The sequence below is a fragment of the Rhinoraja longicauda genome, chromosome 1 (genome assembly GCF_053455715.1).
Source record: "Rhinoraja longicauda isolate Sanriku21f chromosome 1, sRhiLon1.1, whole genome shotgun sequence".
NCBI classification, from domain to species: domain Eukaryota; kingdom Metazoa; phylum Chordata; class Chondrichthyes; order Rajiformes; family Arhynchobatidae; genus Rhinoraja; species Rhinoraja longicauda.
The window spans coordinates 106,561,426-106,705,604 of NC_135953.1; the positions used below are offsets into that span (position 1 = coordinate 106,561,426).

A 144,179-nucleotide genomic window follows, 5' to 3' on the forward strand; every position below is an offset into this window, starting at 1 on the left:
TTTAGCTAACAACTTGCTCAGCCACATTCTGAATCTCCACTCGTTCATTGTCCATTAACATTCCAGAAGTCAACATCCATGTTGACAAAGCAGAAAAAAAGAAAAACCTCTTGATATCTAAATTTTGTTTAACCTTGTGAAACCTTGACTTTTCCATGTCTTTGTCGTTCAAATCTTCTTGTCCACATAGGCACATTCACACTATTTTTGTTTTTTTTCTCAATATTATGGTCCCTTATTAGAGATTCAAATTAGCTTTATTCTGGCTTAGACCAGGATACCTGGCTTGTATAAAAATAACATTCTTTATTTAGCAACAGATGTATCTAACGATTTCCTATCTAATCCATTCATAATATTCAATTTAAAGAAATAGTAAAACAAACCGAACAAATGTGCAAACTCCACACAGACAGCACCCAGGGTCAGGATTGAATCCAGGACTCTGGTGCTGTGAGGCTGCAGCTCTGTGCCCCCCCCCCCACATACATATGTAACCAGTTATATTATAAATAGAAAAATAAAAATTAAGTAACATAAAGGAATTTATTTTGTGAGTTATTATTGATAATTTTAATGGGAGAACTGACTGCTGATGTTGCAAAATCTATTTCTTAAGATGTCTGTTACCAGATTTACTAAAATTTGATTTTGATTCCCTTTTGTGTGAGTTTTCCAGCTTGTTCATGTTTTGGGCAGTTTACTATCAGAGCAAATAATTTATTGTGGTAATGGATGCTGAGGGAGCAAGTCCAAGTAGCTTTCAATGTGGACATAGGCTCACCAACCCAGGAATTTCTGAGCTGTGCATTTCTTATTACACACAGCCAAAGGCTGCAGCTTCTCAGAAGGAAATTCCTGAATTGTTTTGTGTCATAAATGTGTGGAAACTTTAGCTTCACTGTTAGAAAATTATTGCTGCACTTGCAGCTTGGTGTGAAATCTGCTTGCAATCCAATCCTTGAATTGTTTAAAACAACTTGATCTGGAATTTGCCAGCTTACTTTCACAAAGAGATAGGGTATGAGCGAGCTACTACACTTCTCTTTGCAAGATCTGCCTTTTTCAACTGCATCATGACTGGCTTGTTCAATGTCAAATGAACAAGAGTTTTTTAACCAAAGTATCGGAGAATATTGTGGCTTGTCCGTGTCCTCTCAAGCCATGAAAGTCATTGTGGACTTTCAAAAGAAGAGAATGTTTTAATTTCTGACTTTCTGGCATTTTTCCTGCCGAATTTTTATTTTGTGATCTGAATTCCTGTTTTTATACCGTTTCCCACTGGATTATCCATAAAGGGTTGTGGATAATTAGTTGAGTTACAAGACAACAATGCGACTGCACATCATAATGTGGTTGATGCATATTACCTGGACTCGAGGTAGGGAACTGTGCATCTGTAGCAGAATGGAGAATGTAAATCTTACTGTAATGAGACCTAGGAGCATCATAATCATAATCATACTTTATTAGCCAAGTATGTTTTGCAACATATGAAGAATTTGATTTGCCATACAGTCAAACCAATAAAAAGCAAAACACACAAAATACATTTTAACATAAACATCCACCACAGTGACCCCACCACATTCCTCACTGCGATGGAAATGAAAAAAAAGTTCAATCTATTCCCTTCTTTGTCCTCCCATGGTCGGGGACCTCAAGCCTTCCGTTGACGGGATGATCTTGGCTTCCGCAGCCGGTGGTTGGGCCCTCCGCGTCGGGGCGATCAAGCCCCCACATCGGGGGGATCTCAGCTCCCTTGTGCCGGACGATTGGACCCCGAGTTGGGGCTAGTCAAAACTCTTGCGACTTTGAAGCTTCCCGAGTCTCTACCCGAGACTACGAGCTCCTCGATGTTGAACTCTGCAGGCTGCGGATGGAGTGTCGATCCCAGGCAAGGGATCGCAGGCCCCGATGGTAAGTCCACGGTGGGGCTCAAAGTCAGTCTCGAGCAAGGCCGCCAGCTCCATGATGTTAGGCCGTAGAGCGACTGGAGATACGGTCTGGAAAACACTCGCATCTCCGGCATGGTAAGAGACTGAAAAAAAGTTTCCCCCAACAAACCCCCCCCCTCCCAATAAAACAAACCAGAGAACATTAACACATACTTTTTAAAACACACTAAAAATGCCAAAAAAAAAGACGAAAAGACAGACAGATGGTTGGCAAGGCTGCCATCACTGATGGCGCCAACTTAACATTCAATTTTCCTGGTTTCTGCAAATGAAATGTTCAGCCCTACCACGAGCCTGAGAGTAACCAAGGAAATTTAAGTCAAGGATTAGAGTGAGGGGCAATTTTTTTTTACACAGAGTGGTGGATGCCTGGAACACCCGTCCAGAGGTGGCGGTGCAGGCAAATATGATAGGGGCATATGAGGCTTTTGGACAGACACATGGATATGATCATGTGCAGGTGGTGGGTATGTGGAACAAGCAACCAGAGACAATAGTTGAGGAAGGTGCTATAATAACATATAAAAGGCATTTGAGAAGGTACATGGATAGGACATTTAGAGGGATATGGGCCAAATGTGGGAAGGTGGCTCTGGTGTCGATGGAGTGTCTTGGTCGGCCTGGGTGAAAGGGCCTGTTTCCATGCTGTGTAACTCTACGACATTGTGGACTGACGGGCTTGTTCCTGTGCTGTGTGCTCTATGTTCCTGCGTATTACTATATTCTTGCAAATACTGCTGAAGTCAATATTTCAGTGTATTATGATAGTACATTTCACACTGTGGTGAGTCGTGCAAATACCATGTGTATATCTGTATGTGCTGTGCGTGTGTGCCATGATATATATTCCTGTACATTGTGGGTATGTCACTGGATATGTGCAAGTATATATGAAATCTATACAGTTACTTGTATTTCTAACTTACCATTGCCAACTATATTGAGCATGAATATCACCAAACGTACTTTTGTTTGTTGAAAATGAGACTGAACAATCAGACAGTCAAAAAGCAGGTTATTGTGAAGCTGTGAACTCATTTTATTCACATTATTTTTTACTCTTTCTACAGATCATTGCTTGGTCATTAGTACTGCGATAACATTGTGGTCAAGCAGAGATACAGAAAACAAAATACCTCAGAGTTCCCAGAGTACGGCAGGCATTATAAAATGTACAGAGAGCACAATAATTTCCATGTTACTGTTATTCTAAATGGATGTCTGGAGAACCTCCTAACTAAAGTATTCACCAGGTTGTTAAGCACCATATACTAAGCTTGTTTTTTGGGGTAATGCTGCACTGAGTAATGATACTATATTCCCTTCTGGTATAGTATCATTAGAATACATTTAGACTGCATGCCAAACATCACCAAGGCTCAGAGTTCTCCAAATATGGTCAAACAATTATGGGTTCCCGAGTATAGAACAAAAGAGACTAGCGTTGCCAGGTTTTTGTTTCGATCTATCCAGGGATTTGTTATGGCTTTTCTGGAAAGTAAGCCTCTAATTCCATTTGGATGGAATTACACCATAATTATTGAGACCGTTCCAACCGTAACTCCCTGGTCCACTCGTCCCTTCCCACCCAAACCACTCCCTCCCCGTTCTTTCCCCTGCAACCGTAGGAGATGCAACACCTGTCCCTTTACCTCCCCCCTCGACGCCATCCAAGGACCCAAACAGTCTTTCCAGGTGAGGCAGAGGTTCACCTGCACCTCCTCCAACCTCATCTATTGTATCTTCTGTACCAGATGTCAACTTCTCTACATCGGCGAGACCAAGCGCAGGCTCGGCGATCGTTTCGCTCAACACCTTCGCTCAGTCCGTCTTAACCAACCTGATCTCCCGGTGGCTCAGCACTTCAACTCCCCCTCCCATTCCCAATCTGACCTTTCTGTCCTGGGCCTCCTCCATTGTCAGAGTGAGGCCCAGCGCAAATTGGAGGAACAGCACCTCATATTTTGCTTGGGTAGTTTACACCCAAGCGGTATGAACATTGACTTCTCTAACTTCAGATAGTCCCTCTGTCCCTCTCTTCCCCTCCCCTTCCCAGTTCTCCCACTAGTCTCCGACTACATCCTATGTTTGTCCTGCCCCCTCCCCTGACATCAGTCTGAAGAAGGGTCTCGACCTGAAACGTCACCCATTCCTTCTCTCCAGAGATGCTGCCTGACCCGCTGAGTTACACCAGCATTTTGTGTCGGCCATAATTATTGAAAGGGGACAAAAGGAACAGCAGATCAAGGTGAGGAAGGAAAATGTCAGGTTTCCACCTGGGTTTAAAACACTGGTTCTTTGCTCCAAAACTAATCCCACTGCCACATTCTCTTCCTATAACCTTGCATCTACATGAAATATTTAACCTCTCTCCACTGAAAAGGTACAGTGGACTCGCATCCAATTCTGGTTTTAAAACATTTTAACCTGCACGTCTTTGCGATGTAGGATGAAACCGGAGCATCCGGAGGAAACCCTGAAATCACAGGAAAGCATGCAGAAAACATGCAAACTCCACACAAAAAGCATCCGAGGTCGAAAGTTCTGTATAAATTTATTCCCCCTTTTCATTGATGTTGGAAAAAAAACTTAATTATCCCTTGTTATTCATTTATTGGGTAGAGGAATTAACATATTATTTTTCCGTTTAAAAATTCTTCATGGTTTTAAAACTTTGGATAATTTCAAAATCTTGATTAATTCGCTATTAATTTCCCATCATTTGCAGGAGGTTTCCAGTCTTGGTTCTCTCACTCTCTCTCTTTGTCTGGCACTAGAGCTAACCATCCCTGTACCAGTATAGGGATCACAAGGACTTCTGGGAAGAAACTAGTTGCCCATTTAGTGTACTGACTGTGATAAACAAATGGGCTTCTTCTTTGTAAGTAGTTTGGAGGCAGCACAGTGGTACAACAGGTAGAACTGCTGCCTCATAGCACCAGAGACCCAGGTTCAATCCTGAACTCAGATGCTATCTGTGTGGATTTTGCATATTCTTCCTGTGACCACAGGGTTTCCTCCGGATGCTCCGGTTTTTCTCCCACATCCCAAGACGTGCGGGTTTGCATGTTAATTGGCCTCTGCAAATTGTCCCTAGTGTGTCGGGAGTGGATGAAAAAGTGGGATAACATAGAACTCGTGTGAATGGGTGATCGATACACGGCACGGACCCGGTGGGCCGAAGCGCCTGTTTCCATGCTGTATCCCTAAACTCAACTAAAGTTTGTTTTCCAAAAACGGGTCAGGGAGCACTTGACGGGAATAGGGATAGGCAAAGTTTTGGGTAGGGACCTTTCTCGGACTGACTGTAGATGGGGGTGGAAAGAAAGCCGGAGGAAAGAGCACAACAAAGTCTGGCAAGTAATAGGCCGACAGAGGTGAGGAGGGTTATTTGATAAACAAATGGTTGGACGAAAGCCAGAGATGAAAAGACGTGCGTGAGATGAAATGCGTGAAGAGTTTGTGAATTGGGAAGCTGGAGAAAGGAACGTAGGTGGATAGGGAGGGATTGAGGAGAAATAGGTACAAATCCAAGTGGGGCACAGGAAGGGGGATAGAAACAAGGAACTGTAGGTGCTGGTTTACAGAAGAAGACACCGGGTACTGGAGTAGTTCAGCGGGTCAGGCAACATCTTAGTAATGTGCACGGATTCTAAAGTGTCATTTAAAATTAAATAATGAAATAATTGGTCTGATTTCTCTGATGTTGACAGAAAAGAGGATAGAGATTTTGAAAATAACAAAAGTAGCACAGGTAAGGCTCCATAGAAATAGAGTTTTTAGAATATCAAACTGGCCATTTAATCACTGGCCCATGAACCAGACATTATGAAACTTTAAATCAAGGCGTGGACTTACCACCATTGATGGAGAGGATATGTTTGTTTAGATTTTGGATCAAACATACAGATTAGTTGGAATTCAAAACAATGCAGAGAATAGCTTCCTCTACATTGTTATAACAACCTATAGACAATAGACAATAGGTGCAGGAGTAGGCCATTCGGCCCTTCGAGCCAGCACCGCCATTCAATGTGATCATGGCTGATCATTCTCAATCAGTACCCGTCCCTGCCTTCTCCCCATACCCCCTGACTCCGTTATCTTTAAGACCTCTATCTAGCTCTCTCTTGAAAGCATCCAGAGAATTGACCCCCACTACCTTCTGAGGCAGAGAATTCCACAGATTTACAACTCTCTGACTGAAAAAGGTTTTCCTGATCTCCGTTCTAAATGGCCTACCCCTTATGCTACTCTTGCTCCTACTTCATTCGAGTGCCCCACTGGATTCCATTGTCATTTAGAAGAACCTGATCTGACTAAGTAAGTGGCTTTCATCTGTGTCTCGTATTCGCTAAGTCTACTTGATCTAAGTTCTTGCAAGGCAGTTCTTGCAAGGCCCTCATTAATGCCAGAGCTCTGAAACCATTGTCACATCAGTGTGGCCTGGAATCAACCCAAGCCCCACAGGGGATTGACAGTACCCTAATTCACGTTTCCTTCGTTTTACGAAACAATGTTGATTGGGCCACATTTACTGAACCTGCATTGCCGGTGAGATATGGGACAGACCAACGTTGTATTTGATGGATGGCTTACAGTACATCTCCAACGGTCATTTTCTCCTCCGCAAATGTGTAGAGCCATTTTGGGTCCACATAAGGTTCTGAAGCTTTTGTTCCCAATCTTCTTGCAATATTGTCCATTTGTTTCACAACCTGGGAATCTTTCTGTTGTCTGAAGGTTCAAGTGCAAGGTTGTATTGTCTGCAGATCACAACAGATTGTCAACATTATGAAATTATCAACTGGAATCTTCAAACTACCGCAACAGTCAACAGGAAAATGACAATAACATTTAATTATTCCAATCTAACAAGAGGATTTTGTGTCAGTTCTGCTATAGTTGTGTCTACATCAGAAGTTTTCAATTAATAGTAAAGCAAGTTATTAAAATTCATGAAATGTGAACAACTTTCTCATGTGAATAATGACACTTGACACTTACATTACTGATAATCCTACTTCTAGGAACCAACATAGAGATGGGTTCAGGTAGCTGTGTAGCAATTATACATTTAGTTATTCAGTTATAATATTTAAAATCAGAAATTAGATTTTTCTGGGGATTTTCTTCGTCAATTGCCAATAAAGATTATCAAGTGTGAGATAGACACAAAAAGCTGGAGTAAATCAGCGGGACAAGCAACATCTCTGGGGAGAAGGAATGGGTGACGTTTTGGGTTCGACTGCCCCGATCACGGGAGAATAAAGAGGAAGAAGTTTGGACTTTATTGCCTTCCTTCACAGCAAGGAATGTGGGGAATCCGCCGTGGTGGATGTTTTATGTAGTTGTGTATCTTGTTGCTTTTTTTTTAGTCTGGCCGTATGGTAATTCGAGTTTCACGGTACCTTAATTGGTACATGTGACAATAAACTGACCTTTGCACCTTTGAAATATCCCAGTTTTGAAGCTTTGCAATTCCGGTTGAATATGATCCAGCATATTGCTATCAGATTTAAAGTTTAAAGAAAGCACCAAGTAAAAAGTAGCACTAATAACAGATGGAAACATATGTAGTTATAATTTGTGTATGTGTACAATCATGATGCTGCCCAAATGCCTTTGCAATGGAAGCAGTACTTTTGCCAAAGCAGGATGCCAGTAGAAAGGGGCAGAATGCAAGGCTAATGTTCAGAAACATGCATGGATTAAATCAGCACAACAATACCCTTTGATCTTCTTACAAAGAAGATGGTGTAGGAAAATAACTGCAGATACTGATACAAATCAAAGGTATCACAAAATGCTGGAATAACTCAGCGGATCAGGCAGCATCTCAGGAGAGAAGGAATGGGTGACATTTCGGGTGGAGACCCTTCTTCAGACTTTGTGATACAAAGAAGATGGGGCGCACAGTGGCGCAGTCATAGAGTTGCTGCCTTGAATATGGATAGCCGAAGTTTCGGGTCGGGACCTTTTTCAGACTGACTGTAGATGGGAGTGGAAAAGACGCGTAGGTTTGTAGGGTAATTGGCCTCTGTAAATTGCCCCAAGTGTGTAGGATGCAAAACTGGGATAACATAGAACTCGGGTACGGGTGATCGGCGCAGACCTGGTGGGTGGAAGGGTCTGTTTGCACACTGTGCCTCTGAACTAATATAAAGATCTTTCATGCAGCATAGAAATGGGCTGAACGACCCATGGCCAATTTTTGTGTTGAAGGAGAAAGACCATTTGGGCTTCTCAGTCTCTGCAAGAATAATTTCTGATCTCCATTCCCGCAGTCTACCAGCATATCCTTTTGTCCTCAACAACAAACAGAGCAATGGAAGAACTCAGCGGGTCAAGCAGCATCAATGAAGGTAAAAGGTGTAAGTCGATGTTTCGGATTAGGACCCTGCATCACGGAATGGAAATGGAGCAGGGAAGATTGCCAGTGTATAGCAGTGGAAAGGGCTACTACCTACTATAAACCTTTCCTATTCCTCAGTCCTGATGCAGGCTCGTGACCCAAAACATACACCTTCTGCCTCTGTGGATGGTGGTTGACCCGCTGAGTTCTTCCAGCATTACGTGTGTTGCTGCAGATTCCAGAATCGGCCAACTTTTTTGTCTTGATAACTTTCTTTCCTCGTGTATTTCAGGGTTTTTCTAGCATGGATCTCTGCTGTTCATCTCATCCACCCGGTGTGAGAACACTGGTCATATTCCAGGTGAGAGAGGAGTTAGTCAGGGATCTCTGTACTATGAAGTGCTATAGTAGTAAAACCATTAGATTAACATCCAGAGGCATTGACTAATGGTCTGTAGAGTTCAAGTCCCACCAAGGCAAGGAGGATATTTAATTTTGAGTGATTTAATAACTTTGCATTTATCATTGATTATAAAGCTATCGTTTTGTTGTAGAAACCAATTTAGTTCACTGATATTGTGCAGAGACACTGCGGCACTGCAGGGCAACACAGTTGCACAGAGGTAGAGTTGCTGCCTTACAGCGCCAGAGACCTGGGTTCAATCCTGACTCTGGGTGCTGTCTGTATGGAGTTTGTACATTCTCCCTATAACCGCATGGGTTTTCTCTGGGTGCTCCAGATTCCTCGCACACTCCAAAGACGTGCAGGTTTGTAGGTTAATTGACTTCTGTAAATTGTAAAACTGTCCCTAGTGTGTACGATGGAACTAGTGTACGGGGTGATTGCTGGTTGGCACGGACTCGGTGGGCCAAAGGGCCTGTTTTAACGCTGTATCTCCAAACGAAACTGTGACTGAGAGACTACAATCCCTAACAATGCAAGACTGAACTACCCTCAATAGTAATTGGGAAACAGATAACACGTCCAGGCTGATTGTGCATCCACTTCCCTCAGAAAAATAGAAGAAAGAAAAGAACTCCTTGAATAACAATTACACAAGCAATTTCTGCTGAATTTCTAATTAGCTTTATTAGAGACTATATATTGTAAATAGCTCACTTCATCAGGCAGGATTCTCTCCATCTACACAAGTCTCAGCGTGAGACTGTTTTACTGAATGCGAGGCAATATTTAGATTCAAGTCATGTCTATCAATTCAGTTAGAGCACTCTTCCTGGTACCAACTACTTCACTGTGGTCACCAGCATTGTTTGATGCCAATGATCTACAATGTTGCCTTTTAGAAGAATTCAACTAGGAAGTTCTGCAACAGTGCATTGTCAGGAAAATACCATGTGACAGCATCAAAGTACTATACTTTGAATATGCTTTTATTCACAAAATGCCGGAGTAACTCAGCAGGTCAGGCAGCATCTCAGGAGAGAAGGAATGGGTGACGTTTCGGGTCGAGACCCTTCTTCAGACTGAAGGTCTCGACCCAAAACGTCACCCATTCCTTCTCTCCTGAGATGCTGCCTGACCTGCTGAGTTACTCCAGCATTTTGTGAATAAATACCTTCGATTTGTACCAGCATCTGCAGTTATTTTCTTATACTATGAATATGCCATCAGATTCAGATTCGGTGCCAATATTGACTGTCTCATTCCACTTTATAACATCAGCAAAACTTTGCTTAATTTTCATAAATATGACAGCAGATGGAAATATTTAAACAACATGTATTGTATTAGTCCACATTGAATGCATTCAGCTTCTCTGAGTGAGATCATCAAGTTAAAATAACAACAGCAGTCATACAAAACCCACACTGGTGGTTAAGTTTCAGATAGTTTGAAGATTCTGGAGATGGGCCAAAATGGGATGAACTGAAAACATATTCATGTAGGCAAAATGCCAAATCCCACATCCTAAATTACACTTATAGAACCATAGATCCTCTTATATTCAATGTGCATTCATTGAACAAAACGTGAAAGAACCCTTTGTTACTTGGGGTGGGTGTAGGATGTATTCTCCCCCGCAGAGAATTACAATCAGGAGTTACATCAGAAGTCCAAGTGTCAATAAAGTTTGGGCTGAAATATTATTTTAACGTTAACTGGATGTATTCTTGGAATAAGAACAGGAGATTAAGAATATAGAACAGTACAGGAACAGCACAGGAACACGTAATGTCCTTGCGGAACTTGATGCAGGGTTAAACTAACCTCAACCTGCACATAATCTATATCCGTCCATTCCCTGCATATCCACGTAAACTTTTTAACTTTTTAAATGCTCCCATCATATCTGCCTGGCTCCTGGGTTTTCATTTGTCTGAAGATCTGTCCTGGGCCCAGAACATCAAAGCAACTCAGAAACCCCATCAACGCCTCTACTTCCTTAGAACATTGAGGAGATCCGGTATGTGGAGAACAATCTCTTGAACGTCAACGTGTGGTAGAGAACATATTGACTGGTTTGGTAACTTGAATGCCCTGGAATGAAGGAGATTACCAAAAATGATGGACACGGTCCATCACGGGTACTGATCTCTCCACCATTGTTGGGATCTATAGGAAGAACAGCCTCAAAAAGCCAGCCAGCTTCATCAAAGACCCACACTGCCCTGGCCATGCTCTCATTTTACTCCTACCAACTTGGTGGAAGCTAGGAGAACAGGTAGGAAGGATGGGAGGCAAGTATATTTGAGGGTGGGAATGTAAGGGAGTCCAGGTCAGAGACAAAGACTCTCCTTATGGGACTCGGAGGAGCAGAACTGCTCTTGTCTCTTACTGCTTGTTAGCCATTCAACACATTACCTTTGTGGCTGCTTCAATCTTCAGAGCAGCTTTAACTGAGAGGGGTGGTCATTGCAGTGACCTCAAACAGTTTTTCGTTAAGAGGTTTTTAAATGCAAAAGGAGATTATATTTGAATTCAAAACATAGTTGATTTTTCTGCATGACTTAGAGAGAGTTTACATCCATCCCCAAAAGATGCTAGGACATGCAAATGCAGTTGAAAAACCGAGTCCCAAAACTAGCGTCCTCTTCTGAGTTCTGACATGGGAAGAAATTATCAGAACAGAGCAAAAGATCCAAAAGTTCTCAAAACCTACTTTGAAAATCCCCCTCTATTTTTTCCATTAAAAATTGCAACTTTGAGCTGACTGAGCAATTCTTACCCAAGACTACTTAGTAGAGAAGGAACATGACTTGACCTACCAGCGATCTAATTGAAGACCTTTGAACCGTCTTTAATTGGACTTCACTGAACTTTATTTTGCACTAAACATTATTCCCTTTATCCTGTATCTGTATGTGGACGACTTGATTGGAATCTTGTAAACTTTTTTCGCTGACTGGATTGCACACAACAAAAAAGCTTTTCACTGTACCTCGGTACACATGACAATAAACAAAACTAAGCTAAACTAAGTTTGGCAGAGAGATATTGAAAACCACAATTCCATGCATCGGAAATACACCGAAGTTCTGCCTAAATGCTATCCTCACAGACCATCCGATCGTCTGCTCTGGCCACCTCCGGCCCCATTTGCGCAAGAAACTGCAGAATGATCAGCCATGATCTCATTGAATGGCGGTGCTGGCTCGAAGGGCCGAATGGCCTTCTCCTGCACCTATTGTCTATTGTCTATTGAAACCGTGGAACAGCCCAAGGAAAAGGGGAGTGGATCTTTAAATAGTTCTATTAATTTCTTTTCCCCCTCTGAACTATTATCGTGTGGTTTTCGAAACATGATAGGAATGATCTGGCCCATAAACAATTGCTACCACAATAAATTCTGCCAGCTATCAACTCTAGGTCTAAACTGTTTGCATACCTCTTGAATCTTGGCTTGAACGTTCTCATTTAAAGCCAACGGTTTTGCATCCATATTTTGCGGTGATTCCCATTCCAACTTTTCCATTAACTCCTTGTTTTCTTTTTTCAGGAGGTTTAATTTCAGTTGCTGGGTTTTAATCTTTTTAATAGTGTTCTGTCAAATAAAAAAAAATAAACTGGTGATGTTGTGTATCTCATATCCACACTTCTTCAGATAGTTCTAGGACTGAAAGTCCCATTGTATTAATACAGCAGGCATGCACCTTGGAAGGGAGAGATAATCCGTGTGAGAGCTGAATTTAAGATTAATGTAGTGCCAGAATTAACTAAAAAAAAAAGTAATAATGTTGAGGTGCCTTTATTGCATCTGTACTGCCATGCCATTTTCCTAGAAGTCCTTCTTTGTTTGCCATGGTTATTGAAGCAGAATCCGCAACCATTTCTGGCCAGAAAGTTTAAATCATGGTCAGGACTTGAGGCGTGGAACTCGGCAGTTTGTCTCATGTCTCAAAATGGTCATATGGAGGCCCCTCAAAGAAGTGCCACAAACTTCTAGCTTTTTTCTTCTGTAGAGTTGCAAGGATCAATAATTGTCCTCTTCACCCCAGAAACAGAAGTGGTCAGCTCTCAGCTCTCATAGTGTTTCCACGCATTGCCTTGGGTCTTGGCACAGGCTGGAATTCATACAGTTCTGACAAGTAAGCCAAGATACAAGAGCAGATTGGTGGCTGCAGATTTCCCAGTTGATTCAGGGAAATATATTTGGTCCTCAGCCTTTTTGTTCTGTTGTACAATCACAAGGATCTCACCCAGCTTGGGGAACTAAGGAATTTTGGCCCCTCTGTCTCCTATTGTTCACATGGCCTCTTTGTTGTCGTTTTTTTAATAAACATGTCTTTACACTCTGCACTATGGTCTGCCAGTTATCCTTGCAAAAAATGCAGGAATCCCTGGATTAGAAATGAAGGGATTTCACTTTTGACTTTAGATTTTAGAGATAGAGTGTGGAAACATGTCCTTTGGTCCACCGAGTCCGTGCCGACCAGCAATCACCCTGTACGCTAACACTATTCTACACACACTAGGGACAAGTTTACAGAAGCCAATCAACCTACAAACACGCATGTCTTTGGTCTGTGGGAGGAAACCGGAGAAAACCCAAGCGCTCACTGGGAGAACGTACAAACTCCATACAGACAGCACCCGTGGTCAGGTTCGAACCAAGTCTCTGGTGCTGTAAGGCAGCATCTCTACCTCTGTACAACTGTGCTGTCCTGCACTGCCGCAGTGTCCCCTCTCTGAACAATATCGGGGAACTAAATGTGTTTTTACATCATGTCTTCGGAATGTGGGAGGAAACCAGAGCACTCGTAGAAAACCCACGCAGTCACAGGGAGAATGCACAAACTCCATACAGTCAACACCCGCAGTCAGGATCGAACCCGGGTTTCTGGCACTGTAAGACAGCAACTCTACAGCTGTGCCACTGTGCCGCCCCCAACTGGAGGGAAAGACTCCTTTGCCACGATACAAAGCAGAATCCATCGTCTGTGGGACAAATTCTCACCCTCTCTTTAACTTTGGCGATGAGAGATAATCCATAAATTCAGATCTCCCATTGGTAACGATGAGCACAAAACTAATGGACAGTTCTCAAACCTACCTCATCCAGTAATGTCTTCCATAGAAGGAAATCTGCTCCCCTTATGTACTCAGGCCTAATTGTGATTCTAAATCTACAGCTAAGTGGTGATTCTTAATTATCCTCTGCAATCAACTAATAAGTCAAGCAGTTGTACAAACCTTACCACAATAAATTGCATAAAGAATGCAGCAGGTATAGAAGATAATTCACCTCCTCTGGTGCAATTAGGAATGGACATTAAATACAGATATTTACAGTAATGCCTGCAACCCATTAGAGGATAAACAACCAGATTTTAAAAAACAGTTGGTTACTTTGCACACTTCATGATAACTGGTGTTCTTTTTATCACCACCATAGCAGGAAGTGTAGGCGGCACAGTGGCTCAGCGGTAGAGTTGCTGCCTTAGTGCACCAGAGATCTGGGTTCGATCCTAACTAAGGGTGTTGTCTGTATGGAGTTTGTACATTCTCCCTGTGACCACGTGGGTTTTCTCCGGGTGCTCTGGTTTCCTCCCACACTCCAAAGGTGAGCATGTTTGTAGTTTAATTGACTTTTGGAAAAAAATGCAAGATTGTCCCTAGTGTGTAGGATAGTGTTGGATATGAGGTGATTGCTGGTCGGTGAGGACTCTAAAGTTTCTGTCAGCTCTTAACTGTTTGAATTACTGGGTCATCTCCATGGAGGCATCAACATAGTTAACACTGTAAGTTAGTGGTTAAAAGAAAATAATTCAAAGGTGCTCATTGTTTGCACACTAATGTCACACCGTCATTTCAAAATACAAATCATTCAGAATGAATGAATGAATAAGTTTATTGGCCAAGTATGTACACATACTTCATGTTATTGATGGTGAAGTTGAATCTGACATTTTTATTTAATGCAGTTTACTGACCTTAATTAAACGTAGCCGGTTGATCCAATCAGCTGATAAGATATCTTGAGGACAATCTGTGCTTTGGGAGATTGTTTGGTAAGCTCTCCTCAAGTGGTGAAGTTCAATGATCAGAGCTGTGAGCTGTTGAGTAGTAGAAAGTATCAGACTGAGCTTGCTTGTCTCTCTCATGGGCACAACCTACTGACACCAAACTACAACCACTTTTGACAAAAATGTCTAGAAGCCACGTCCATGTTCCATGCTGGTAACCCTTATTCTTGTTGATTGAAGTCTTGTGCCGAAATGCCACAAAAGCCTTGATTCTAAATAGCAGCAAGCTATGGATGAGAAGACTGCCAATGGTGGCAATTTAAACTCCAAAACACCAGGTGGATGTCCTTGGTCAACTGTGCATTTTGAACGGGCATGAAATAACATCTGTTTGGTGGGCAGGTATATAAGCCTGGAGAGCAGGGGGTCATTGGTGGTCAGTAGAGGGCAGTTTCTGGGGAGAGGATAAGTCACAGCCACCAAAGAAAGTGCGTGGGGTGGAGTTGGTAGGGGGAATTTAGACTTTAGAGATACAGCATGGAAATAGGCCCTTCGGTCCACCAAGTCCGCTCCGATCAGCAATCACCCGTACACTAGTTCTATCATACACACTATGGGTAATTTACAGAAGTCAATTAACCTTCAAACCTGTACGTCTTTGGAGGGTGGGAGGAAAGCGGACCACCCGTGGAAAACCCACGCGGTAACAAGGAGCATGTATAAAGTCTGCACAGACAGCAATCAGGATAGACCCCCATCTCCTGTGCTGTAAGGCAGCAACTATACCACTGCACCACTGTGCCGCACGAGTAGGAAGAAACCTAGGGAATCCTAAATTTTCCTAGCAAATGGCAAAGGGCCAATTCATTTTTAGTTTAGAGGTACAGTATGGACCTTGGCCCACCAGGTTTACACCGACCATCAATCACATGTTCAAACCAGCTCTATGTTTTCCCACTGTCTCATCCGCTCCTTACACTTTAGGGGAAATTTAAAGAGGCCAACTAACCTACAAGTCCTTGGGATGTGGGGGGAAAACCAGAGCACACAGAGGAAACCCATGCGGTCACAGGGAGAACGTGAAAACTCCACACAGAAAGCACCCGAAGACGAGGTCAAACTCAGGTCTCTCGTGCTGTGAGGCAGCAACTCTGCCAGCTGCATCATTGTGCTGCTTTTTCTAATCTCCAATATATATTACTTCTTCAGATCTGCCTCGCACGTGGATCCAACAGGAATATTGTCACGCAAGAATGACCGCTGGAGCATAAGCAAGATACCATAAGAGACAAAGGGCGTCACGGTGGCGCAGCGGTAGAGTTGCTGCCTTACAGCGCCAGAGACCCGGGTTTGATCCTGGCTACCGGTGCTGTCTGTATGTAGTTTATACATTCTCCCTGTGATCGTGTGGGTTTCCTCCAGATGCTCTGGTTTCCTCCCACATTCCAAAGACGTACACGTTTGTAGGTTAATTGGCTTCGGTAAAAATTGTAAATTGTCCCCAGTGCGTAGGATAGTGCTAGTGTATGGGCATCGCTGGTTGGCACAGAAGGGCCTTTTCCCATGCTGTATCTCTCAACTAAACTAAGAATGAAGCAAAATAATAGACATGGGTCCTCAGTGCTGGGACAGTTACAGAACCAGCACTGGTCTGGGAAGAGATTGATTGCAGCTGGGAGATGGAAGATGTTGGGCATGTCTGGGTAATTAAAGTTACCGGAGTCTCCTCTGGACACACTGCTGCCACACACCAGGCCTCAGCGGCAACTTCAGACTGCTGAAGAAGCCGCACAATTAGGCAGTTTCTCCACCATTTCAACATCAGGTTCAATTCCTTTGTGAAGGATCTATGCCACTGCCTGACAGCTTTCCAGCTTTGCCTTAAAATTCAATTGCATAATCTGCCTTTGCACATCATGCAACTAAAAATCAATTTTGATATTTATGAATCACAAAAATGACCATTTCCAATTTGACTTGCAAAGAAAGTCAGCCTTGCAATCAAAAACCTGCATGTGACCATTTGGTTCCACCTTCAACACTCCTCTTGGGGGTTGTCAGTAAACCTGGACCATATTGTCTGCCTTTTGGCACTGATGGGACAACAACAGTCTGACGAAGGGTCTCGACCCGAAACATCGGCCATTCCTTCGATCCAGAGATGCTGCCTGTCCCGCTGAGTTACTCCAGCATTTTGTGTCTAGCTAAGGTTTTACCAGCACAGCTTTGGACTAGGATGCCACCCATCCTTCATTATATGACACACACCTCCCACTGCTAAACACCAAGTTAACTAATATCGTTCTATTACCCACTGTCCATAATTTACAACCCAATACCAAATCCCTGATCCTGCAGTGCCATTATTTAATATTTCATCTTGCATTCCAGTCCCACTTCCAGTCCCTTGTAACCCACCCCTGTGGTACCGCCTGTCTCTTAATTTTCCCTTCCTCTCCCCAACTTGATAAACTGCCAGTCCCTGATCTCTTGCCAAATTGAGTATATGCAATGGGACCAAAGATAGACACAAAATGCTGGAGTAACTCAGCGAGTTAGGCAACACCTCTGGAGGACATGGATAGGTGACTAAAGAATGGTCCCGATCTAGAGATGCTGCCTGACCCCTGAGTTACTCCAGCACTTTGTGTTCTATGCATGTTCTCTTTGTACGAAAGGCGAAGAGAGATCTTCCAAAATAAGTTCATAAGTTGATAAGTCTTAGGAGTAGAATTAACCCATCAAGTCTGCTCTGCCATTCAATCATGACTGATCTATCTTTCCCTCTCAACCCCATTCCCCTGCCTTCTCTCTATATCCCTTGCCATCCTTGCTAATCAACAATTTGTCAATCTCCACCTTAAAAATACCCAATGACTTGGCCTCCACAGCCATCTGTGGCAATGAATTCTACAGATTCACCACCCTCTGACTGAAGAAATCCCTCCTCATCTCCTTTCTAAAGGTACATCCTTTTATTAAAGTGCTTGATTTGTGACTCTGAAACCGAGAAGAACATCTCACACTAAACCCCGCTAAACCCAATTATTTGCTTTACATGTCGGTGATGCCATACCAACCCAACACTTGGCAGCAATTGACACTCGTACCTGGTTGACCTTTATGTGGTTCTCATGCCTGAGATCAATGTTCTTTCTCAGAAGATGTAGAAGTTGTTTTCTGTTCTGTTCACTGGATAGTTCAAGGCCCTACACATAAATTTTTTAAAAATCTACCATGTGACATTCAAACATATTATATCTGGAAGTATATTTTTTTACTCTTATTTTCAACTCTAATTTTTGGGGGCATACATTTTGCACTTAGTTTGACCAGGATATTTCGGTTACATGGAACATATACAGCACAGGGACAGGCCCTTTAGTGCCAAACATGATGCCAAGATAAAACTGATCTCATCTGCCTGTACATGATCCATAGCCCTCTATTCCCTGCACCCCCATGTGCCTATCTAAAAGCATCTTAAACACCACAATCGTCTTTGCCTCCACCACCATCCCTGGCAGTGCGTTCTAGGCCCTCACCACTCTCTGTGATAAAAACTTGTCCCCCACATCTCCATTAAACTTTCTCCCTCTCACCCTATAGCTATGCTCTCACATGTGGACATTTCTACCCTGGGAAAAAAATTCTGACCGTCTCTTCTATGTATGCCTCTCATGATATTAAATACTTCTGTCAAGTCTCCCCTCAATCTGACGTTTCAGAGAAAAAAGTATAGAAGGATTTTTTGTATCTTCACAGAATGTGGCTAAACTGGTTTAATGATTAGGCCAGGCATGCTGAGCCACATTAAAGCATAAGAGTAAACTAGGTACGTAGGTGTGGGCCTGTGGTTACATATAAACTAGGCTGGGTAACGATGGCAGATTTCCTTTCCAAAAAATTCTAATGAACTAGATGTTTTTTATGGTAATCTGATAATTCCACATCCACCTCTACTGAAAATAGCTTTTCAGTCCAGTCTTTTAAAATTATTTGAATCTAAATCACTCATGGTGAGATGCCATGGTGAGATATGAAGTCCCATCCCCAGGTTAATTGGTCAAAGCCAATGGATACCAATTCAGAAACTTAACCACTCCCACATTTAACTGTACTTGATAGAATTACTTGAGACTTCATTAAGTAAGGATATTAAAAGAATAAACTGGCCTACCAATTTTGGGGCTGCTGTATTATCTTGATGAACAAGCTTCTCTGTAGCTCAGATTAATCCATGGTGACACATCCCCATCTTTGACTTGTACCATGGAGATTTATTTTAGACTTTAGAAATACAGCACGGACACAAGCCATACGGCCCACCAAGTCCGCGCCGACCAGCGAAACCCCATATACTAACACTATCCTACACACGTGGGACAATTTACAATTTTACCAAAGCCAATTAACCTACAAACCTGTACGTCTTTGGAGTGTGGGAGGAAACCAGAGCATAGAAACATAGAAAATAGGTGCAGGAGAAGGCCATTCGGCCCTTTGACCCAGCACCGCAATTCATTGTGATCATGGCTGATCATCCACAACCCGTGCCTGCCTTCTCCCCATATCCCTTGATTCCACTAACCCCTAGAGCTCAATCTAACTCTCTCTTAAATCCATCCAGTGATTTGGCCTCCACTGTGGCAGAGAATTCCACAAATTCACAACTCACTGGGTGAAAAAGTTCCTTCTCACCTCAGTTTTAAATGGCCTCCCCTTTATTCTAAGACTGTGGCCCCTGGTTCTGGACTCGCCCAACATTGGGAACATTTTTCCTGCATCTAGCTTGTCCAGTCCTTTTATAATTGTATATGTCTCTATAAGATCCCCTCTCATCCTTCTAAACTCCAGTGAATACAAGCCTAGTCTTTTCAACCTTTCCTCATATGACAGTCCTGCCATTCCAGGGATCAATCTCATGAACCTACGCTGCACTACCTCAATTACAAGGATGTCCTTCCTCAAATTAGGAGACTAAAACTGTACACAATATTCCAGATGTGGTCTTTCCAGGGCCCTATACAACTGCAGAAGAACCTCTTTACTCCTATACTGAAATCCTCTCGTTATGAAGGTTAACATGCCATTAGTTTTCTTCAATGCCTGCTGTACCTGCATGCCAACTTTCAGTGACTGGTGTACAAGCACTCTGAGAAAAAACACATGTTCACAAGGAGAACATAAAAACTCTGTACACCACCCATAGTCAGGATCGACCCTGGGTTTCTGGTGCTGTAAGACAGCAACTCTACCGCTGTGCCATTTTGCCGACCCAAGATGTTCCAACATGCCTTAACTAACTCCAAGATAGCCAGCATGCCTTAACTAACTCCAAGATAGCCAGCATGCCTTAACTAACTCCCTACTGCCAAGTCGTACTTTATGTCCAATGTATTATCTCACCTTTGCTTCAGCTGTCTGCATTCCAAGCTTGCATAATAACTGGTCTCTCTCATTCTCCAGTTTCAAATTTAGTTTCACCAAATCTAGAAACATAAAACCAACTCAATATTTATTTGGAATAGACCACAGTTCCAGTGGTATTAATGAAATATCTCATTACTGCAATATTGATGTGGCAAACCCATTCCATCAATTAGAAACCAAGAGAAATTAGATATTATGATTGTAAGGAGCAACATTTTTAATGCAGTCTTTTAAATATAAGAAACATCATAGCATTGTTAAAACGTCCTTTTTTACACAAAGGGTGGTGGGTATATGAAACGAGTTGCCAGAGGAGGTAGTTGAGGCGGGTACTATCATTACATTTAAGAGATATTTGGACAGGTTAGGAAGGGTTTAGTGGGTTATGGGTCAAGTGCGGGCAGGTGGGACTACTGTATATGGGGCATGTTGGCCGGCATGGGGTAGTTGGGCCGAAGGGCTTCTTTCCACGCTGTTGGATTCTATGACTTGGCGATAGCTGAACAAATGAAAGCTTGAGATACAAGAAACTGCAGTTTCTGTATTCTTGGGCAAAAAACAATGTGCTGGAGGAGCTCAGTGGGTCAGGTAGCATCTGGCAAGGGATAGACGATATTTCGGGTTGGGATCTTTCTGCAGACTTGCCCGTCCGCAGATGCTGCCTGACCCACTGTGTTCCTCCAGCACTTTGTGTTTTACTCAAGACTCCAGCATCTTTAGTCTCTTGAGTAACCATAGTTTAACCTCATTGCTTTATGATTTATTTTCTTGGACAATCAGATGGGATAGACAAAGCAGGCTCCAAATTACTTGTGTACGTTTCATTCATTAAATCTACTACATAAAGAGAAAGAAAACTGAACAAATATTTAGAACAAAGATAGACACAAAGTTCTGGAGTAAGTCACCGGGTCAGGCAGCATCTCTGGAGAAAATGGACAGCTGACATTTCGGGTCGGGACCCTTCTTCAGACTGGAAGAAGGGTCCCAAACCGAAACGTCACCTATCATTTTCTCCAAAGATGTTGCTGCCTCACACACTGAGGTACCCCACTGCCTTATGTCTATCTTTGGTATAAATCAGCATTTGCAGTTCCTTCTTATTAAATATTTGTAACAGTTGGTGAATTATACCTTCTATTTTCTCCAACAGCTTTTCAAATTGCAGGTTTACGTTGCACTGAGTTTTGATGAGATCTGCACTTGGCAGCTGTAACCTATTTTTAAAAAAGTGCAGTTCATTAATAGAACAAAAAAATGTTTTAGTAAGCAAATGATAGTGTTTCAAGTAATGAAGGAGGTGAGTTAGATCCCAAGAAGCACTGTATCAACCACTGTTGTACAGAGAAGCAAACACAACCCTTTCACCAGGAAAATGTATCTCTGTCTTAGTCTTGTTCACATGTTGGCACCCAGGGAATCTTTGACCATCCATCCATTCAATAACAGTGAAAGTAACTAAAATGAGAGAGTGGAAATTCATCTATTGCCTTCAAAAGAACTGAATCAATTTCAACATAACTGTATACTACATCACTTCCAAGCTATTTCCAACAGGACACATTCAGTATGTTACCGAATATTCTAAATCAAACGTCCGCAGGTGCATGGTTGACAGCTTACAGGTGTCAAGAGTGTTTTATTGTCATATGTCCCGAAGCAGAACAATAAAATTCTTACTGGCAGCAGCACGACAGGTAAGTAAACATAGTACTCAATGGCTACCATAATAAACAAAAACATGTTAAAAAACAATATAGTTAAAAAACAAAACAAAGCCCCAAGTCCCCAGTGCATCAAGGCACTTCGTAGTTTAGTTGGAGTTTGTAATGTTCAATAGCCTGAAGGTGGTAGGAAAGAAGCTTTTCCTGATCCTGAACAATTTTCAGTCTCCTATACCTTTTTCCTGCTGGCAGAAGTGAAATGAAAGCATGGCCAGGGTGGTGTGGATCCTTGATAATGCTGGCTGCCTTTTGGAGACAGCGCCTCCTGTAGATCCCTTCGATGGTGGGGAGGTCAGTACATGTGATGGACTGGGGTAGTGTTCATCACTTCTGTAATCTTCTTCATTCCTGGGTGTTCGAGTTGCCAAACCAGTTGCAACTAGTCAATATGCTCTCTACCGTACACCTGTAGAAGCTCAAGAGAGTATTTGTCAACATACCAAATATCCTCAATCTTCTGAGGAAATAGAGGCATTGATGGGCTTTCTTTATGACTGCATCAATGTGGTGGGTCGAGGACAGATCTTCAGTGATATGTTCGCCCAGGAACTTGAAGTTGTTGACTCTCCGTCACTGACCTGTCAATGAAGACAGGTTTGTGGATCCTTGGCCTTCCTCTTCTAAAGTCAACAATCAGTTCATTGGTTTTACTGACGTTGAGAGCAGGGTTGTTGGTCTGGCACCATTCAATCAGACAATCAATATCCCTCCTCTACTCTGACTCATCGTTACCTCGGATTATTGATTATTAATTTATCGTATCATTGATTATTGTACATTTATTTGAGTGTTTTGTATTAATGGGCTTGTAAAGCTGTAGCAAGTAAGGAATTCGTTGTTTTGTTGCTGCCACTACATCTGACAATTAAACACTCTTGACTCTCTTGTCATTTCTGCATTCCAACATAAATTAAAGTGAATTTTATTCTGAATGTGAGTCCACATGCACCAGTGGTTTTTTAAAAATAATCTGACTTCAGTTAAAAAGCAAACTGAAAAATAAAAAAGATCAGTTCCACATCATGCAACTGTTGGCCATCATAAGAAAAGATTCCCAACTGGTTCTCCAATATTGTTTAGTGACAGAAACACCCATCGTTATCTGATTTGACATAGAAACATAGAAAATAGGTGCAGGAGTAGGCCATTCGGCCCTTCGAGCCTGCACCGCCATTCAATATGATCATAGCTGATCATCCAACTCAGTAACCTGTACCTGCCTTCTCTCCATACCCCCTGATCTCTTTAGCCACAAGGGCCACATCTAACGCCCTCTTAAATATAGCCAATGAACTGGCCTCAACTACCTTCAGTGGCAGAGAATTCCACAGATTCACCACTCTGTGTGAAAAAACACTTTCTCATCTCGGTCCTAAAAGACTTCCCCCTTATCCTTAAACTGTGACCCCTTGTTCTGGACTTCCCCAACATCGGGAACAATCTTCCTGCATCTAGCCTGTCCAACCCCTTAACAATTTTGTACGTTTCTATAAGATCCCCCCTCAGTCTTCTAAATTCCAGCGAGTACAAGCCGAGTCTATCCAGTCTTTCTTCATATGAAAGTCCTGCCATTCCAGGAATCAATCTGGTGAACCTTCTCTGTACTCCATCTATGGCAAGAATGTCTTTCCTCAGATTAGGAGACCAAAACTGTACGCAATACTCCAGGTGTGGTCTCACCAATGCCCTGTACAACTGCAGCAGAACCTCCCTGCTCCTATACTCAAATCCCCTCGCTTTGAATGCCAACATACCATTCGCTTTCTTCACTGCCTGCTGCACCTGCATGCCTACTTTCAATGACTGGTGTACCACGACACCCAGGTCTCGTTGCATCTCCCCTTTTCCTAATCGGCCACCATTCAGATAATAGTCTGCTTTCCTGGTCTTGCCACCAAAGTGGATAACCTCACATTTATCCACATTATACTGCATCTGCCATGCATTTGCCCACTCACCTAACCTATCCAAGTCACGTTGCAGCCTCCTAGCATCCTCCTCACAGCTAACACATGTTGCAGCTTTCAGCCTCACTCGCAGATGAATTTTACCTCCAACTATGGTGGCCAGGAAGCCATTTCAATACCACCCACTTCTCAAGAAAGGAAGGGATGGGTAATAGGTGCTGACCTTGTCATCCCAGAAATTAACAAAACGTAATTTGAGATTTTTGACCTGAATTATCCATCATTATCCCGAGTTGCAATCAGTCAGTTCTTCATGAGCTGGTATTTAACTTAGTTTTATTTTACTCTTGAACAATGTTGAAAGGAAATAAAAACGTATTCAGTTTACCCTTCCTCTGAATATCTTGATTCTTTCCGTGCTTTTCCATTTTCTTGTGGATCTAGGCTGAGCACCGTGACTGTCTTCAGAAAGAAGTAAAATGTGACAAGTGAGAATAATTGACTGGGGTAATAAGTGACCATGTGTGCAAAGACTGTGTATAATGTCGGCACAGTGAACCCACACATACTCACCTCCAGCCAGCAGTTCCACAGAGAGCTGCCAGTGACATACTCCTCGCGAAATAGCTCTGCATTCATTTCTGCACCTTCTCATTGGAACGCAGTGGTCAGATACCAACACTGGTGATCTCCCGCTCCACCACTCTGCTCACCACCAAGTCCAGCGTCAAAACAGAAATGCACCAAACTGAGGGACAGGTTGCACTTCGCATCTGGCCCTTCAACTTTACATGAGCTTGGCTGATGGAAGTTATGTAATCCCATTCACAAGTTATAGGAGTGGAATTAGGCCCATCGAGTCTACTCCGCCATTAAATCATGGCTGATCTCTGCCTCATAATCCAATTTTCCTGCCTTCACCCCATAACCCTTGACACCCGTTCTAATCAAGAATTTGCCTATCTCTGCCTTAATTCATTCATTTGAATGGAGTCACCGATATTGAAAGAAAAGATATGTGTCGGGAAATGGCTTGTTTGTTTTTCTTCATTATAATGATTTTGATTCATTTCTGGTAAATTTAAGTTATTAACAATTAGATTTACTTTTTATTTTTTCAAGTAATTGATAATTATTCAAGCCCATTTGAATTAGTTATCAGCGATATGTAAAAATAGTTGAATAGGCTTCTGACTTAAGCGAACTGTCAATGGACAGTCAGGGAGGTTTTGGAATAGAGTCTCAAACTTCTGCCACTAAAGCCCATCACAGGTCCTAGGCAGCACTGCCTCTTGGGAGGAACGGCAGGGGGGGTGGGGTGGGGTGGGGGGGGCTGGTTCACTGCTCTCCATCCCAGGATTAAGTCACTATGAGCACAGGCACTGAGGATTTCAGGGGCTCCGCCAAAGGTCAGGTCCACTATCATCTTCCCCAGAGCATGGGACCTCCAGTCAATAGACCCAACTATTGCCGGCTTGACAAAGAGGAATGGATTGTTTTGGGTCTTAATCAGACTGCAACAGCATTTTAAATAATAGTAATCCAGATGTTTGGGATGAAGCCAAGAGAATTTATATCTTTGGTCAATTTTGTGTTTTGCCCTCCCTTTACGAGTTTGAAATGCCCCCGTTCATCAGACAGGTGCTGTTGTTTTCCATGGGACCTTCTGCACCTGAAAATGCCCTGGATTTGGAATACGGTCAGTGGTTGGATACAGTAGTGGGCAGGTGCAACATCTCACCATGTCAATACCTCTCCAACAGGTCTTTGTAACGTTTAGATTTCAGTTCTCTGCCATGACAACTCCTACTAACAAGCATCTTATTTCCGTAGAAAAGTAAAATAAGTAGATTAGATAATGGGTGGTTGACTCATAAAATTGGTGAAAGCCTCCTGTTCCCACTAAGTCTGAAAATGACTTCCCAGTGTCTAAATGATGCTTTAAAGAGTATAAATATATTGGGAATGATGAACTCTAGCATTGATTCTGTAAAAGGGTTACATTGATAATATATAACCTTGCATGAAAATCTATCGGTGGTACACAATTACTGACTAAATGTATAGTTACTGTGCTGACCAAGTGATTCTGCTTTCTGTATTGCTAACATACAGTTTTTGGACTTATCATGTATGGTGGTACTTTACCTTATGAATATAATTGTATATAATAACAATACATTTTGGGTCTATGATAACACAAGTGCCATGATCTTTCAATCACATGCATTTGCTAAAGATTTTTTCCCTACAACAGCGTTTGCTGAAATGTGACAGGCTTGCTGGTGTCTGCAAATATGAAGGTTTAATATTTTTGTTTCAACCCCTGCTGCAGTTTTGAAAACCAGAAAGAACGTGTCTTCTTTTGCATTCAATTTAGTTTGGAGCTCTGATAAGGGTCCGAATTTGCTTTAGTTTTCACGAAGCTTCTCCTCCTCTTACCCCGTGATGCTGCTCTGTTTCTATGTCAGTCTTCTGCAGCTCTGTTCCAGTGACCTTGTCGGTGTCGGCAATGTCTTCCTTTCCATCTTCCTCTTGCTTCCAACAAACAAACAGCTCCTCCTTCGTCAATTCGGGTTTACTTGGATGAAACTTACACTGCAGACATGATTTGGAGGGGATCTCCTCATGGTCTTTTGATTGCACCCTATGGATTGAAATGTCAAATGTCATCACTGAGACATAATTAAGGGCTGGACAAGGGCTATGGATGGAACATTTCTCCTGCTGGTCATATACATTGCAATATCCTTGCATGCTTAGAACAGTACCCGATGAGTTACTCCAGCAATTTGAGTCTTTCTGCGATGTAAGCCAGCATATGCAGTTTCTTACTACACAGGAACTGGCCCTTCAGCCCACAATGCTTGTGCCGAACATGATGTCATGTTAAACTGATCTCATCAACCTGTCCACGATCCGTATCCTTTATTCCCTGCACTTCCATGTGCCTATCTAAAAGCTTCTTAAATTAAATCAAGTCATTGGTAACTTTCTAATCTGCTTCATCTTCGAGAAAACTTCCACTGGCCAAAATTACTCAGAGGATCAAGTCTTTGGCAAACTATAGCAATAGCAAACAAAACATAAATAGTATCTTCCACTCACACAGAATCCGATTATTATTCACTGGTAATTCAGTAATTCATGCCAATGTTACTTTAGGTATGTTTTTCATTTGGCAATAGGGCTGAAAGTCTCTTCAAAACTTACATGATAAGAAATAAATCAAATAAGACAAACAATAAGACATCATTGTGTTTGGAAATTGATTCTAAATTGGCGGCATGAAATACACTGTTCATTTGTGCCTCCATGTTTTATGCTATTTCCCAAATCCGGTGTCACTAACCCACTGTGCAACTGGTGTCTGTCCAAGGATGGAGTGTGAGAGCTCAGTCATCTCCTGACCTGGTAGATTCCCAATAGAACGTAACGGAGCTAATGAAATCTGCATTTTATACTATTCTAAGCAACAAGAAACTAAGCAAAAGTCTCCTGTTTGTAAAATAGCTGACATCAGCTATTCTTATTTCACTCTAGAGCTAGTATAGTGATTATATGAAAAATCATCAGTATTGTTGATGTTCTGCAATCCATACACTGCAGGAAACATCTTGTTGCATTTCAGCTTGCTCATGGCAATCTTGTTTATCCTCTCTTCAAAGTCATTAGGTTGTAGAAGTGAGGCATAATACACAGTGAACTGTATGGCAATGAAAGGCTTAATATTAATATCTTGTAAGATATGAATATTGAATCTTTATTGTTCTTAAATGGTATGTTTAAACCAATCATTAAGAGCAGGAAAGCAGATATTTCAAATTAAGCTTTTCAGGTAATTTCCTAATACCTTTTAAGTAACGTAATACTCTCTGATTTAGAAGCCACTTGTTAAATTATTGCTTTATTTCAAGTACGTCTATGGAAGATGACAGTCTTGAACTACTATCTACCTTGTTGGTGACCCTCAGACTATCCTTGATCAGAGTTTGCTGGCTTTACCTTGCACTAAATGTTATTCCCTTATCATGTATCTATACACTATAAATGGACCGATTGTAATCGTGTATTCTCTTTCTGCTACCTGGTTAGCACACAACAAAAGCTTTTCATTGTACCTCGGTACACGTGATAATAAACTAAACTGTAAACTGTAAATAATTCCCATCACTCCAGCTCCTTCAATGATAATTCTGACTCTCGGCACTGTACCATTAGTGAATCAACAAAACAAAAACATAATTACCTGCCATCAGCTTCATTCGGTGATAAGGAATCACTGCACTTGTGACATTTCATGCTTTCCATTGTTTCCAGCATCAGCTCTTTTTCATTGAATATCTGCCGGTGTTCAGATTCCAGAGTCTTCATTTGAGAGGATGAAATTGTCTTTTCGCTCTGCAAGTTCAGAATTTGTTTTTCCAAAGCCTGCAAACTTTGTTTCAGTCCTGCTGTCTCCAACAAAAGGCTTTCATTTATCTGTTGTGTGAAAAGAAAGTACATGTCTCCACATGTTTTTGAAACATCAACAAAAGTGACACCATCTCACCATGGTTACTGTGAAGAGATGTCCAGTAAAATACCCATTGGCTTTCCATCAGAAAGGGGATTTGTAGTTTGGCTGATTTTAATCGTCGCTCTGGGTTTTGTTAGAAGTATTGCCAATTTAACTAAGGAATAAGACTGGAGACATTTGTATAATCTACCATTGCATAAGTCTTCTACAAAAATGGGATTCAGACCTGGGCAGGTGTTGACAAGATCATCTAAATGTGATGGCAGATCAATAACTCATTTCACATCTGTCCCAATTTTAAGATTAATAGAAGACTTGATCTTGACTTCTCTCAAGAAGGGTGGAAGCTCAATTTTCTGAGTGTCACTGCAATTCAAAGGAATAAGTTTAGCATCTTCCTAACTCACCAGATTGCAAACAAAGCCACACTAGCATTAGGGATCAGGCCGCATGGTAACATAAACTACTTTTGGATTACTCAGGTCTTTGCGATACACCACAAGCCACAAGGTTTTACAGCAAGGGAGACTGAAGCTGGGAATGCAGATATGATCAAAAGGCATCACTGATGTACTGAACACAATGTCAAGTTGATAACTGGGTTTCAAAACCATCAATATCACACTAAATATAATGGGGCAGAACAGACTCTTTATGTAAGTGTGCCAGTACACTTTTCAAAAACATCACTCAAGCTTCATAGAAGGACGGGGCACTGATTGAAAACTCATCATTCTGTGCACACTTGAAGTTCAATGAGCCCACTGTAATAGACAATGTACATGGTGAAACATATAAAGAAGGCAGGCCGCTTGGTCCCGTGATCATGTACATCCCCCTATTCAATTAGATATGCATCTTCACTCTATTTGCTCACCATTTGCTGAACATCCACCAACAACAACCCATTGGCTTCAGTTATGACTCAGTGCCCACTATGTTACGGAGGAAACATTCTCTGATTTCTAGCTGCAATGTTCCACATCAGCCACACCATTTCTATACGCCTGGTGTATTCTCTAAACACCTCATAGGGTTGTCACTAGCAAGCTTTCTTCCTCCTTGTGGGAGAGAGTCAATGGAGTAAACTGGACCACTGTCCATACTGGGATGAGACAGGGCGACCAAGGTGGGCACAGGAGAGCCAAGGCTATGGTGAGTAGTGAGTAGTGAGAGGGAGGAGGAATTGCCCTGTTTCACACACCTCTATCCTTTCTATCCTCTCTTACTTCTCCCACAACACTTGATAACTTTTGTCTGCCTGCCATCTTTCTTTCCTACTCTCCTTTCGCATCAACTCATACACCGATCAGCCAAAACATTATGACCACCTGCATAATATGCTGTTGGTCCTCCATGTGCGGCCCTATATGCAGCAGGGTTCGATGCACTGTGTATTGTGACACATTCCTCCCGTGACCACCTCACCTCACATCCGGAATCTTGGAATCATCCTTGATCAAACCCTCTCCTTCGACAAACACATCAAACACATCACAAAGACAGCCTTCTTCCACCTCAAAAACATTGCCCGTCTCCGTCCATCCCTCTCCTCCACAGCTGCAGAAACCCTCATCCACGCCTTCATCACCTCCCGTCTGGACTACTGCAACAGCCTCCTCTATGGCGCACCCTCAAAAATCATCAATAAACTTCAATACATTCAAAACTCCGCTGCCCGTCTACTCACACACACCTCGATCCGTGACCATATCACCCCCGTCCTTTATAAACTCCACTGGCTCCCCATCCCCCAGAGAATCCAGTACAAAATCCTCCTCATAACCTACAAAGCCCTCCATAACCTGGCCCCATCCTACCTGACCGACCTCCTCCACAGGCACACTCCCACCTGCACCCTCCGCTCTGCCGCTGCCAATCTCCTATCCCCCCACATCCGGACTAAACTCAGATCCTGGGGGGACAGGGCTTTCTCCATCGCTGCTCCCACCCTATGGAACTCACTACCCCAAACCGTTAGAGACTCCCCCACACTCACCACATTCAAAACATCGCTGAAGTCTCACCTGTTCAGCACTGCCTTCAACCACTGAAGGTCACCTCACCTACTGTCTCCTTTCTCTGTTCATTTATTTATTTACTTATTTATCTATTTATTAATTTCCCTATGTTCTCAAAATCTCTGTAAAGCGTCTTTGAGTATATGAAAAGCACTATATAAATAAAATGTATTATTATTATTATTATTATTAAAATTTTCTGTGACTTGTGCCACAGTAGACCTTCTGTCGGTTCGGACCAGACGGAATAGCCTTCGTTGCCCTCGCGCATCGATGAGCCTTGGGCGCCCGACACCCTGTCGCCGGTTTGTGGTTTGTCGCTCCTCGGACCACTGTCGGTAGGTACTCACCACTGCTGACCGGGAGCACCCCACAAGCCTTGCCATTTCAGAGATGCTCTGACCCAGTCGTCTGGCCATAACAATTTGGCCCTTGTCAAAGTTGCTCAGGTCTTTACTCCTGCCCATTTCTCCTGCATCCAACACATCAACTTCAAGAACTGACTGTTCACTTGCTGTCTAATATATCCCACCCCTTGACAGGTGCCATTGTAACAAGATAATCAATGTTATTCACTTCGCCTGTCAGTGGTCATAATTTTATGGCTGATCGTGTATATTCCTCTTGGTGCTGGGATGACAATCCAAACCACTTTGGCAACTTTCATACTCTTTTCTATCTCCTCTTTCACATGCAAAAGGGTTGGCTCAATGAATTCCCACTGAGGCATCCAATGGAACCATCAGTAATCACCCAGGGTCTCAGTATCAGAAACCAACCAATAAAAATGCATCGAACCAGCCTAGAATCACTGCAAAACCGTCACCTTACATCCCTGTCCCCATTAATCTGTGACCTTGGCATATCATCCCCACAAACCTTGGGTCTTCCTGGCTTTCCACTAGGAGCTTTTCCAGTTATCAACCCGTTCCCTTGGTCCTTGCAAGAAAATCCTGCAAGAAAGTCAGGAGGCCTCGAATGCAGGAACTGAACAGACTTGTGTTGCACAATAACATTTGACTGGGTTACAGATTACCCGATTACTGCGGGCATTGGTGCAGGCACACCACTGTAAACACAAAATGTTATAAAACCTCTTGCCAAGCCACTAATACTGCTGCCCTCTTGGCAGGAGGTCAACAGTGCCAAACAAATACTCTAAATTATTTCTATGCACTTTAGTTGAGTCATAGAATCATAGAGTCATACGGTAAGCAAACAGGCCCCTTGGCCCAAATACTCATTCTGGCCAAGATGCCCGTTTGCACTAGTCCCACCTACCCACGTTTGGTCCATATCCCTCTAAAACTTTCTTATCCATTCATTTGTCCCTATGTCTTTTAAATGCACTCTCTAGTACATGTTCTCACTATTCATTCATTATTGAGCTAGGCTAGTTCCAACTGCTTCTGTAGTATTTGATGACCTCCATATATCCTTACACTTCTATTGGCGGTTAATTGTGATGTAGATACGAGGCATTGCTTTTTCAGTCCATAGCTCTCACACTTAGTTTGGAATAGCTGAGTGTGCAGATCTGATACTTGGTGTTCCAGTGATGCTCTCCCAGTTTCAGCACCTACGAGGCGAGATGCAAGCTCTTGGAGGTCATCTTCCTGGAAAAATCAGAAAGAAAATACATGGGAAAAAGGATTATTTTAGGTTCCATGTGGTAAAGCTCTTTGATTCTTTTTGGTGAACAACTTTTCCCCAACATAAACACTGCCAAGGATTCATTGCCCTCTGGTTGACATAATTCCTTCTTCTCTCAGTCCTGAAAGCATACTGTCGGTTGCATCACAGCTTGATCTGGGAACAGCTCTGCCCAAGACCGCAAGAAATTACTGAGAGTCATGAGCATTGTCCAGTCCATCACACAAACCGAACTTCCTGCCATTGGCTCTATCTACACATCACGCTGCCTCGGTAAAGCAATCAAGATAATCAAAGACTTGTCCAAGCCGAGTTACTCCTTCTTCTCCCCGCTCCCGTAAGGCAGAAGGTACAGAAGCTTGAATGCATGCACCATCAGACTCAGGAAAAAGCTTCTTCCCCTCTGTTATCAGGCTTCTAAATAGTCCTTGTATAAGCTGGGGTACTGACTGATACACCTCTACCCCATTGCGGGCTGTGTCTATGGAACTAGTGCACTACAATGCCAAGAAGTATATTCTGCACTCTGTATCTTCCCCTTTGCTCTACCTATTGAACTTGAGTTTAGCTTGATTGTATTTATGTCTGGTATTAACTGATTTGAACGGATAGCCGCAAAACTTTTTTTGTCACTGCACCTCAGTACACATGACAATAATAAACCTAAACCTAAATCTAAACCTGAATGGCTGGCCACTTATTAAGGGATGGTGACACTGACTTCCAAACACCCCCTCCAAGGAGAAATAATCTGTACAACCTCCCCATCAAAACTCAGTAATGATGCAGTACGTTTCCTTTATAGAAGAACAGAAGGTTCCCAGATAGCTGCTTTGGATTTGAATGTTTAATTGTGCTGGCTCTGCTGTCTGATTCACAGTGTAAAATTGGTAAACAAAGAGCACTTTTTCCACTATTATAAATCTTGACCAATATCAAGATATCTGAGATAACACATATATTACAGAATAGTAAGAGACAGGTGGAAGACCTCAACTCCAGTTGAATTCCCAATCATCAATTCCATTCTGATGCCACTGACCATATGAAATGAAGTAGATATTACATTGAATTCTAAAGTATAAGAAAATAACTGCAGTTGCTGGTACAAATCGAAGGTATTTATTCACAAAATGCTGGAGTAACTCAGCAGGTTAGGCAGCATCTCAGGAGAGAAGGAATGGGTGACGTTTCGGGTCGAGACCCTTCTTCAGAAGACTGAAGAAACGTCACCCATTCCTTCTCTCCTGAGATGCTGCCTGACCTGCTGAGTTACTCCAGCGTTTTGTGAATAAATACATTGAATTCTAAAATAGATTACTCATCTCTTACATTCTACATATGGTCTGACCACCTCCCAGAACTTTGTCATTTTGTGACTTTGGGACAGCTTAACATCATCTCTTTGTAACAGTAGACATCTGAAGATGGATATAAAGTGCTGGAGTAACTTAGTAGGTCTGGCAGCATCTCTGGTGAAAAAGGATGGGTGATTACCCATTGTTTTTCTCCAAGAGATGGTGCCTGACCCGCTGAGTTACTCCAGCACTTTGTGTCTATCTTGTGTATAAATCAGCATCTGCAGTTCTTTGTTTCTACAGTAGACATCTGAACTTCAGCTCTAATCCGCTTGAACATGAAGTAGAATTTGGAGAGGAATCCTGTATGAAGGGCTTTGTATCTTCCCTTGGAATGAAAATACTTAAAATAAAATAAAAAAATGTCTAATGTTTGACAGCTTCCACAATAAATTACCAGGGACTCTGATTGTAATCATGTATAGTCTTTTCTTTGACAGGATAGCACACAACATGAAAGCTTTTCACTGTGGATGCTGATTTATACCAAAGCTAGACACAAAGTGCTTGAGTAACTCAGTGGGTCACAGGCAGCATCTCTGAAGAACATGGATAGGCAACATTTTGGGTTGGGCCCCTTCCGGGTCAGGAAACGTCACCTATCCTTTTTCTCCAGAGATGCTGCCTGACCCACTGAATTACTCCATCATATTGTGCCTAGCTTTTCACTGTACCTCAGTACATGTGACAATAATAAACTAAACTAGAATTGGACCTTGCTCTAGTAACAGACAGGTTTAGTGAAAATACTTCTTTTTTCCATGTTTGAATACTTGCATGTGTGACACTGGCCAGATCACCACCCTCACTCACTTCCTCGACATTCCAGTACTCTTCATGATGCTCCAAGGAATCACTTAAAGTTTCCAAATGGTTCCGTGGCTGACTTTCAGGCTAAGATAATCAGGAAGAATAAGCTTATTGAACATCATGAGTGATAAAACATATCTTTTCACTGACCAACAATTATTTCTATTGATTTCTTAAAATGTAATTTGATGAGTGCCTATTCCCAATGGCAAACTTATCCACCTGTAGCACATGATGGAAGTTCAGTCGCATTTTCCCTAGACTTTCCACAGAAACACACAAGTTGTAATAAACATAACAATGTTTCTGGGGGTGGCAATGTGGTTGTGGGTTAGAGTTATGGGAGTAATGGGGTAGGGACTGCAGGCAAACACTGATGGGCGACTGCTTTGCAGAACGTTTACGTTCAGTATCTAAGAGTGACCCTGAGTTTCCAACAGCCTCTAACTTCAATTCTCCATCCCACTTCCACTCTATTCTCCTCACTGTTCCAACAAGCTAAACATAAGCCCAGGGAACATCATTTCGATCTTCTGACTGGGCACACTGCAGCCCTTGGGAGTGAATATTAAATTAAAATATTTCTGATCACAAATCATTCCTGTTTGTATCAGCACTGGCAAGTTCTGGTCATAAAACTACAATATTAACTTCACTCTCTCCACAGTTAATGCCTGATCTGCTGAGTATTTTCAGCCTTCCCTTTTGTTTCAGATTTGCAGCAACCTCTCTGTCTGTATAGTAGAATTCCAACATGATCACAGACTTACAGAGTTGTACATCACAGAAATGGATCCTCTCGGCCCATCACATCCATGCTAAGCATGATGCCTATTGTTGCTAATCCAATTTGAGTGCATTAGGTCATTGTATACTCTATGCCTTTCCTATCCAGGTACGTCCAATTGCCCTTTAAATACTGTAAGTGTATCTGTCTCTTCACCACTTCTGGAATCTCATTCCAGCCAACCACCACCTTCTGTACAAAAAACTTATTCTTCAATTTTCCTTTAAATTTCTCCCCTCTCACTTAAAATTATGCCAACATGTTCTAAACATCCCTGCCCTGAGAAAAAAGACAGGACTGTCATGGATAGTTATAACTCATACTTGTATAAACCTCTATAATCAGCCCCCCTACATATGAGTCAGAGTAAACCCAGACTATCCAATCTCTCCTTTGACCTACAGTCCTCCATTCCAGGCAATATCTTAATGAATCTCTTCTGTACTCTCTCTATTGCTACCACATCCTTCCTGTAGTGCAGCTCATGGAGGTGAGTAAGGACATAAGATTTGTCCCAATATAACATTGCCAAAGATTCATTGCCCACTGGCTGAGAGAGTTTCTTCTCCTATCAGTCCCAAATGCCTGACCACTTATTTGGGAAGATGACACTGTTTCTAAACACCACTTCCTCGGAGAAATAATCAATATATCTGCCATGTCAAGCTACATAAAAATGCTGCACGTTTCCTCCAATAAAGATAATTACTCCACTGATAATTACTTTGGATGCTTATGTTTAAGTATGCTGGCTCTTTTGGTTGATTCACTATGTAAAATTAGGAAACAACAACACTTTTTCCATTATTATAAATCTTGAACAATATCTAAGAGTCTGAGATAACACAATATATCCTAGATGGGAGATAACCAGAGTTCGCAAATCAGCAGCTTCATTGCAATGCCACTGACCGTATGAAATGAAGTAGATATTACCTTGAATTATAAAATAGATTACTAGATTACTCATCTCTTAGTTTCGACAGGGATTGTTCTGACCTCCTCCTTCAGCGTTGTCCTTTTGTAACTTAGGGACAGCTTAACACTGTCCCTTTGTAACAGTAGACATCAAATCTTCAGCTCTAATACCATTGAAAATGAAGTAGCATTTGGAGAGGAACCCCATGTGCATTCAGGGGTTTTGACTCTTCCCTTGGAATGGAAACAAATATGTCTAATATTTGACAGCTTCCACAATACATTGCCTAGGAGTCTGCTCTGGAATTGGCCCTTGTTGTAGTAATAGACAGGTTTAGCGAGCGAGACCATGTTTTAATACTTGCTTGTGCGTTACTGGCCAGATTACCACCTTCACTCGCTTCCTTGACATTCCAATGTTCTTCATGATGCTCGAAAGAATCACTTGAAGTTTGCCATGGGTTCTGCGACTGTTTTTTAGCCTAAGATATCAGGAAGATTAAGCTCATAAGTGTTAAAAACATTGTTTTCTTTGAACTCTGATAATTTTTTCTATTGATTTCTTAAAATGTAATTTTAATTAATTCCTGTTCCAGTTGTGAAACCTTATCCATTTGCAGCACATGATAGATGTTCAGTTGCATGTACCCTGGACTTTCCACAAAAAAACACAGAAAGTTGTAATAAACATAACTTTAATTACCATGGTGTTCAGTAACAGTAAGTTATCAGTAACGGTAACCTGTGATATTAACATTTTAATCTCAAAACAGGTTCATATTTTGAATGGTACAACTCAGAATGGTAATGGGGGGTGGTAATTTAGATTTTAGATTTTTAGATTTAGAGATACAGCAGAAATAGGCCCTTTGGCCCACCGGGTCCGCGCCGCCCAGCGATCCCCGCACATTAACACTATCCTACACCCTAGGGACAATTTTTACATTTGTCCAGCCAATTAACCTACATACCTGTACGTCTTTGGAGTGTGGGAGGAAACCGAAGATCTTGGAGAAACCCTCACTGAAGGGCTGACTGATTGGCAAAACACTTACATTCAGTATTTAAAAGTGACCCTGAGTTTCCAGCTGTCTGTCACTTCACTCCATTCTCTTGTTCCTTATCATCGTCTGCTTTGATTTGTCGTTTTCACACCTTACCCCTCCATATCTCCAGACTCCCTTTCCCCTGACTCTCAGTCTGAAGAAGGGTATCGACCCGAAATGTCACCCATTCCTCTCTTCAGAGATGCTGCCTGTCCTGCTGAGTTACTCCAGCATTTTGTCTCTCACTTCAATTCTCCATCCCACTTGCTCCCTATTCTCCTCACTGTTCCAACAATTCAATGTAAGCTCAGGGAACAACATTTCCATCTTTTGACTGGGCACATTGCATCCCTTGGGAGTGAGTGTTGAATTGAAACATTTCTGATCACCAATTTTTCCTGCTTGTACAGGTCCACATCGATATTCCAACATTTGTAGAATAGAGATACAGAGCTGAAACAGGCATTTCGGCCCACCAAATCCACGCCGACCAGCAATCACCCCGTAAACTACAACTAGGGACAAATTACAGTTTTTACCGAAGCCAATTAACCTACAAACTTGTACGTCTTTGGAGTGCGGGAGGAAACCAGAGCACCTGGAGAAAACGTATGTGATCACAGGGAGAACGTACAAACACCATACAGACAACACCTGTAATCAGGAACAAACCAGGGTCTCTGTTGCTGTAAGATAGCAACTCTACCGCTGCACCATTGTGCCATCCTACCAAGCACCCTTGGTTCCAGATCCTTGCCGGGTTATACATTTTGCCGAACCAACGAAGGTCATGTAATAATGATACTAAAGTACACCTCTGACCGACTAATTATATGCATCCCGTCTCTCTAAATCACCATGGCCTGTTAGAAACTTAAATGAATATTAAATGTAAATTAAATGTGCTTATGCTTGACACCAAGACTGTAACTTAGACATTGTTTAGCTAAGGTTAAATACAAGCATTTAATAAGAATTGCACAAAACTGACGCTCACCACCAGCAACCTCAGATGTAAACAAATAACATGACCAGTAAGAGCACGCGCCACATCTGTGGCTGCACAGTGAATTTCAAGTACGCTCTCATAATTTTGTCCAGATTAAAGGAGGTGCCGGATCATCAGTTGCCGGAAAATTGGTGGTGAACCTGTATCAACACTGGCAAGTTCTGGTGTAAGGTCATAAAACTACAACCTTAACTTTACTCTCTCCACAGTTGCTGCCTGATCTGTTGGATATTTTCAGCATTCGCTTCTGTATCAGATTTCTAGCAATTGTGTTGTTCATTATGGACAGTTCCAGGATGATCACAGAATTGTATATCACAGACATGATTCCTTTTAGCTCATCTAATCCATGCTAAGCATGATGCCAATCCCCATTTGACTGTATTAGCCTTGCATCCCTCTATGCCTTTCTTACTTACTTATCCAATTGCCTTTCAAACACTGTAAATGTATCTGCCTTCCCACCTCTTCTGATGTCATATTCCACATAATCACCGCTGTCTGGGTGAAAAACTTATTCCTCAGATTTCCTTTAAATATCTCTACTCTCACCAAAAACTATGACAACAAATTCTAGACACCCTGCACTGGGAAAAGACACTGTCGATCTATCCTAGCTATGCTTCTCGTAATTTTGTAAACCTCTATTAGGTCACCCATCTGCCTCCTACGTTCCAATGAGAATAAACCTAGACTATCCAATCTCGCCATTGCAAGCAATATCATGATGAATCCATTCTGCACACTCTCTCTCGTTACCACATCCTTCCTGCAGTGTGGTGACCACAACTGTACACGCCACCCTGAATTGCCATGTGACCAATATTTTGTGCAAATGAAATGTGACATCCCAACAAATCATTGAATATACAATAAAAAAAAGAAATCTAAAAAGTCCATGAAACTGTACACCCTGGCCAAAAAAATTTGGACAGGTACATGGATAGGAAAGGTTTAGAGGGATATGGATCAAACGCAGGCAGGTGGGGCTAGTGTAGATGGGATATGTTGGTCGGTGTGGGCAAGCTGGGCTGTTTCTACACTGTATCACTCTATTACTCTCTGACTTGCATCATCTGCCAGTTGCTTTTACACTGGTTGAAGTTTTCTGCTTTGCTTTGCACTAAAACCATCAATATTCTATTCCCTTCACTAAACATAACTCTTGGCCCAGATTTTAGATCTTAAGAGCAAAAGGAATTTGCCAAATGAAGTACAGGAACTGATTGTGTGACAAGATGAGATCATATTGGGGAAATTTAGACACATCACTGCTACCTCACAGGATATTTTACTTTTTCTTTTCTCTGTGCCCTAATTCATCAATTAACTGGACAGCACGGAACATATTGTGTCACCAGGACAACACCAGACATTCCCTCTGTTTTCTCCACCCATTCCCCAGCTGCAATTTAAAACATAATCGTTTGCTCATTTTTCAGTTCTGATGAAAAGTCATTAATTTACAGACCAGTGAGCCTTACATCAGTGGTGGGAAAATTAATGGGGAAAATCCGAAGGAATCGGATTTATGTATAGTTGGAAAGACAGGGGCTGATCGGGAATAATAAGTATGGCTTTGTGTGAGACAAATTCAGTCTAAAGAAGGGTCTCGACGTGAAACATCACCTATTCCTTTTCTCCGGAGATGCTGCCTGTTAAGAGTGTTTTATTGTCATGTGTCCCAGATAGAACAATGAAATTCTTACTTGCTGCACCACAACAGAATATGTAAACATAGTACACTGTAAACAGTATGCTAAACAAATATGAGAAAAAGAATGTTCAGTGTGCATATATACACATAATCACAAGTACACACACACACGCACACACATATATATACATACAGTATATATATATATATATATACACATACAATATATATATATATATATTTCCATACACATATACACATACTCAAAAAACAAACAATACTAGTGTAATAATAATAATAATAATAATAATAATAATAATAATTTATTGGAGTTCAGAGCTTATTTGAGGTTGTAGTGTTTAATAGCCTGGTGGCTGTAGGGAAGCTGTTCCTGAATCTGGACGTTACAGTTTTCAGGCTCCTGTACCTTCTTTCCGATGGCAGTGGTGAAATGAGTGCGTGGCCAGGAAGGTGTGGGTCTCTGATGATGCAGGCTGCCTTTTAGAGGCAGCGACTCCGATAAATCCCTTCGATGGTGGAGAGTTCAGAGCCGGTGATGGACTGGGCAGTGTTCACAACTTTTTGCAGTCTTTTCCGCTCCTGGACGTTCAAGTTGCCGAACCAGGCCGTGATGCAACCAGTCAATATGCTCGCTACTGTACACCTGTAGAAGTTCAAGAGAATCCTCTTTGACATACCGAAGCTCTGTAATCTTCTCAGGAAGTAGAGGCGTTGATGAGCTTTGTTTATAATTGCATCAGTATGCTGTGTCCAGGAAAGATCTTCGGAAATATGCACGCCCAGGAATTTGAAGTTTTTGACTCTCTCCACCATGATATAAACAGGATTGTGGGTCCTCATCCTTCCTCTTCCAAAGTCCACAATCAGTTCATTGGTTTTACTGACATTGAGAGCCAGGTTGTTGTGCTGGCATTTGGTCAATCGGTCGATCTCACTTCTATACTCTGACTCATCACCATCTGTAATTTGTCCACCAACGGTGGTGTCATCGGCGAAGTTGAAGATTCGCTGAGGAAATTGAAGGTTCCCGCTGAGTTATTCCAGCTTTTCGTGTCGATCTCCTGTCTCACTAATGTGATTGAGCTTTTTCAGAAGATTGATAAAGTCAGGACAGTAGATGCTGTCTGGATGGACTTGCAGAAGATATTAGACTAGGTCTTACATGATGGGCTGGTCCAGAAGGTTATGGAACAAGAGAGCCAAGGCAGACTGTCCAATTGGATATAAAACTGGCTTGGTGGCAGAGGGCAGTGGTAGAAAGATGTTTTTCTAATTGGAACTCTGGACAGTGGTGTTTTGCAGGGATCTGTGCTGGGTTCTTTGCTTATAGTGGTATGTATGGTTTAGTTGAGTTTTTAAATACAGCATAGAAACAGGCCCTTCGGCCCACCAAGTCCTTGACGACCATTCTTCACACTAGTTCTATGTTATCACATTTTCGCATGCACTCCCTATAATTACTACATTTAAGAGACAGTTAGACAGGCACTTCACTTGGCAAGGCCTGGAAGGATATGGATATAATGTGTATGTTATTATACACGTAATATATTAGAGCATTTGGGCAAAGAGATCAGTATGACTGTATTGGCCCATAGAGCCTGTTTCTATAGTTTACAGCACTAGAACTCAATGAGTCTCAAAGACTCAATAACTTCCTCCTTAGATGCTGCAACACTCTGCTTTTATTAAACAAATAGTAAAATATTTAAATTTTAAAATGCCTCTCGTGTAACTTTGCACTTTAAAGTTGTTTGTATAATGGAACTGGTTTGAAAAATCTGTTGACATTAAGTTAAAATTTGTATTGCATGATGGTTAATAAATGATGCTATCTGTAAAGAATGTGCTGGAATAGAATTACTGTATGTTTAAAAGCTTCAGACTGTGAAGGGCAGGACACCAATTTATTCTACAGTGTTACATTGGAAGCAAATAGAAAAACAGTGTTAGAACAAGGGCGCAGCGGTAGAATTGTTGCCTTACAGAGCTTGCAGCGCTAGAGACCCGGGTTCGATCCTGACTACGAGTGCTGTTTGTACGGAGTTTGTACGTTCTCCCCGTGCCCTGGGTGGGTTTACTCCGAGATCTTTGGTTTCCTCATACATTCCAACGACGTACAGGTTTGTAGGTTAATTGGCTTGGTATAAGTGTAAATTGTCCCTAGTGTGTGTAGGATAGTGTTAATATGCGGGAATCGTTGGTTGGTGCGGACATGGTGGGCCGAAGAGCCTGTTTCTGCGCTGTATCTCTAAACTAAACTAAAGTAAATTAAATCCACCAAGGAGCTAACACACAATGGTCTTTGGAACAAGGAAGATAGACATAGGACACTAATTGGGACGGAGAGAATAAAAGGTGGGTTGAGGCAATCAGAGGATCATGTTAATGGTGTAAACATCATTTGTGACAGAATGCTATTCAATGAGTGTGAGTGTTCCACTCAAGCAATAGCTCAATCTGTGAGTGAACATGTCAGAATGATAATCACTTTCCATATGGGAACGTTGCCGGCTGGCATATTACAGACTGCTGGAGGCCGTGCTGAGGGACGCACTGAAGCTTGGTGCAGCCAACGTAAAGGCTCTATGGGGGAGGGGAGGATCACAGCCTATGGTCCTTCTGCTGCTGGGCATTGAGGGGCTGATTTCAGTGGGGACACCCTTCAAGCAAGGGAAGAGATATCACCCCAGGGTGGCAATTGCGCGATGTGTAATGAAAAGGGAGGTGCCAGTGCTATTGCATATAGCACGAGCAATATTCAACATGGAGACACACGAAGGATCTTTGCAGTTTTCTCTCACTAAGAGGTTTTGCATGATTTTTGTTTAGCATATATATTCTTATTACAAAATATGTTTATTTTTGAAATAAAAATAGCTCAACCTGCAAAGAAATGTGGTAAATAAGGAATAAAACATAAAATGTGTTTTTTAAATGCTGAGGGGTAAGGTGGCTCAGGGAATTGCTAGTTAGCGTGGAATGTTGAGGGGGGAAAGCATATAATGAAAAGGGACTGAGTGCGTGAGTGAGTGGGTGGGTGAGTGAGTGGGTGAGTGAGTGAGTGGGTGGGTGGGTGAGTGAGTGAGTGAGTGAGTGGGTGGGTGAGTGAGTGAGTGAGTGAGTGAGTGAGTGAGTGAGTGAGTGAGTGAGTGAGTGGGTGAGTGAGTGAGTGAGTGGGTGGGTGGGTGGGTGAGTGAGTGAGTGGGTGGGTGAGTGGGTGGGTGGGTGGGTGAGTGAGTGCGTGAGTGGGTGGGTGAGTGAGTGAGTGGGTGGGTGAGTGGGTGGGTGGGTGAGTGAGTGAGTGGGTGGGTGAGTGGGTGGGTGGGTGGGTGGGTGAGTGTGTGAGTGAGTGGGTGGGTGGGTGAGTGGGTGGGTGAGTGAGTGAGTGAGTGAGTGAGTGAGTGAGTGAGTGAGTGAGTGAGTGGGTGGGTGGGTGGATGAGTGGGTGGGTGGGTGGGTGAGTGAGTGAGTGAGTGAGTGGGTGGGTGAGTGAGTGGGTGGGTGAGTGGGTGGGTGGGTGGGTGGGTGAGTGAGTGAGTGAGTGAGTGGGTGGGTGGGTGGGTGGGTGAGTGAGTGAGTGAGTGAGTGAGTGAGTGAGTGAGTGAGTGGGTGAGTGGGTGGGTGGGTGGGTGAGTGAGTGGGTGGGTGAGTGGGTGGGTGGGTGAGTGAGTGGGTGGGTGAGTGGGTGGGTGGGTGAGTGGGTGGGTGGGTGGTTGAGTGAGTGCGTGAGTGAGTGGGTGGGTGGGTGAGTGGGTGGGTGAGTGGGTGGGTGGGTGGGTGGTTGGGTGGGTGAGTGAGTGGGTGGGTGAGTGAGTGGGTGAGTGGGTGAGTGAGTGGGTGAGTGAGTGAGTGGGTGAGTGAGTGAGTGAGTGAGTGAGTGAGTGAGTGAGTGAGTGAGTGAGTGAGTGAGTGAGTGAGTGAGTGAGTGAGTGAGTGAGTGAGTGAGAGAGTGAGTGAGTGAGTGTGTGGTGTGTGTGTGTGGGTGGGTGAGTGAGTGGGTGGGTGAGTGGGTGAGTGTGTGGGTGGGTGGGTGGGTGAGTGAGTGTGTGTGTGGGTGGGTGAGTGAGTGAGTGGGTGAGTGGGTGGGTGGGTGAGTGAGTGAGTGAGTGAGTGAATGGGTGAGTGAGCGAGTGGGTGAGTGAGTGAGTGAGTGGGTGGGTGAGTGAGTGAGTGGGTGGGTGAGTGGGTGGGTGGGTGAGTGAGTGGGTGGGTGGGTGAGTGAGTGGGTGAGTGAGTGAGTGAGTGAGTGGGTGGGTGGGTGGGTGAGTGAGTGGGTGGGTGGGTGAGTGAGTGGGTGGGTGGGTGAGTGAGTGAGTGGGTGGGTGGGTGGGTGAGTGTGTGGGTGGGTGGGTGAGTGGGTGAGTGAGTGGGTGGGTGAATGAGTGAGTGAGTGGGTGGGTGAGTGAGTGGGTGGGTGAATGAGTGAGTGAGTGGGTGAGTGAGTGAGTGAGTGAGTGAGTGAGTGAGTGAGTGAGTGAGTGAGTGAGTGAGTGAGTGAGTGAGTGAGTGAGTGAGTGAGTGAGTGAGTGAGTGAGTGAGTGAGCGATAATCTCTTAAAGGTACGTCAGGAAATTTTATGGAGCTGAGCATGGATATAATAATAATAATAATAATACATTTTATTTATATAGCGCTTTTCATATACTCAAAGACGCTTTACAGAGATTTTGAGAACATAGGGAAATTAATAAATAGATAAATAAGTAAATAAATAAATGAACAGAGAAAGGAGACAGTAGGTGAGGTGACCTTCAGTGGTTGAAGGCAGTACTGAACAGGTGAGACTTCAGCGATGTTTTGAATGTGGTGAGTGTGGGGGAGTCTCTAACGGTTTGGGGTAGTGAGTTCCATAGGGTGGGAGCAGCGATGGAGAAAGCCCTGTCCCCCAGGATCTGAGTTTAGTCCGGATGTGGGGGGATAGGAGATTGGCAGCGGCAGAGCGGAGGGTGCAGGTGGGAGTGTGCCTGTGGAGGAGGTCGGTCAGGTAGGATGGGGCCAGGTTATGGAGGGCTTTGTAGGTTATGAGGAGGATTTTGTACTGGATTCTCTGGGGGATGGGGAGCCAGTGGAGTTTATAAAGGACGGGGGTGATATGGTCACGGATCGAGGTGTGTGTGAGTAGACGGGCAGCGGAGTTTTGAATGTATTGAAGTTTATTGATGATTTTTGAGGGTGCGCCATAGAGGAGGCTGTTGCAGTAGTCCAGACGGGAGGTGATGAAGGCGTGGATGAGGGTTTCTGCAGCTGTGGAGGAGAGGGATGGACGGAGACGGGCAATGTTTTTGAGGTGGAAGAAGGCTGTCTTTGTGATGTGTTTGATGTGTTTGTTGTGTTTGTTGTGTTTGATATGCTGGATCTACAAGTACAGACAGAGTTAGCAGAGTCTGAACAAACTCTCGGGGGTATCTTTTCAGCACGTGGTGGTGTTCCTTGGGGAACGGGTTAATCATGAGAATTGGAAGTCAGTAAGGACTATGAGTCTATTGACAAACATTGCCATGTGCCGTGCAGAGGGGGATTGTGAGATTATCGTTGCTCAGAATGAAGATATCAGTGTTGTGGTATCAGATTGAGCTTCAGAAGTGTCAAGTGGCCCAGGCAAGAGGTACAGAACTTTGAAAACACACATCTCCAGACTCAGGGACAGTTTCTGCCCAGCTGTTATCAAGCAACTAAACCATCCTGTCACCAACTAGAGCAGTCCTGACCTACCATCTACCTAATTTGAGACCCTCAAACTAACTTTAATCAGACTTTACTGGACATTATCTTGCACTAAACATTATTCCCTTTATCTTGTATCTGTAGGTTGAGGATGGCTTGAGTATAGAAGCTGGGAGGACATATTGCAGTTGTATGGGATGTTGGTGATGCTGAGGCTGCACATTGTCTTCAGTTCTGGGCAGCATGTTAGAGGAAGGATGTTGTCAAGCTAGAAGCGGTTACAGAGAAGATTTATGAGGATGTTGCCAGGGCTAGAGGGTCTGAGCTATAGGGAGTGGATGAGTAGGCTGGGACTATTCCATGGAGCACAGGAAGACGAGGGGTGATCTTATAGAGGTGTATAAAATCATGAAAGGAATAGATCGGTGGATGCACAGAGTATCTTGTCCGAGTAGGCAAATCAAGAACCTGAGGACAGAGGTTCAAGGTGCTGTATCTCTGAATCTAAAAAAAAAAGAAAAAGGGGAAGGGGAAAAGATTTAATAGGAATCGAGGGGTAACTTTTTCACACAAAGAGTAGTGGATGTATGGAACAAGCTGCCTGAGGAGTAGTTGAGGCAGGGACTATCCTAACATTTAAGAAACAGTTAGACAGGTACATGGATAGGACAGGTTTGGAGGGATATGGACCAAATATGGGCAGGTGGGACTAGTGCAGCTGGGACAAGTTGGCTGGTGTGGGCAAATTGGCCCAAAGGGCCTGTTTCCACACTGTGTCATTCTATGAATTTATGATTGTAATCATGTATAATCTTTCCGTTGACTGGATAGCAAGCATTAAAAAAGCTTTTCACTGTACCTCGGTACACTCGACTATAAACTAAACTAAAACTAATTAAGGTCTCTGCTTAATGCTCGTATTAATCCACATGTGGAGAAAACTTCACAAGGTAAGAGAAGAGAAAAGTCAGTCCAATGTACGTCCCTAGTACTCTGGCTGTGACAGCGGGGGAAGGAAGCTGCAGGTCACTGATCAAATGCAGCTGCTCCGGAAGACAGGTGCCATAGAGACAGGTGCACTTTTTGGATCACAGTCCCAGTTTATTCTAAGTTACAGGCCGGCGTGTAACAGTTACCGATTCAATTCCCCACAAAGCTTACCCCATAGAATTGAAAGAGCACCTGCAAGAGTTTCGTTATTTGGATGATGATGACATAAAAGCACACTATGTTCACTGCATTTTCCTCAGAATTACGAATTACGAATTATAAAGCAACTGTAGCGAGTCTGATAGCGGATGGATGTTGCAGACGAAGTTTATTGCATGGTTCTAAAAACTCCGTGACAATCGCAACACTCAAACTGCAGACAACTACCTAACGTCTTACCTAACAGAGTTCAACGTAAGACTGACTATCTCTCCCGCGCTGGCACACCTTGTGACATCGCTAGCCAATCCGAGGGTTCGAGCTCTGCCAGCCAATCCCTATGTCCCTACATGAACCCCCCTCAGAACCCTCGGTACTGTACCTCACGGGCGCCCGGACTGCCCGGCCTGAACGCGTACGGAGAGGGGAGGCCGGTACCACCAGCGACGAAGGAGGCGGGGAGGGCCCCGCCGGTGGAGACGATGGGGGCGCCGCTGGAGGGGGAGGGAGGGGGGACCCTGCAGGTGTGGGCGATGGGGGCACGGCTGGAGGGGGCAGAGTAAACACGGCCGTGGGCAGCGGAGGCCCGAGCGGTGGGAGAAGAGACGCAGCTGGGGAACCAGGTGGACCGGCCAGAGGGCGGCCCCGGCGAGGAGGTTGGGCCACCAGCACGGGACGGTCCTGGTCCAAGTGGGCCGGTTTGAGCCGGGAGACAGAGACGAGCTCCTGACGGGTGCCTACTTGTAAAGTGAAGGTGACCGTCCCCCTTTTCAGCACCTGGAATGGGCCCTGGTAGACCGGCTGCAGAGGGGGGCGGTGGGAATCCCGCCGGAGGAAAACGAACTCGCAATCCTGCAAGTCCGCCGGTACGTGCACTGCTGTACTCCTGTGACTGGAGGACGGGACTGGGGCCAGGGAACCTACCCGAGCCCGGAGAGAAGCCAAAATTGACGGGACGGACGACGGCAAGGGGGAGGATGAGGGAAGAATGTCACCTGGCACCCGCAGGGGCGAGCCGTAGACGAGTTCCGCCGAGGAAGTACCCAGATCAGCCTTAGGGGCCGTGCGAATGCCGAGGAGGACCCAAGGCAGCTGGTTGCCCAGTCAGGGCCGGTCAGGCGGGCACAGAGAGACGCTTTCAGCTGTCGGTGGAAGCGCTCTACCATCCCGTTAGCTTGGGGATGATAGGCGGTGGTCTGCTGCAAGCGGGACCCATACAGCTGCGCAAGCGCGGCCCAGAGGGACGAGGTGAACTGGGCGCCCCGGTCGGTAGTGATGATAGCCGGGACGCCGAAACGGGCAACCCAATGTAACGCCAGGGCCCGTGCACAGGAGGCCGCCGAGGTGTCCGGCAATAGAAAAGCCTCCGGCCAACCAGTAAAACGGTCGACCACCGTTAGGAGATGAGTGTAGCCCCTAGAGTAGGGCAACGGACCAACCAAATCCACGTGAATGTGGTAAAAACGGACGGGCGGAACCACGAAATTCTGGTACGGGGGCTGGACGTGGCAGTGGACATTGGAGGTCTGGCACGGGACGCAGGCGCGGGCCCAGGCGGCCACCTGCTTCCGCAGGCCGTGCCAGACAAATCGGGCGGCCACCATGGCCGAGGTCGCCCGAATGGACGGGTGTGCCAGGCCATGAATGGCCTCAAAAACCGTACGCCGCAGGGCGGTCGGCACAACCGGGCGAGGGCGGGGAAAGGAAACGTCGCACCAAAGTGTGGTGCCTGTGGGGCCGCACGCTACCTGGGCCAACCGCAACCCTGAGGCGGTGGAGGCGTACGCTGAGGTAATTCCTTCCAGGCGCTGAGCCTCCGCTAGCTCCTGGAAATCCACCTCGCCCCCCCACCGCAGCAACGGAGGAATTGGCCGGCCGGGACAGGGCGTCAGCAACGGCGTTGAGCCTACCCGCGATGTGGCGAACATCTGTGGTGAACTCCGAAATGGGGGTGAGGTGCCGTTGCTGGCGGGCCGACCACGGATCAGAAACCTTAGAAAAAGCAAATGTGAGGGGTTTGTGATCCGTGTAGGCAACAAAAGAGCGGCCCTCCAAAAAATAGCGAAAATGGCGAACAGCTAAATAGAGGGCCAGGAGCTCCCTGTCGAAGGCACTGTATTTCAGCTCAGGTCGAGTGAGCTGCTGGCTGAAAAATGCCAGAGGCTGCCAGTGACCGTTGACCTGTTGCTCTAAGACCCCACCCACCGCCACGTCTGAGACATCCACCGTCAGGGCCGTGGGGGCAGAGGAGCGGGGGTGCACGAGCATGGTGGCGTTGGCGAGGGCCAGCTTAACCACGTCGAAAGCCGCCTCTGCAGCTGTGGACCAGACCAACACAGCGGGGTTACCCGCGAGGCATTGAAAAAGGGGGCGCATGATCCGAGCTGCCGCAGGCACGAACCGGTGATAAAAATTCACCATGCCCACGAATTCCTGCAAGCCCTTGATGGTGGTAGGGCGGGGAAAAGAGCGGACGGCGTCCACCTTAGCGGGCAAGGGAGTGGCACCGGCCGGTGTGACCCGGTGACCCAGGAAATCCACCGCGCACAGGCCGAACTGGCATTTGGACGGGTGGAGGATCAGGCCGTGGTCTTGCAGCCTCTGGAACACAGTGCGAAGGTGGACCAGGTGCTCTGGGACCGAACGACTAGCAACCAGAATGTCATCCAGATAAATAAACACAAAAGACAATCCGCGACCCACGTGGTCCATGAGACGCTGGAATGCCTGAGCCGCGTTTTTGAGACCGAACGGCATACGTAACCACTCAAATAACCCGAACGGAGTAATCGTAGCCGTCTTGGGAATGTCCGGTGGGTGGACAGGGATCTGATGATATCCCCGCACCAAATCGATCTTCGAGAAAACCGTAGCACCCTCGAGGCTGGCTGAGAAGTCCTATATGTGAGGATCGGATAGCGGTCAGGCCGGGTGGCAGCGTTAAGACGCCGGTAATCCCCACATGGTCTCCACCCCCCAGATGCTTTAGAAACCATATGCAAGGGGGAGGCCCACGGACTGTTTGAAGGCCGAACAATCCCCAGTCGTTCCAAATTCAGGAACTCTTCCCGAGCCATGGCCAGCTTGTCGGGAGGTAGGCGCCGCGCCCGGGCGAATACCGGCGGCCCCTCGGTATGGATGAAGTGGACGACACCGTGCTTAGCGGAAGGGGCATCGAACCGCTGTACGAGGAGCTGCGGGAAGTCGGCGAGGACCGCAGCGAACTGACCGGGAGCCGTGGCGATGGCGTGGATCGACGGGCAGGGTGGGGTGGCAGGTGGAGAAGTAGCAGGCTCCATACTGCTAGCCAAGGGTTGTAGGCCCTTCCCGCGGACGTCTGCGACCAACGAAAAAGCCCAGAGGAAATCCGCGCCCAGAATGGCCTGGCCCACGTCGGCAACGATGAAATCCCAATGGTAGGTCTCGGACCCGAAGGACAGGGACATGGCCCTCTTGCCATAGGTGCGGATGGGACTGCCGTTGACCGCAATGAGGGACGGACCCTTCCTACCTGCTCGAACTTCGCAGTCGTAGGGAGGCACGATGCTAACGACCGCTCCCGTATCGACTAGAAAAACGGTGCCGGTACCTCGATCTGTGGCGTAGAGGCGGCGGTTGCGGCCGATCGAGACTGCCTCTATATTCGATCGGCCGAGGCATTTCCCGCAAAGGAACACGGGGCCCTGCAATTTCGGGCTTCACTGCCCCACCGCTTGTGGACAAACCACCAGCCGCGCGTGTGCGGCTCTGTTGCTTGGGCCCGCTGCAAAATGGCGGGTGCTGCAGCCCCGTCTTGGCGGGCTGACTGTAAAATGGCGGCCGATGCGCCGCCATCTTGGCTGCGCGGCCGGTTGCTGCTAGGCCTCGAAACCCGATTTACCGAGTCATCTCGTGTGGAGCCCTGCGTAACGAGCGCGTCGGCTTTCTCTGCGAACGCTACCAGGTCTTCGAAAGAGACGTCCGCCAACACTAACCTGACGTCCCAGGGCAATTTCTCCCGGAATGCCGCTTCAAACATCATGCACGGCTGGTGGTCGCCGATCAAGGTTAGCATTTCTGTCATCAGGACAGACGGTAGCCGATCCCCCAGCTCCGGTAAATGTAGGAGCTTCAGGGCCCGCTGGTTTTGGCTAAAGCCAAAAGTCCTCAGCAGGAGCTTCTTGAGCCCCTCGTATTTCTCGGTTTGGGGAGGGTTGGTCAGGTACCGTCCAACCCGCGCGGCCACCTCGGGCTGTAGGCAGCTTACCAGATGGTGGAACTTCTCTTGGTCCTCCGCCACTTTCTTGAGGTGGAACTGGGACTCTGCCTGCACGAACCACAGGTGCGGTTGATGGGCCCAGAACGGGGGTAGGTGAACGCCACTCGCGTTTGGCTGCCCACTGTTCGCTCCTACCTGCGACATGCTCTTGTGATCGTTGATCACATCGGGGTCACCAATGTAGCGAGTCTGATAGCGGATGGATGTTGCAGATGAAGTTTATTGCATGGTTCTAAAAACTCCGTGACAATCGCAACACTCAAACTGCAGACAACTACCTAACGTCTTACCTAACAGAGTTCAACGCTAGACTGACTATCTCTCCCGCGCTGGCACACCTTGTGACATCGCTAGCCAATCCGAGGGTTCGAGCTCTTCCAGCCAATCCCTATGTCCCTACACAACCTTCTTTTTATTGTCTTTATTGTCTATGCACAAGCCTACCTAATGTGAATGCTATTATACAAACTGCTGTAGGGATAGATGGTGTACTCTTGTGGGCTCCCCATAAAAGTCTTGCAGCATTCCGGAATTGGTTGTAAGATGGTACAAGGGTACTCCAGCGAAACACACTTATAAGGAAAATAATTAAGCTTTTTTTGTAAAGCATCCAAAGAATACACAGCCTTCATTGCAAAGGTCTTTAGTCATCCCATTACCACACAACACAACTTGAGCTTATTTCCCACAGGACATGACATAACCAATGTGTTGACTAAAATTCAAAGTCAGTGTAGAATGAGAAACTATAAACATAAATGTTGCACTCGTCCATCTGTGCCATCCTGTTAAGGGGTCAGCAATATACAGGAAGCACTGGACATGTCAAGCAGACCAGGCAACATAAAGGACCCCAATAGGTTGGATCTTTTTTCCCCTGGAAAATAGGAGTGACTTTATGAGGTTTATAAAATCACGAGGCAAATAGCCACAGGGGGGCTACATTTTCATACAGAGGTCTCATGGACGTCTATGGATCGAGCTGCCAGTGGAAGTGGTAAAAGTGGTGGAGGTGCAGGACAAAGCATGGCAAGTGGACAAGGGTTGTGAACATGGGGGGGGGGGGGGGGTTGGTAGGCAGATGAATGGACAAAGGCCAGAGATCCAAAAAGAGACAAAAGGATTGAAGAGTTGTGAATTGTGAGGCCAGAGGAAGGAATGACGGTAGGGGGTAGGTGGAGAGGAGAAATAGGTGCATCCAGGTGGGGCACAGGGGAGAAGATACTGCCTGCGACACAGAGAAATATCCAGGTCTCCAGACTGTGTGCATTCTGTTGAAGTTGATCTGGCAGCCAAAGCCTGGCTCACATTGAATGACGTGTGCGGCATGATACTCGGGCACTGTGTTAGCATGCACGTGTGAATAGTTGCAAGTGAGGCAACATGCTGTGGAATTGTCAGGTGGACAATTCTCACACATGCACAGTGACTTGACAACAGCACGCCATAAAATGGTTGGGGCCTGACAAAGAGAATATTGTTTAAACTATCATTGCCCTGGCACAAACCTGATAGGGAAAATTGACCGCTAGTCACAACATTCAGACAAGTTCCCGGGAAAAAGTAAGGTTGTCAGTCTGAAGAAGGGTCTCGACCCGAAACGTCACCCATTCCTTCTCTCCAGAGATGCTGCCTGACCCGCTGAGTTACTCCAGCATTTTGTGATACCTTCAATTTGTACCAGCATCTGCAGTTATTTTCCGACAGAAGTATGAAATCGCACGTCTCCAGAATCAGGGACAGTTTCTTCCCAGTTTTGAACTTTTGAAAAAAAAGTCGGTTTTCAACCCCTCCCCCCTCAGCTGTTCATCCTCTGTGGGGTCTGTCCTATGGCGATGATTACCCCAAGATTCACCCCTATGCTGCATCAAAATTTCAAATGCAATAAAAGCATTGATGAATGATTAATAACATGGCAAAGCAATCTACCAGAGACACGAGGAACTGCAGATGCTGGAATCTTGAGCAAAACACAAAGCACTGGAGTAGCACAGCGAATCGGGCAGCATCTGTGGAGGGAATGGATAGGTGACGTTTTGGGTCAGGACCCTTCTTCAGACCAATAGACCTTTCAGTCTGAAGATAGGGCCTGACCTGAGAATTTGCCAAACAGTCTGCCAAATGCAGGATGAAATTTACCTTGGAAAACTACCACTGACCAGGAACAAAGGGACACAAAGTGCTGGAGTATCTCAGCGGGTCAGGCAGCATCTCAGGAGAGCATGGATAGGTGATGTTTCGGGTCCAGTAATACCCAGACGGTGGAACTGCTCTGCTTCAAATCTCGTCACAGTCTTCAGGAGACATTTGGGACACCCGATATGATTTTTTTCAACTCCGGGTGCAGTGAACATGGCTCATGGAGTCATTCACAAAGTCTATTTAATTTAGTTACTGTACAAATAATTACCAACCAATAAAACTGCTAATGCAAGAAATGTTCAACAAATCACTGGAGCGTCTGAGGCATGATTGGCATGCCCAGGCTCGACATGTTTACACAAAACCTGTTTGATGAAGATCATAAGACTGAGGCCTTGTTCTCCAAACAAGATGGAGAGATCAACATTGATTAAACCACAGGCTTTTGCCCAGCAGGCAATGCCCCCTCCAGAGATAGCCACTTGTTTCCAGATCGTCCCAAAGCAGGGCCTTAAAATCCAACGAGGGAACAAAGGTGTCCACCCAACTAATCACTGCTGGCCGAATATAATTAATTGCAGCTACAGTTGAAATTCAAAGTAGTTTGTGGTGTGTGGTATATTAATCTCACTGCAACTGGATCTGAATCTGTGCCCGTTCAATAAATTTGGTGCGCAAAACTATTTAGATTAATTATTCATGTCAATTAGCTAGACTAAAGGAATGCAGTACATTATTCTGATCTTGATTAAGAATAATTCTCATTATTGCAGGAAGAAAGCTTTGCATTTGCATACAGCAAGAACCCAGATTCCATTCCTGAGAACTGTTCATAGCTCAAAAACCCCCCACTCCTGAGTTTAGTTCAGAGATACAGCATATGACCCACGGGGTCCATGCTGACCATTGATCACCTGTTCACATTAATGCTATGTTAATCAACTTTCACATCCACTCCCTACACCCCAGGGGCAATTTATAGAGGCCAATTAACCTACAAATCAGCACGTCGTTGGGATGTGGAAGGAATCCGGAATACCCGAAGGAGCCCAGGGGGGTCACAGGGACAACGTGTAAACTCTGGACATACAGAACCCGAGGTCAGGATCAAACGGATCTCTGGCATCGTGAGGCAGTGGCTGTACCAGCTGAGCCCTGGCAGTTAGTTCTGAGCAGAAATGTCCAGGCTAATAATCCGGTGCAGTATTGAGAATGAACTTCAGTCAAAAGACAAGCGAGGTCTTGATTTAACATTTCAACCTGAAAATACAATATACATTCCCTGAAGAGAATAGGCTTCCAGTGTCCTGATCAATCTCACAGGCTTGAACAAACAACCTGGTCATTATCATATTGTGTTGACTGGCTATCATTTCCTGGCACTAAGACAGTGAAGACAATTAAAGAGGAGTTTGTGCACTGTAAAATGATTTAAGTTCTGGACATTATCTTGGAAATCTTACACTGAAGTGGAGTAAATCAACTGTTTATTTAGAGAAGACGCAAGGAAGGCAGATTATTATCTGAATGGTGTCAGATTAGGAAAAGGGGAGGTGAAACGAGACCTGTGTGTGCTTGTACATCAGTCACGGAAAGTAAGCATGCAGGTACTGCAGGCAATGAAGAAAGCTAATGGCTTCATTGCGAGAGGATTTGAGTTTAGGAGCAAGGAGGTCCTACTACCGTTGTACAGGGCCCTAGTGAGACTGCACCTGGAGTATTGTGTGCATTTTTGGTCTCCTAATTTGAGGAAGGACATTATTGCCATTGAGGGAGTGCAGCGTAGGTTCACCAGGTTAATTCCCGGGATGGCGGGACTGTCATATGAGGAAAGATTGGAAAGACTGGGCTTGTATTCCCTGGAGTTTAGAAGGGTGAGAGGGGATCTTATAGAGATGTATAACATTATAAAAGGACTGGACAAGCTAGATGCAGGAAAAATGTTCCCAATGTTGGGGGAGTCCAGAACCAGGGGCCACAGTCTAAGAATAAAGGGGCGGCCATTTAAAACTGAGATGAGAAAAACTTTTTCACCCAGAGGGTTGTGAATTTGTGGAATTCTCTGCCATAGAAGGCAGTGGAGGCCAATTCACTGGATGAATTTAAAAGAGATTTAGATAGAGCTCCAGGGGCTAGTGGAATTAAGGGACATGGGGAGAAGGCAAGCACAGGTTACTGATTGTGGATGATCAGCCATGATCACAATGAATGGCGGTGCTGGCTCGAAGAGCCAAATGGTCTCCTCCTGCACCTATTTTCTGTGTTTCTATGTTTCTATAATAAGGGGTAGGCCATTTGGGACTGAGATGAGGAAAACTTCTTCACCCAGTGAGTTGTGAATTTGTGAAATTCTCTGCCACAGAAGGCATTGGTGGCCAATTCACTGGATGTTTTCAAGAGAGAGTTAGATTTAGCTCGAAGGGCTAAAGAAATCAAGGGATATGTGGAAAAAGCAGGAACGAGGTACTGATTTTAGAAATTTATTCACAAAATGCTGGAGTAACTCAGCAGGTCACGCAGCATCTCAGGAGAGAAGGACTGGGTGACGTTTCGGGTCGAGACCCTTCTTCAGACTGATTTTAGATGATCAGCCATGATCATATTGAATGGTGGTGCTGGCTCGAAGGTCCGAATGGCCTACTCCTGCACCTATTTTTCTATGTTTCTGTTTCTATGAACTGCAGATGCTGGAATCTTGAGTAAAAAACAAAGTGCTGGAGGAAATCAGCAGGTCAGGAAGTATCTGTGGAGGTAGTGGATAGGTGATATTTCAGGTCGGGACCCTTCTTCCTCCCCAGTGGCATGACGCATGGGACAATGGTTGATAAAGAAGGACATAAAGTGCTGGAATAACACAGCAGGTCGGGCAGCATCCCTGGGAAACATGGATAGATGGATGTTTCGGGTCGGGACCAGTGTTCAGACAGATCCTATTGCTCCTCCCTTCCAAAAGAGAACCTCAATAATGGCACCATTGTGTCCTGCTGCCCTCCCCCCTATTCCAACCTGGCTACTTCTCCTACCCATCCCCCCCCTATCACCCCCCCCCCCCCCCCACCCATTCTTACACTACCCCTCACACCCCCATCTCTTCTCTGTCCCCAACATTCCTCCACAGTACCCTGCACAAGGCCCCCTCCACCCCTCTAGCCCCAGCCCTCATCCCTATTGCGTTTTCACCATCACCCCCTGACCTCCCTCATTCAGATGCAGAATGGTCAGCCCTCAACAGAGGCCTCAACATTGTACACATCCGTCCCCACCTCAATAATTTCTGGGCCCGCCATGATGTAGAACTCTTTAAAAAAAATTACAGCCTGAAGAAGCGTCACCTATCCATGTTTGGCAGGGATGCTGCCTGACCCGCTAACTTACTCCAACACTTTACGTTCTTCTTTGTAAAGCAGCATCTGCAGTTTCTTATTCACAAAATGCTGGAGTAACTCAGCAGGTCAGGCAGCATCTCGGGAGAGAAGGAACGGGTGACGTTTCGGGTCGAGACCCTTCTTCATCTGCAGTTTCTTGTTTCTGTAATGGTTAAGAAATGTTTCGTGGCCAGAGGTTGCAACCAGTGGATTCCAGCCTATCCAGCCCTTTGCTTTTTGAAAAATACTTTAATGATATAAATGTAATTGTAGAGGAAAGATTAATTTATTTAACATGTACAAACACATAGTCACCTCATCGTTCTCCTGCCTCAGGTACCAGGAGACTGTGGACATGGACTGTGGACCTCTTCTGTTCAGGGCTAGTTGTACCAATTTATGATTAAAACGTTCAACTTCCTCTTCTAAGATGCAGATCCTGTCAATAATTAATAATGATTAAATCAATAACACTAGATAACTTCACAATGTCTCTCAGTTTCTGCCGCCAAATTAAGAATAGTCATCAAGAAGTTTAGTTTTTTTAGTTTAGTTTAGAGGTACAGCCCTTTCGACCCACCTGATCCGCGCCGACTGGCGATCCCCGCATATTAATACACATCCTATACCCACTGGGGACATTTTTTACATTTACCAAGCCAATTAACCTACATACCTGGAAGTCTTTGGAATGTGGGAGGAAACTGAAGATCTCAGAGAAAACCCACGCAGGTCATGGGGAGAATGTACAAACTCCTGACAGGCAGCCCCCGTAGTCGGGATTGAACCCGGGTCTCCGACGCTGCGTTCGCTGTAAGGCAGCAATTCTACTGCTGCACCACCGTGCTGAAGTTAAACGACTTCATGCTGTGCACTCAATGACGAACCATGCCTTCGGAAGGGTCTACCAGAAATTTGTAATTGATTATCTGACCAGGGTAAATCTTGCTCCAGATGTATATTTTCTCTGATTGGACTTGCAGAAGAAAAGATTCTGGGGAACCGGAGCAGAGTGCAAAGATGAATTATACCATTTTGGGGCATATCCTGATATATTCCAGGACCTAATTATTTTTTTTAACTGGTTGGAAACCAAAGCCCCAAAAAGCTGCGTGATGCAACTAGGGCAGAATTACTCACATGGTTATTAGTTAATTTGATGTGATCAGTGTGATTTTTAGCAAGGTTTGTTGACAAGGTCTCACATGGTAGACTATTCAAAGTAATAAAAGTAAAGGATCTCGGAGAGAACGGCAAATAGGATCCAAAATTGCCCCAGTGGCAGGAAGCAAAGGTTTTATGACATTTAAGCTGGAAAGAATGCAAAGATTTACGAGGATGCTGCCAGGGCTTACGGCCTGAGCTGCAGGGAGAGACTGGGCAGGCTACAACTTTATTCCTTGGGGCACTGGAGGCTGAGGTGTGATATGAAATCATGAAGGGAATTGATGTCACATAAGGGAAGAAGATGAGTGAACTGTAAACCCAGAGGAAGGGAGAAAAGTGGAAGGGGACAGGACGGAGGGGAAAGAGGGGGAATGAAAGGGAAAAGGATCTCAGGGTTGGGAGGAAGGAAGCGGGGAAAGGAGCAAGATGACTAAGTCGATGGGAGAAATGGCAGGATAAATGTGTGGACACCAGGACGGTGGGAAGGGGAAGAGGAAAGAGAATGGGGCAGGGTGTTGGTGGGGGGATTATTACTTAAAATTAGAGAATTATATGTCCATACTGAAGCAATGATAAAGAAAGCAGACCAACACCTCTACTTCCCAGGAAGGTTTAGGAAGTTTGGCATGTCTCCAACAACTCTCACCAACTTCTACAGATGCGCCACAGAAAGCTTTTTATCGGATTGGGAACAGCTCCAACCAAGACTACAAGAAATTGCAGATACACATTAAAAGGGAATAACATTTAGTGCAAGATAAAGTCCAGTACAGTCCGATTAAAGATAGTTCGAAGATCTCCAATGAGGTAGATGTGAGGTCAGGAATGTATTCCGGCTGATGAAGGACCTCAGTTGCCAGGTAACAGCTGGGAAGAAACTGCTCCAGAATCTGGAGGTATGTTTTTGTACAAACGTCTGCACCTCTTGCCTGATGGGACAGAGGAGAATAGAGTGAAACTGGTCCTTGATTATAACTGGTGGCCTAGCCAAGGCAACGTGAAGTGTAGATGGAGTCAATGGAAGGAGGTTGGTTTGCGTGATGGCCTGGGCTACGTCCACAACTCTCTGGGCTATGTCCACAGAAGGGAGGGATGAGGTGTTCATAATCAAACCTTGATTGCATTATACTTATATCCACTTTGAGGTGGTTTACCTATTCTGGAGTTCACTGTCTCTTCGAGCTTCATCCAGTCTAACTTCATGCACAGTCTCTTCCTCTTTGTGGAGCAATCCCACTTTAGCTTCCAATAGCTGGGGATACAGGAGAAGAACATTCAACCCTCTCACCAAAACTATTCCTTAGTATTTATTAATTGGATAGACTTTTTGCTTGATACTTCTAGTAATTTATCTAACAAAGCTAAGCCAAAGTGTGGTGATTCCACTTTTGACTATACTTTAACATGTTGTTATCTCAGCAAGGCTGGGAATTACTCACCTGTGGTATTGAATCTGAAGAATTTTGGGGGGTGTGTGTCAAGGAAGCTATTAGTTAATCAATGGAGATAATATGGACCATTTTGGAATTTTCCCAGACTGTCCTTCCAACAGGAAACTTTGTGCAAAAATGAAATAAAGGCAGATTCCTGCTCTCGAGACTGTCCAAAGCCGATTAACTACCTGCTGCAGTGTAGTTCCAAGATGGCGGCAGTGGCAGACAGAGGAGAGGATCAGTGTCAGTGAGCAGGCAGTGAGCTCACCTCCTGCACCCTCAGTGGCGCTCTAGGGTTCCAAGGACAACTGCCCCAGTGCACTGAGCCGGAGTGGTGGCTGCGGTAGGTGAGGGACTGTGCACTTACGGTTTCAATGCGAGCGTGCGGAATGGACGCAACCTTCAGTGGCACAGAGTGGTGGAGCAGCAGTGGAGAACATCGATATCATCGCCAGGCCGGGCCAATCCCTACATCACCGACCCGGTGCCTCCACCAAGACATCGGCCGTTTAAGGTAATGATAAGACTGTAGCGACCATAGAGAGTGGTCCTAGTCGTCGAACCCTCAGATTGGCCAGCAAGGTCACGTGTGGGCGCAACCGTAGGGATTGGTCCAGAGAGCGACATCGCTGATTGGACAGCGTTGTCATGTGCGCATTTGACCGAGAGCTTCTGGCTCTCTATTTAGCTGTTCGTCATTTCAGGTATTTCCTTGAAGGCCGCCCATTTGTGGCCTTTACGGACCATAAACCATTAACTTTTGCATTTTCCAAATTGTCCGACCCATGTTCGGCCCGCCAGCAGCGGCACCTGACTGCCATCTCCGAATTTACCACCGATGTCCGTCATATCGCGGGTAAGCTTAATGCCGTTGCTGACGCCCTGTCTCGGCCTGCTTTTTCCCCCGTTTCGGCGGTGGACTGCGAGGTGGATCCCCAGGAGCTTGCGGAAGCACAACTTCTGGCGGATACCGCCTCGGCATACCAGTCCACCACTTCGGGGTTGAAGTTGGCTCAGGTAGCCTGCGGGTCGGAAGGCATAAAAGTCTGGTGTGATGTTTCCCTTCCCCGTCCCAGGCCGGTAGTGCCGCCCACCCTTCAGCGCCGGGTTTTCGATGCCATTCACGGGCTGGCGCACCCGTCCATCCGCTCCACCTCTGCTTTAGTAGCCGCTCGGTTTGTCTGGCATGGCCTGCGTAAACAGGTAGCTGTTTGGGCCCGTTCCTGCGTTCCCTGCCAGACCGCTAAAGTCCAGCGCCATGTCCAGCCCCCCGTACAGGAGTTCGAGGTCCCAGCGGTCCGTTTTTTCCACATTCACGTGGATTTAGTCGGGCCCTTGCCTTCCTCCCGGGGCTACACCCATCTCCTCACGGTGGTGGATAGGTTCACCCGGTGGCCAGAGGCTTTCCCATTGTCCGATACCTCTGCTGCCTCTTGTGCCAGGACTTTGGCCCTCCATTGGGTAGCACGTTTCGGGGTTCCGGCGGTTATTACCACCGACAGGGGGCCGCAGTTCACTTCGTCCCTCTGGGCCACGCTAGCAGAGCTGTACGGTTCCCGGTTACAACACACTACAGCATACCACCCCCAGGCAAATGGGCTTGTGGAGAGGTTCCACCGTCAACTCAAGGCGGCCCTCAGTGCGAGGCTTGAAGGCCCGGACTGGGTGGACCAACTCCCCTGGGTCCTTCTGGGCATTCGGACTGCTCCTAAGCAGGATCTCGGTGCTTCGTCCGCGGAGCTAGTATATGGCTCGCCACTTAGAGTGCCCGGGGATTTGCTTCCGGACCCCTCCGGCCAGCTGCCTCCAGTCCCATCAGTCTTAGCATCGCTCCGGGCACATGTGGGTTCCCTGGCCCCAGTTCCGACTTCACTTCATGGGTGTCCCATGGTACACGAACCGCCTTCCCTGAAGGACTGTGAGTTTGTATTTTTGCGAAAGGATTCCCATCGTGCCCCGTTGCAGAGGGTCTATGAAGGGCCGTTCCGGGTTTTGCGTAAGGGGACGGTCACCTTCACCTTAGGCGTGGGCGGCAGGAGTGAGCTCGTCTCGGTGTCCAGGCTTAAACCTGCGCATTTGGATCCGGACCGCCCAGTCCTGGTCGGCCAACCACCTAGGAGAGGCCGGCCTCCGGCAGTTCCGATCAGTCCAGGACCCCCCGCTCCAGCAGTTCCACCAAGTCCGGAATCCCCTGCTCCTGTGGTTCAGGCTGTCCCTCTCCTTACTCGTGCTGGTCGCGAAATCCGGCTCCCTGCTAGGTTCCGTACCTCGGGTTCTGGGGGGGGTCATGTAGCGACCATAGAGAGTGGTCCTAGTCGTCGAACCCTCAGATTGGCCAGCAAGGTCACGTGTGGGCGCGACCGTAGGGATTGGTCCAGAGAGCGACATCGCTGATTGGACAGCGTTGTCATGTGCACTTATAGCGCCCGAAAAGAGTTAGTTAGGAGACGTCTTCGAAGAAGACAGTGAGTTTTAATGGTTGTCCGTTATCTTGTTAAAGAAACTTTGTAATCGAATATTGCTGTCGCAATAAACTTCTTCAACAAAGAACAAGTTTCCGGACTCGCCATAAGACTCTATTTGTTAAGAACATTGAAATTTGAAGGATACAAGATGGCGCAGGAAACGTGGTAACTCTTTGTGTACTGTTTTAGTGTAATCTGCTATTCTTACACTACAATTGTTGTACTTTCATACTTGGGTATGATTATGCCTATGTATAGCTTGATTTTACTGAATTCGATGTAAAACAAAGAATTTCATTGATTCAAGGTACATGTGACAATAAAACATTATTGAACCATTGACTCCCTTATGTTCCTCTCCTTGTTCTTTGATTAACTGTTCTCTGTGGAAACAAGAGCACTTTTTTATAGTTGTCACAAAAACCCAGCATGTCTCCAGTTATAGCCACAAGCCACGTAAATGATTAAGCAGAAAAGCAGGCCCAAAGAAAGGTCAAAGGTTAATGGGCTAGTTGTTACCTGCTGTTGCCTGGAGACGGAGAAGTAGAAAGACAGGTGAGCAAGGCGAGATTGGGAGAGTTGAGTGCTGTGTCAGGCCACTTATGAGGCAATATCAGGCCTTGCAGCTTTGCTCCACCTTTTCCAGATTTGATACATATACTCATCTGCTCTTTTAGAAAGGAGGTGAGGAGGAACTTCTTTAGTCAGAGGGTAGTTAATCTGTGGAACTCATTGCCACAGAGGGCAAGCCTGTGGATATTTTTAAGGCAGAGATAGACAAATTCTTGATCAGAATGCGTGTCAAGGGTTATGGGAAGAAGGCAGGAAAATGGGATTAGGAGGCAGCGATCAATCATGATTGAATGGCGGAGTAGACTCGATGGGCCAAATGGCCTAATTCTACTCCTATAACTTGTGAACTTGTAATGTGGGTAGTCATCAATGATAGGAAGAAGAAAGTTATTTCCCCCTTGTATGAGATTAATTATTTTTCTGATAAGAATTATTGAACCTGCCATAAAACAGGAGACGATCCTATTGATTCAACAAACTTCATTAGAGAGACTCTTCAGATGCTCAAACATGAAGTGATTTGCCTGCTGTATTTTTTAATAGCATCAAGTTATTTTGGGATACAGTTTCAAATAAATTAGTTAACCTTTGAGACCATAAGACATAGGAGCAGAATTAGGCCCATCGAGTCCGCTCTGCTATTGGAACATGGCTGACTTTTTTTTTCCTCTCAACCTAATTCTCCTGCCTTCTCACCATAACTTTTGATGCCAATACTAATCGAGAATCTATCAAACTCCACTTTAAAAATATCCAATGACTTGGCCTTGGATAAGTCATTATCCAAATAATGACTTGTGTCAATGAATTCCAGTTATCGCTGACATTTATTTTTCACCTAATTACCTGCAGCAAAGCAAGTTATCTGTTTCTCTCTCCTTATATTCTGTCTGATGAGGATATTCAGCATTTTTAATGTTATTCTAGATTCTTAGGCATCAGGACTGCACGAATCAGCAGATTGTTTGCACGGTATCAGGAAAGAGGATCAAGGACTGTGTAAGAAGAAGAACATTGGTTGTTATGTGATACAAGGAACTGCCGATGCTGGTTAAAGTGGTTACACCGGCACTTTGTGTCTTTTGTTGCTCGTGTATGCTTGCTTCAATTAGAGTGCCACCTAGTGTGCAGTTGGAAATATGTAAGGGCATATTCTTCTTAAACCTTTTTACAGAGTGTTTACAGAGATATATGCGTGGACCGACTAATAAATCACAGGGGCAAACAATCATGCATGGTCAAGCAGACTAATGAGCAACCTGGTAGGCAGATCTTCCCTGGTGTGTGTGATTTAACTGTTCAATATCTAACTGAAAGTAAGCATGCAGTGAAGAAAACTAATGGCATGTTGGCCTTCATGACAAGAGGAGTTGAATGTAGAAGCAAAGAGGTCCTTCTCCAGTTGTACAGAGCCCTGGTGAGACCATGCCTGGAGTACTGTGTGCAGTTTTGGTCTCCAAATTTGAGGAAGGACATTCTTGCTATTGAGGGAGTCCAGCGTAGGTTCACTAGGTTAATTCCCGGAATGGCGGGACTGTCGTATGTTGAAAGACTGGAGCGACTAGGCTTGTATACACTGGAATTTAGAAGGATGAGAGGGGATCTTATTGAAACATATAAGATTATTAAGGGATTGGACACGCTAGAGGCAGGAAACATGTTCCCAATGTTGGGGGAGTCCAGAACCAGGGGCCACAGTTTAAGAATAAAGTGTAGGCCATTTAGAACGGAGATGAGGAAAACCCTTTTCACTCAGAGAGTTGTAAATCTGTGGAATTCTCTGCCTCAGAAGGCAGTGGAGGCCAATTCTCTGGATGCTTTCAAGAGAGAGTTAGATAGAGCTCTTAATGATAGCGGAGTCAGGGGGTATGGGGGGAGGGCAGGAACAGGGTACTGATTGTGGATGATCAGCCATGATCACATTGAATGGAGGTGCTGGCTCGAAGGGCCGAATGGCCTACTCCTGCACCTATTGTCTATTATCCAGTTCATTTATCTCTAGATAATATTTTGAGCAAAACTCAGCCTCTTCTATCCTGCATTTAACCTTTAAGGTCCAGGACACTTCAAGAGAGTAAATAAGTTACTAAAAATGGCTTATTAGCCTCTTACAGTGAGCAATTAATATTCAGTCATATTGCTGTAGTGTGGTGTTACATGCAGTATATGACCATCCAGGTAGGAATTGTCAATATCCTGTCTGAGGGAACTGGGTGAGGACATTTAACAACAACCTAGTAGTTTCATGGTGACCATTACTGAGACGAGCTTGGGAGTTGGTTTATTTAATAAACTAAGTTTACTTTCCCTAGCTACTCCAGGTTATTGGTTTACTAGTTCAATAATAAATCCTTATATTCTGGCATGCCTACATTGGGGCGGCACAGTGGCGCAGCTGGTAGAGCTGCTGCCTCACAGTGCCAGAGACACAGATTCATTCCTGACCTCGGATGCTGTCGATGTCTCATTCTCCCTGTGACTGCATGGGTTTCCTCCCACATCCCAAAAACGCGTGGGTTTATAGGTTAATTAGCTGCTGTAAATTGGCCCTAGTGTGTAGGGAGTGGATGTGAAAGTGGAATAACGTAGAACTAGTGTGAACGGGTGATCAATGGTCAGCGTAGACTTGGTGGGCCGAAAGGCCCGTTTTCGTGGTGTAACTTTCAATCAATTAATTCGATCAATCACTATACCCGTTACTAGAACGAGCTTGGCTGCTCCTGTTGCAATTTCTTATGAGTTACATTCTTACTTTCATGTCTAACAACGTAAAAAGGTATATGTATTTTTCTAATATAATTAATAATTCACTGAGTGCAGAAATAAAATAGGATGAGTTACTATACTCTACCTTTTGCTTTAAGATCATGCTGTCAATTACAGCACTGTGATTGACTACTTCCATATTCTTCTTGCATATACGTTCTCGTTGCTCTTTTAATGCACCCCAGGCAGTCTGTAGACTCTCAGTAAGGGCACATCTTCTGCTCTCAGACTGCAGCAATTTTAATGTGAGCTTCCTCTCAGAGTGTCTGTCATATCGATTTGCTGTACAGATGTCTTCCATGTCAACAGGCGAGACGTCGTACGTTTCAGAACTTGACGCATTGCTGCAGGAACGAGATATTCAACAGGTTGTTGAAATATTTATAAACTTTTTATTTTGCATGAAAAAGGTCATGCATGTGAAGATGACAGCAATATCAAGTAAAGATCAGTCGAATGTGAACAAAAACAAATTTTCATTTCGATATTAAAAAGCAATAACGTTTAATAATGTTTACAATCTAGGGACTGAATTTTTGCTTGTGATATAGGTATTATAGGGACATTGTCTGCAAAATATGGAACTCAGAAACAGTATAATATTATATGTAATTATTATCAAGCAAAACAAAGCAGATATTTGGACACATTTCAATGCCTTGTTGCTATATTGATACTCCCCATGCATTGAAAGGCTTTGGGTTATCAAATAATTTGTATGACCAGAGTTAGAAGAAGAGATTGCAGGAAGGGCAATGAGAAAGGAAAACCTTTCTAATCCTGCTTAACCCTGTTGAGCAATATACAAACAAACTACATACTCAACATTGAGGGGTACATTTTTGTCATTGTGACATTTCCTTATGTCACCACACAGCTTAAGTCCTCCTGAGCTGGCACTTTGCGTCAAAATTAAATATATTTTCTTTACACCAGATAACCTAGCCTAGAAAACAGTTAACTATTTAACAGTACCTCAGTATTCCACTGTCTGTGTCCAATGTTTCATTGAGTGTGAATCTTGGAGAACTACAAGATGTTAGGCTTGATGATGTCTGTGAAGAATTTGAAATATATTTAATAATGCACATTATTCTTTTTAATTGACATCAAAATTAATATGACTGAGAAGGATCAGGACATTGCATATATTGGCACAAAAATAAACACTTAAATGATGTAGGAAATCAGAAATTAAATAGAAAATCCTGGAAATACACAGTAGGCCAGCAATATCTGAAGAAGAGAGAGTTAATATTTCATGTCAGAACTGGATTGATGCAATGTTTTGTCACTACAAATGCTGATTGACCTGTTGTGTATTTCCACTGTTTGCTGCTTGAAAAAATAGTACATATCTTGAAGCTGCTTACAAAACAAATACTGCAGATATGACAAGAGTCAGGAGTATATATGACACTGAGAGCTCTGGGCCTCACAGATTGAAAATACCATCTCATTCACTTGCACTGGATCATCCCATGGTGAGAGGAGCAGGGTTAACATTTCATCTCCATCAGAGGCCAAAGCTGAGGTATCAACTCTTTCTCACTTTAAAGATCCATAATCTGTTGAACATGCATTTAATTTGGAGGTATCACAAAATGCTGGAGTAACTCAGCAGGTCAGGCAGCATCTAGGAGAGAGAGAATGGGTGACGTTTCGGGTCGAGACCATTCTTCAGACTGATGAGTGGATTTAATTTGAGTGGATTTTCAAAGCAGACCAATTAGGCATTTGTTTTTATATATGTGCATTCAGCCTAGAGACTAAAGAGAACAAGTTTAAATTCTAGTTAAAAAAAAACCTTCTTGACTAGCTGGGTGAATTTTTGAGACAAATTGACAACAGTTCATGCAATTTTTATTCTTTTAATATCAGAGCACAATTATTGAAAATGTTGTTCCGTCAGTTTGATTTTATTGTTATTGTGTATTAGAATTTTAAGTGTTTTAGCCATATTCTCATAACATTGCTTTAGTGCCTGATGTTCTAAACTTAATATATAGTGAGGAAAAGAAAAACATCACATGCATTAGAGGTTAATCAAACTGATGGAACAATATTTTCAATAATTGTGCTCTGATATTTTAAAAATGATCTTCGTTAGGAGAGTGATAATTTCCTGGAACACATTGCCACGGGTTGTGGTCGTAGTAGATACGATAGTGGTGCTTAAGACCCTTTTAGATAGGCACATGTACATGCAGTGAATGGACGGATGAGGATCATGTGCAGGCAGAAGAGATTAGTTTAATTTGGAACCATATTCGGCACAGACGTGTGGGCTGAAGGACCTGTTCCTGTGCTGTACTGCTCGCTGTTCTAAATGCATCAAGACAGGGATAACATCTGTGATCACACTTGAAGTACATTGAGTAGTTCTGCGCACTGCAAATTAGAAAGCCTGTATTGATTGTATTGATTGTATTGATTTAGGAGGGTGTGCAGCACACATTTACCTGAATGAACCCCAAACTCCATAGGTTAAATGAAGATTGCATAAACTATGAGTATATTCTCTGCAATCTGAACAAAGTTACTCCACAATTTTTACTTTAATTTCCTTGTTGAAAGCCTATTCTTTGCAATAATCACTAATGGTGTGATGAAGTGTTTCTTACTGTCACTTTGAATTTACCTGTTCCTCTTGGTCCCAATGTTGTACCTTAATTTGCTGATGAACCTCACAATCTTCTCCAAGAAAGACTCATTTTAGTTACATCCTTTCAAAGATGATGAGTCTGCCTTTACTTATTGCTCAGACTTCTAACATTGGTTAGAGGTTTTGTGAGACTCCTCTACATTATTTTAAGAATATAATTATGTCCCTCAATTCATAATGATTGATCTGATCAATTCACAGGATCTGATGTTCAAGATATACAAGCAGATGCGGGCGACAAATTGGTCTCACAGCACCAGAACGACCCAGGTTCAATCCTGTCTACAGATGCTGTCTGTGTGGAGTCTATACGTTCTCCCTGTGACCGCGTGTTTTTTCTCCGGGTGCTCCCACATTCCAAAGACGTGCAGGTTTGTAGGTTAATTGGTTTCTCTATATGCCCCGAGTGTGTACGATGCACAAAATGGGATATCATAGAACTAGTGATGGTTGGTGTGGACTCGGTGGGTCAAAGGGCCTGTTTCCACCTTGTATCTCTGAACTAAACAAAGTGATCAAAGCACTGTGTAGTTTCAGGAATGTTAAACTTAATCACTATTGACTTTACAATATCACTGACTAGGCATTGTCCAATTATCAGTGTTTGATGCCTCAGTCTCTGTCCAATTTGACTGGTTCTGCTATCTTCCAAATTTTGTCTTTGTCTTAAGAGTTTGCATAAAACACCTCATCTATGAGTCATATCGTATGGAAACAGAGCCTTCAGTGCATCAAGACCACACCAATCATCAATACCCAATTATTCAAATACAATTTTATTCTCCGCACATTCCCACCAATTCCCCCATCCATAATTCGCCTACAATCTTGGGGCAATTCACAGTGGCACAATGACCTACCAACTCGGATATCTTTGAGATGTGGGAGGAAAGCAGATGCCAGAAATTGTCAGTGACAGTACAATGAATCATGCCAGAAGGTCATTCAAGGGATATGGGGAGAAGGCAGGCACCGGTTACTGATTGTGGATCAGCCATGATCACAATGAACGGCGGTGCTGGCTTGAAGGGCCAAATGGCCTTCTCCTGTACCTATTTTCTATGTTTCTAAGGTCCTGGTCCAATTCTGAAATGGATGCAAGCTCAGTCAAGTGCAGAAAGTGGATCTCATGCACACTTTGAGCATACAGAAGAGGAAGTACATGCTCCATTTTTAAGGCAATGAAGTTGAATGCAGAAGCACATCTTTAACGATGAACTGTCCTCTGAAATATCCTGATGTCAAGTTTTGATACATTATCACTTGGCTTGTTCAACGTGACACTGCCCGTGATTTGGATCATTTTTTATTTGTCTATGCAGCAGGAGGATCAAAATGGTTGGAGAAGGAAAGCTGTACCCATGCACGCCTTCAAAAGATTATGAGTACATTAAATGGTGACCTGTATGAAGTTAAAAGGAACTAATGAGTAATTGTGAAAAGCTACGCTGCCTATAAAAATGTAGGCAACTAATAAGCACAATTAGTCTCTGAATCCATAATGTTACTTAGAGGAAAACTGTTCATGAATTATATGCTAAAGCTTGCATTCTTCACAGGGTACTGCAAAACAAAAAGGAGAGGCTTGCACTTTTGTGATATCTTTCGTACCAGCCCAAATTTTTTTTATAGCTAATGATTTCATTTTAAGGACGGTCACTGATGCAATGCAAAGGGGTGGCACAGTGGTAAAATCGCTGCCTTACAGCACCAAAACCCAAGTTCGATCCTGTCTACGGGTGCTGTCTTTGCAGAGTTTGTACATTCTCCCTGGGACTGTGAGGGTTTTGTGTGCAAAGGACGTCTCTTTACAGGTTTTAACTGGGTGCTCTGGTTTCCTCCCACATTCCAAAGACGAACGGATTTGTCAGTTAATTGACTTCTGCAAATTGTTCCTAATGTCCGGAGAGAACTAGTGATTGTTGGCCAGCGTGGACTTGCTGGGCCGAAGAGCCTGTTTCCATGCTGTATCTCTAAAGTAAAAATGAAACTATAAACAAAAAACTTGGCAGATAATTCATGCACAGCAATAATAACACTGGGCCTATAACTAGACCAGAGTAGCATAGATTGAGCAATGGCCAACATCAACTGTTGATAGCATGAACAAAGGAGTTCTGCTTAAACAACAAATTCTGGCTTCTCTATTATAAAGGTGGATCTATTTCTAAGTGTTATGATCTAATATTATTATCACAAAATACTGCTCACATAATAGATCACTGAAACATTAACTGCTTCTCCCTCCACAGATACTGCCTGACCTACTGAGCATTTTCAGGACCCATGGTTGACATAAGCACATGTTTGCAGACCACAATCAGCACAAATTGCCAACAAAACTTACCCTTTGATAACTGTAGTGCCAACTTCAGTCCTTACAATAAAGTACGCTAGTCTTACAACCATTTCACGGAGGCTGGAGTAATCGATCTTGACGCAAACCGACAACAGAGAGATCTTCACGACATTTCAGTTTAATTAGTTGTTTATTGAAGTAGTGATACAAACAGATTTGTATTTCTCCCATCATAGGTCTGGTAAGAATTGTATCTCGCCATAGCTTCTCCGCGTCTGACCCATCCCGTCTCTGCATTCCCAGATATGAACTAGTTCTGGCTCCTCCCAGTACGTGATGCCCATATATGAATTCATCTCACGACAACCCCCAAGTGTCCAAAATTAATACAGCAAGATACAAAATAATATAATATGCTAAGGCAGCTAAAAAACACAAATGGCTCCTACAATAACCATCAACAGAGCACCTCGAGGTTGTATGCTCAGACCCCTGTGCTACTTTCTCTATACCCACGACAGCGCAGCCAGATACAGTTCCAAATCCATTTTTTTTATTTGTTGACAATACCACGGTTGTTGGACGAATAATAGGTAATGATGAGTCAGAATATAGGAGAGAGATTGAAAATCTGATTGAATGGTGCCAGAACAACAAGCTTGCTTTCGACGTCAGCAAAACGAAGTAGCTGAAGAGGGAGTGACAAAGGACGTGAAAACACATTACTTCAGATTCAGGCACAGTTTCTTCCCAGCTGTTATCAACAACTAGTGAGCTACCATCTGCCTCATTGGAGACCCTCAGACCATGTTTAATTGGACTTTACTTTAACTTGCACTAAACGTTATTCTCTTTATCATGTGTCTGCACACTGTGGATGGCTCGATTGTAATCATGTATTGTCTTTCCACTGACTGGTTACCACGTAACAAAACCTTTCCACTGTTTATGTAAACAGTGACAGTACACATGACAATAAATTAAACTAAAACAAAACTAATTATTGAATTCAGGAGGAGAAAGCTGAGGATCAAAGAACCTCTGTTCATTGATGGGATAACAGTGGAGAGAGTCAATAACTTCAAGTTCTTGTGCATGCATATCTCTGAAGATCTGTCCTGGGTACAGCATGTTGATGCAATCACAGAGAAAGTTCATCAAAGCTTTAGAAGATTGATGGTATTTGGTATGTCGACAAATAGTCTATTGAACTTCTACAGGCATATGGTGGAGACTACACTGACTGGTTGCATCTCAGCCTCGTTTGGCAACTCGAATGCCCAGGAACAGGTAATACAGTCAAAGACATTGCCCTGTCCATTACAGGTACTGACCTCCCACTAAAGGGATCAAAAGGGGAAGCTATTCCAAAAAGGCAGCTAATATTGAAGACACACACCACTCTGGCCACACAATTATTTCGCTCCTACCATCCAAAAGAAAGTACAGGAGCCAGAAAACCATGACCACCAGGTTCAAGGGTAGCTTCTTTGAGCAACTATCAGGCTCTTGAACACTACGCAACACTAACCTGAACTATGAACATCTCTGGACTGTGTCTATGGTTGCATTGCGGACTTTGTTCTTTTATGGTTATTAATTTATAGCTTTTTAAACTATTATATTGATCTCTGTGGGTTGTGCTTACGGGCTTATTAAATTATTGCAAATAAAAATTTCAGTGTTCATTTGTCGGCACATGGCAATTAAGCACTCTTGACTCCTCTGCATTTCTTAAAAATAGTACCATGTTTTAGTTTAAGGCTTCATCTGATGGACATGAAGTAGAATCATGTCTTCTATTTTATGTGTGAAATGTAATACGATTACCTTTGTCCCTTGTACTCCTGCAATTCTGTTCTTTTGAGTTTCTAGAACTGTACTTCAGAGAGGAGTTGGATGTTCATACGGACCACATCTAAAAGTGTTGCATCTAATTTGTACAGCTCTGCACTGTTAGTCTAGATTTCTGTATTAAGTCACTGGAGTAGCATTTACTCCTAAAGACATCTAGTAGTGGAGAGAATGTCTTCAACTATTATTAGCTTTAAGTGAAAGTCATTTAATCTAAGTAACCATATTGTGCCTGTGCTATTAAACCGAGACAGTTGCACAACTAGCCGAGATGTTGCTTCAGATCACCATCAAAACCGGTTCAATCCTGTTGTCGGGGTGCTATTTCCTCTCCTATATGACCCTCTCAGGGTCCAGAGGAGGTTTTTACAAGAATGATCCCAGGAATGAGTAGGTTAACCTATGTTGAGCATTTGTCAACACTGGGCCTGTACTCGCTGGAGTTTAGAAGAATGAGGGGGGACCTCATTGAAACGCACAGAATAGTGAAAGGCTTGGATAGAGTGGATGTAGAGAGGATGTTTCCACTCGTGACGGAGACTTAGACTAGAGGTCATAGCCTCAGAATTAAAGGACGTTCTTTTAGGAAGGAGATGCGGAGACATTTCTTTAGTCAGAGGGTGGTGAATCTGTGAAATTCTTTACCACAGAAGGCTGTGGAGGCCGTCAATGGATATTTTTAAGGCAGAGATAAATAGATTCTTGATTTGCACAGGAGTCAGTGGTTATGGGGAGAAGGCAGGAGAATGGTGTTAGGAGGGTAGAGATAGATCAGCCATGATTGAATGGTGGAGTAGACTTGATGGGCTGAATGGCCTAATTCTACTCCTATCACATATGAACTCATGACCTTATGTTTTATATGTTGTAGTTCTCCATGTGGGCCAAAACACTTTCTTCACAAATCCCAAAGATGTGGAGGCTGGAGTGGCAATTCAACGCTGAAGTCTGTTCCCAATGATTAGGATCTGCTTCTTGATTAGTACGGGTGTCAGGCCTTATGGGGAGAAGGCAGGAGAATGATATTGAGAGGAAAACATAGATCAGCCACGATTGAATGGCAGAGTAGACTTGATGGGCCAAGTGACCTAATTCTGCCCCTATAACATATGATTTTATGAATCAATGTATTGTGGGATTAAAATGGGATTAGTGTAATTGGATATTTGATGGTGTGGCGTGGATTCTGCGCTGCATGTCTTAACTCTAAAACATTGAAAGGCACAAAGTGCTCAGCGGGTCTCATCGAGGCAGCATCTCTGGAGAACAGACATGATGCCAGAGATGTTGCCTGACCCGCGGAGTTACTTCAGCATTTTGTGTCTTTTTTTAATGTAATCCAGCATCTGAAGTTCATTGTGTCTAAAACCTTGAAGCTTCTTTCAGGCGTCGATGCGATTCACACAAAGTATCCCCACTCGCCGCTGACAATACTTGATCCTGGCATTACGCGAGTAAAGATTAGCAAATAATTCCACAATCCTTTGAACAAATCTTGTTTCTTTTCCCCTTGCTTCTCGACCCGCAGAGGTTTCTTACATTGTGCAATTAATCTCTCCCTGTTCTAGCTCCAACCCTTTGAGAACGCCGCTGTTATGGAAACAACATGACAACAGTTGCAAGGCTGTCGAAGTCTTGTGCCACAACCCAGTCTTGTTCCCCACTCTGAAAGAACCGAAATCGCTAAAGAAGCGGACTCACCGGGCGGTGGTGTCGGCACTGTTTGCCCACTCCGAATAAATCTCGGTGAAAGGCTTTTGTCTCCATGTTTTCCATGGGGGAGGGCGGGATCGGCGGCACCAAGGCTGTTTGCGGGTGGGTGGACCCGGCGACGCTTCCTTGCACCACTACAGGTGGGTGCTGTGAGCTACAACGCTGTCATTCCCGGCAATAAATGCGGCTCCCAGCTCCGCCCACGTTTGGGAATATTGGATACACAGCAAGGACGGGCTATCATATTCCACCAACCCAGCAGAGTATAGAATGGATTTATTCACAAAATGCTGGAGTAACTCAGCAGGTCAGGCAGCATCTCGGGAGAGAAGGAATGGGTGACGTTTCGGGTCGAGACCCTTCTTCAGACTCAAAATATTCACAAAATGCTGGAGTAACTCAGCAGGTCAGGCAGCATCTCGGGAGAGAAGGAATGGGCCCTTATGTACAATTAAATTCATAGGTTCTAGGAGCAGAATTAGGCCATTCGGCCCATCGTCTACTCTGCCATTCAATCACTTCTTCTCCTTCTTCTTAAGCCCTTGGCTCCTCTATGGACAAATGTCCTCCACCTCACACGGTTGTTGGCGGTTCTTTCGAGATCTCCCCAGTTGAGCCCACTCCCAGACATTTCTGCCTGGACACCTCTTCTCCAGCTGTTCCTGGGGCGACCTCTTTTCCTTTTTACTTGGGGGTTCCATTTCAGAGCATGCCAGGTGATGTTTGTGGCAGGTTTTCTGAGGGTGTGTCCAATCCAACTCCATTTTCTCTTTCGAATTTGGGGATCCTGGCTTGTTCTTGATTCGGATGTTCCATGTCCCCACAAGGATGGATTTCTTTGGCGTCAGAGGTGTGTCAGCTTCCCAGCGCCCTTGCAGGTTTGGCTGGGAAGCATCATGTTCCCCATCGCTGGGGCACCTTCTTCAACCAAGTGTGTAATTTGGTTTTCATTGTCAATGTTTCTGTAACTCACACTTTTTTCCAGAGTGGGGTAGTTAACTCCACGCCCAACCCCCAACTTGGAGGACCAGGGAATGCTTCGTCTGCCTCCTCACCCATGACCTGTCCGGTTTGGTTGAACCTGCCAGGGATATAAAACCCCATCCGGCATAGCTCACAGGATCACTGGAGTACACAAGCCTCTCCACCACGTCATGGTTGCAGTCCAGGAGAAACCATTCAATCACGTCTGATCCATTTTCCCATCAACTCCACTTTCTTGCCGCTCCATAACCCCTGACACCCTTACTAATCAAGAATCTGTCAATCTCCGCCTGAAAATATTCTTTGTCTTGGCCTCCAAGGGCATCTGTGGTAATGAATTCTACAGATTCACCACGTAACAAGGATGGAGTCCCCCTTGTCCTCACCTTCCACCCCATCAGACAGCGTATACAACAAATTATCCTCCAACATTTCCATCGCCTCCAACGGAAACCCACTACTGGCCACATCTTTCCATCTCCTCCCCTCTGCTTTCCGCAGAGACCATTCCCTCCGTAACTCCCTGGTCCACTCGTCCCTTCCCATCCAAACCACCCCCTCCCCAGGTACTTTCCCTTGCAACCGCAGGAGATGCAACACCTGTCCCTTTACCTCCCCCCTCGACTCCATCCATGGACCCAAACAGTCTTTCTAAGTGAGGCAGAGGTTCACCTGCACCTCCTCCAACCTCATCAATGGTATCCGCCATTCCAGATGTCAACTTTTCTACATCGGCGAGACCAAACGCAAGCTCGGCGATCGTTTCGCTAAACACCTTTGCACAGTCCGCCTTAACCTACCTGATCTCCCGGTGGCTCAGCACTTCAACTCCCCCTCCCAGTCTGACCTTTCTGTTATGGACCTCCTCCGTTGTCATAGTGAGGCCCTCAGCAAATTGGAGGAACAGCACCTAATATTTTGCTTGGGCAGCTTACACCCCAGCAGTATGAACATTGATTTCTCTAACTTTAGATAGCTCCTCTGTCCCTCTCTTTCCCCTCCCCTTCCCAGTTCTCCCACTACATCCTTTTTCATTTCATTTTTCATTTCACTGCATTTATGTGTATGTGACAAATAAATGACTATTGACTATTATTGATTGTCCCACCCCCTCCCCTGACATCAGTCTGAAGAAGGGTCTCGACCTGAAACGTCACCTATTCCTTCTCCCCCGAGATGCTGCATGGCCCGCTGAGTTACTCCAGCATTTTGTGATACCTTTGATTTGTACCAGCATCTGCAGTTATTTTCCTACCCTCTGTCCAAATCAATTTCTGATCATCTCCTTTCGAAAGGACATCCTTTTATTCTGAGGCAATAGCTTGTGGTCCTAGATTCTCCCAATCCACATTCATTCTCTCTAGGCCTTTCACTATACGGTAAGTTTCAATCAGGTCCCCATCTTTAAGACACAGAGGCGTTAAGATGTAATGTGGTGCAGTCGCCAGTTGCTGCTTTGCATCTCCAGTAACCCGGGTTCAGCTCTGACCCCTGGTGCTGCCTGTGTGCAATTAGCATCTTCTTCCTGTGATCTGTGTCATACAGCATTGAAACAGGCTCTTCGGCCCAACTTGCCCACACAGACCAACACGCCCCATTATACTAGTCCCACCTGCTGTTGGCCCATATCCCTCCAAACCTGTCCTAACCATGTACTCCCTCCAAATATTTCTTAAATGTTTGTATAGAATCTGCCACAACTACCTCCTCCAGCAGCTCGTTCCATACACCCACCATCCTTTGTGTAAAGGTTACCCCTCAGTTTCCTATTAAATCTTTCCCCCCCCTCACCTTAAAACTATGTCCAATGGTTCTCAATTCTCCGACTTTGGGTGCTCCAGTTTCACCCATGTCTGAATGACATGGTGGGTGGTAGGTTAATTAGCTGCTGTAAATAGTCCCTTGTATGTACACGAGGCGTAGAAACACGGGGGAATTAATGGGTATGTTGGGAGAAAGAAGAAAATGGGATTAATGTAGGATTCGTGTAAACGGATGGTTGATGTGGGCTGGAGGGCCTGCTTCATGTTTTCTCAATGGCTCTGATTGGACATAATGGTCTGATGAATTCATGAATTACAAGGCCATGTTTGCACTCCATTATTGTTGGAACTCCATTATTATCAGCATAACCTGGAAATAGCATTTAATTAAATGCTTCACGCATTAGTGTGGAAATTTGCCCAAAGACCAGGCTAACTTCTCAATTGTTCCATGGTTAGGTTATTGTCACGTGTACCGAAATACAATGAAAAGCTTTTGTTGCTTTCTAACCAGTTAGTGGAAAGACTATACCTGATTACAACGGAGCCATCCAGTATACCGATACACGATAAAGGAATACAGTTTAGTGCAAGATAAAGTCCAGTGAAGTCCAATGTGTTGACAAATCACCTTGAATTTTGTGACTTTTGGTTCAGTTTGAGGTAAGAAGTTGAGAACCTGAATTGCAATTTTACCAATCGCACAGCGAGGTACAAAGACTGGCAATTATAACATATGGAAAGAATTTCAAGTTAGAGTGCACCTCGTATGCTGTAAAGTTCATTCCAGCTAATTAGGTACCTGGGGGATACCAACAGCAAATTAATGAAATGTTTACACTCATCAATCTAAAATGTTGGTTATTTTTCCTTCCTTGCTGCTAGCCATGGTGTGTCTTGTGTGTCCTTTATTGCAGATTTTTAGTTATGGCATTTTACCTTTGTATTAATTTGAAAAATGTAAAACAAGGCAGAGGAGACATATGTGAGAGCCCCATCTATGACAGGGGGCAGGGACGGGGACTCATGTTCCCCAAAGAATGTGGACATCTTGTTTGTCCGAGTATGCAAGTGGACCCACACACCTTTCCCCCTCGACATAACATGGACAGAGTTCCCCTGCCCCTCACCTTTCACCCCACCAGTCTCCACATTCAACACATCATCCTCTGACATTTCTGTCACCTATGTGAACCCACCATTGACCACATCTTCCATCTTTCTGTGTGGGGAAGGGGGGGTAATGAGCAAGAGCAGAACTACGGAATATAGAGGAGACATGCGAGGGCCTCATCTGTGATAGAGGGTAATTCCCGTTCCTAAATGAATGAGGGCATCTCGCATGGCATGGGATTCTTTAGGGAACTCAGACAATTTTGTAGTGAAATAAAATAAAAAATGATCACCCAGGTAATTAATTAACATTTAAGGATGCAGAATGAAATAAAGCTAGAATCATTAATGGCAATTTTTTTTCAGGAAGAAAACTGGTCTTCTTAACCAAATAAATGCCATTATATTGATATCCAACGAACCAAATGCAATTTATGTTCACGTTCTTGATACTTGTTCATTACTGGAATTAATTGTTAAACATTTAGAAAGGAATAGGACGAAATGAACACGTCATAAAAGGACTCGTTCATTCCTTTAAACTACAGCCATCCAGGATTCCAGTCATCCCAATCATCGAAATGAGAAATAGTTGGTTTATTGAGGTCAACGAGGATATTCTATTTATTTAGCATTTTAGAAAGAGATTCATCCAAGTTCAAGCCTTTCATAGACTGAAAAAGAGACAGGGCAGTGCAGAGTTGTATTATAAAATACAATTCCTTAAGAATCTTTGCCAACATTGACAATGAGCTGTGACGATTTAAATCCAAAAATTGATCAAAATATCTCAAGTCTACTCGTGAAAAAAAAAATTAAAATAATTTATTTCTTGGAGAATTGCTCAAATCCTGCGCACCACACAAACAACAAAAAAGACAGTTACTATCAGAACTATATATTTTTATTTCTATAATCTGTCAGTTTCCCAAATCATATAGAATTGAGTGTTACAAAGAAAATAGGAAAACCATAATTTGATCATTATAAACATTAAAAAACATACAATATTTAGAAATAAAAAAGCTCATATATTACACCAAGACTCTTGGGTAAACTTCACTTGTTTAAGCGTCCAAATAAATTGCCCATTTCCTTTCAATTTTAACACTGGAGCACAACCTGGATATCGTTTGTTTCATTAAGCTGTTGTCTGGTCAGTTATTGTGCTAATTTGATTGAGTATTCAAGTATGTTGCAGAAATAAGTCATATTTGACCATCAACAGCTAGAATATTTCAACATATTCAAAAATAGTATGTTGTTAAATATGTTAAAACATGTTTGACAAAATTGTGAGACTTCTAACAACCAATACTTTTATAAAGTCATCAAACTCAGTGCATGATCTTGACTTTTCCATCCAGCATTTTTCCAGGCTAACGTACAGAACCTACAAATGCTTTTACTGAATCAGAAATGGCTGAGATTCACGGCACATTCTCAGACAATTTTTTGAAGGCACGTTTCCTTTGTTCTGTGGTCATGTTTTCACAGCTTTCTAATACATTGGCTACAAGTAATGTATGTTTAATTGTTTTGGCTTTTACCCATATCCGTCCATTCATTCCAATCACTATCTCAAAGGGGTACAAATCTCCAAGATTCTTGATGACTTCACAGTTCGGAGAAAGTAACCTGAAATGCAGAATTTAACAAAATATAATCAGACAAGTGATTGATAGTGAGGTGCTCAGAATATTCACAACTTAGTAACTTACTTGCGTGCAATATTCAGTGAAACCTTAAATAATAATCCATCAGGTCCAATCACTCCCATCCCATTCGATCGTCCACAGCTATCAATGCAAACCAGTTCAGGTTCCATATCTTTATTGGCCACAACAAACTGTGCAAATACAAGATCTCCTACCTATAAGTGAAATCAAAAAAGCAATAGATAATGAATCTGAAAACTACCATTTCCAAGTAGTTAATTTATACCATTATGTAAAATGCCAATTTTAAAATTTTATATTGTGCATTACTCGCTAGAAGAATAGTAGGAAAAGAAAACTGCAGATGCTGGTTTAAATCGAAGGTAGACACAAACCGCTGGAGTAACTCAGCAGGTCAGGCAGCATCTCTGGAGAGAAAGAATGGGTGACACACAGATGTTTCAAAAAGAATGTATGATCGTTGAGTGGACTGTACGTGTATTGTCAAATACACTTCCATCCAATCTGGTCAAAGTCATTAAAATTTAAGAAACACAAAACTTACTTGCACATTTGGTCGGTTTCGTTTTGTGGCTCCTTCAAATGCTAAGTAAGATAATGAGGCTTGTTCACTTCCTCCAACATCAACTTTAAATATGTCACCAGATTTTGTGGTCACAATTCCTATCACATATTCAGCTTTGGTTGGTACATACTGTGGGAAGGAAGGAGGGATAAAAAGAGGAAATAACAAATCTTTTCCAGGTGGAACCTTTTGACAATACATTTGCAAATGTCACTTATTAACAAACAATACATAAGATCGAATATTATTTTGGATGCTTCATTTTTAAAAGAGTTGTTATTAGAAAATTAATATTATTACTGCTGGAAATCTATGCTGAACAATCAACTGTGCAATGCAACATACCCGTGATTCAGCAATCCTGTTTGATGCATGCAGAACAATAATTATGGAAGTTCGACCACAATACAGGAAGCAGGAATTCAGTCACATTTGATGCATTCTCCTAACATCCAAAGGTGATCAGTAACATAACCAATATACAAGGTACAACTCAAGTAGAAAGTAGTTGGAGTGGCAATGTACAGCAAGGGATGGTACTGGAAGCAGATTCAATTGTAACTTTCAAAAACGAGCAGGGTAAATACCTAAAAGGAAACGTTTGTAGGGCTACGAAAAGGTGTACGAGTGGGACAAACTAGATTTCTCTTACATAGAGTGGCTATAGACAACAGGCTGGATGACCTGCAGTATAACCACATTGTAATTTTATGATAGGAACAGGCCAAGTGACTGGGGTAAGGATATGGCAAATAGAATGTGAATTAGTGAATGTAAATCTGTTCAGAGGATCCCAGATATTGTTGTACAAATTGCTGCAAGTAACACGAGTACAGCAGGAAATTAGGACAACATACAGTAAGATAATTTGAGTAAAGGAATAAAGACGTTCGCTAAAATTATATGGGATTACAAGTAAGACTGGACTCCACACTGTACATGGGTCGAGTTTCCTTCTCTAAGGGAAGATTTATTTGCAATTGAAGGTTTTCAATAGAAACTCAGGAAATTGACTGGTTTGTACTCTCCAAAAACGTGCCAATTTCTAAAAAAAATACTGAGCGGCTGTGTGTCCATGGTCTTGTGTGAAAAGATTCTCTGTTCATTCAGTGAAGATGCTCCCCAAACAAAAAATCATACAGGTATTCACAGGGGATATGATGCTTCCCCAGACTAGGGTGACTGGAACATGGGGTTAATCTCAATCTAAGGTGTCCACCATAAAATCTGGATAATAAGATGTCGTAACCATAAGATAGGAGACATTTCTGCACAATAGGTTCAAACACAGATTATTTTTTTCCTTTAAAAAAACAATATTTTTGGATATTTAAAGAATCAAGTACAGACATTGAATATTTTAAAAAAAGCCAAGACTTGCTGATGCTTCCAAAGAAGCAGTTGCTGGGACAGAGGCTGAAGCCAACAAGGTACTGGAGCAACTTAGCAGACCTGGCAGAATTTGTCGAGGGAATGGACAATCGATGCTGTGGGCCAGGACCCTTTTTCACACTGATGTAGTAGGGGGGCAGAAAAGTAGAAAGGATAAGTGAGGGCAGAGCAAACCTGGCAAGGGGTAAGAGGAAGATAGACACAAAAAGCTGGAGTAACTCAGCGGGTCAGGCAGAACCATGGAGAAAAGGAACAGGTGACGTTTCGGATCGAGACCCTCCTTCGCCAGCATCTGCAGTTCCTTCCTACACAGGAGATAAGTGGGTGCAGGTGAAGTGTGGGGGGGGGGGGGGGGATTGGTAGATGGGTGGAATAATTGACAAAATCTTGAGGTGAAAACAAGACAAAAGTGTGTCATAAGGAAAGAAGAGGAGTGAAATATAAAGCCAGAGGGATGCATTATGGTGGCATGCAGAGGAATAGGGGAAACAGGATAAAATGGAAAAGATATGGGACTCAGGGATGGGAGATGAACATAAAGATGAGGGAAAGGAGCAAGATGATTCAAGGTGATGGGAGAAATGTGTGCACCCCATGGTGGGGGAGGCGGTGGAAAAAGAGGTATTTTTCCAATTATCATCCCTTTCCCCTTCTCTGTTCATTCAACTCCCATTCCCGATTCCCATATTTCCCTTTTATTCACCTTTTTCGTCCCCATTCCCTTCCACCCATATCCCTCCCTCTAGTTTTCCATTTCACCACTCTTCATTCCCTATCTGACACTCATTTACTTTGTAAAAATTTCTGAACACTTGTTTTTGCTATTTTATTATGGGGTATTGATGATTTAAAAACAAAGAATTTAATCAATTTTAAAATAAGACTGCAATGTCACAAAGTGAAGGGGTCTGAACACTTTCTGAAAGCACTATATTTTCCACCTTCCCCTACTACAATCAGTCTGAAGTCCCAACCCAACTGCCATTTGTCCATTCCCTCCACGGTTGTTGCCCAACCGGCAGAGTTCTTCCAGCCTATTGCTTTTTTTAAACTTAAGTTTCCGGCATCTGGAGTTTCCCGTGTCTCCAGGGTGTGGAAATATTTGGTAGAGCTCGTCCTGTGCTGGGTACATTGAGTTAATTCAAACTAATTATGCTGCACGAATGTCATTGTTCTATCTGGGACATATGAAAATAGGGGGTTGCACGACAGGCGTGGTCACGACCCCTAACCCGTACTGTTGCCAAGCAACGCCTTCTGGAGTGCAAGCAGGTCGCCATCCTCCAGCGCTCGCTGCTTCTGCCCCTGCAGACCCTCCAGGCGCCTCGGCTCGGGTTCTTCCCGCTGCTCCTTTCCCAGCTCGTTCAACCTCGTCTTCTCCTCCGCCTCGTCTTCTCACCCGGCCGGTCGGTGGCCCTCTGCTTCTCGGCCTTGCTCTCCTGGCTCCCTTCACGGCCGCATTTCCCCATCTCCCGCCGGCTGGCCTGACGTCTTACCAGCTGCTTCTTGCGTCCGCAGGCTTTGCAGCCCTTCTCCTGGTTCCTCTTCCTCCGCCGGATCCTCCAGCTTCTTCCCCGTTTTTCCCTCTGCATCTCCATCCTCGCCGCCGGTGACCGTTCCTCCGCCCGATGCCTCCAACCACCGCTCACTTCAAACATCCATCTCCCGCCACCTTTCAATTTTTGACAGCACAAAAATGGACCATTTTGACGTTTTTTAAAGGTAAGAACGTATGTGTTGCATATGTTACTAGTGTATGCCGGAAGCTGCAATGTCCTCCAGATGGCTTGAGGGACACTGTGCGTCATGCCCTTTGACCTTATGTGCAATCCCCTCTAAAACACTATTGACATTTTGTATAACTAATTGCATCCATGAGCCAATTGTAAGATAATTTGTGTAAACGAGTGAGGGCTATTATATAGTAAAATCATGTAGGATGCGAAATGAAACATGAGATGAATCTAGCCAGACATGGAAAGAACTTTCTCCACAACCCCTACCTTCCAGGGGGCCACCATCAGCACCACCACCAACCCCCCCCCCCCCCCCCCCCGCCGGGTGGAGGTCAGGGCTCGGCGCCCCCGCTCTCCCTCCACCTCCCCCCCACCCCCTTGCCGCCGTCGCCGGGTGGGAGCCTCGGCCACTTACCCGCTTCTGTTGCGAATCTACCCAGTAGACCGAGGGCTCCTTGTGCCTGAGGATCCCCGATTTACAAGCGGCCAGACCCAAGCCGGAACCCTGTCGCCGCAGGCCGGGCCCGCACAGCACCTTGGCGCCGTGTGCGGCCGGGAAAGTCAGCAGGTCGCCAGCAAGCACCACATCCCCCACGACCGCGCAGTGCGCCATCTTGTCCTCGCCGCCGCCGCCGGACCACGTGACCGACGAGCTGCTGCCGGATGACGTCACGCCCTTCAGCGATGCGGCAGTCGGACCACATAACGTCATTCTTTGAGTGACGTCACGCCTATTGTCACCTCATTATCCTCCTCGAAGGTATTTATTCACAAAATGCTGGAGTAACTCAGCAGGTCAGGCAGCATCTCAGGAGAGAAGGAATGGGTGACGTTTCGGGTCGAGACCCTTCTTCAGATGCTGCCTGACCTGCTGAGTTACTCCAGCATTTTATGAATAAATACCTTCGATTTGTACCAGCATCTGCAGTTATTTTCTTATACTCATTATCCTCCTCTCTCGCTTTGAACCCTTGCGCTTCTCTTAGTCTCCCCCGACTCCCAGTCTGATAAAGGGTCTCGACCCCAAACGTCACCCATTCCTTCTCTCCAGAGATGCTGCCTGTCCCGCTGAGTTACTCCAGCATTTTGTGACTATTTCTAGTCTTTCATTCCATCTCACTGTACTCGAGTATGTGAAGAGCTTTTGCACAGTTTGGAGTTTGTATATATTATTGATTATAAATAAAGTTTAATTTTGGAAGCAAAGTATGACAACTATGGATACTGAGAAGGCCCACAGCCACAAATCACTACAGAGGGTGGTGAAGACGGCACAGCACATCACTGGCAACTGTCTCCCGGCCATTCAGGACATTTTCTACAGGCAGTGCCTGTGGAAGGCACGCAACATCGTCAAGGACCACAGCCACCCAGCACGCAGGCTGTTCTCCTTGTTACTGTCAGGCAGACGATACAGGAGTATGGCTGCGCGTATCACCAGACTTAAGAACAGTTTCTACCATCAGGTCATCAGGCTTCTGAACTCATAAACACATTTCAAATCATATATGTTGATTATTTTTTAATATTGTCTTTTTAACTATTTTTAATATTGTCTTTTTACCTTACTAATGTCATTTTTTAATCTTATTTATCCTTGGAATATTACTGCTGAGGTGACCCGTTGTCAAATACATTTCATTGTACCGTTGACCCTGTGCATATGACAAATAAAATGTATTAAATTAAATTAAAATCTTTGCACAGATTTTTGTTCTGTATATAATTTATTCTGAATAAAGTTTACTTTTAGAAAACAAAGTATGCCACTATTGAATGTAGAGATACTGAGAATATATGAAGAATTGAGAGGAATAGATCGGGTAGACGCTCATAGTCCCTTGCCCAGAGTTGGGGAAACAAGAACCAGAGGACATAGGTTTAAGGTGAGGGGTGAAAGATTTAATAGGAACCCGAAGGGTAACGTTTTCATACTTATGGTGGTGGGTGTATGGAACGAGCTGCCAGAGGAGGTAGTTGAGGCAGGAACTAGCGCAATGTTTAAGAATCATTTAGACAGGTACATGGATAGGACAGGTTTAGAGGGATATGGACCAAACGCCGGCAGGTAGGACTAGTTAGCTGGGACACATTGGCCGATGTGGGCAAGTTGGGTGGAAAGGCCTGTTTCCACCCTGGAAGACTCTTATGACTCTATTTTTGCACATTTTTATGGTAATCCGAATTTAAATAATGCCGAAATGCTCTCACTCATTACTCGGGAAGAGAGAGGGGAACAGGGCTGTGAGTAGAAAGACAGAAATAGTGAAAGATTGCAAGATGGAACAAAGATAAGAAAGGAAGTAGAGAGAATTAAGCAAAGCATATCTGGGGTTCTGGAGAGAAAGAGCAGGTGAAAAATAATGAGAAAGAAAAAGAAGACCAACATTTTTTCTGGTTTCTGTCACAAAGTCCCAAAATTTCCTACATTGGAAGCATAGCCACCGTAGTACCAAAGGAAACATGGCTGCATAGTCATCCACTCTGTCAAACCGTAGTAATGGTAATGACTTTAAGTGGCGATGTAGTAGTCTCCATTGGTAAGGTTGAGTGAAAGATAAATATTCGTCAGACATTCTGTGTTGAAAGGTAAAAGAAAAGTGAGAATGAGGATGAAAGAAAGATCAGATGAATGGAAAACTCAGTGTGAAGATTCACAGAGGCTGGTCCTTGAATCCTGGAGTCGTACAGCAGGAATACAAGCCCTTTGGCCCAACTTGCCCATGCTAACCAAGATGCCCCATTTACATCAGTCCTACCTGTCCACATTTGACCCATATCACCTAAACATTTCCTCTCCATGTACCTGACAAGAAGCTTGTCTCATTCAAAATATTGAACAATATTTAAAAAACGCCACATGTAGAGGCAATTTCTACATGGCAACTTTGTGCCATGTTTCTTAAATCTACATTAGATATGTGAAATGAAGAATTTGACAATGAAGAAAAAAACCTGGATGAACATGCCATCTCTATGTATACTAGACCCGTTGGGCCCAAACCTCTCCTGCCATGGTGCAGCATACTGGTGATAAGGGGGATTGAGGGGGGGTGGAGTGGGTGAGTGGAGGGGGGGGGGGAGGGAGGAGGGGGAGATAAGGGGGGATGGAGTGGGTGAGTGGGGGGGAGGAGGGGATGTGAGGGAGGGGAGGGCACTAGACCAATGCAGGAGAGGTTTGGGGGTTGAGGGGGGGATGATGGAGTGGGGGAGGGGTGAGTGGGTGAGGGGGGATGAGGATAAGGGGGGTGGAGGAGGGAAGGAGTAGATGAGGGAGGGAGGGGAGGAGGGGGTTTGAGGGGTGTGGAGTGTGTGAGTGGAGGGGAGGGGAGGAGGGGGGTTCAGGGGGGATGGAGTGGGTGAGTGGGGGAGTGGAGGAGGGGGGTTCATGGGGGATGGACTGGGTAAGTGGGGGGGAGGGGAGGAGGTGGGATAAGGGGGATTGAGGGGGGATGGAGTGAGTGAGTGGGGGGGGAGGAGGAGATAAGAGGGATTGAGGGGGGATGGAATGGGTGTGTGGGGGGAGTGGGGGAGGGGAGGGTGCTAGACCACTGCAGGAGAGGTTTGGGGGTTGAGGGGGGATGATGTAGTGGGTGGGGGGGTGAGGGAAGGGGGGAAAAGGGGGGGTTGAGGAGGGATAGAGTGGGTGAGGGGGGAGGAGGGGGGTTGAGGGGGGATGGAGTGTGTGTGTTGGGGAAGGAGGGGGAATAAGGGGGGTTCAGGGAGGGGGTCGAGTGGGTGAGTGGGGGGGAGGGAGATAAGGGGGGTTGAGGGGGGATGGAGTGGGTGAGTGGAGGGGGGGATCGGGGGGGAGTGGGGGAGGAGAGGGTGCTGGACCAATGCAGGAGAGGTTTAGACCCAACGGGTCCACTTGGTCTAGTTATAATTATAGCTACTATTCCCATTAATATTGTTACATTTGTTTATCGAGGAATCCATTGAAAAATGCAGAATTATTTTGAAAATATAAGCATTCACCAGTTTCTCAATAAGTTCAGTTGCAAAATTCAAAAATCAGACTAAATATTTTTCTGAGTTAGAAATTAAATTGATTTCTTGAATCAATATATTGTTTCCTTTGATACTTCTATTTTAGCATCATTGTGAAATGTACTCCAGGCAGGTGGCGCTGTTAGCTAGGCAGACAAACTACATACTTGGAAGGGAGCAACTGCAGATGCTGGTTTAAACCAAAAACAGACACAAAAAGCTGGAGTAACTCAGGAAGAAGAGTCTCTTCAGACTGGAGAAGAAACAACCCTTTTATTCACAAAATGCTGGAGTAACTCAGCAGGTCAGGCAGCATCTCGGGAGAGAAGGAATGGGTGACGTTTCGGGTCAAGACCCTTCTTCTGAAGAAATAACCCTATTCCTTTCCTCCAGAAATGCTGCCTGACACGCTGACTTACTCCAGCTTTTTGTGTCTGTCAAGTATACTATGTCTTAGAACTCACTGGTCGCATTTAATACAACCGAGCCAATGAATGTTACTTAACAATGATTTGGTTAATTTTCACAATGATTTGAATAATCAGAGGAGAAATTTTAAAATTTTAATTCTGAAGAACCTTGACAAGTTTGTCATGATTCAGCAGTCGCGACCTGAAACGGCATCTGGCCATTCCTCTCCACGGATGCTCCCTCGCCCTTTGAGTTCCTCCAGCAGTTTGTTCTTTGCTCAAAACTCCAGCTTCTGCAGTCCCTTATGTCTCTGTTATGTTTCTGAATTGTGTGTTTCTTTGTGTGTAGAGAGAATGAGTTGTGGAAATTCAATAATTATCATGCCATTTACTGTTGCCCAAATTAAAAAACTTAAATAAAACTTTTTGCAGCATAGTGAGTTGAAATAGTGAGTAGATAGGAAGAAAGGATTACATTCATTTGGACCCACTCTTGCTTTCCTGCTAGCTCTATTTTATTCTTGACTTTGACTTTTCTGGTTAAAAAAAATCCCGGTTTCTGCTTGTCCTATTTTTCCTTTTGTCATCTATAACTCACCTTTGAGCTTGAAGATGGAGGTGTACGTCTTATCATAAGATCAAAAGAGCTAGGAGCAGAATTAGGCCATTCAGCCCATCAAGTCTACTCCACCATTCAATCATGGCCCATCTTTTTAATTAGTCTTGAAACATGACTGATTGTGTCCCTCCAGTGGACTAAAGTATTTAATTGTTCTATTTCTCTAAAAACAATAATAGTTTTTACCAATGGAGACATAAGGAAATACAGATGCTGGTTTACAAAAAAAAGACACAAATGCTAGAGTAACTCAGTGGGTCAGGCAGTATCATATCATATCATATCATATCATATCATATATATACAGCCGAAAACAGGCCTTTTCGGCCCTCCAAGTCCGTGCCGCCCAGCGATCCCCGTACATTAACACTAGGGACAATTTTTACATTTACCCAGCCAATTAACCTACATACCTGTACGTCTTTGGAGTGTGGGAGGAAACCGAAGATCTCGGAGAAAACCCACGCAGGTCACGGGGAGAACATATAAACTCCTTACAGTGCAGCACCCGTAGTCAGGATCGAACCTGAGTCTCCGGCGCTGCATTCGCTGTAAAGCAGTAACTCTACCGCTGCGCTACCGTGCCGCCCTCTCTGGGGAATGTGGATAGGTGATGTTTCGGGTTGGGACCCAGCTTCTGACTGATCATTCTAATTTCCTTATACTATTATCACTCATCATCTGTTCACCGTTTGTGGGAGATTGTGATGTGCAAGTCTATTGAAATATTTTCTGTGTCACCATATTAACTACACTTCAAAACCAATTTGGCTCTAAAGCTGTCTTAGAATTCCAGAGCCTAAATGAGCTTCATAATTACAAATTACTTTTTAAGGTAGGTAGACTGTGTATTAATGTGTTTAAAAAAATAATAATACGTTGCCAGTGTTTGTTGGGGCCCTGACAGTTTCACTAACTCTTAACAGGAATGTGCCTTTGCTTCTCCCCCACGTTAGCCTCAATTGCTGGCTCCCCTCCCACTGAACATTAACAAAAAACTCCCGTTTTTGTTGGCCCCACTCCTGCTTGAGAGGTTCTGTTTTCATTGCTGAATTTAAGAAGACCCCCACCACTCTCTTCAGCCTGGAAATAACAAAAGCAGAAACATAGGAGGATAGGATTGAAAGTAGTCTTATTAGCCCCATGACCTTGTTCTGACATTCACAGTAATTACTTCTAATCCGTGACTCCACTTTTTACCTCACATTTTTGTTCAATACAAATTTTAACATTTCTAAATTTAATACTAACAATTGATTTAGGAAAAATCAATTGGGAAAGTGAGTTACAATTTAACTCGGTCTCTGCATGCAGAAGTATTTCCTAACTTCACCTGCCAGGATTTGGTCTACTCTTACATTAAATCCTTCAGTCAAAGACTCCATGACCAGCAGGAAACTTTCCTATCTGTTTATTTTCTTGAACCCTTCTATTGCTGTGAAATATTCAGTCAAATTTGATCTTAAGGTTTTTGCCATTTAGTCTGGCCCATCAGATTCAGTTTGAATGAAAAGCAAGACAGCAGGATGAAATTACATTCAAGGTGGAGAGACTTCAGCAGGAACCAAATAAGATGGCTTTGGCTCATTTGGAGAAATGCATAGCAAACATTCTGACATCCAAATGATTGGATTGCTTATCGTAATATAAAGTATTCACTGAGCAAGACCAAGGTACACAAGGGCAGCAGAGTGGCATCATTGATAGAGCTGCTGCCTCACAGTGCCAGAGACCCAGGTTCAATCCTGACCTTGGGTTCTGTCTGCGTAGGTTTTGTATATTCTCCCTATGGCCACGTAGGATTCGTCCGGATGCTCCATTTTCCTTCCACATCCCAACGACACGTGGGTTTGTAGACCAATTGGCCTCTGTAAATTGCCCCTAGTGGGTTGGGAGTGGGCACGAAAGTGATAGCAAGGAACTAGTGTGAAAGGGTGATGGGTGGTCAGTGTGGACTCGGTGGGCTGAAGGGCATGTTTCCATGCTGTATCTCTAAATTAAACTAAACAAAACAGGGCAGTGGGATGAAATTAGGTTAAAGGTGGGGAGATTTCAGTAGGAACTATATGATGGCTTTGGCATTGGAGAAATGCATGGAAAATATTCTGTCCCCCAAATGATTTAATTGCTCATCACAATATAAAGTAGTTCTGTGAATTAGTTGAGACCAAGGTACATAAGTCTTCACCGGTGAAAGTGGGTGTTTTAACTGCAGCAAGGATTCCTGTTTTTTAACTCTTAGCAGAGTCTTTTAGGGACGACTGAACCAGAAAGACAAAAAGTTTAGGAATGTACCCCCAGCACAGTTTCATTTGTAACTACTCTAAACTGCAGAAAGTTATTTAAAAAACAATTGTATTGTGTGAGAATTGTTTAGAAAATGTGAAGCATAGGAATACCGCCTGAAAGTTATTCCCATTCGGGTCTTTCAATGAAACGGGATAATTTCTAATTGCATAATCTTTGAACAATTCTGATGTGACCAATGAATATTTGAAAATGCTTTTGCGCAGGCAATATAAAAGTCAATTTGTGTTTTCTTTGAGAATAAATTTCTCAGAACAAATAATTTAAAAAAATTACAGGAAACATCTCAAGGTGCTTCACAGAAGTATTATCAAATTACATTTGACACCCTTCTGAGTGAAGGTCAAAGAGCTAGATTTTAAGGAGTACATTTAAGACAGGTAATGTAGACAGGTGGAGACATTTTTTGGAGGGAATTCCAACAGTTAGGCTTCATGCAACTGAAGGCATGCTGACCAATGGAATGTCAAAAGATTGTATGCATGACAGAATGAGGAAACTGTGGGGGTTTGTCAGGTTGTTGTAGTTTTCAAAGAAGTGTTGTGATTGTAACACAAATTCTGGGATAATTGAAAACTGACAGTAATGTGCTTTATTAAACACAGTTGGTTGAAGTAGTTGGTAAGACAGACTGTTTGGGTTTCAGAGTCCTTTGATGAGACAGTTCTAAATCAATGACTTTATATTTAAGAGTATGGAAATATGGTGTTAAGTTACTCTCCCTGTATCAGAGACCTGGGCTATTGATCTGTAGACACTAGCTTGAATCACACTTTGTTAGCGGTGGAGTTTAAATTTTGATAATTAAAGAAATTAAAATATATAGCTGGCATCAGCGGTGACAATAGATTGTCATAAAACCCCAACTAATTCACTAATGTCTGTTACGGAATGCAATTATGATCATCTGTAACTCGGTCTGAAGATGACTCCCGGCCCAAAACATTGCCAATTCATTCCCTTCACAGATGCTGCCTGACCCACTGATTTACTCCTGCACTTTGTCTTTTGATCAAATGCAACTCCGCACTCAGCCTTGAACTGATTTTACCTGCTGTCAGGAATAGCTTCAGCTCAGAGAGATTTTAAACAGTAAATCCTGGCCTTTCTGATAAAATCCAGTTATAACAGTTATTTACAATTGCCCTCTAAATCAGTCAGTCTTTCAACTTTTTAGCTATTCAACTTTTGACTACATAGATTACAAAATCAGCTTCAAAACTCTTTGTTCAACGACTCCATATTGAAGTTTGATTCAACAAATCCTTTTCAGTTGCTATATTGGCTTCTCAGTATACCATACTTGTGAGAAACTCAGACTGTGTCAAAGTTGTCCTTCAGTCTCTTTCATATTTAAAAAAAACTGAGCAGATCAGTCATGCAACGAGACATTGGATTTCCTTAGTGACTGGGTTGCTTTTCAAACTTAATCTAAAGCATTACTCATTAAAGACCTTTCAATTGCTTAGATCACATTGATCCTGAATATAATTAGTGAGATACATAACTGAAAAAAAATCAAAGGAAAGATTTACTGGATTTTGTGCAAATTCCATTCTTCTAACTCAGGATTTTTTACCCATTTGAAACAAAATTGGAAAGTCTCACTCATGAAAGCTTTTCAGCGCTATATTCTCTCAGTAATCTCAGTGAGATTAAACCTTTCCAATGACATTAAATTAAATATTTGTCCATGATTTCTTCTTATTTTTAAAAAATTTATTAGACTAAAAGGAGCTTTAAATACTACACTCAAGATGAATTTTGCTTTTGTTATATTGTAAGAACATTGACTTTGAGGGATAAAAATTCTGAAGAGACTGTGAAACATTAAATAATGAACATTTTCACCGCAAAACTTGCAAAAAAGTGAATGTGTTAATCAGAGAGATTGCATGTTTCTCAATCCAAAGTGGACGGTTAATATTAACATTGCTTTGAACTAAAGGGTATATGGATGTGTGAAAAAGCAAAAGCAGACAGGTATCATCTTGCCCATTGTGTTCACAGATTGTGAAGACTGTTGACATTACTCAATTACCTCTGCCTCGCTGTCTGATTTTCAAAGAGAGCTCTGATTCTGAAAGAGTTTTATGAGCGTAAAAATCCATTGCCTCATATATTGGTTTGGCCACAGAACTGGAATGTGACTGCGTAAGTATGTGCAAAGACAATGTTCTCTGAGGAATAAACAGGTTATTTAGTTCTGAAAGCCTTTTAAACTCCATATTTGCAAATAAGTTTGAAAGATATCTACTTGGTTTGTCTGTTTAATTCTTTATGAATTACCTAATGAATTATTTCAAATTTGGTGTTTGAGGTTGATTTTACTATTTCACTTTTATTGCTTTCCTCAGCAAATAACTATTATGAATAAAGCTGTTTAGTTGTGTTTTTTTATTATCTTTGATATGTGTTTTTTTTCTGAGGCGGATAGCAAGTTGATAAGTTTTCAGCTTTTACCTTAGGGAAAAAATTACATATTAATTTATTTTTTCAGATTCTTGCCCAGCTATGATTTGTTTATAGAAAGAGATGTTTTGCATTATTAACAAGTAAATCAACATAATTTTTGTTTTCTATTCAAACACATGTAGAACAAGTTCCTGTCATTTTTGCTTGGGGCAATTCAAAATGGCAAGCAATGCATTCATTTCATTTGCAAACAGACTGCAGTTGAACACAGATAAAATCATTATATTTATATTTTTAGCTCCTGAAATTCCAGAAACTGAAACTTTAAAACTGCTGTAGAAATTGCATGCCTAATGTAATTATTCAGTTTTATTCTATAATGAGCTCTAGCGAAATGTCTCAAACTCAGCAGTACATTTATGCATAGACATACACAGATCAGCCAAAACATTATGACCTGATGAGCCAAAACATTTGCAGCAGGGTGCGATGCACTGTGTATTGTGACACATTCCTCCCGTGACCACCATTAAAATTTACTGTGACTTGTGCCACAGTAGACCTTCTGTCTGTTCGGACCAGACGGGATAGCCTTCGTTGCCCTCGCACATCAATGAGCCTCGGACCACTGACGGTAGGTACTCACCACTGCTGACCAGGAGCACCCCATAGGCCTTGCCGTTTCAGAGATGCTCTGACCCAGTCGTCTGGCCATAACAATTTGGCCCTTGTCAGTCGCTCAGCTCTTTACTCCTGCCCATTTCTACTGCATCAACACATCAACTTCAAGAACTGACGTTCACTTGCTGCCTAATATATCCCACCCCCTGACAGGTGCCATTGTAACAAGATAATCAATATTTTTCACTTTGCCTGTCAGTTGTCAAAATGTTTTGGCTGATTGGTGTATATAGGGTCTGAGAAAAATAATTTTCATAGACTACTGGAATGTGGGAAAGAGAAATTTAGCAACTGTTTGTTGCTTTCTAAGTTCTCACTCATACTTTTGTTCTGGATTAGGGGGAGTGAAGCAGAAGATATTGGTTAAACATAATCTGATGAAAGGTAGTCAAGATGAAAGATTAACTCATTCTCCATCTCCAGAGATTCTGCATGACCAGGTGAGTATTTCCAAAGTTTTTTGTTTTTATTTCAGATTTCCAGCATTTGTTGATATGTTGCTTTTCAGCACTGATTAGCATGAACATATCAGATTTAGGGAGATTTATAGAATACATTTTGGGGTAGCTTGAGAATTTTTAAACACAACAGGTAGGTTAGGATGCATTATGATTTTATATTAAGATTGTTCTCTGTATCAAAATATAATTGTTGTTTCATCACAGTATGCGTGAACATAAAGTTTGCATGTTTCTACTCCCAGTTTCCAACCACCAGAAAAGATAGCGATTCAGGAACAATTTTTTTGCCATAGCAAAACATTGAGTTAAGGCTTTAAAACACAAAGTGCTAGAAACATAGAAGTACGTGCAGAGTAGGCCATTCAACATGATCATGGCCGATCATCCAAAATCAATACGCTGTTCCTGCTTTCTCCCCATATCCCTTGATTTCATTAGCCATAAGAGCTAAATCTAACTCCCTATACTCTCTACGTCTAGAGTGAATCAGCGGGTCAGACAGCAGCTGTGGATGGAATGGATAGGTGATGTTTTGGGTCGGGACCATTTCCTTGCATCTCTATTTTTTTGTTGCTTTAATTAAATGCTTCATCAATCACTTTGAATTCTCTTCAGCTCCAGGAGAGAAATTGAAATTGAACAAAAGGAATCACCAAAACATGGGGCATATCCCATGGGGTTGGTTGACAGAGCTGATCATTTTCGAGTCTTGCGCTGTGGAATCAATGGGTTGCTGACTATCCTTTTGAAGGTCCCCTGATAAACACAGGATAATGTGTAAATTGTCATGAGTAAATTGGAGAAGTCATAAGAAATGGGATACAGAACTTTTTTAATGCGGAGCTTTCTGCTTGTTTTGGTCACGTTTCTATTATGAAGGTCATGTTACAGTTGATGTTCCAGTTGGTTTTATAGTTCCCCAACTCATTTCCCTTTATTTCTGAATGTTATTTCCTGCAGTTGCCTCATGTTACAATATTTAACAACATGGTCATGCTTTTACCATCATTTACTTATGACAGCAGGAGAGAGTATAGTGTGTAATCCAGTTATTTCATTGCCAGTGAAGCCATTGACAGAAAAAAACATTTGGTTTATTTAAATCTTGTAATAGGGATAACAAAATTACACATCTTCTAACTGAACATATCAACCAACCACTGTTCTTTAAACAAACACAAATGCAATTTTTCATTGAAAATGTAGACATATTTATAGTTTTACCAAACATATGGTGGGGATATTTGCTACTGTGTTCATTAGATTTATGATTTGAATTTAAGTGCCAACCAAATAAATAGTTTACTACAGAGGCATACCTCATTCAGGTGTATTTCTATGGTTGGAAAGAAATGGCTATTGGAAAGCAAATCATCAGTAAATTAACTTTACAAACTAAAACAGTGGAAATAGATTTTTGTAATGTATCTTTCTTTTCTCATTCTTATTTAATATGAGAGACTCTTAGACATAACGTCACCCTTCATGGAATGGAAAATGGAAGAACCATAGATGGAAAACACCAAGAGATCCATGAGTATCTTTAGTGAAACTCCAATGGGTTAAATCAAGTCGCGACTTTTAATCCAAAAACATGCTGTAATATTTCTCCACATTCCACTCATAGATAGCATATCACAGTTCTCCTTAGAGGATGGTCTCATCTCAGATAGTAAAACAGTTGCTGCATTAATTTGGTACAGCTCTTGCATATGGACCACACATGGAATAGATTTAGGATTGTCGAAATTTGAAGGTACTTCAGGAAACTTGATCATTTGATACCCGGTCCACTTAACATTCTGATCAAATTGTGCCAGATGTCATTTTGTGTGACGTTGTAAGATGTTTATTAATGTTATATTTACCGTATAAATTGGGTGCCACCATAGTTTCTGCTTGTCCACTGTTGTGGGACACTTTAAAAGGATCACAGGTAAGATGGGAGAAGGTGAGACCGAAAACAAAGAGGAAACAATGAGGAGGGAAAACCGAAGGAAGGTGCGGTAGGTTGTGCCTTAGTTGTTTGAGGTCCTGAATAATTTTACCAAAATTCAAGAGTTACAAACAAGCATTTGGAACTCAGTTGACGATACAATGAATTGCAAAAACTGGAATCTTGAGCAAAACACAGTGCTGGATTAACTCAGCAGGCCAGGCAGCATCTGCAGAAGGAATGGATAGGTGACACTTCAAATTGGGACCCATCTTTAGACTGAAGAAGGGACAGGACCCAAACTCCAACGATGACTTTTATTTCAGTTTTCTTCATGAAACCCACCCTGGAAGCTTCCACCTAGTATCTAACCATTCAGAGAACATCACATGATACATTGTCTAGAAAGTGGAGCACTCTTAGAAGCAATTGAACATTTGCCCTATTAAAGGAGACCAAAATTGGGAAATCTGAAGACAAGGTTGGCACGGGGTAAAATCAGATAGAGGAACTTTGCTTTCATAAAAAAACAATGTAATTTACTGGACACAAACGCTGGAGTAACTCAGTGGGTCAGATAGCATCTCTGGAGAACATGGACAGATGACATTTTGGGACAGGACACCACTTCAATCTGAAGAAGGTCCCGACTCATGACGTCACCTATCCATGTTCTCTAGAGATGCTGCCTGACCCGCTGAGTTACTCCAGAACTTTGTGTCCCTTTTTTTTGGTAAACCAGCATCTGCAGTTCCTTGTTTCTACAATGTAATCTACTGAATTTGTATTTCATATGTCCATATGTCCTATATAAGGGATTAGTGTGCAAAGTTAAAACAGATGGGATTTGGGGAAAAGTTCTGACCTAACTGGAGAACTGGTTTGCAGATAGGAAATAAGGGTTTTATGTTGAGTGGCAGTGGCCAGTGGCATACCACTGAGATCAGTGCCAGGGCCTCAGCCATTCATAATATTTGTCAATGACTTACATAAAGGAATTAAACGTGATATATCCAGGTTTGCAGACAACAGACAAGATGGACAGGAGTGTGAGTTGTGAGGAGGATGTAGGGAATTCTTGGTGTGAATTGAATCGGTTGAAGGAGTTGGTTAATGCCTGGGAAACATTGTAATAACATTCATTATAATGTGATAAATGTGAGGTTATCCATTTATATGGTGAAAAGAAAAAGGCAGATTATTATGGAGGTCTGTTTGTGTGTTGGTCAGTGCTACCCCCACAACTCTCTGTAATTTATTGCGGTCTTGGATGGAGCTGTTCCCAAATTGAGTTGGATTTATATTTAATGTTGCTCAGCACTTTATCTCCCCTTCCCATTCCCATACTGACCTTTCTGTCCTGGGCCTCCTCCATTGTCAAAGTCAAATTGTCAAGTTTGGAGGAACAGCACCTCCGTGTCAAATTGGAGGAACAGCACCTCATATTTCACTTGGGCAGCTTACAATCCAGCAGTGTGATATTGACTTCTCTAACTTCAAGTAACCCTTGCTTTCCTTCTCTTTCGTAGTTCTAGTTCTCTGACTAGTTTGACTGTCCTGATTAAATTTTACTTTGTATGCCTAGTTGTTACCTTCCCCGAGCTAACAGTTCCCCGAGCTGCAGTTTCTTTGAACTTTGTCCCCTTTGATACCTCATTTTCACACTTTACCCTTCCATACAGTCTCCCTCTCCCCTGACTCTCGGTCTGAAGAAGGGTCTCTACCCAAGACATCACCCATTCCTTCTATCCTGATATGCTGTCTGATCTGCTGAGTTACTCCAGCATTTTGTGTCTACCTTCTTATACTCAATGCCCTGACTGATGAAGGCAAGCTAAACATATGCCTTTTTTACCACTCCATCCAATTTCAGAGAGCTGTGGACTTGGACCCATCATTGCGATTGAGAGTCTTGCCATTAACCGTATACATTCCTCTTAGATTCGATCTCCCAAAGTACACTACCTCACACTTGCTTTGATTAATGTCTGTGAAGATAAAAAGTGGTAAAGAAATTACTGCCAAACTGATCCAGAATGGTGATGTATGTAAATTCTGGGATACTTCAGTAAAGCTGTTTAAATGCTGTGGAGAAACAATTAAAATAGCTTGGAACTGGAAAAGAAAAGCTACAGATAGTGTTACAGATAAAATAACACAAAACTGACAAAACAAAGTACTTAAAACTTGCTCAGTAAGCCCTTAGCAAACACTTGACATATACTCTCATGCTGTTTGGAACATAAAGGTGGTGGGAACATTATAATCTCAAATGGGAAGCTCCCAAGTTAGAAGCTGAAACATGTTTAAGAAACAGAAAGATAAACCGAGCTGAACACCAAATTTCTGGCAAAATAATGAGGATAATAAAAAATAAGTGAGTTTCACAATTGTCAAATAGGAAGTAAAATTAGATAAACGAATCTTAGAGAAAAGCAAAAAGTTGAGAAGATGGATAGGCAGCTGGATAGGCAAATTAAACCCACGATACACCATGGGCAGCACAGCTGCACAATTTTCTTGTGTATGAACCTAATGTTTCACATTGGCCACATAACATCCCCAAGCTGAGATGATATTTCTCCATGTATTCCACTGTTGTACATGTAAAAAAAAATGTAGGTTGTTCCAGTGGTGGGGTGGGGGAAAGGGGGGGAAAGGATGGCATGTGTGTTTTTGAATACTGGGGAGGGCAGATAGGGAAATATGGTTGACAGAATGATTCATTGGGTGCAGTGGGCAAGGTAGGTTGGGAGATCATTTGATAGTGATTGTGAACTTGAGCCATTGGGGAGGGGCTAGATTCTGCTGCTGGGAATTATTGGGTTTACTCTCTATTTGGGCTCCATGTTTTGGTCCATGATTGAGTTGAGTGGGTGGGAGAGACAGCAGAGGTGGAAGCGTTAGGGCATCTGAGGAAGAGTCGCAGCATGGGATAACTTTTTAACTTACAGTGGTCCTGTCTGAGACAGGGTCCAAGGCCAAATTTGATATCCTGGGACATTCCCCAGTCAGTACACCTTAATGATGAAGTTGGCCTCAGAGTGTGTTGTGGTGGCCTGCTTTTACTTGTGCGACCCAGGCCATTTGTCTGCTTAACAAAACGTGAATTTCACAGAAAACAATAAATATTTCACACACATTTGATGCCAAGTACTTACTTTTATTAGTGTATCTAGCACATAGTGAATCCATTAGAAAGTATTGGACTGATCTTAAAGTTCATGATTTTCTCGACAAGACACATTCCCATTGAAATTCAATCACATGGCCTATAAACATTATGCAAACCTAGAGTTTTTAGGATGCAGATTTATGATCCTCCTTAGTCTGTAAAGAGACATATAGTTTAAACTATGAATATAAAACTTGTTTATTGAGATACAGATTATCATTTAGATTCATCGTTTTCTTTGTTGTCCTTCCCAAATGCAATACATGCTCCACAATAGGATATAGGGATATGAATAATAGGAATTTCAGGGCGATAGGCGATTAAAATTTGGACAGGATAGTTGGACAGAACAATTTCGAACTTAAGGAGGCTGGTGGATGGAGGTGTGTATTGGTGATACCAAAACAAAGAACTGCAGATGCGTTTTAGACTTTAGACGTTACAGATGCAGCATGGAAACAGGTCCTTTGTCCCACCGAGTCCACAACAACCTGCGATCAACCTGTACACTAGCACTATCCTACACATTAGGGACAACTAACAATTTATAGAAGCCAATTAACCTACAAACCTATACGTCTTTGGAACATGGGAGGAAATCGGAGCACCCGGAGAAAACCCACGCAGTCACAGCGAGAAACATAAAAACATAGAAACATAGAAAAATAGGTGCAGGAGTAGGCCATTCGGCCCTTTGAGCCAGCACCGCCATTCAATATGATCATGGCTGATCATCTAAAACCAGTACCCCGTTCCTGCTTTTTCCCCACATCCCTTGATTCCTTTAGCCCTAAGAGCTAAATCTATCTCGCTCTTGAAAACATCCAGTAAATTGCCCTCCACTGCCTTCTGTGGCGAATTCCACAGATTCACAACTATGGGTGAAAAACTTCCTCATCTCAGTCCTAAATGGCCTACCCCTTATTCTTAAATTGTGACCCCTGGTTCTGGACTCTCCCAACATAGGGAACATTTTCCCTGCATCTAGCCTGTCCAATCCTCTAAGAATTTTATATGTTTCTATAAGATCCCCTCTCATCCTTCTAAATTCCAGTGAATACAAGCCCAGTCGACCCATTCTTTCATCATATGTCTGTCCCTCCATCCCAGGAATTAACCTGGTGAACCTAAGCTTCACTCCCTCAATAGCAATATCGTCCTTCCTCAAATTAGGAGACCAAAATTGCACACAATACTCCAGCTGTGGTCTTACCAGGGCCCTGTACAACTGCAGAAGGTCCTCCTTGCTCATAAACTCAAATCCTCTTGCAATTTTGGCCAACATGCCATTAGCTTTCTTCACTGCCTGCTGTACCTGCATGCTTACTTTCAGTGTCTGATGTACAAGCACACCCAGGTCTCGTTGCACCTCCCCTTTTCCTAATCTGACACCAAGAAGGGTCTCAACTCCAGAGATGCTGCCTGTCCCGCCGAGTTACTCCAGCTTTTTGTGTTTATCTTCGGTTTAAACCAGCATCTGCAGTTCTTTCCTACACCATTCAGATAATAATCTGCCTTCCTGTTCTTGTCACCAAAGTGGATAAACTCACATTTATCCACATCACACTGCATATGCCCACTCACCCAACCTATCCAAGTCACCTTGCAGCTTCAGAGCATCCTCATCGCAGCTCACACTGCCAGCCAGCTTTGTGTCATCCGCAAACTTGGAGATGTCACATTTAATTCCCTCGTCTAAATTGTTAATATATATTGTAAATTACTGGGGTCCCAGCACTGAGCCTTGTAGCACCCCACTAGTCACTGCCTGCCATTCTGAAAAGGACCCGTTAATTCCTGCTCTTTGCTTCCTGTGTGACAACCAGCTCTATCCATGTCAATACCCTACCCCCAATACCATGTGCTCTAATTTTGCATACTAGTCTCTTGTGTGGGACCTTGTCAAAAGCTTTTTGAAAGTCCAGATACACCACGTCCACTGGCTCTCCCTTATCCATTCTACTTGTTACATCCTCAAAAAATTCCAGAAGATTAGTTAAGCATGATTTCCCCTTCATAAATCCATGCTGACTTTGACTGATCCTGTCACTGCTTTCCAAATACGCTGCTATAACATCTTTAACAATCGACTCAAGCATCTTCCCCACTACCGATGTAAGGCTAACTGGTCTATAATTCCCCATTTTCTCTCCCTCCTTTCTTAAAAAGTGGAGTTACATTGCCTACCAGCCAGTCCACAGGAACAGGTCCAGAGTCGAGAGTACATTGGAAAATAATCACCAATGCATCCACGATTTCTAGGGCCACCTCCTTGAGTACACTGGGATGCAGACTTTCAGGCCCTGGGGATTTATCTGCCTTCAGTCCCAACAGTTTACCTAATGCCAATTCCTGACTAATGTGGATTCCCTTCAGTTCTTCCCTCCCACTAGATCCTCGGTACAAACTCAGATTAAAGAAGGGTCCCAACCCAAAACATTACCTATCCATGTTCTCCAGAGATGCTGCCTGATCTCCTGAGTTACTCCAGTATGTTGTGTCATATATAGGACGTATATCCACCTTGAAAGGAATGTTACCAGACATTATTTGCACTCCAAAATTTGCATGATGTGGAGAGAATAACTTACAGAAGCTGGAGACGTGACACAAGATTTCAAACATTAAAGGCTGATCAGAGTGATTGTTTCAATTTTTCAAAGCCTCTTCACTAATAGACAATAGACAATAGACAATAGGTGCAGGAGTAGGCCATTTGGCCCTTCGAGCCAGCACCGCCATTCAATGTGATCATGGCTGATCTTTCTCAATCAGTACCCCATTCCTGCCTTCTCCCCATACCCTCTGACTCCGCTATCCTTAAGAGCTCTATCTAGCTCTCTCTTGAATGCATTCAGAGAATTGGCCTCCACTGCCTTCTGAGGCAGAGAATACCACAGATTCACTACCCTCTGACTGAAAAAGCTTTTCCTCATCTCCGTTCTAAATGGCCTACCCCTTATTCTTAAACTGTGGCCCCTTGTTCTGGACTCACCCAACATTAGGAACATGTTTCCTGCCTCTAACGTGTCCAACCCCTTAATAATCTTATATGTTTCGATAAGATCCCCTCTCATCCTTCTAAATTCCAGTGTATACAAACCTAGTCGCTCCAGTCTTTCAACATATGACAGTCCCGCCATTCCGGGAATTAACCTAGTAAACCTACGCTGCACGCCCTCTATAGCAAGAATATCCTTCCTCAAATTTGGGGACCAAAACTGCACACAGGTGCGGTCTCACTAGGGCCCTGTACAACTGCACAAGTACAAAGGGCCCTGTACAAATGACGAGGTTCAGATGAGGTGCGGTGAAAATCGCTCCTCTCCTCGATTGGTGTGGTTTCAACAACATTCAAAAGCTCTCGGCCGTCGACGACAAAAGAGGCCATCTGACTGCCATTATTTCCAGTAGGCAAGGCAACTGCAGCACCATTCTGGCTGTGTTGTAGGCTCCACAGGATGCATCCCAGGTACAACAATAGACCTAGCATTCTTTGAAACCATTTGCCAAGGTTGGAATGATAAGGGCAGCAAATGCATACAAACATTTGTTGACTCCTCATTCTCCTGTAGGTCACATCTCACCTTGACTTGCACATAAATTGTGGTTTACTCATCGCTCGATCAAGGTGGTGCAATTTATATCTCAACAAGTACAATGAAGATGTGAAATAAATGCCAGTTTTGGTTTAGTTTAGAGATACAGCATGGGAACAGGTACTTCGGCCTATTGATCACCCGTTCATACTAGTTCTATGTCATCACACTTTCTCATCCACTCCCTATGCACAGGGGTGATTTAGAGAAGTCAGTTAATCTATAAACCCCTGCATCTTTGGTATGTCGGAGGAAACCGGAGCGCTCGGAGGAATCCCACATGGTCACAGGAAGAACGTGCAAACTCCACACAGACAGCACCCGAGCTCAGGATCGAACCCAGAACTCTGGCGCTGTGAGGCAGTGGCTCTGCCAGCTGTATCACTCCTCCCGTGTTAATTGCAATGCAAAAGTAACCGTTATATTTATTTTGCTACAAATTTGCTCACAAGTATGGAACTAGTTTGACTTTGGATCTTAAATTGCTTCTTGAATATGGTGAGTAGTTCTAGTGATTTAAAAGTGAGGAACGGACTACGATTTTTAGATCATCATCACAGATACATATGTGAACATATGCCGGAATAATAAAACCCCTGGAGGAACTTTGACAGACGGTGATCTTAAATCAGACACCATAAAACCCAAAATAAAAGCAGAAAATAATCTAAAAATGCGGCAAGTACTTTACTGGATCTAGTGACCACTAACAAAACATTTTCTCACAGCCTCGAAGTTAGTTTGGCAATGCAAGTTAACAATGTTGCCTGGCCGTCTGAGCCTTTGCAGGCAGCAGCATCTGCTGTGGTCGGTATTTCACACCCCTCCCCACAACAGCAAATTCCCAAATGGATGCTAAAATGTATGTTCCCAAACATACTGATTGAGCTGAATCTTCACGGGGATTGATGGCAGAAGTCGGAACTCTCACCAACAGATTCCCACTACTTCACTACCACAACTACATGCTGTTGCTCATTCAAACTCAGTAATTCAACCAGGGCATCCTCCTCAGGCTGACTGGCAAAGCATGAAATCATTAACGCAGAAGGTTCTGACTTCTTATTTGTCATTCGGAACCACGTCTGGTGTTCTGGGGATATTTGCAGAGACAAAGCGTATGTAGGGGTTATATCCACAGGATAGCTAATTTTTCCCACTGCTACCTACAGTTACCAAGTCCTACCGACATGCATTGTGCTGTATCATGACTCTATACTGGGCGAGAGCACAAGAGCAACACAAGGAACTGCAGATTTTGGAATCTTGCAAGGAACACTAAGATAGACACAAAATAGTGGAGTAACTCAGCAGGTCGGGCAGCATTCTGGAGTAAAGGAACAAGTGATGTTTCGGGTCAAAACCCTTCTCCAGACACTAAGTGCAAGAGTAAGTCAACATCAGGCAGCATTTTGGAGAACATCGATAGGTGTTGTTTCAGGTCGGGACCCTTCTATGGACTGATCAGACTGATTCAGAGAGCAAAAGAGAGTTGCATATGAAATTGGTGCCCTCTCTTGGGGCGAGCAATACAGAAGATTCTCCTTTTTTCTCACTCTGTCCATTACGCCAACTCCAAAGTTGCCTCCTTAAAGACATAAGAGGGCTAATAGTTCACTGTTCACGTCAGGTATTTACTACAAATAGATTTTGAACCTGGTCTGACTGCTGCTTGAACTCAACAACAAAGTTGGTCAAGCCAGGAATCAAACAAGTGTGGTGGGAGACTGTAACCTAGAACCCATGCAAATGGTCCCTGATTTTCAAGGAAGCCTTGTGCACATCCTTGGGATGTGGAGAATGAGGATTACAGGTGGCTGAAGTGGAAGGCATACACGAAAGAGGACCTAGTTATTTGAAGATCTGTTCTCTGCAGAGGCGGGAGGACCAATAAGCCGAAAGGAGGCCATTCAACTCCTCATATCTATGCTGCTTCTTAAAAGAGAAGCAATTTCCCTGTCCTTTCCCCAAACCACCAAAACTATTTCATTTTTAAAAACTAAAAGAATAAATAATCCTTCCACTGAACTGGAGCTAAAAGGCCACATTGAGAACTAAAACCTTGTACTCAAACCAGTTTTATTGATTATTAAAAATAAAACTGTAAGAAGCACAATACGATGATCATTCTGTATGGACCTAGATATAGAGAGGGAGTTGTTGACCATAGATAGACACAAAAAGCTGAAGTAACTCAGCGGGTTAGGCAGCATCTCTGGAGAAAGGGAAAAGGTGATGTTTCGGTTCGAGACCCTTCTTCAGACTGAGAGTCAGGGGAAAGGGAAACGAGAGATATAGATGGTACAAATGAACGAAACATATGCAAAAAGCAACAATGATCAAGGAAAGGTGGTGCCCACAGTGGCCCATTGTTTGCTGTGGGGTAAGTGATAATGAATTGTACAGACAGTAAAACTCAACAGGCCGACAGTCAAATTAGTACAACGACTAGGGTGGGGGAGGGATGGAGAGAGGGGGGTTGCGAGGGTTACTTGAAGTTAAAGAAATCAATAGACTTTCCGCTGGGTTTTAAACAGCCGAAGCCAAATATGGGGTGCTGTTCCTCCAATTTGCATTTTGCCTCACTCTGACAATGGTGGAGACCCAGGACAGAAACGGGAAGGGGAGTTAAAGTATGTTCTTGTTCCAACCATATTCTTTCACACATGAAGGAGACATTTAATGGTGTGCTGGGCACATAGTTTTACAATATTTACGTTTAATTGCACTTCAGGGTTTTTTTTCCAAGATTGGTCACATAGAATTCACATTTTGTAATTTTGTGAGTTCATTTTCCCACTGAGGAGGCTTACTTGACTGCAGGAGGGTTGCTTGTAAAACTGGCCTCAGAGTTTGCTGCAACTGTATTGCAGCTGTTCCTGTTTTCTGGTAATTAATCTTAATCAGTGAAAAAGTGGGAGAGACAAGAATCAGATTTTCAGAACTCGACATCCAATGGTCTCACCAACACATCCCAAAGGGAACACCAGGTTGTAAAACACAGAATGACATAAATTCTTTCTTTCTTCAAAAATTGGCAAAAAGCAGCTAATATCTTGAGCATGCATTGACAGCAGATTTCCCCATGAAAGTGCATATTGGGAAACCCAGGACAATAGACTGTAATCATCTGATGTCTCTGAGCAATAAGGAAAGCTCCTCAATGTCGAAAGTAAAACAAAATCAAATTAAAACTGAGGTGATTAAGGAGAGGCGAAGAAGGGTGTCTGAAAGAAGAGCTTTATTAAATTGTAAATGATGGAATGATTTTTGTCCTATGACATCAGGCGTTACTGAAAATGAAGGCATTTCTTGGAGGTTGAAGAGGTTGAGAATAATGATCACAATGTGGTGATGCATAGAAAGAAAATTTGGGAGAACTAGTAACATGGAATTGTAGATGCTGGTTTACAAAAGAAAACACAAAGTGCTGGAGTAACTCAGCGGACCAGGCAGCATCTCTGGAGAACATGGATAGGCAACATTTGGGGATCCCTCTTCAGACAGAAGAAAATTTAGGATGTTGGCTGAAAGGAACTAAATACCAAAATGTTACAGGATCTAACTGAGCATTACAAGGAAAGCAAAAATTGTGATCCTGGGAATTACGCCTCAGAGATTTTCAGGCGCAAAACAAAGATTTAAGACCATAACATGCTGGGTGAATGCTAATCGGTATTCTGCACCAGATGCGCACATGAGTGAAGGTAGATAAAGGAATATATCCACCTCATGCCTGATAGCGATGGCAAACCTAATGTGCAGTACACATTTATGCATGTTAGGGCATGCCAGTAGCAAATGCAGGTAAAAAGGGAGAAGGTGTTTATCTGATTAATTACAACCAAATATCTTAACATCTGTTATTTAGGAGTACACTCGTCTTCATGTAACCGATGGTTGTGGGGATTTGCTCATTCTGCATATGATTTTTACTGACTGCACTGGTTTCTTCCCATGATTTAAAAACATGCTAGTAAGTTACTTGACTTCCTTAATATTGCTCAGTGACAAAAGAATTGAAGGGGAGTTGACTGTGAGAAGAAATTGTATGACTATATGGAAAGTATGGAGGAAAGAGTGGAATTGTTCTTTTGAGACATAGGGAACTGCAGATGCTGGTTTACAAAAAAAAATTGTCTTTGTGAGTTGTGTTGAACCTGATGGGTGGACTGGTCTCCTTTTAAGATTAAGGGGTAGGCCATTAAGAACGGAGGCGAGGAAAAACTTTTTCAGTCAGAGAGTTGTAAATCTGTGGAATTCACTGCGTCAGAAGGCAGTGGAGGCCAATTCTCTGGATGCTTTCAAGAGAGAGCTAGATAGAGTTAATGATAGCGGAGTCAGGGGGTGTGGGGGGAAGGCAGGAACGGGGTACTGATTGTGAATGATCAGCCATGATCACATTGAATGGCGGTGCTGGATCGAAGGGCTGAATGGCCTACTCCTGCACCTATTGTCTATTGTCTATTGTCTATTGCCCTTTATGTCATAGCAAGTAACTAAGTAAATGAAGTAACGTAAAATTGTCATTGTTAATTTGGCCACTTAACGTGGAAACAAAAATTATACAGCTGTCTTAATGTAAAAATAAAATCAGGAAATGAGTGTAAATCATTGATATCAGTTGTTTTACACAGATTACGACATTAGAAATCAGAGTCTTTTATTGGAGGACAAAATTGTCAAATTTCTAGATAAAGAGAAAATAGATGTATAGTGGACTATGTAGTGTAGGAAAATAACTGCAGATGCTGGTACAAATCGTAAAATGCTGGAGTAACAGCAGGTCAGGCAGCATCTCAGAAGAGCAGGAATGGGTGAAGTTTCGGGTCGAGACCCTTCTTCAGACTGACTATAGTGGACTATGAGCTTTCAAAGATTGACAGACTTCACACATTTCCTTTACGATTACATAAATGGAAATGTACTGAACATAGCAATTGGAAATTCTTGACAAAGTAGTTGGATTTTGTGTTAAGTAGATTATGGGGCATGGAATTAGGGAGAGCAAAGCAAACTGGATTCCAATAGACAATAGACAATAGGTGCATGAGGAGGCCATTCAGTCCTTCGAGCCAGCACTGCCATTCAATGTGATCATGGCTGATCATTCACAATCAGTACCCCGTTCGTGCCTTCTCCCCATACCCCTGACTCCGCTACCTTTTAGAGCTCTATCTAGCTCTCTCTTGAAAGCATCCAGAGAATTGGCCTCCACTGCCTTCTGAGGCAGAGAATTCCACAGATTTACAACTCTCTGACTGAAAAAGTTCCAAATAGATAAAATGGAACAAAAATAATAGGACTTGGAGACAGTTTCTCCAGAGAGTCCATACGGTCCAATTCAGTGTCCACTTTGTTTTTACCATGCCAAATAAAAATTGCAAGTAGGCCAAGTTGTACTTTGAAATGTTGCACAGATGTCTAAAATAGAGGCCCACAAATTTACAAATATGCCATGGTTGCAGATAACTTTTAGATTCTGGGCATGTTGATCTATGTGTACCAAAGGATAAAGATCTCATACTTGCCTGTGAGAAACCAGGTCTGCAAATTACCATCTGGCCATAAACACACAGACATTTTTTGCGCGGAAGTTTGAACCATAACAGAAGTAAATGATAAAATTGGGTAAGTGGGATTGATTCATTAACATGACCGAAACATGTTGAGACCACTTGGTTTCCACTGTTCCTAAAATTTCTAAATTGTTGAAGCGACATCTAAGTGTTCTTGAAAGCCTTAGATCTTCGTTAATGTGTGTTCTTTGTTGTCACTTGATCCCAGCTAAAAGTCACAAATCTCTTTAGCTTAAGAGCAGGGGAGCTTTTGCCTCAGCCAGCAAAAAATTCTTAAGTTGTAATTTCCCATCTTTTTATGTGTGCAGCTTATGATACATATTGTCAGAGCAGTGAACAAAGGCTTGACTCAAACCTCTCACAACACAGATGAATTGCAATGATTGATAAGAGTCAATGAAAACTGAACCAAATGAAATTGAATCAACTTTTGTGTTGTGGACCATGATAGAATGTGTTATGCTAAACAATATATCTATTATGGAAAATTTTGACTTTTATTATATTGTACAAAGCTCATTCTGCGCATATAAATGAGACTTTTTTTAACAAATAGTCAGTATCAAACTGCAACAGGTTTGTCATTCTAGAAAGCCAAATTTACTCTTTAATTGCTATTTTAAATATTAGAGAAGGTATTAAAAGAATGAGAATTAATCATTTGGAAACGTGTACTTGGCTACTTGTTTTAAGCATGCATTGTAGTAGAGGCTATGTGTTGTACTACATTTCAAAAACACATTCCATTTACTTAAATAGAATTACGTCTCGGAGGCTAAGTGCAATGTGCAGCTGTTGTTAATAATATGTTTAATACATGTGACCATGTATGAATTTGTACCTCACTCTGTCAGCACTGATGTGGTAGTAAGCATGTCAATACCTGGCACCCCTGAGTCAGCATACAATCTGGGTGGCACCGTTCTGCAGCTGGTAAAGCTGCTGTCTCACAGAGCTAAAGACCCGGGCTCGATCCTAACCTCAGGTGCTGTCTGTGTGCAGTTTGAATGATCCCATTGTGACCATATGAGTTTCCTCTGGGTGCTCTGGATTGCTCCCACATCCCAAAGACATGCGAGTTTTTCGGTTAACCGGCCTCTGTAAGTTGCCCCAAGTGTGTAGGGATGAGAAAATGTGAATACCATAAAACTAATCTGAATTGGTGATCAATGGTCAGCATGCACTCAGTGGGCCAGAGGGCCTGTTTCCATGCTCTATCTGTAAACCAACAAACTTCACTAGAGTGCTGCTCTGTAAGAAATATTATAAAAGGGATGAAATTATTATTACATATATTATTACATATGGGGATGCACCTGCCAGCTGAGATGGTATTCAGATTTTTTTTTTGCACTACTTAAAGAAGAGGAGTGAAGTTCTTCTTATTTTCCTGATCAAAATCTATCCTGCAACCAATCATACTAAAATAGATAATATGGTCATTTTGTTTCAATTGTGGCTACAAGGCACCTTCCGGGGTATAAATTGAATCTATTTCCTTTTTTTAAGCTAATTAAAGGTTGACTTTTATTTTACTGTACAAAGTTTGTTTTACATTTAAATCATACTTTTCAACAAATAGTCAATATAAGCGTTTGAAGTCTATATGAGGTAGCTAGGTTGAGAAGCATGACCAGTGAGATCTGGTTTAATGTGATAGTAGTCCAATTTATACTTCTAAAGGCAGCACGGTGGCACAGCAGTAAAGTTGCTGCCTGACAGCAAATGGAGTGCCGGAGACCCGGGTTCGATCCCGACTACGGGTGCTGTCTGTACGGAGTTTGTACGTTCTCCCCGTGACCTGCGTGGGTTTTCTCCAAGATCTTCGGTTTGCTCCCACACTCCAAAGACGTACAGGTTTGTAGGTTAATTGGCTTGGTAAATGTAAACAATTGTCCCTAGTGGGTGTAGGATAATGTTAATGTGCGAGAATTGCTGGTCGGCTGTATCTCTAAACTAAACTAAACTAAAACATCTACTCACCAAATTGAAAACCATGAACAACTAAAGGAAAAGCTAGGAGTAGGGTTGGAAAACTAAAGGCATGGCACAATTAAGATGTTTAAATAATACAAAAAGGCACAATCTAGCTCAGATCCTGACATTTGTGGAAGAGTTAAAGAACAATAAAATGTGACAAATGGAAAGAAAGTGGGTATGGAAAGAAACTTAAAGAAATATCAAAATTACTAAATAATTATAATTTTACTAGATAAAGCAGGGTTATTAGGAACCATTCATGTGAATGAAAGAGTAGAATTGAGCAACATGTTGAATCATTGAAATAGTGTTTACATTAGAGGGGAGGGATAGTTCTGTTCAACCTGAGGAAAGTATTATTGGGAGCAGAGTGCACCAAAAATAATATAAGCAATATAAAAATAATGAAGAAAATAATGGAACTAAAGGGTGACAAATTCCTGATCCAGGTGGTTTCCATCTCAGAGTTTTAAATTAAAATGTTGATGAATCACTAGGCATAATTTTCCAGGTTCCCATGATTAGGATCCATTGTTAGAATGCAAATTGCTTATGCCAGTCTGCTATTTAAGAAAAGTGATGACAAACATAGGAATTATAAACCAGTTAGCTAATATCTGTCATCAAATCAATTACAGGAATCTAAAGTAAAGATTGCAGGCTTAGAAAATCTATCACATAACATTATGATCATGTGCCTCCAACATGCGATATCTGTGGGGAAAAATGTGTTAAAGACAATTATGGACTTGCTGGATGAAAGGCCCAATCTGTATGTCTAATGCTCTGTGGTATGGAGCTACCCAGATATGTGTAGGCATATCCAGTCTGAAGAAGGGTCCTGACCCAAAACGTCACCTATCCATGTTCTCCAGAGATGAGTTACTCCAGCACTTTGTTACTATCTTTGGTATAAGCCAGCATCTGTAGTAGTACCAGCATTGGCATCAATACATCAATTTAAGGATGAACTTTGTTATAGGTTTCCTTATTGAAACTCAGGGGATCAATTGTGGAATTAAAACCCTGCTAAAGAAGGTACAGATATTTCCTCACCGATCTGCTGCCTGCTTGTAATGGAGCCTTCGCTTCCTTCTTCTCTCGGTATTTTCAGCTTTAAGCCAGAGTAATTCTCCTCATAGTGTGCCATTGCCGAATCAAGGCCAAATGCTCACGGCCAAAGGGGCAGCACAACGGTAAAGTTGCTGCCTTACAGTGCCAGAGACCTGGGTTCAATCCTGGCCACGGGTGCTGTCTGTACTGAGTTTGTACATTCTCCCTGTGATTGCATGGGTTTTCTCCAGTGCTCCGGTTTCTTCCCGCACTCCAAAGACATACGATTTGAAGGCTAATTGGCTTCTGTAAACTGTAAACTGTCCCTAATGTGTAGGATAGCGCTAGTGTATGGGGTGATTGCTGGTCAGCGCAGACTCAGTGGGCCAAAGGGTCTGTTTCCACTCCGTATCTCTAGTCTAAAGGCTACATTTAATTTGTCCTTCTCAACATTAATTTGTTCTTTTCAACATTCATCCAGTACTCAATGGATGTAAAACCAGCTGACAGCACCTCAAGAGTCTGGATAGCCACCACCAATTATGCCTTTGGAAGATCCTTCCTAGCAAATGAGATGATGGCCAGAGTAATCCCTGCATCCCCACTGAAGCCATTGGCCCCAGCAGTGAAACAACAATCCTCTTGCAATGACCTATCTGGAACATTGTGTGCTGATGTCAGATTCTAGACTCCCCAAATGAAACCTCTACTCACTGGTCACCCAAGATCCGAGGTTCAATGGTAATCAGCAGAAAAGCTGAAAGTGTACTTGAAGAAAATACTTTGGGGCGGCACAGTGATAGAGCTGTTAGAGCTGCTGCCTCACAGTGCCAGAAATCCAGGTTCAATCCTGACCTCAGTTGTTGCCTGTGTAGAGTTTGCATAATTCTTCCTGTGACGTATGATCTATGACGTATGACTGTGGGTAATCTTTCATTTCACTGCACATTTATGTGTATGTGACAAATAAACTTAACTTGACTTGACTTGACTTGTATGAGGTTCCTTCAGTTCCTTGGGTTTCCTCCCAAATGCCAAAAGTGTGTGGGATTGTGGGTTAATTGCCCTCTGTAAATTGCCCTAGTGTGTACGGAGTGGATGCAAATGTGGAATAACATAGAACTAATGTGAATGGGTGATTGACGGTCAGTGTGGACTTGGTGGGCCGAAGGGATTGTTTCCATGATATTTTTCTAAACTAAAGTAAACTAAAACAGGTCATAGGCATGACAAGCTGAGGACAAATGAACAATTGGCCTTGATTCAGCAATGGCATGCTGCGAGGAGAATTATCTTTCAATCAATCATAAGAAGGACTGTCAGTAAGCTGAAGAATAAGGTTATTGCAATAACACAACCATGCTGAACCCTAGTTTGAGTGAAGATTGTTTCTGTCTTCAGGCTATCATGGCGAATAGTAGCAGTCATATGATTGTGAAGATGCCAAAGAACTTTAATCAGCAACTTGAGGGCAGTAAAAATCTCGCCAAAACCTTCCACCAAACCTCATGACAGTATGACAATAGACAATAGACAATAGACAATAGGTGCAGGAGTAGGCCATTCAGCCCTTCGAGCCAGCACCACCATTCAATGCGATCATGGCTGATCACTCTCAATCAGTACCCCGTTCCTGCCTTCTCCCCATACCCCCTCACTCCGCTATCCTTAAGAGCTCTATCCAGCTCTCTCTTGAAAGCATCCAACGAACTGGCCTCCACTGCCTTCTGAGGCAGAGAATTCCACACCTTCACCACTCTCTGACTGAAAAAGTTCTTCCTCATCTCTGTTCTAAATGGCCTACCCCTTATTCTTAAACTGTGGCCCCTTGTTCTGGACTCCCCCAACATTGGGAACATGTTTCCTGCCTCTAATGTGTCCAATTCCCTAATTATCTTATATGTTTCAATAAGATCCCCCCTCATCCTTCTAAATTCCAGTGTATGGAAATGTTTTCATACAGATGAAGGCCATGTACTGTGTACTGTTCCTGAGCTGGTCCCCCACAGGTTTCTTGGACTTGTCAGGCAAAGATGATCATGTCAGTTGTCCAGCAGGAAGGTCTGAGATTGTAACAATGTTTCCTTGTAAAAGGAAGTATTGGTTTCAGACAATCCCGCGAGGATGTTTCCCGCTGGTGAAAGCAAGGCAATACTTAATTTATCGACTCATTTAGGATCAAAGGTCACACATTATCTCATTGAATGGCAGAACAGATGCAAAGGTTTATGAAGCGGCTTCCTGTTCTTGTTTTTCAATCTTACTCTCCACCATAACCCTTTGTCTGCATCCACTTAACTCAGATTCTACATGCATTCATTCCACAATATATTATCTGCACGTTCAAAGACACATTCTAAAATCCTCCCAGTTTCATTACGTAATTGTTACTTAACACTGAACTGCATTCGATTAAACTTTCCCCTTAGAATCCGACTCCAAAATCCCATGACCAGCTGCACTCCACAATCCATACACTAAGTCTAAAGAAGGAGTCTGTCACGAAACGTCACCTATTCCTTTTCTCAAGAGATGCTGTCTGACCCGCTGAGTTACACCCTCACTTTGCGGCTATTTTGCTATACAGTGGTGCAGATGGTAGAGCTGCTGCCTCACAACGCCAGAGACCCAGGTTCAATTCTGACCTCGAAAGCTGTCTGTGCGGAATTTGCATGTTCTCCCTGAGACTGCGTGGGTTTCTTCCCAGTGCTCCGTTTTCCTTCCTCATCCCAAAGACGTGTGGGTTTGTAGGTTAATTGCCCTCTATAAATTGTCGCCAATGTATAAGGAGCGAAAAAGTGGGATAACATTGAACTGGTATGGACGGGTGATCAGTGGTCGGTGTGGATTTGTTGGGCTGACAGGCCTGCTTCCATGCTGTGTCTCTAAAACTAAAACTAAAACTAAATTCTAGTTTGAATAGCTGCCCATCACTTAATTGTGTTACTTAGTAGATCTAGTCCTACTCCTTCGCTTTTCACACCTGATACTTAATACATTCCACTTTAAGTATATCATTCCACTTCAAGTATACTTATTCCAAGTATATGCATACTTGGCCAATAAACTTATTCATTCATTCTTCCATTCAACAGTGCAATGGAAGCTGCACCACCCACTCCACATTCCATGGTCCACTTTATCAACACCCCTTATTTGTTTTCATTTTAATTCATTCCACAATGTACATTGATTTTGTGAGTTCTCATTCTTTCATCGTTCGTTGAAGCTCACACAATGTGCCCCCATTTTGGCAAGTTGTTGCCAGAATTATTTCACTTGTGTGAAACTCCAGCCCTCATTGACAACTACGGGACCTTTGTCAAAGTCTTGGATCTTGACAGGTGAACAAGTGAACTATCTGACATCTATGCCCATTATGAATCAGTGTAAGTCCTACACATGGTAGTTAGAGGTATTTGGGAAAAGGTTGACCTTGGCAAACACGTCTATTGTGTGCTCTGGCTGACAGCTGAAATCTAGTGCAAAGAATAATGCTATTGTTTAAGGTTACCACCGTGCAAATTGTGCTGTCATCAGCTGGATTTGTTTTGTATAGGAGATTCTGACAGTCCTGCTCAATGCTCAAATGCTGAAAGATAATGTGTAAAACATAGGCATTGAAGTGTACCCAGCGATAATGAAAAGGTAAAGGAAGCTGTGTTCATTGCCGTATTGTGCCACTTAAGACTTTTGAAAATCATTACATGAATAAAAGGACTGATGGTGTTGGGAGTCCATTTTCTGAGTGACAGAAGGACTGATTTCAGTAATGGGGAGCACTCAAACATCTATAATTACTTATTTTGTCCTTAAAGTTATTTATGTTTTTACATGCAAATGCACTTGAGACAAAGTCCTACACAGTTGAGAAAGTCACAAAGTAATTGAAAAGTTGGGATTGTAAGTAATTTAAAAATAAACCGATATTAACCTTTCTGAAACAGAAGCACACATGCTTTGGAATCTGTGTTTATATAAAGATAATGGGCACAAAACACACGCGTACATTTTCTTATCTAAAATCTTTACAATGGCAGGAAGTGCCTGTTCAGAATGCATTGAATAAGCATTCTATTCACAATCCAGGGGATAATATTCCATAGATGTGCACTCACTGATGTTGAAGCAGATAACATTTCCTTTAATCATTATGGTTCTGCTGTTAATATGTAATAAACTACACAAAGAATCGGGTTCTGTGCTACTTAAGCCTCCAAGCTTCAGAAATATGCTATTATCTTTAATTAACTTGGCAAATGACATGTAAGCTTTCAGAAATGTAATCTAGAAAGATATTTTAGACTTCCAACAGACTATTTTAAAGAATAAAAGCAAGGATGTCATTTTAGGATGACTTCATGATTACAGCACTTTATTTACAGAATTATTACATTTAAATTAACATTTTTCAAAGTGGGATTTGAATTCTCATTCTATGGTTATTCATTCTGGTTGGATTAGCTTGGTTGATCCAAGCCTCCAGATTAGTAGTAAAATGACTATCCCATCCTAGCCTAACAAATATGATAATCAGAGATTTTGCAGTTAACTTAGAAATAAGGTTTAACCTGTTCAGTGCCACCCCCGGGTCAGAGTATACAAGTGAAACAAAATCTTGGCAGTGAACACGTTAACTGGTTAAAAATAAATCATAAAATATCTCCAAACTCTCATCTAACATTTCACTTTACTGATCAAATTCCTTACCAGTCAGTACTAAATGTTGACCATGCAGCAGAATATTACCTTCATTCAATTTTCTTTAAGAATGTAGTATACCATTACTAAAACGTTCAGGAAGACTATTCCTGTTACAAGACTAACCATTAGGTCCTAGAAATTGATCTCATTCATTTGTAACCACTAATAGTCAGTGTTGAGACATTGGTGAAAATGTCCATGTCAGCAAAAATGCAGGTGGAATGGGGCAAGAAACAAAATCTGTTTGTGATTATATGAGACAAAGTGAAAATTAATCATTACGACAAGCCTGAGCTGTTCTGTAATTGTTATTATTACCAATTTTGTTTTGATTTTTACATAGAGACTGAATTACTGAAATGTATGTAAAATGGAATTTCACTGTACCTAATTCCATGTGAAAATAAAGGCCATTAACCATTGACCATTGAAAATTGATGCCTTGTCTTGGGTAAACTTTATTAAATAACACTGAAAAGTCTATTTTATTGAGTATTAGTATTGAGTATTTTGTATTAGTATATATTGAGTATTGGTATTGTGTATTGAGTATTATTAACACTGAAAAGTAATTGAAACTTACAAAAGACCCCAAAACTAACCTAAAGACTGAGAAATTCAAGCCTTGCTAAAGGGAGAGAGCATTGATATGTGCTTTGATAATGATAAAGGTGACACTGAACCAGGAGTTTGTCACCTTGGAGGATTGGAATACGAGTATTCTAGTATTCAGATGCTCCCCACTCAAACTACCCTCCTGTTTCTGATTTTGTCGATCATTCATTCAAATGATGCTCACTCCTCACTACTTGATGTTCCTTTCAAAATAATTTCCCTGAAATACTAATTTGCAGCTTCCTGTTTTCTTCTACATTTAACTTATTTGACTTTTGAAACATTTGTCCATCTTATTTCTCATTCCATTTTTACTTCATCCTCTGTTTCTTCACTCTCACCTCAAAGTTCTGATTTAGATTTTAGTAAGTTTGACCTAATCTATCATCCTGTCAAATTCAACATACACTGATTATTTGAGTCTCAGAGATGCAGCAATTCCTGTGTTGCAAGTATTTCCAACTAACACAAAGGGCCTGCCTCATCATCATCCTGGTGATATTCTGGTGCTTGGAGGTCCATTCTAGTGATGAGCTGCTTTTGCCAAATAGCAACTACTTTTAGGGTGCAAAAACCTAACAATCCACGTTTCCTGTTCCCTCAGGACTCCAAGTACCCATTGCAACCAAAGTCATCCCTCTATTACATAACCTATCTATCTACGATGGGTGATAGGTACAGTCCAGCTACTAGTTTCAGTTCAGTTTTAGTTCAATTACTAGTTACTAGGAATATTAGCAAGTCTGCTCAAATGCTATGGCCAAATCCAACTTTCTCACTGTGGGATTTATATGTCCAAGATTTCTTGTGCTACCTAATTGATGCACTAACTGGGAGAATAGTTGGACTTTGCCCGCTTGTATTGGTTGTCCTCCTTAGATATTGAAAATCCCTGTACTATCACATGCGAATTATATGCCAATTCTAGATACTTTATAATTTATCCTGGATTTCACACATTTGCTCAGTGATTTAGAGATACAGCGTGGAAACAGGCCCTTCGGCCCACCGAGTCCGCGTCGCCCAGCGATCCCCGCACATTAACACTATCCTACACACACTAGGGACAATTTTTACATTTTACCCAGTCAATTAACCTACAAACCTGTACGTCTTTGGAGTGTGGGAGGAAACCGAAGATCTCGGAGAAAACCCACGCAGGTCACGGGGAGAACGTACACACTCCGTACAGACGCCGCCCGTAGTCAGGATCGAACCTGAGTCTCAGGCGCTGCATTCGCTGTAAGGCAGCAACTCTACCACTGCGCCACTGTGCCGCCGGTGGAGAGAGGTGGGATGCAAGGGTTTTACTTGAAGTTTGAAAAAGAAGAAAAAATATATGTTATTAAAAGAATATACATTAAAAAAATTACCAAACTGAACTTCAATGATGAAATTCCAAATTTTGTCTAGGTTATTATGAAAAGCGATCTCCTGGCTTCATTCCTTTCTGTGGGTGACTACGATGGGTTGTTATCTCATAAATTGCTTAAGCTATTTAAGAACCTGACCACCTAATTTAATAAATACATTTTAACTTTAGTCATCATTTTGGAATAAAGCTGATAATTTTAAATTGTAGAACATGAAAATTAAAATTCGAAAATTTTGAAAATCTAGTTTTTAACTTTCTAGAGCTGCCAGCATGCAGTACTATTTCACAAGCACTGCATTAGCTGGTGATTACCAGGCCTCGCAAGTGCTAATTTTCACCAGTATTATTTTCTCTGCTTTCAACTTCTCCATTGTTAAATGGCTAACTATGATGAACACAATACCACCCATCCACCCTTTATAATTTTTAATCGTTCTCTTTCACCTCCTTTACATCAGGCCAATTTCATGATGCAAATCAGGCCAAACTTCATACTTTATTCGACAAGTAATTATAATAATTTATTCCCACTGCTTGATGCACATACAAAAGCCTTCAACAGCAATCTATATTTACCCTGCCTTTATAAATAATCTCCTTATCCAATTAGAACCTTTTTGCAGATTATGTCTGCTTTTCTTGAACTGGGCAAATCGTGTCTCTGTTTTTGTCAAAAATAATCTTTGTCCTTATGTCTGCCCAAGTATTAAAGTTTCTCAGCCACTATGCTTTAAAGGTTCTCAATTAGTTATGTGCCAGCATCTCACTGATCTCCATATACATTTCCTCTAAACTCTCCAGTAAACTACAAAATAATTACTGTCCACCTAACATTATATTTGCAGCTACTTATCCTTCTCATTATTTCCTTTCCTCACTGACTTCCCACTACCTGTGCATTCATTGAGATGTCTTTACTTTCTCCCTTTCCGTAATGAGTACTGTTCATAATTGGTAATAGTGATCATTTCATTCCCCTTTTTTAATTATTAACAAATTGGCCCTTCACCTTATTTTCCTTTTACTAGTTACTGTGAATCACTGTAGACCTTGGTGGGAACATGATTTAAAATGAACAGTTGAATTTACTGGGAATAGATCTGCAGATTATATAATCTGTGAAACAGTGCTTTATCTTGACGGTTTGTAAGCGTGACTCAAATTCTTCCATGAGGAAGACTAGTGGACTGCTTTTAGAATGGTATTTCAACCTCTCTAGTTTAGGTGACGTTCCTAAGGGTATGTTGCTGTTAGGATAACCAGATCTAGGAGCATGCGTACACTTCCTTTATGCCAAGATACTCTCCATAGGAAATTTTTAGAGAGGAAAGTAATAATGAAGAAGTTTCAGCAAGTTAGGATTTGAGGAATTAAGTAAAAGTAGTAATTCCTCAAGGACCATGAAAAGGATGCTTCCAGTACTGGAAGTGTCTAGGACCAGTGGGCACAGCCTCAGAATAAAAGGACGTACCTTCAAAATGGAGAAGAAGAGGAATTTCTTTAGCCAGAAGATGGTGAATCTGTGGAAATCATTGCCACAGACAGATGTGGAGGCCAAGACATTGGGTATTTTAAAGCCAGAGCGTGATAAGTTCTGATTAGGAAGGGTGTCAGAGGTTACGGAGAGAAGGCAGGAATATGGGGTTTAGAGGGAAAAATAAATAAGCCATGGTGGAATGGCAGAGTAGACTCGATGGGCTGAATAGCCTAATTCTGTTCCTATGCTTTATGGTCTTATGGCAGTGAGATTGTAGTGTGATAGAGTCGGTTGCAAAGTCAATGGAAGAAATGTATAATGAATCAGGTGGGCCATGAGCTGGTTATTTTTTATACCAAAAGCAACATCACGAAAGACAGGTCGCCGTACTATCTGTGGAAAATTCTCAATTTCAATGCCAGGAACCACTACTACTTTACTTCTTTGCACCCTCAACAATAGACACTCAAACGATTTGTTCAATTCTCAGCTCTATCATGAGAAGGGCGAACCAGGTGAACAGAAAAAAAAGTTCAAGGATGTCCTCAAAATTTCCTTGAAGAAATGCAATGTCATCCCTGAGTCCTGAGGATCTCTAACCCATGACTACTCAAAGTGAGAAAGGAGCTTTTGGGATGGTATAGAGAACATCAAGTATAATGCACCAGAAACCCTGCGTATGTTGTAGAAGTATCCTTTCACCACCCCATTAGGCAACTCTTGTCCTATCACTCGAGGAATCTACAGTTCCCCCATTGGCCTCATTACCCAACGCACAACATACAAAATTTGAATGGAAACAAATCATTCTTGTTCTTGAAGTACAGCCTCAGAAGAAGAAAATTATAACGGAAGAAGGGTTCCAACTTGAAACATCACCTATCCATATCCTCCAGAGTAGCTGCCTGACGCACTGAGTTCCTCCAGCACTTTGTGTTTTACTCAAGATTGCTGCATCTACAGTTCCTTATGTCCACATTATCACTGTAAGTGTACTGCAAAAGTTAAGTGGAAAGCACCTTGGATGCACTAAGCTCATAAAAGATGCTCAATTATCCAAGATTTTACATTTTTATTTGGGAATAGGGATGATACAGGTGAGCACCATGTAATTTTCATCATGTGATGTGACAAATCGAGGTATGTTTTATGTCAAGTTACATCATCATCAGTTGGAGTGTGTTCGCATACATTAGGAGACAAATGGGGTAGGCCTGCCAAATGCTTTTTCCTAATGCTTGTGCCCTTTCAGTAATAGCTATTTTTCTGGAATTGTTTTTAATATAAAACACATCGGGAATAGCAATTGCCAAGTTTTCAATAAACCTGGATAAAGAAAAAGGCACTTTACACTCTTAACCTAACATTTTTGAGCCTGTCTTCTATTATGATCAAACAAACCAATAAATTTTATGAAAGCTGTAAATGTAGTCAGGGTTACAAAAAAAAAAAACAACACTGAAGCAAATATTGGCCTTAAAACAAACCATTGTTATTTAGCCCAAGTTATGTTGGATCTAGAAAATGTGAGAATTTAGTGCTTTGCATTAAATTCTAATTATTCTGATAGTCTGATAGAATACTGAGCTGAAACGTCATCTCTCCATGTTCTCCAGAGATGCTGCCTGACCTGCTGAGCTACTCCAGTGCTTTGTATCGTTTCTGATTATTTACATTCATCTGACTTTTACAAGTGCACCGATCGAGTTTAGATGCTTCATTTGTTATTGAAAATTAAAATTAACCACTGTAATTTCATAATGCTGTATTTAGTAAACAGATTTAATCAAAATAGATATGCATCTGTGTTCATTAGTGCTATGTTTCCTTCAATTAAGTTTAGCATTGGCTATGCCTTGTATTAATTCAATAGGTTTAAGTTTAGATTTATTATTGTCACTTGTACCAAGGTACAGTGAAAGGTTTTATTTTGCATGCTATCCAAACAGATCAAATATTGCATACATAAGTCAAACTTAGTTAGAGCAAAGGTAAATATACAGTGTAGAATATAGTTCTCAGCGTTGTAGCGCATCAGTTCAATAGACAAAGACCAATGTCCACAGGGGTGGAGGTGAATCAGACACGACCCTACCTTATGGAACAGATAACAGAGAAACCTGATAAAAAAAAGAGGTGAAGAAGCTGTTTCTGAGTCTGGTGGTGTGTACCTTCTGCCAGACGGGTGCAGGGAGAAGAAGGAATAACCGAGGTTGGACAAGTATTTGATTATGTTGGCTGCATTTCCGAGGCAGCTTAAAGTGTAGATGGATTAAATAATTAGGCAGTCATAAAAAAAGATTAATGCAGTACACTAGGTTTCTCACCTTCAATTGCAAGTGGTAAATCTGAAACATGGTCTTTACATAAAGAAAAAAAAATCGGACAATTATGGAATTTGTAAATAATGTCCCAGTGTCCGTCCGCCTTTCTGCAGATCTTTTGTTTAAACATTATTACTTTCCCAGGTTTTCAATTGCAAATACTATCGGATTTTCATTCTAAGACTTCTTTTAACTACTTCCCAAGTGCTGCTGTTGATTTAAGAGTGCACATAAAAGTTGTCGGATTAAATGACAGAATCAGCAGCATTCAGCGTTTATCTTCAACATTTCATAGTCCCAGTTGAGTGATTCACGTTTTGAGAGAGCAGTCATAGAATTGGGATTCCCTCAATAACAAGCTGTGTTTGAGCAGAGTGCCTTTGGAAACCTCGCAGTTAAAGGGAAGAAATGACTTTAATTTACAAAAGTGCTTTTAGAACATTTCAAAAATGCTTTTTAGCCAATGAAGCATTGTTATATTTGAATGACAGGAAACACATTATGCACAGCAGGCTCCCAGAATTTTCAGAATTAAAAAAAATTACTTTGTTTTGCGTATAAATGTGGTCGGGACTCTTAATCAAAGTAGTGCAGTGAAGTATTTTATGTTCACCTGGGGGCTAAGGCTTGAATAATTTTCAACAGGATAGCCATCCCTTAATGAGAGCATTGGAATGGCAGCCTGCATTGCACAGTCTCTGAAGTGGAACTTCAACTCAGAACTTTCTGAGTTGGAGTCAGGAGTGCCAAGCACATGGCCATGGCTTACACTATATCGCATGGGCATTTTAATGAGAAGACAGACACGATAAGTAACATGGCTAAATCAATCACAGTGATACCAAAATATTGTGACAATGAACACAGGTGTACAAAGAAATGGCGAAACATTATTTTGTAAAAAAAAGATTCATAGCGTTGTCATACCTCAAATGCAGGGAGGTTTGGGAAATATTGAAATGACTTAAAGGGTCTTCTGGATGGGTTGGGATGGAGATGGGATGGCAGTAGTTAGATTATAAAAGTGTAGGATTATTTGTTTGATGGAGAAAAAAAGATGCTATGGGTTGCAGAGAATAATTGTTAGGAACTCCTTTATGGGACTGGTGTCTTCCCATGCCTAATAACTTTTATGATGGATCTGTTCTTGAATTACTACCAGTTTCACTGCAGCCTAGACTGTAGAAAGTAGCAAAAAATATATCTTTAATTTAGGTTGAAAAATTTACAACATCTTGAATGTTGTAGCTGATACTATGCTAGCCTTCCCTTTCTCTCTAAACCTCTGTGTTATGAGCTGAGGCACAGATGCTGCTTAACAAGCTGAGTTCCTCCAACACTATGTTTAGCTCATATACTTGTGATCGTCATGGGGTCAGCTGCTGATGACCTGATGAGGCTTGACTTTTGGTCATCCCAGCTGCAACCTCTGTCTCTGTTGATCATCCATCAGGATATTTATTAATGACCCCTCTCTGACCACAATGCCTGAGGTTGAGAGATCTTACTCTAAAGGTAAAATAAACACCAATGAATGCTTGATAAATGAAAGTGGTGCAAGAATAGCCACTAGAATGGAAATGGCTTTATAGAAACATAGAAACATAGAAAATTGTTGGCGACAAGTGGATAGTAAAAGTTGGTATCATACGAGGGCTGCCTTTTTGAGCTAGATCATGAACTAGACATGACTGAAGAAAATGATATGGACGACCATAATAAGCGATCCTGAAAGTCAGTGGGGCAAGGAAAGTAATATGTCATCATTACAATCACATCAGACATCACTCTGACTTTTGCAAAGGGGAATCTCAGTGCTAAAACTGTGGACAATCATTGGAGAGCTTGAGAAGTAATGACATGTTTCAAAATCTAAGGATGTTAAAGATGAAAAATAAGATACAAAGTGCTGGAGTAACTCAGCGCAGCAGGTAACGTCTCTGGAGAACATGGATAGGTGACGTTTTGGGTTTGGACACTTTTTTCAGACTGCTAAAGATTTCTTCAGACTGTTAACAATGAGTTGGATTAGTTAAGATTAAACCTGCCTGTTACAGTGAGAAGAAACATTTGCAATGAGCATGAGCAAATATTTTGTATGCTGTTTTATTGTTTAGTGTGTTGTCTATCTGTTCACAAAGTATATTCAGATTATTGATTAATGAAGCACCTTGAAACATTCCATTAAGTTAGATGGATTATATTAATGGAATTAGTTATGTTACCAGCTAATTATGTGATTGATAGTCATCAGTGTTTGACCTTTCTCAGCTGTGTCTTAGATTTTCCTTTGTTTATCTATTGTAGCTATTACCATCTTTCCTTTTGTTCTTTCTTATAAGTGTAGCACATTAACCAAAGAACCCACATAAAAACAAAAAAGTCAAATTTAATTCCAAGCAAACCTCAAATGTGGAGAAGCTTTGTCATTCTGAACCGGATCAGGCCCGATTTTTAAGTTGGCAATGAGAAGACCTTTGTAGGGTCAGGAGCAATCTTCATTGGCATTAGCTACAGTGGGCCTTTGAGAACTTCCGGCTAGGCCATTCAAAGCCTGAACAATATGTGGGGAACATTTGTGCTGTCCATATGTATAACTGCACATGCTGGTACAAATCGATTTATTCACAAAATGCTGGAGTAACTCAGCAGGTCAGGCAGCATCTCGGGAGAGAAGGAATGGGTGACGTTTCGGGTCGAGACCCTTCTTGTGCTGTCCATTACCAGCTCAATGTTGCAGTGGGTTCCCCTTTATTCCAGGACTCTGTTCAGTGTTCTACAAATAGACTAACATCTTGAACAGCAGAAGTCCTGATTTCCAGGGCTCTGCCCCTCCTGGGCAGATAGAATTCTAATCACCTCAAGATGCGACATCATTGCGTTTGCATAAATGGTTTTTAATTTTGTAAAACCAGCATCCTTTTGACGTCATTGCAATTTCTCACCATGTTATTATTTTAGACCTTCCTGCAGCTGTTACTCCACTGTCTGCAGCTGTGTCACTAAAGGGATGCCGTTCCTCCAGAGATGCTGCCCTATCTGTTGAGCTACTCCAATACGTTGTGCCGTTTTTAAAAATAAACCACCATCTGTAGTTGCTTGCGGCTACAGCTGGATTTTAATGTCTGTTTAACCCTCTGATTACAGACTGATTGTCTTTCCTCCACACAGAGAATGTGTCATACCATCTACCTTTTTCCACAAATCTCTAGACATTTTTTTTGCTGTCTGTGCGAAGAGTGGTTCTTTCTTTTTCTATAGCCTTCCCAAATTGGATAAATGGAGCAACATTCTGGTTCCCATGATGTGTGTCATATATTGTTTATGCAACAATAGAGTGATAGAGTGATACAGTGTGGAAACAGGCCCTTTGGCCCAACCTGCCCACTCCATCCAACATATTCTAGGTACACTAGTACACTAGTACACTAGTGTTCTAGGTACACTAGTCCCACTTGCCCGCGTTTGGTGCACATCCCTCCAAACCTGTCCTATCCATGTACCTACCTGTCTAACTGTTTCTTAAATGATGGGAGAGTCCCTGCCTCAACCACCTCCTCTGGCAGCTTGTTCCATATATCCACCACCCTCCGTGTGAAAAAGTTACCCCTCAGATTCCTATTAAATCTTTTCCCCTTCACCTTAAAACCTATGTCCTTTGGGTGTCGGTGTAGGTGAATATAAAATTCTGCAGACAGGAAAGAAAATAGGCAACTCATGTGCTCCATAAAGCATGTTAGAAGTGTTTGGAAGTGAGACAATAATAGAGGCATACTAAATGTGTCCATCCACTGCAAAGCCAATGGGATATTGATTTAATCTCCATGTCATGATAATTCACAGTTGAACTGATAGTGATTGTGAAATAATGCAAGTGGGCAAGGAGCAAGAAGCATATTCAAGCATTGGAAGTGGTGTAGAAACAAGCTATTTGTGTAATTCTAATTGTCAAGGTTTGAATTATGAGGTAAATACAGAGTCTTGGATTCTGATAAATCATTGTTGAAAGGGAGAGGTGCTGCCAAGGGAACCAGAACATCTCAGTTTAAAGTAACATTAAATTGTGGGAGTAAAACAAAAGGGAAGTGCTCTCAAGCTAATAATGTGTAAATGGAGGATTGATAGCAAGATTTTTTTTCCAAAACAACCATATAGAGCACTTGCCAAAAGCACAATGAGCCAATTGACTTTGAACTACTGCAATCTTTGTATTGAAGACACTCCATGGCCAAGGAGCTCAAATATTTAAATTCAGCACATTAAAATAGGGTGGTATATTTACTAAAACATAAGAAATTGGAGCTGGAGTAGTCCATCAAGGAAGGCCATTCGAAGCCAGGACAATATGTGGAAAACATTTGTGCTGTCCATTGCGACCTCAATGTTCCAGTAGGATCTTTTTTATGCCAGGACTCTGTTCAGTATTTTAAAGTGTTCTACATGGTTTCTCAAGCTGACCCTGCCATGCAATAGGATCATGGTTCGTCTAATCTTGCCTTCTCTTTCCTGCTTATTCCCTACAATGCTTAATTACCCCACAGAACAAAAAGATTTCAATGGTGTCAATATTTCCACACACAGCCACATATTTCCATATGGTAAATGGAAATGCAGCACATGTGGGTGACAACTAGTGGAGCTGCTACCTCACAGCACTAGAAACCCGGCTTCTACCCGTGACCATATGGGTTTCCTCCAGGTGCTCTGGTTTCCTCCCACATCCCAAAGATATGTGGGTTTGTAAGTTTATTCACTTTTGTAAATTGTCCCAAGTGTGTAGGGGGTGGATGAGAAAATGGGATAACATAGAACTTGTGTGAAGGTATGATCGGTGGTTAGCTTTGACTCGCTGGGCCAAAAGGCCTGTTTCCATTCTGTATCTTTCAATCAATCAAGATATTATAGTAACTTTAAACCATTAATCTGTTTTGCACTGTTGACCTAGATAATGGGATAACTGCTCTTCAAATGGGGCAATGGAATTGTGCATGCAAAGCTGACTAGGGAGCACAAGAGGCTTCAACTTAACATTAAGTTCATATGAAAGAATGCAGTTTTGACAATATCCTTTCCTGAAATGTCTACCTTCACTACATGCTTTGTGCTAGATATGGTTCACCCTGGGGACTCAATGGCAGGAGAATAGCTCTAAAGGGTCAACTCATGGGATGCTAAACTTTCAGGAACCTGCAGTTCATTGAAAACCCATTCTAACTGATATGGAATGTAATGATCAATGGCAGAACTTGGAGAAAACAAAAGGAAAATTACTATGCCTGCTTAAATCAGAAACAAACTAAATACTGGAGAACCTTGGCAAGGTTCTGTAATGGTTACCATTTCAGGTCACCGACTTGCATATGAGCTTGGGGAATACTTTGGACCGAAGCGCCACAATAGATTGTATTTCTCTTTTTGTTGTTGTATTTCAAATGGACAAATCTGTATCAGATCTCAAATATCTGTGTTGCCCTTGCCCAGTGGAATTCTCTGCCACAGAGGGCAGTGGAAGCCAAATCACTGGATGGATTTAAGAGAGAGTTAGATAGAGTTAGGGGGCTAGTGGAATCAAGGGATATGGGGAGAAGGCAGGCACGGGTTATTGATTGTGGACGATCAGCCATGATCACAATGAATGGCGGTGCTGGCTCGAAGGGCCGAATGGCCTCCTCCTGCACCTATTTTCTATGTTTTAACAACAACAGAGCTTTATTTGTCATTCGGTACCAAGGTACCGAACGAAACTACATAGCAGTCACACACAAAAAAGAACACAAGACACATGACCCCAACACATAACGTCCATCACAGTGACTCCAAACACCCCCTCACTGTGATGGAGGCAACAAAACTTCCACTCTCTTTCCCACGCCCACGGACAGACAGCTCGTCCCCGACCGACCCGCACAGTCCCCGCAAGGGGATGGAAGTCCCCGCGGCCGAGTCGCACCGGGCGCTGAGACGTCTCGCGGCCGAACCGGGCAGTGGAAGGCCCCGCGACCGAGCCGTGCGCAGCTAAGTCCCACAGCCGAGTCGCACCGGGCGATGTTAGGCCCCGCGGCCGAGCCGCACCGGGCGATGGAAGGCCCCGCGGCCAAGCCGCACCGGGCGATGTTAAGTCCAGCGGCCGAGCCGCACCAGCGATGAAAAGTCCCGCGGCCGAGCCGCGCCGGGCGATGTTAGGCCCCGTGGCCCGGGCACTGTTAAGTCCAGCGGCCGAGCCGCACCAGTGATGTTAGGCCCCGCGGCCGAGCCGCACGGGGCACTGTTAAGTCCAGCGGCCGAGCCGCACCAGCGATGTTAGGCCCCGCGGCCGAGCCGCACCGGGCACTGTTAAGTCCCGCGGCCGAGCCGCACCAGCGATGTTAGGCCCCGCGGCCGAGCCGCACCGGGCGATGGAAGGCCCCGCGGCCAAGCCGCATCGGGCACTGTTAAGTCCAGCGGCCGAGCAGCGCCGGGCGATGTTAAGTCCAGCGGCCGAGCCGCACCGGGCGATGTTAGGGCCCACGGCCGAGCCGCACCGGGCACAGTTAAGTCCCGTGGCCGAGCCGCACCAGCGATGTTAAGAACCGCGGCCGCGCCGCACCCCGCGCCGTGAGGAAGAGACCTAAAAGAGAAAGGTTTCCCCCACCCCCCCACCCCCCCACCCACACCACCACCACCCCCCACCCCCCCACCCACACCACCACCACCCCCCACACATACACAACCAAAAAAAAAAAAACAACAAAAAAAACCATCCCAACACCGACACACAACAAAAAAAAAGGGAAAAAAGACGAACAGACTGCTAGCGAGCCGCAGCCGTTAGGAGCCGCCACTTCCACTTTGCCCAAGGTTTATTCCAGTATGCAAATTACTGGAAACACAAGAAACTGCAGCTGCTGGAATCTTGAGGAAAACACAAAGTGCTGGAGGAAGTCAATGGGTCAGTCAGCATCTGGGGAGGGAATGGCTGTTAGGACCCTTTTACAGACTGCAAATTATTGGGCAGTATTAGCAAAGAGAGGGATGTTTTGACAAACTGAATATGAAGGTTTAACGTAAAACCATATCCTTTGCAGACAAGAGCCCTATCAAAGGTAAATAGTTTGATGACACCAAGTATAAAACATTAGCAAATGGTTGATAAGGTTTTAGTTTAGATTTAGGTTTATTATTGTCATGTGTTCCGAGATACAGTGAAAGGCTTATTTTGCATGGTATCCAATCAGATCAGATAATACTATACATTAATACAATCGTCAAACTCATCTACAATAGGTAGAGCAATGGGGAAGATACAGAGTGCAGAATATAGTTCTCAGCTACTGGAAATATAAATGTGGTTGTTAAACTAAAAAGGGCCTGTTTCCATGCTGTATCTCTCAACCCAACTAAACGTAACTAAATAATACACTGCCAGTAACAAGTTTTGGAGCAATCGGTTAGTATTACAAAAAAACTGTGCACTTAGAAGCAGCAACTCTGCAAAAGCTACATATTAGAAAAATCTAGGCTAAAATGCTTTCAGTAATTTGCATCAGCCAACTCTGGCAGTGTTTTATTCTTAAATGGGTTACAGTGAAAGAAATGCATCCTGTCAGATAAAAAATTCCCCTGACATTTTCAACCACATAAGTCATTGTCTGGAACACTGCAAGATGTTATAATAGGATGTAGTGCACCTCTAACATAGATTCGACATCAAGACTCTGACACATCACTAAATCCCTGTTACCTCAGCGCCTGTGGCTCGGAGAAATTCCCTCATTGAAATGAATGATCTGGATTATCCTGGCTTATCCTGGACCTGGCCCACTGCCTGGATGCACCTCCATTGCCAGCAAGTCCGTTCTTCAGGTGGGGAGGGTCGAACAAACTGACTGGCAGGCTGGAGCTGAAAAATCTCATCAAGCGTCTTCCGGGACCTAACCCCTGGAACAGCACGGCAGTCCATGACAGCTCCCTGGCTGTGCAAGGAATTGCTTTTTTCAAACACCTTTTAAATGTCCTCACAGTCAGAAATATTTAAAAACAAAACAATTCCAATCGATTTCAACAGTTTTTTTAAAAAGTATCGAAATGGTTTTTGAAAATGTAACTAAAGGTTTGAACTCTAATGAATAATTTTGAACATCAAACTAGAGTAAAATTAAGTAAATATTTCCAGAACATAGCTGCATGCGTCTGTTCTCACAGCATTGGTAACCCTACTCAATGGCGTATCTAGGGTACGGCAGGTATGGCACGTGCCCTGGGCACCACTTGAATGGGGGCGCCACAGAGCATTTTCTATTCACTCCAGCTGCTCGCCTTATGGTTGGCCCGCGCCACCCGCTTTCCCCTTAGATACAGGTGTGGGCCGCTGATTGGCCATTGGCCAGGCCCGGGGGGGGGGGGGGCACAGTGAGTGGCAGCATGGCAGTGCACTCCCGGGGAGCCCAGAAAACGTGGCAGTGGAGGAATATTTAAACCGCTGTCAGAGGATCTCTAGACAAATAACTGTGCTGAAAACAATATAGATATGAACAAAAGAAATAGCAGAGTAAACAGCAGCACCCTGGACATGCAGATTGGACTAGTGACAGGGGAGGGAAACCGCTGACCACTCCAACATAACAAATTAATTTGACATTCATGTGTTCTTGTAAATCTTTCATTTGCTCCATTGAGTCCGGCGACTTGGGTGAAAAAGATCATTGCAACTTGTTTTTGCCCGTTATGAATTTGCGATTTTCTTTCTTATCAAGACGTGTCTGTTTTTTCCCCTGGTGCAATGCTGCTTTTCGCCTAGCTCTCTTTTAAAACTTTTTTTTAAAAATGTTTGTGTGATTTTCAAATGCAAAAGTGCAGTAAGAAAAACCGATCTGTGTGTTGAATTATGAAGTGAATGAGTGATTCACTGGGTTGTAAAACATCACAACAATTCTAGTGAAAGGGTATTGTAACTGGGTTTGTTCGCCCCTTCACCTCCCCCAGTCGACATTAATAGTATATAAATTAGTGGAAATCTTTCCCATTAAGTGCATTAAGTGCGTAATGTTAAATGCAACGGTTCTCAGTTGCATTTAACATTACGTCAGCCAATTAAAGTATGATTGCAAAACATAAAAATAGTCATTCTAAAATTACAGCACTACAAATTCCACCGCATCAGTGTGTTAAGTAGTAATTCGAGATAGCAAACGTGTCTGTGTTGCTTGACTTGTATTTTTGAGCTGATATTATGGTAAAGTTATCTAAAAGATGGGTGTCAGGTGTTTGGACTGGGGCACAATTTCAGTGCTTGCCATAGGCGCTATTTTCCATAGATACGCCTCTGACCCTACTGACTATGCTGTAGGTTTGCCATGTCTATAGCAGCTCTCTCTGGTATAGGGCCAGAGGGGTCAGATGCAGACTGCACCAAGCCCCCTTTTCTCAGCAAGAATGAGAATCTGAGAAATAAAAGCTGGCTGAGGCTATTTTTCCTGTCGTATCTGCTCCACCATTCAGTAAGATCACAATTCAGGGCAGCACTGTGGCGCAGCGGTAAAGTTGCTGCCTTCCTGTGCCAGGAACCTGGATTCGATCCTAACCAAGGGTGCTGTCTGTACAGAGTTTGTACGTTCTCCCCATGACCAGCATGGCTTTTCTCTGGGTGCTCCGATTTCCTCCTACACTCCAAAGACATACATGTTTGTAGGTTAATTGGCTTTGGTAAAAATTACAAATTGTCCCTAGTGTGTGTGTGTGTGTCGGATAGTGTTATTGTGCGGGGATCGCTGGTTGGCGTGGTCCTGATGGGCCAAAGGGCCTGTTTGTGCGCTGTACCTCTAAACTAAAATAAACTAAACTACATTGACAACATTTTTAACTACAGAGCTAACTTGCAATGCAAACTCCATATATTTTGAAAGTCATAAAGTGCTGGAGTCACACTACGGGTCAGGCAGCATCTCTTCAAAAGGGTCCCGACCCAAAACGTCACCTATCCATGTTCTCCAGTTATGCTGCCTGCATCGCTGAGTTACTCTAACACTTTGTACCTTTTTTTCATAAACCAGCATCTGTATTTCCTTGTTTCTCCAGATATTTTGATTTCTGTAATATTTAAAAATGTACAGTTTTTTTAATACACTCGGTATCCAAGACTCCAAAGACGTATTGGGTGGCCGAATTTCAAGGATTCTTCATACTTTAGTTTCTTCTGATCTTTGTTCTGGATAGATGAACCCTCATTTTGAGACTGTGTCCCGGTTCTTTGGAAATGAACACTGCATCTTCATGGGTGAGATTACCTGTCATTCTTCTACTATCAACCAAATATTAGTTATTGATTAGTACGGGTGTCAGGGGTTATATTTATTCAATTTCCCTGCTATTTTATGGCTCCCTATTCTATTTTTTTTCTTTCTCTCAGGAAACAACCCATATCGCTAATATATTGATTTTGGGTGTGTTTACTGAGGCTCTTGTAGATTGTCTTATTTCATCATTAGCCTACTCCAATATACTATTTTCTCTTTCCTATCAATGACTTGGTTTTCTTTTGCTAAATTCTGACACTTTCTCAATCTTCAGACTTTTTCTTGGCAACATTATCAGACTTTTTCTTCCATCCAACTTCTTTTGAAAATCAAGACACGGCTAAATTTTCCCTGCTTTTTTAGACGCCTTGAAAGAATGCATGTTATTTGTTTACAAGTTGCAGAATGTAGAACAGCGCATACAGGAAGAGGCCCTTTGGCCCACAAAGTATGTGCTGACTATGATGCTAATTAAAAATAAACTCATCTGTTTGCGCTTAGTCTATATATCTCTCCATCGCCTGCCTGTTTATGTGCCTGTCTAAATTTCTCTTAAAGGTTGTTATCATATCTGCTTTCACCACCTCTGCTAGCAGTAGGTTCTGGGCATCGACAACTCTCAGTTAAAAAAAAACTTGCCCCGCACATCTCTTTTAAACTTTCCCCTACTCACCTTAAAGCTATGCCCTCTAGTATTTCACATTTCCATCCTGGGAAAAAGACTTTGACCGTCCACCCTATCATTGCCTCTTGTAATTTTATATACTTGTATCAGGTCTCCTATCAGCCTCTGACACTCGAGAGAAATCAATCCAAGTTTGCCCACCTCTGCACATAGCTGCCACTCTCCAATTCAAACAACAATTTGTTGAAAAAAGCCCAACGGTCTCGACCCAATACAGAGTCTATCCAGGTTCTCTAGTGATGCTGCCCAATGCACTGACTTACTCCAGCACTATGTCTTTTTTTCTAAGCCAGTAGCTGCAGTTCCATGTGCCAATAATTTGCTGAACCTCTTTTGTGCACTCTGCAAAGCCTACACATCCTTCTTGTAATAGAGCACTCAGTACTCCACATGTGACCGAACAAAGTTTTTTACAGCTGCCACATGACTTTCCATCTTTTATATTCAATGATCTGACCAATAAAGGCAAGTTTCCTTATGCCTTATTTACTACCCTTTCTACTTGTGTTGCCACTTTCAAGAAGCTATGGACTTGCACCCTATGATCCTACTGTGCATCACCTTTGGGTCCTGCTGTTTACTGTATGCTGTTCTCTTATGTTTGACCAGTCAAAGTGCAACACCTCATATTTATCCAGACTAAACTCCATTTGCCATTTCACCTATTGTTCCATGAACTCTGTCCTGTCATACCCTGTGAAAACCTTCCTCACTAATTACAATACCACCATTTTTGTGTTATCTGCAAACTTGCTAATCAGTCCATGTATATTTACAGCCCCAGGAAAATGTTCTTAACCCTGGCACTGGCAAGTAGCACAGTCTTCAGAACTCACATTTGCACCTGAGGAGAATATTCCCCCTAACCATACTCTCCCCTGTTACCACTGCATTTGTCTTCACACTCCCAGATACAATGGGCCCTAAGGTGCAATAGTCATTTTGTTCATTGTCCATGCAGTCGCTGTTGTCATCTACACGTTTGCAAGAACTTCATACTTATTGGAAAATTGCAAGAGTTGCGGCTCTTGCAACCTTCAGGGTCTCACACGTGGTCTTGCTCTCCTGTCCATTTTGATTGACCAACTGTATGGAAACTGTCTCAATGAACAGTGTTCTGAGAACTTTTCCCCCTCCCTCCTAGGCAGATCGATGCACCAACACTTTAACTCTGCCAGTAATTTCCTCAGGCCACCTATGCTTAGTTTTAGTTTAGTTTAGTTTAGTTTTGTTTATTGTCATGTGTACCAAGGTACAGTGAAAAGCTTTTGGTGCTTACTGCAGCAATAGGCGCCATTGATCCCAGAACTTTCCATCAACCTGCATGGGCTGCAACCTAGCACATCACCTACCCCGTCTCAAAATTATTTATTTAATTTAATCAATTTCCTTAATTCTGTCACCTCGAGTGCAATGGCTGAGGCTCCTGCAACAGCCTTATTGATCCTCACTCACATTTCTTCAAGGAGGATCTTAACAAACACTTGAATCACCAAGACATAAAAGGACACATACATTATGCAGTAAGATAGGATTAGTGTAGATAGGTACAATGCATGGCATGGACATCATGGGTCAAAATGCCAGTTTTAATGTGGTACATCTCTGACTCCATGGCTCTCAATTACCACTATAAGTTAATAGTGATGGATCAAAGAATAAGACGCACTGGCATCTGATTCTTCAGTATGTCTGGAAGATCTTATGACCATATGTTGGTAGAGATTTGTGATTTCCCGAGGTTTGAATAGCTGACAGCCGTCAATTCCTTTCAAAGCCATTGGCCAATAGTCAGCACAATTTGGGCTATTGCACGTAGTTGCAGATACTGGCCACTTGATGTCAGCACGGAGCAGATTTATACAGAGGTGATTTATTTTTCATGTTAGATGTGTCTAAGAAATTATCACTGCCTTTTGTAAAGGTGTCGCTTAAATGCATTGCCCTGTTTAGTATACCTGGGGTTGGAATTCAGAAAAGATGCCAATAGCTAAAGTCTCCTGATTATCCTATTAAAGACATAGTCAGCACTTCTGTGGCAGCCACCTCCTCTGAAGGTTAAGATTCAAGAGAGTCAAGAGTGCTTTATTGCCACATGTCCCAGATAAAACAATTAAATTCTTACTTGCAGCAGCACAACAAAGTATGTAAACATAGTACACTGGAAACAATATAATAAACGAGAGAGAGAAAAAAAAAGTTCAGCGTGTGTGTATATACACATACTCACAAATACACACACACACACACACACACACACACACACACACACACACACACACACACACACACACACACACACACACACACACACACACACACACACACACACACACACACACATATATATATATATATATATCCTAGTAGTCATCATTGACTAAAGATCTGACTGGATAAGAGAAATATAGTATCTTATACTTATAATAACATAAAATGAGATAGTTTAGCCCATCAGTTCCATGCTGGTTCCCATTCTCCTTCTCCCTCATATTTTCCAGTGCTTCTGCAACTTAGATGCTCCCACACATGTCCATCACCTCCCTTTTGATTCCTATATCAGTGTACTCTGGGGATAATTTACAGTAGGCAAGTAACCTACCGGCACATTTTTGAGATGAGCACCCCGAGCAAATCCATACAGTCAGAGGCAGAATGTGCAAACTTTTGTACGTCAAACGTATGAGAGACGCATGCACTTGCTCGAGTTTACAAGGATAAGGGGGTTTCTTAATGAAATCTACCAAATAATGAAAGATCTAGATAGATTGGTTGTGGAGAAGATGTTTCCAGTAGTGGATCTAAACCAGAGGGCACAACCTCAGAGTAAAAGCACATACCTGTAAAATGGCAGAGGAGGAATTTCTTTATGGTGGTGAATCTGTGGAATTCATCTCCACAGACGCAGGTGGAGGTCAAGTCATTGGGTATCTTTAAAGCAGAGATTGATAGGTTCTTGATTAGTAAAGGTGTCAAAAGTTACAGAGAGTAGGCTGGAGAATGGGTTTGAGAGGGAAAAATACATCAGCCATGGTACAGACTCGATGGACCGAACGCTCTAATTTGGCTTATATGTCTTATGGTCTTATGGACTGCACCCAAGACCAGGATGGAGCCCAGTTTTCCACAGCTCTGTAATAGTAACACTAGCTGTGGTACCACCATTGCACCCCAGATATGGTATAATTTCTGCAGCTAGGTGTTCTGAGGCAAATATCTCACTGTTTGATTCCACTATCGACATCGCAAGGTCAGGAGTGGTCCGAAACTCTCAGCTTTGGCATGGATGTCTGTAACTCCAACAACACATAACAACTCATTACGTATGAACGTTGACTTCTCCAACTTCAGATAGCTCCTCTGACCCTCCCTTCCCCTCCTCCTTCCCAGATCTCCCTCTATCTTCCTGTCTCCACCTATATCCTTCCTTTGTCCCACCCCCGACATCAGTCTGAAGAAAGGTCTCGACCCGAAACGTCACCCATTCCTTCTCTCCCGAGATGCTCCCGCGATTTGTGAATAAATCGATTTGTACCAGCATCTGCAGTTATTTTCTTATACAACTCATTACACTATTGGAGGATTTTAACTTTTCGAATATTGACGGGATTTGGTGTAGAGTAAGGAGCTTAGATGGGATTGCATTTATCAAGTGTGTCAAAGATAGTTTTTGAGACAATATGTAGGGAGTCCTACGAGAGATGGGGTTATACCTGATATTGTCTTTGGAAATGATACCAGACAGGTGAAGTCATATGCCACGTTTGATAAATAATAGCTGGAACGTTATGTTGCAACTTTGTAAAATATTGGCTCGGCTGAATTTGGAGTATTGTGTATAATTTGGGTTGGTACACTATAGGAAAGGTGTAATTTATTGTAGAAAATACAGGGGAGATTAACCAGAATGTAACCAGATTGGAGGATTTCAGTTATGGGAAAAGATTGGACAGGCTGGACTTGTTTTCTCTGGAGTGATGGAAGCAGAAGGGATAGGAGTAAAATTAGGCCATTCAGCCCAACAAGTCTACTCTGCCATTCAATCATGGCTGATCTATCTCTCACTCCTAACCCCATATCAGTGTAGATGGGGAGAAAGTTTGGCATGGATGTGATGGGCCAGAGGGCATGGTTTTGAGCTGCTCTACTCTATGACTCGACTTTCCAGGATGCAACAATCTTGTCATTTGACTTTTCATCCGGTACCCTGTATATTCACTGCCTTCATTACTGGTGCACTGTGACAGCAGAGTGCCCCTTCTGCAACAGTGGCAAACAAACAAACAGTGGGAAATCATTGTTGCATTTTATGAGAATACCTACCAAACTTGCAATCTCATTGCCTAAAGTAAGAAAGGAGCATAGGAACACAGCTAAATTCTGGTCCCTTTAAGTCTCAGACTATCATGATTGGAAATACATCAAAAATGTCTTAGAATTTTCAGTCCGAATGTTACGTGTGCTAATCTTGTTTCCTCTCATATTCCAAACCTATTCAGGTTGATAGGTTAATTGGCCATCAAAAATTATCCCTAGTGTTTGGCTAGAATCTGGGGAAAACTGATGGGAATATAGAGAGGATAAATTTGAACCAATGCAAGGTGAGGATAAATGGGTGTTTTGATGGTCACTGCAGACTTGTTAAACCAATGGTAGACACAAAATGCTGGAGTAACTCAGCGGGACAGGCAGCATCTCTGGAGAGAAGGAATGGGTGACGTTTCGGGTCGGGACCCTTCTTCAGACTGATGTCAGGGGAGTGGGCAGTACAGAGATAAAATGTATTCTGAGACAGTAAGAGTGGTGGGAGAACTGGGAAGAGGGAGGGGATGGAGGGAGAGGGAAAGCAAGGGCTACTTGAAGTTAGAGAAGTCAATGGGCCTGTTTCCATGCTGCATAACTTTATGACTTTTAGTTTGGTGATCCCATGGAGACAGATGAATAGGACTGCAGCATATGCACCAGCTATAAAGCTGAGTGGCAGACACTATGGTGTACCCACACACACCTTCGCAATGCACTGCTCAGTAAGTCATTCAATGATCCTGAGCTCAGGGCAAGAGTGCTTCCACATCTGACGAATGTGCTGATCTGACTACTTTGGCAATGGTTCTCCTCAGAACCACCAGCCAGTTATTCCAGCTCTGAAAAAGATCTGAAGAAGGGTCTCGACCCGAAACGTCACCCATTCCTTCTCTCCCGAGATGCTGCCTGACCTGCTGAGTTACTCCAGCATTTTGTGAAAAAGTCTGAAGAAGGGTCTCGACCCGAAACGTCACCCATTCCTTCTCTCCCGAGATGCTGCCTGACCTGCTGAGTTACTCCAGCATTTTGTGAATAAATCGATTTGTACCAGCATCTGCAGTTATTTTCTTATATTCCAGCTCAACGTTTTATTTCAAACTTCTTTTCCTTCTTATATATATATATACAGCCGGAAACAGGCCTTTTCGGCCCTCCAAGTCCGTGCCGCCCAGCGATCCCCGTACATTAACACTATCCTACACCCACTAGGGACAATTTTTACATTTACATTTACATCTTCTCCCTGTTCTTGTCTGGTGGAAGATACAGAAGGTTGAAAGCACGCACCACCAGACTCAGGAGCAGCTTCTTTCCTTCCGTTATCAGGCTTCTTGAATGGTCCTTCCATAAGCTAGGGTACTGTTCGAATCACCTCTACCCTCATCATCATCATCATATATATACAGCCGGAAACAGGCCTTTTCGGCCCTCCAAGTCCGTGCCGCCCAGCGATCCCCGTACATTTACACTATCCTACACCCACTAGGGACAATTTTTACATTTACCCAGCCAATTAACCTACAAACCTGTACGTCTTTGGAGTGTGGGAGGAAACCGAAGATCTCGGAGAAAACCCACGCAGGTCACGGGGAGAACGTACAAACTCCTTACAGTGCAGCACCCGTAGTCAGGATCGAACCTGAGTCTCCGGCGCTGCATTCGCTGTAAAGCAGCAACTCTACCGCTGCGCTACCGTGCCGCCCTATTGAGGACATTCGGCTTTGTCATTGAAATCGACAAACTTCAATGCTGAGAACTATATTCTGCGCTCTGTATGTAGCCATTTGCCCCATCCATTGTACTTGAGTTTGAACTGGTTGTATCTATGTATGGTATATCTGATCTGTTCTGATAGCATGCAAAACAAAGCTTTTCACCGGGGCCTTAGTACATGTGATAATAATAAACCTGAACCAAAACATTACCAGCTGCACTGAGGAGCCTAAAGCACGTTAAGACCAGTTTGGCATGTTTGATTTCTGGGACATGATCTTTTGGGTTTCATTGATGAAACAATGACCCTAAAGTTTGTTTGGGAAGTCTTTGTTTTCCACTGATAATTTTCATGTGAATGTCATTCATGTCATTGCTGTGAATGTCATTCATGCAGAAATCACATTTTCATTCCTTTTGCATATGGCTTTCCAAATGTATGTTTAGATTACTGACCAATTGTTGGATATGTCAGCCAATGACATTACAATGAAGACAGACACAAAATGCTGGAGTAACTCAGCGGGTCAGGCGGCATCTCTGGAGAAAAGGAAATAGGTGACGTTTCGGGTCGAGACCGTTCTTCATCCTGCCGGATGACATTACAATGATAACCATGTATATAAATGTTAATAAGTAAATCTAACTTTAAAAGTGCCCAAACTGTTCACACTGGTTTCAATTTAATTACTCTTTGTAGAGATTGAAAGATTTTACACGTCTTTGATGATCAGAAATACTCGATTTTGCTAAATATTTTGGACAAATGAAGAAAACATCCCAAACTCAACCAAAAAATAAAACCCCTATTCATTGAAGTTTCCTGGAGAGAAAATAAAATGTAACTGTGGCCCAAAAAGATGGAGGAAATTTGGAGGCCGAGGGAGGAGTTGGCTGCGCCTAACGGCTGCGGATCTCTGGCAGTCTGTTTGTCTTTTTTTCTTTTTTTTTGTTTGTGTCGGTGTTGGGATGGTTTTTGTTTCTGTTTTTGGCTGTGTGTGTGTGGGGGGGGGTGGTGGGGGTGTGGGGGTGTGGGGGTGTGGGGGTGTGGGGGGGGGTGGGGCGGGGGAAACCTTTCTTTTATTAGGTCTCTTCCCCGGGGCGCAGCTCGCCCGCGGGGCCTTCCATCGCCCGGCGCGGCTCGGCCGCTGGACTTAACATCGCCGGCGTGGCTCGGCCGCGGGACGTTTCAGTGCCCGGTGCGGCTCGGCCGCGGGACGTTTCAGTGCCCGGTGCGGCTCGGCTGCGGGACTTAACATCGCCGGCGCGGCTCGGCTGCGGGACTTATCATCGCCGGCGCGGCTCGGCTGCGGGACGTTTCAGTGCCCGGTGCGGCTCGGCTGCGGGACGTTTCAGTGCCCGGTGCGGCTCGGCTGCGGGACGTTTCAGTGCCCGGTGCGGCTCGGCTGCGGGACGTTTCAGTGCCCGGTGCGGCTCGGCTGCGGGACGTTTCAGTGCCCGGTGCGGCTCGGCTGCGGGACGTTTCAGTGCCCGGTGCGGCTCGGCTGCGGGACGTTTCAGTGCCCGGCGCGGCTCGGCTGCAGGACTTAACATCGCCGGCGCGGCTCGGCCGCGGGACGTTTCAGTGCCCGGTGCAGCTCGGCCGCGGAACGTTTCGGTGCCCGGTGTGGCTCGGCCACTGGACTTAACATCGCCCGGTGCGGCCGCGGGACGTTTCAGTGCCCGGGGCTGCTCGGCCGGGGGGCCTTCCATCCCCTTGCGGGGGCTGTGCGTGTCGGTTGCCTCGGTAGGGGTCGAGCTGTCTGTCCGTGGGTGCGGGGGGAGGAGAGGGGAAGTTTTGTTGCATCCATCACAGTGAGGGGGTGTTTGGAGTCACTGTGATGGATGTTTGTGTTGGGGTCGTGTGTCCTGTGTTCTTTTCTTTTTTTGCTGTGACTGCTGAAATTTCGTTCGGTGTTGTGCCGAGTGACAATAAAGTTTTGTTATGTTATGTTATGTTATGTTATGTTATGTTATGTTATGTTATGTTATGTTATGTTATGTTATGTTATGTTATGTTATGTTATGTTATGGATCAGGTAAAATGAGGATAGACTGGGCGAAGAAAAGATAATAATATTTGGTATTTGAAGAAGGGGGCGTATACATTGGCTCATAATATAATAACTGAAATGCCTACTCGGCAAGATTATTTCTGAGACAATAAGGGAAACAATCTACCATGTTACCTGAAGGCACTATTTCTGCAGCACACTTTGATGCTAAATAGACACTGAGACGTCCCGATGTGGCGAGGACAAGCCAGACTCAGTGACCGTTCCGCCAAACTCTTGTGCTTGGTCCACCAAGGCCTACTGGATCTCCTGGTTGCTAATCTTCCCATTCCCATAATGACCTTTTCAGTACTGGGCCACCCTAATTGCCAATGTGAGGCCACATACAAGCTGGAGGAACAGCACCTCATGTTCCACTTGGGCAGCTTATAATCCCTTGGTATGAACACTAAATTCTTCAATTTTAGGACCCCGCTCAATTGTCCTTCCTCCTCTTTGTGCCCAACCATATACATACTAATTTCCACCACTATGCTGTCCCCCTGCACTGTTTCCTGCCCCATCCCTTCCCATCTCCTTCCACCTATATTCCTTCCTCTGGCTTTATATTTCACACCTCGTCCCTCCTTATCTGACACCCTTTTTCTCCTTTTCATCGCTGGCCTTTGTCCACCAATATTCCAATATACCTTCCCGCCTTTCACCTTTTTCCGCCTATCACTTGGCAGGCTTAGATCGCCCCCTCCCACATCCATTTTCCAGCTTTCTGCCCCCAACCACAATCACTGAAGAAAGGTCCCGACCGGAAGCATCACCTATCCGTATCCTCCAAAAGCCCGTGTCCTCCAGAGATGCAGCCTGACCCATTGAATTATTCAATCACTTGGGGCGCACAGTGATGCAGTGGGCGAGTTGCTGCCTTACAGAACCAAACACCCTGGTTCGATCCTGACAAGAGGTTCTGTCTGTACGGAGTATGTAAATTCTCCTTCTAACCGCATGGGTTTTCTCCGGATGCTCCGGTTTCTTCCCACACTCGAAAGACGTACACATTTGTTGGTAAATTGGCTTTGGTAAAATTGTAAATTGTTCCTAATGTGTCAGGTAGTGCTGGTGTCCTACACATGATTGGGGTGATCACTGGTCGGTGAGGACTTGGAGGGCCAAAGGGCCTGTTTCCCTGCTGTATCTCCAAAGTCTGAAGTAACTTTGTGTGTGTTTTTTTAGGGAAAGATTAGGTCTTGAGTTCCAATGTTAGATTAGCCATTCACACAAGACACCATCTTAGTAAAGGAGCTCATGCTTAAAATATCCCTAAGGATTGTGAAAGAGTTGCTTAACATTTAAGTTGTCTGCAAGTGCTTATTAAAGGGTCTGTGGAGTATTTTGATAGCTGGCAATTCATTAAGCAGCTTTTCTTAAGAGCAACCAGCTGAGCAAGAGTAATTCCTGAGGTTTTCCAGAGCTACCGAAAGCCATCTGCAACTTTTACTGTTCACATGTTGCTGGAGGTTTGATCCTGGATATTCTCAAGGAAGCAGCTGAAGACCTGTGGTAACTTGTTGGAAATCACATGGGACCTACAGGGATGTACGGTCATGAAGATGACGTTTGTCACCCGGAGTACCGATTGACTTGGTAATGGAAAGGAACGAGTTGGTGAAACCAGGCAGAGAAACACCAACTGCTGAACGAGAGGAAGATCGGAGGGCAAGGTGGAGTCCCTACACTCCAGGGTTCAGGGCATTCCTTGCACCCTCCCACTCGGGTTACTGTGCCCAAGCCTTTAAATACCTTCTCTCTTGATCCAATGCTGAACCAGTCAATGCACTCAACACTTTCATTTGAAATAAGCTATGTATACTGCTCTAAGAAAATTATTTTCTTTTTATCAATACTGTGTGCTAAAATGCCCATTTTAGTTTAGTTTAGTTTAATTTAGAGATACAGCGCAGAAACAGGCCCACCTCAACGGGTCAGGCAGCATCTCTGAAGAACACAAATAGGAGGCATTTCAGATCAGGACCCTACTTCAGATTGAGTTTAGACTTAAGACTTTAGAGATACAGCGCAGAAACAGGCCCTTTGGCCTACTGAATCTGCACTGCCAATGATCAATTTTACCAAAGCCAATTAACCTACAACCTGTATGTCTTTAGTTTGAGAGAGGAAACCGGAGTAGCTGGAGAAAACCTTCGTGGTCACAGGAAAAGCGTACAAACTCCATATAGACAACACGCGTATACAGGATCGAACCCATGTCTGTAAGGCAGCAACCCTACCACTCAGCCACTGTGCCGCCCCACATTGATTGACACAAAGTGCCGAAGTAACACAGCAGGTCAGGTGGCATCTCTGCAGAGCATGGATACGTAACATTTCGGGTTGGGACCCTTCTTCAGTAGAATCCTGACCTGAAACGTTACATATTCATGTTCTCCAGATAGGCCGCCTGGCTCGCTGAGATACTGCAAAATCTTGTGTCTTTTTTAGCAAGTAATCACAGTGGGGATAAGCTTTGGGCAGAGGAAAATGTGAACCATCCTTGTATCTGCTGAAGGAGTGCTTCGCTTTGCATCTCCACAATGATGATCAAAATACTTAAAAGGTTCCCACCTGGGGTCTCTAGGCATAATGTCTATAATGCCAAAAGGTTGCAATGGTCTCCCCTCTACAGCAGCTACTGATGGCAAAAGACAGACCATAATATATATTAACAAAGACGTATACGTTTGTGGGCAAATTGGCTTTGGTAAAATTGTAAAATGCCCCTAGTGTGCAGGATAGTGCTAGTGTACGGGGTGATCGCTGGTCAGCGCGGACTTGGTGGGCCAAAGGGCTTGTTTCCACACTGTATCTCTAAAGTCTAAAGTCTGGTCTAAACTAATCTCCCTCTCCCTCTCCCTCTCCCTCTCCCTCTCTCCCTCTCCCTCTCCCCCTCCCTCTCCCCCTCCCTCCCTCCCTCCCTCCCTCCCTCCCTCCCTCCCTCCCTCCCTCCCTCCCTCCCTCCCTCCCTCCCTCCCTCCCTCCCTCCCTCCCTCCCTCCCTCCCCCTCCCTCCCTCCCTCCCCCTCCCCTCTCTCTCTCTCTCTCTCTCTCTCTCTCTCTCTCTCTCTCTCTCTCTCTCTCTCTCTCTCTCTCTCTCTCTCTCTCTCTCTCTCTCTCTCTCTCTCTCTCTCTCTTCTCTTTCTTTCTCTCTCTCTCTCTCTTTCTCTTTCTCTCTCTTTCTCTTTCTCTCTCTCTTTCTCTCTCTCTCTCTCCCCCTCCCCCCTTCTTGGGGAAAGGTCATAAATGCAGGATGGGCAGGGGAAGTTGGGCTTCATAGGTGATTTCAACTACATGTCCATCCAGTCCAGCTTTCCTTTCAAAGAGCCGGGATTTCCTGAGGCTCAGATGCTGATTGTTGCTGAATGGCTGAGTTTGTGTTGGAGTGTCTTGATTACAATCTGACTCTGAACGATGGCCACTCCTGCTCATCTTATTCGCCAGTTGGCCAGGAACACTTCCCATCCGGAATGTGATCCAGCAGGCATTTTCCAGCCAAAGTTTCATCCTGGCAGCTCTCCAGGAGTCTGCGTTTGCCCTTACAAAATAGACTAAGGTCAAGAATTGCTAGGAAAGAAAAAAAAACCAAACACAAACTGAGATTAAGTGTGTGAGACAGTGTGCCAATATATTTTCATCAACTTTGCACAGAGCTGAAAATGGCTTTCACCCCTACCCCGATTGTTAAATCGAAAAGAAAATCAACCTTTCTAAACCTCCCAGGGAAGACTTTTTAACCTCTTCTTACTGCTTTTGCTGAGAAACTCAGCAAGATTCGAACAGCAGCAGATAATACAACTCATGTGTTGAGCCATTGCTGATGGCTTCTGTTCTATTTACAAGAGCTATATATAATAACCATAAAGGTTTATAGTAAAAAGCTTGAAATGCTCTTTGAGTCGGCGCCTTTAAAATGGTTTATGAAAGGTCCTCACAGGCCTAATTATCATTAACAACTCACCACAGGCATGCAACAGATTGCAGCTTGCATTTAACTCATTCATGAATGGCATCACACTCTTTCTCCCCTTAAATAACACGCTGAAGACCCGAAATGTCACCTTTTCCTTCTCTCCAGAGATGCTGCCTGACCCGC

General features: G+C 43.2%; 2 protein-coding genes across 3 annotated transcripts; both read right to left on the reverse strand.

Moving 5' to 3' along the window:
- Positions 1-3,576: 3,576 nt before the first annotated feature.
- On the reverse strand, positions 3,577-73,213 carry LOC144592566 (uncharacterized). The gene is made up of 17 exons (XM_078397201.1): positions 73,107-73,213; positions 65,563-65,642; positions 64,673-64,931; positions 58,505-58,602; positions 56,499-56,622; positions 36,235-36,351; positions 34,105-34,248; positions 31,786-31,959; positions 28,053-28,285; positions 26,246-26,450; positions 24,192-24,265; positions 21,307-21,389; positions 20,149-20,231; positions 17,850-17,948; positions 14,707-14,829; positions 12,162-12,317; positions 3,577-6,724 (listed from the first exon to the last, which is right to left on the reverse strand). Exons 1-17 carry the CDS (start codon positions 73,179-73,181, stop codon positions 6,704-6,706), a joined length of 2,148 nt encoding a protein of 715 aa, XP_078253327.1. The 5' UTR covers positions 73,182-73,213; the 3' UTR covers positions 3,577-6,703.
- Positions 73,214-77,748: 4,535 nt separating this feature from the next.
- exosc3 (exosome component 3) lies at positions 77,749-82,986 on the reverse strand. 2 transcript variants are annotated; one of them, XM_078411766.1, is made up of 4 exons: positions 82,111-82,562; positions 79,202-79,351; positions 78,700-78,851; positions 77,749-78,616 (listed from the first exon to the last, which is right to left on the reverse strand). In XM_078411766.1, the coding sequence occupies exons 1-4, from the start codon at positions 82,420-82,422 to the stop codon at positions 78,409-78,411; spliced, it is 822 nt and encodes a 273-aa protein (XP_078267892.1). In that variant the 5' UTR covers positions 82,423-82,562; the 3' UTR covers positions 77,749-78,408. The 2 variants fall into 2 exon arrangements, with proteins under 2 accessions (XP_078267892.1, XP_078267902.1); XM_078411776.1 differs by lacking the exon at positions 82,111-82,562 and adding an exon at positions 82,766-82,986 and having other exon boundaries at positions 77,773-78,616.
- Positions 82,987-144,179: the final 61,193 nt, after the last annotated feature.

Excerpts from the sequence above, each read along its gene's own strand:
- LOC144592566 (XM_078397201.1), bottom strand. The coding sequence starts at position 73,181 with ATGGAAAACATGGAGACAAAAGCCTTTCACCGAGATTTATTCGGAGTG. Across the intron at positions 56,623-58,504 it reads GACAGTGAACTCCAGAATAG|GATCTGCATCTTAGAAGAGG; the intron begins GTAAACCACCTC and ends AATTATTGACAG. Across the intron at positions 31,960-34,104 it reads TTCAAACATGGAAAAAAGAA|GAAGATGACCTCCAAGAGCT; the intron begins GTATTTTCACTA and ends TGATTTTTCCAG.
- exosc3 (XM_078411766.1), bottom strand. The coding sequence starts at position 82,422 with ATGACGCACAGTGTCCCTCAAGCCATCTGGAGGACATTGCAGCTTCCG. Across the intron at positions 79,352-82,110 it reads GCGGACGCAAGAAGCAGCTG|TATGTACCAACCAAAGCTGA; the intron begins GTAAGACGTCAG and ends TCCTTCCCACAG. Across the intron at positions 78,617-78,699 it reads TCACTGAATATTGCACGCAA|GTTACTTTCTCCGAACTGTG; the intron begins GTAAGTTACTAA and ends TCTGCATTTCAG.